This window comes from Protopterus annectens, chromosome 2.part1 (genome assembly GCF_019279795.1).
Source record: "Protopterus annectens isolate FY-2018-M chromosome 2.part1, PAN1.0, whole genome shotgun sequence".
NCBI classification, from domain to species: domain Eukaryota; kingdom Metazoa; phylum Chordata; order Ceratodontiformes; family Protopteridae; genus Protopterus; species Protopterus annectens.
In genome coordinates, this window is record NC_056729.1 from 179,953,339 (window position 1) to 180,097,517 (window position 144,179).

The window sequence follows — 144,179 nt, forward strand, 5'->3', positions numbered from 1 at the left end:
ACCAAACAACTTACAGCACAAAGAGGTAAAGCGAAGCAATAATGGCTCTGTAGTAAAACACAAACCAGCTTACAGATTTTTAGACAATTTATAAAATGCTAAAAAACAAACTGAATAAAACAAACAATCCTATTATGCCAGTCTTAAACATAAATATCAAAACAATTTGAACTTGTTGTGGGCCGCAGTAAATAATATACGCCATCTTGACCACACTACCACACCTTCACCAAGCACAAACAACACTACTGATTCATGGGATGCCTTAGAAAAATTCAGGATTTTTCATAGTAACTACACCTTTGACTCCAATAAAAATTGTATATACACTATTGATATATTCTCCCTTTTCCCCTACATACCCATGACATAGGCATAGAATACACTAAACAGTATTTGGTTAAGTTTATCAGTATAAATAATAATGATATTTTTATTGTACTTTGCTAGAAGTTTTGGTAGACAACAATTATTTCATTTTTAATTCTTCTTCTTCTTTCGGCTTTTCCCAGTTAGGGGTCGCCACAGTGGATTGCCTGTCTGCTCATGAGTTGCAGTGGAGTTTTACGGTGTTGAGTTGCCAGCCCAGCTCCCAACCTTCCACAGAAGGTACACACATGCACTCACTCATGCCTAGGGCTAACCGCTGCACCACTGTGGCCACCCAATTATTTCAATTTTAATAAAGAAAATTTTATAAGCAAATAAAATATGTGGCAATGGGTTCATCAGCAGGCCCAGCTTTTGCCAACATCGTGTTGGGATGGTGGGAATATCAAATACTAGCCCCAATCATGAAAACATTTAAAATTATTTATTACAACAGGTTTGTTGATGATCTACTTTTAGTAACAGAAGGATCTAGTAATGATTGTGACATTACAGTAAACATTTTGAATCAAAAATCAGAATTTTTTAGGTTTTCTTTAGGAGAAAAGAAAAGGAACACAGGTGAACTTCCTAGATGTTACAGTCAAGTGGAATGAAGGTAAAAATCAGTTTGGCAGCAGTGCCTATAGGAAACATACTTTTTCTAATACTTATTTACATCGTAAGAGTTATCATCCACAGTTTATAAAAAAGAATACTCCTAGGGGACTGTACATTAGAGTATCCAACATGACTACTGAGGAAACAAAATTTAGTGTGGAAATTGAATTTATTACCATCTTATTCATGGAAATAATATAAAGAAGAACTTTTATTAGAAACAGCAAAAGAAATTGAGCCAAAAAGAGACAATTTCTTTCCCCATATTTTTAAAAAATCTTTTACTCCTAATTCAGATTTCACTAAAAGAAAGGATGTTAACTGGGGTCTATATTAATTCATCAAAAACTAATTCCAGTGAAAACAAACTAGTGAAAGGCTATTCATCAAATGTTCACTTCAGCGAAAATGTTTCTATGGGAAGGGAATTACTTGTTCCCCACACCAACTGTAACACCTACTACATTATATAAAACATAACAAGGTGGGGGCTATGCAACCCACACCCCACCTACTTATATATACTGACTCAGAGACAATACTAAAGTAGGGGAAAAGCCAAATTTCCTAATGCTGGCCAACTAACTCCCTTCCCTTAGAAAAATGTTCGCTGAAGTGAACAGTCGATGAATGGCCATTCGCTGGTTTGTATTTGATGAACAGCTGTTCGTTGAAATTAGTTTTTGACAAATTAATATAGACGTATTAACTGATAGCAACACTGCCTGTAGCAGACTTTGGAATAAAAACTGGAAACCAAATTTATTATAATCAAAAACATTAAGTGCTTTCATCCCATAATATAAAGGACTTCTTCAGAACAAGAAACAATAAAAAACACCCCATTTAAATACCAGCTAAAACCCTCCTTACAATTAATACAAAACTTAAGCAATTACAATAGCTGACATGGTTTTCTAACCATAAAACCAAATTAGTAATTGCTGTAACAAGCAATTATGATCCTCCCTTTTCTAAAATATTATATTAATTCTCCTGATTCACCTTTTTGGTTCTTAATGAACTAATTGTCACTAACAAAACATAGATTTTATCAAGAGAAGAAATATTAAGCCTTCAGTTTTAATACCCTACTAATAGATACATTTTGTTTTAGATCAGGGCTTACTGTAGCATTTGTCCTCACCTGCCATCTAAGCTCTAAAAACTTTAAATAATCTTCACTGGGTCCTCCTACTATCCTAAATTGACCTCTTCAAATACCATAAACTTAAACTTATGAGTGGGGTTCTCTTTTAAATACTTAAGCAATGCATTCTTGTCATATTTCTTCTTAATGTCGTATAGATGTTGATAAATCCTTTTCCTTAGACTACGTTTGATCTTACCAAAATAAAATGCCTTACACCATTCATATAAGGCCACATAGACCACTACTTTGTTACTACAATAAAATATTTGGTGTAGTTTAATTTTACCAAACCCATCTATAAAGGAAGTGGACCCCTCAATAATATATTTGCACTGGGAACAATTGCCACATTTAAACATCCTGCCTTCATGGCTGTTATGCCCTGGCCCTTCCAAAAATGTTTTAAAACTGAAGTCCATTTTATACACAATCACAGGTTTGGACCCCACAGTATCAATATATTCTTTATCTACACCAAACACCTTCCAGGTCCTTTCCACAATATGTCTAATATCCTGGAAGTTTATGGTGTAGGTTAAAGTAAGGAAATTATTGAACAGCTGGGTAGTAATATGTTTGTTCTCCCTAATATTCCCCATACCTAATCCTTGTCTTTGCCCCAGTAATGGACCAAAATGGCCCACCTTCCTCTTAACCTCAACCTCCTTAAAAAAATTAAAGAAAAAATCATCGGGGTAACCCCTCCTACTAAATATACCCTCAACTTCTTCATTTCATATTGAAAATCCACTTCAGTAGATATCATATGGGCCAACCTTAAATACTGCCCTTTTGCTAAGGCTTTTTTCTGGTGTAGAGGATGCATTGTCTCAAAATGAAGCAAACAAATTGAATATGTCAGTTTATGATAAAGAAGAAATAAGAAGCCTTCAGTTTTAATTCACTACTTAATAGATACATTTTTGTTTAGACCAGGGCTTACTGTAGCATTTGTCCTCACCTGCCATCTAAGCTCTAAAAACCAGGTCCTCCTGCTGACCTAAATTGACAGGGTTGATCATAACTGTTTGTTGCAGCAATCACTAATTTGGTTTTATGGTTAGAAAACCATGGCAACTATTCTAATTGATTAAGTTTTGTATTAATTGTGAGGAAGGGTTCAGTGGGTATTTAAATGGCATGTTTTGCATTGTTTCTTGTTCTGAAGAAGTCCTTTATATTATCAGATGAAAGCACTTATTGCTTTTGATTATAATAAATATGGTTTGCAGTTTTTTGCTCAAAAGTCTTCTTCTCTCTTTTCTGTTTATTATTTAGTCTGTTCGTGTGGGTATTAATACTGCTGTAGTCTTGGTATGACTTTGCATAGTCAGGCTGTTAGATTTATTATTAGTAATATTTGGAGGATTTTAGAAGGGAACAGTGAACTCTTTAAGGTTATAGGAGAAACTCCTATTTTTGTATATAAAACACTTTTAACCTGAAATGCCTGTTACAAAAAGATAACACCAAGAAACTACCTTTGTCAACAGTGGCAACAAAAAGTAAAGGGATATATATATATATATATATATATATATATATATATATATATATATATATATATGTGTGTGTGAGGGGTGTACCATATGTTGTTATATACTGGAAGGCCACTTTATTTCCTTGGATCATTTGCAATATACCATTTCAGTCCCAGGCAGGTTTAGTTGCTATTCAAGGGGGTAGTTTACGTAAGTGTTTGCTCAGGTTCTAATGTCTATTATACAGGTATGACTACTAGGCATTTATTTGACCGAGTGAATGAACATATTTATGCTATTAAAAACAGGTGAGGAAAAGCATGCACTTTCTAAGCATACCGAGGAAAGTAAGAAGTGCAAAAGCTTTCCTTTTTCTGTTTTAGAACAGAAACCTTGTGGCAAATAAAGTTGGGGGATGACAGATTACCCAGACTCAATGATGTTATTAACATCAAATGTTTTTCTAAAAGATAGAAAATTAAAAACATCAAATAAATAAAAGTTTTATGTTAATGTTGTTTTTAGGATTTTGTTAGTGACAAGTGAGTTTTAATTGGATATAATAAAGTGCTTTTCATGTTAGGTTAAATGTGGCGTCTCTTTAAAAGCTTATTAACTGTTGATTAACCATTATTTTTATTGGCTGATTTTTGTATAAAAAAGTATTTGGGTTTTAATCAGACTATTCTGATGAAGCCATTTGTGAAGAAAGTGGAGATTAAACTATTTACACACTAATCCTTGGTTCATCTCTCACTGATTTTAAGTGGCTCTCCAGTTTAACATTGTTTTACATGTATCACATTGGCTTCCTTTGGTACACTGCAGCTGTGTCCCTCTGACATCCTTTTGTCAGTATTTCTTTTTTATTAGGTAAATACACCTCTAAGTGGACAGGAGTAATTCTATACTTATCAATAATTTTAACTAGTGGTGTTTGTACATTAATGTTATTGTATATAACTACATGTTTCTCATTTAGCTTCCCTTGTCTCTTTAAGTATGTACTTCAAGCTGCCATTGCCTCATATTGAGCTGTCTGCTAGTGCACACTTTACTGGGACTGAGTTTATTTACAACCAGTTGTTAATACTGTGTGCTTGAGCCTATCTGCTCATCAAAGTAGCCACTAGCAGCTGTTTTGGCCATGAACAGGTGCTGCTTAATCCGTAATATCCATTAACAGCTTACACTGCTACTTGTCTGGTTAATATGAATGAAGTGTAGGCCTTGCACAATGTGTGCATGCTTGTAAATGAATCCACGATATTGTTTTGTTCATTTAAATTTGCAGTGCATTTGGAAAAACAAGATCTTTTTTCAGTCAGATTGACTAGATCACAATACATATTAGGATGTAAGTGGATCTAGATATGGCGATCTTGTTATGCTTGCTTGGTCTGATTAGTTACTTATCAGATTTTATACTGACACTTGTGGATGAAATCCGTGGTGGCGCAGCAGTAGCATTGTTGCCTCACACCAAGAGGCTTTCCCATTCGATTCTCAGCTAGTGTGTGGGGAGTGCCTTCTGTGTGGAGTCTGCATGTCCTCCCTGCAGGTCGAGTGGCATTCTGAAAGACATGCATGAATAGGCGTGCCTTCGTTGAAGGTTGGACGTCGAGCTGGCAACTTGGCACCGTGAAAATCTACTGAGAATCATTAGCGGACCGGAGTTCCGCTGTGGTGACCCCTAACTGGGAAAAGCTGAAAGACAACAACAACAACTTGTGGATTCTTGAAAGTGACAGGACCTAGGCTACAGTAACTGCAGTTGCACAAGTTTTTAACTAATATCTAGGAGCTGTTTTGTACCTCAGCTGGTCACAAGTGACACCTTACTTATTTATACCAATCGGTCTGAAGATATGGGCTTCTGAATTTATAGATTTACTTTCCTTATGGGATAAAGTCATTCATTTTACCATTTGCAGGACAGTGACCCATATACTGCTTACTACATAATCAAACCTGGGGTCTATACACCTTGATGGAAGTTGGGGGGGGGGGACTGTCACTTAAAATGGCTGCAGTGATACAGTAGAATATCAAAATTTGAATAAACAATTCTCAAGGAAAAAAAACAGAAGGCAGATTTTTATAATACAGAAGAAAATCTTTCAATCGATGTGGTCATAACTGAAAATAAATAAACATAAGTGGCTGACTATTTATAATGAAAAATTACAATGGTTTAATGACAAAATGGAAATTATATTTTAAATCAGCAATATATAATCAGTGCTGGAAGTGGGATTTTTTTTTCTTGATGGATCAAGAAGCCAGGGATCAGAGATTTTGGAAACTGCAATCTCAGCTGCTTTATACTGTTATGCAAGTCAGATATGAATAGTTGTTATTACAGACAAAGCTGCAATTTAGTCAATATTATGTAGCAACGTTAGGATGATTAGCTACATACTACATTGGGTCTACTCATCTTAGTCAAGTAGCCCATACAGAAAGTCCAGAAACGTGGACTGCAACAAGTCAACAAATGTAATACTGACCTGTTACCAGAAATGTACTGAGAAAGAACCTTGGTGCCTGCTAATTTCACACACAAAAATAACATTGTTCATTTTTTTGCAGGGGGCAAGCTCCCCCTGTATACCCCCATGTGGGGACTTGTGCTCCCCACACCCCTCTACTAAACATATATATATATATATATATATATATATATATATATATATATATATATATCTATATATATATTTTTTTTTTTTTACTAACTCCAAAATCACAAAAAAACAAACAAAAAATCCAGAACAACTAATAACAATAAATAAAATTGAACCATAGCCACAAAATGATGACAGAACTTTTAATTCACCACATCCACATCCACTAAGGACTTCTTCAGACTGTATAATGTGTTACAAAAAATATAATTATTAAATACACATGATCTATGATGATACATGACATAATTTCTTCCTTTTAAGAAAAGCAATGAACTCCTTCCTGTCATTCAAACCAGGTGGATGGCAAGCGTTCAGTTTTACTTGCCATTCATACTCCTGCCAACTCAATTCTTCTTCTGCATTAAATTTTTTGTCTGCTTCCAAAACTTCATCCAAAACACAAAACTTAAAATTTACTTTGCACTTGTTGTCCTTATAATGCTTACTTAAAACATTTGTATCATCTTGCACACTTACAGCATACTTGTGCTCATACATTCTTTTATTTAATTATTTTGCTGTTCGCCCTACATAAAATGCAGTACATGACATACAAACAATCAAATATACTACAAATCTTGATTTGCAAGTGTATCTGCCTTTTATATGCACCCATGCATTACCCACTTAACATCTTTGACCTCAGTCAGCAGCAAATCACATAAATTGCACATTAAACATTTGTACATTCTTGGATTGCTGCATTTTAACACTTTACTGCTTAACTTACTCTGAAATAAATTTTTAAGGCTTTTACCTTTTTTCTGCACAAAGACTGGGGCATCTCCCACATTTTGACCTACTTCAGTACTGCACTTTAAACATCTTCAATTGTCTTTTACAATATTTTTTATGGTATGAGCATCAGCACTGTTAGTAACTTGCATAGATGTTTTGAAATATTTTCTTTCTTTCTTTTTTGCTTTTACTACCCCATCACTCCTGTTCTTAACAATTTCTCTGTAGCAGAGTACTACACCATTTTTAGGATACCCTCTGCTGATAAACTTATCACACAGACTCATACATTCCTTACTAAATGTATGATCTTCATCAGTTAAATGATGTATTCTAGTCAGTTGACCTTTGACAATATTTGTTTTGATCTTTTTGGGGTGCATACTATCATAATGCAAAAAAGAGCTGTTTTGAACCTCTTTCTTATAAATAGCTGTAACCAACTTGCCATTAACCTTGGTAATATTATGGTCTAAAAAAAGTAATAGTCACCCCATCATAGATAGTAGTAAATTTAAGAAAAGAACAAACATTATTTAAATAACTCAAGAATTCTTCCAATAACTTAACATCACCCCTCCAAATTAAAAAAGCATCATCAATAAAACACTTAAAAATGCAATATATCTCATATAACTACTTTCAAACACATGACACTTTTCCCATCCATGCATAAAAATATTGGTGCAGCTAGGGGCCATGGCGGCACCCATCGCTACACCATTTACTTGTTTGGACAACTTACCATTAAACTCAAAAAAATTATAATTAAGAATAATGTCTAACATCTCCATAAGGAGACCAACCATATTGGCTCTGGTTCAGTTTTATTTATTTTTAACTCCAATATCACATAATCCACAGAGAAAGGGAATATTCCCCTGCCTGGAAATTGTCAGGCTCACAGACCTGTTGACCATCTGCATATATCTATCAAATGTGGTCGATTAAATTGATGTCTACAAACAAGCATTTTGATCAAATTCTGGGTTCCCATTACATTATGCAAAACACTGAATAAAATTATTCTTGGGTTAAATTCAGTGTCTCACAGAATTCTCTTTGTAAGAGAAACAAACACATCCAAAACAAACTGACCACTGTATTAAGAATTAAACACTTCCTTAAATATTAAGTTTTATTAGGCAGCAGTACAATCTGATGGGAATACATGTTAATTAGCATGGAAGAATGGAAGAAAAAGAGCACTCCAACCTCATAAATTTAGTGTTTCATTTAGGAGTTACTATTTATTGAATTTGATTGCAGCTTCAGATATACTACATTTATTCTGGACTTTCTAGTTCTTTAACATACTGCTCAATGTTCACTGATGATGAGCACCAGTTTACCCATTTCAAGTCATCATGAACACATTAGATGAAAATGATAGATCTGAAAGATACAGTCTAAACAAGTATGGGCCTAGGATAGACCCTTGTGAGGCACCTAGACCCTAACCTTGAATTTCATACGTCTGATTGTTGTATGATAATTGCCATGTCCAGTTGGAAGCATCATATCAAGAGTACATCAATATCTAGTTGTTCTAATTTGTCGATCAGTGTTTTGTGTATAACACTGCCAAATGCTGAAGTTAAATTTATATAAATTACATCACTGCACAATTTTTTATTCATAGCTGTTATTATATTGTTGAAGAAGATCATGTTACAGGTGGTAATAGATTTATTTTCAGCTGAGGGTTGGCATAATTGTCAGGCTGTTTATCTCCCAGATAAAAGGTACAGGGTTTAATTCTCAATAGCTGGGGGTTGGGTTGGCATAATGGTTAACTTACTTATTTCACAGTCACAATGTACAGCTTTTGATTATCACATTTGGCTAGGCTTTTGGCTTTGTTAAAGAAAGGTCATGCCTATTAAATCTGGTGGACTTTTTGAGAGGTTCACCAAAGCATTGGATGAAGGTAAGACTGTGCACACAGCTTACTTCGACGTAGCCAAAGCTTTTGATATAATACTCCACTCAGGCATTATAGACACGCTCACTAATTTAGGTATAAACCCTTTTAACACAGCCAAATGGCTCACTAATAAGACCCAGGAGGTCAAAATAGGTGAGGCTACCTCCACCAAGAGGCAAGTCATTAGTGCAGAGTCCCCTAGGGCTCATTACTGGGCCCACGCCTTTTCTGTCATCTATTTCTCTGAAATGCAAGCAAATGTTGAAGGTTTATGGCTAAGGTTGCAGATGACTGCAAGCTGGGGGTTATCATTGACTCCCCTGCTGATACAAGTATTCTTCAAGAAGGTCTGTCTCTGACTAAGAAATGGTGTCAAAACCGTAGTCATATTCTCAATGCTAAGAAATGTATAATTGTACCCTTTGAGAAGTCAACTATTCCAGCTAATTACCATGTTGATAATACACCCCTAAGAGTTGACCCAGTGGTCAGGTATCTGGGTATGCACATAGGCAGTAACCTTGCCTTTGACTATCACAAGGCCACAGTGATGAGGAAATCCTTTTCTGTTGTAGAACTTTTTAAGTAAGGGCATGGCATCTAGCTCCAGAGAATTCATTATCCCACTGTACTCCACCCTTATCAGACCAATCATAGACTGCAACACTCTCTTTGGTATGCACCTGAACAGGCAAATGCAGCAACAACAGCGACCTCAAAGATTACTTACAAAAAGAATACAAGGCGTAGCAAACCTGCCTTATGCAGAGCACCTTAAAACCCTTTCCCTTTACCCAGTCTACTATAGATTGCTGAAGGGTGATCTATGCCTGGTATCTGCAAACCCCACACTTATGTATCTTCTATATATTTGTAAGTCAAAGCGTGCAAGAAATACAAGGTTTAGGGACCCAGATTTTGTCTGTGACTTAAAATGAACATGCTGGAGAAAGCGATATGTGTCCTAGAGACTGCCCCTTCTATGGAACAGGCTTCCTATCCATGTGAAACTCCATTCATCTATTACCCAGTTTGAGCACAACCTAGACCAGTGGATGGGGAACAGCAAATTTACACCAGGCCTGGCATCCATCTCCCTTATGGACATTAGTAGCTTATAAATGCCTGGCCATCAATGTCCTATTTGCCTATTTGGATACAGAACATCATTATTCTTTCAGGAAAACTTGGCTAAGCTTAGAACCCCCCCCCCCCAGAATGTTAGCCTAGTAACAGTTTATGTATCCATGAATCCATGAATATGCATGCTGATATATGGTTTCAAGTCCCAAACTTTGCAGTTCTAACAACAATTTATCCAATATAATCTTCTCATTATTTTTAACTTGCGCGTCTGTATGGAAATATATCCTCTTGATGTTGTGTGCCTAGATCCTGATCTTAAATATTTTTCTTGCATCCAAACAATGTCTATTTCAAAACATTCTACATTATGTCTGCAATATTTCCACTTAACACATCACTTCAATTAGTTTTACATAGTGACTTCCATATAATCTGTTATTAACCTTCTGTGCATTGGTTTAAATTTCATTTTGGTAGCATTCTATAGGAAAAATTAACCTTTATAACACAATGACTACTACACATCAACAGTGGTAAAACTTCTGAAGTAGCAGTAATTGTAATTTCTTTACAAATTCAGACAATGTATAGTATATTCCATTCCCTGGTAGGCATTTTTTACAATCAAATCAATCATTGTTCCTGAACTTATGTTGTAAATAATTTCCTTAGTCATGTTGATTAATCAATATTATTCCAGTCTGTTTCTCGAAAATTGAATTCACCATCTAATATTATTCTTCCCTCATGTGTTGCATGCAAGAAATGCATGAATTTCTCTGGATCATCAGGACTTGACTTTCATGGTCTATATACTCCAACAATTGTTATATGTTCCAGGGATGTCTTTATTGTCACACTTACACAATCTTTAGTATTGGTGTTATCACTGAACATGTAATAATCACAGGTATCTTTAATCCCTATCATAACACCTCCACTTGATTTTTGTTAGAATGCCTGCTACAGTAAAAACATTTATGCCTGGACAGAACTGGTTTCCAGTCATTGTTCATTAACCATGTTTCACAAACAATGGTTGGGAGGGTGGCCTAATGGTTAAGGTGATTGTCTTACAAACACAAGGTGCAACATTTGAGTCTCACAAAGGATAATTGGCTAGGCTTACAATGGTTCACAAGGGCAGTTAGCTTAGTACTAACCTATGAATTTTATTTTATTTATTTATTTATTTTACATTTGTTGACCGGGCTAGTCTAGCTGGACATATATCCGTTTTCAGTAGAGGCCCGGGGAGAAAAGCTCCAATTTCATGAAGTATGAAAACAATTTACAGCAAAAAAGCAAAGCAGATTACAAAAGTACAATGGTAGGCTTGTGATAGAATGTAACAATCAAAAAAACAGTTAGCAAGCACAAGGCAAGTTAACCAAAGACAGCTGGTTAACAATACAAATTTCCGGAATGCAACATACTAAAGTTAGCATAATAATAACTTATAAGAAAATATCACAAGATGGTCAAACATGCAGAAGGAAGATAAAACAAATTGTTTTAAATGTAATATAAAAGAAGTAGCTGGCATCAATTAGTTATATAATTTAGAGGGACAGTTAGGGGATAGTGAGGGAAGGTAGGAGAAAGGGAGAAGTAATTTCAGTCGGGTTTAGTACAAGGACAAAGCCACTGAGTTTTAAGATATTCTTTGATGTGTTTTTTGAATAGGGGTGTGGAGTTTAGGTTAGTTATTTCTTGAGGGAGCTGATTCCAGATTTTCCCAACAGAGTTTGCAAATAATGAGTCACCAGCTTTATTGTATGATTTAGTAGAGGCTACTAGAAGTTTATTAGCAGAGCATAGAGTAGCTAGGTTCTTATAAGGTGAGATAAGTTTTGTAAGGCTTGGGGTAGCTTCTGGGTAGTGAAGAGACTTATGAACGATAAGTAGTTGCTGATAGAGTAAGTGGTTATTTAGTTCTAACCAATCAAGTTGCAAGAGGTTGAGACAATGGTGAGTTCTAAAGGGAGTAGCTGAAATGAATCTAGATATACTATTATAACAGGTAGAGAGTTTGGTCAAGTTATTCTTTGATAAGTTAGTATATATAGCAGTGGCATAGAAAAGGGTAGAGATCAGGTGAGTCTGGGCAATGGTCTTTCTAGCTGCTGCGGTAAGAAAGGGTTTAATTCGGTAGAGAGTACCTATTTTTTTGTTAACTGATTTAATGGTGTTGTTAATATGGTCATCAAAATTAAGACGGTTATCAATAGTTACACCTAGTAGGCGAGTGGTCATATCTGGGTTAATACAGGTAGCATTATTAGAGGAGATGGTAAGGAAAGGTGTGGAAGATTTGTGAGTAGGAGTGAAGAGAAGAAGTTTTGTTTTTTTGGCATTAAGAAGAAGGGAGTGTTCCATAAACCACTTTTCTACATTGTGGAAGACTGTTTGGGTGAGGGACTGGAGGGAGGACACATTATTAGCAGAACAGATTAAAGTTGAGTCATCAGCATACTGAATGCAGATGGCTTGAGGTGTATTCATGTGTAGGTCATTTATAAATAAAGAATACAGAAGGGGACCTAGAATAGAGCCTTGAGGAACTCCAATGTTTACTGGTAGTAAGGAAGAAAGGTTGTTTTCCCATAGCACTGCTTGTTGCCTGTTTTGGAGATAGCTCCTAAACCATTGAAGTGCTTGTGAGCCAAGAGAATATTGATTTAGTTTATCAAGAAGTATGTTATGGTTAACCATGTCAAAAGCTTTTGACAAGTCTAGAAATAGAGCAGAGGAAAAAAGATTGTTGTTTTTATTGTTATTTATGGTGTCTGTGAAAGAGAGGAGGGCAGTTGTAGTGCTATGGGAAGGTCTGAAACCATGTTGACAATTGGCTAGTAATCTGTTTTGTAAAAGATAGTTGAGAAATTGTTTGTGTATGCATCTTTCCATAATTTTTGCTAATGGGGAGAGTAAGGCAATAGGTCGAAAGTTTGAGAATTCAGTAGAGGAGCCACCTTTATGTAGAGGAATTATATGAGATATTTTCCATATGGTGGGTATTTTCCCCTCAGAGATAGTCCTATTAATAAGTATGGATATGGGGTAGTCTATAGCTTCTGCAGCAATTTGTAGGTATTCGGATGGTAGTAGATCAGCAGATGGAGTACAAGGTTTAAGTTTCTTGAGAAGTTTGTAAATAAGAGATGTAGCTACAGGTTGAAGGTGAAAGGCATTCAAGGAGGTGCTAGGGGTATTTGTCAAGTTAACTGTGGATGAGGGTAATGAATTAGCCAGGGTTTGAATGACTTCTGTAAAATATTTGTTAAAGGCATCAGGGTTCTGGGTGGAATTGTTAAGGTTAAAGCCTGAAGGGGTAGGAGTAGTTTGATGTCCTGGTTTAAGAAGTGTGTTAATACTTGACCAGAACTTTTGAGGGGTATGTTGAGTGGATTGTTGAAGGTGTAGATAAAATTCCTTTTTGTCTGTAAGAGTATCTTTCTTAGTAGCATTTCTTAATTGTTTAAAGAGGAGGTGATCTGATGGACATTTGGTAGCTCTCCATTTAGCCCACGTTCTATTTCTCAGGACCATTTTATTCTTTGTTTGTCTAGTTAACCATGGTGCTGTTTTGGATCTTATCCTAGTAGAGTGAATGGGAGCATGATAGTCAAGGATCTGTAGAAAGTTTGTATTAAAGTAGGCCACTGCCTCATTAAGTTCAAGGTGAGTCAGTGGTGACCAGTCACATGCTTTTAATTCAGCCAGGAAATTTTCTGGATTGAAGAATTTTTTTGAGCGGAATGTCTTGAGTTTATGTGTAGTTGGGATATGCAATTTTTGTCTCATAACATATGTGAGCATATGGTCACTAATATTATCTGGAAGAGTTCCTGGTGTGTAGATGTCAGGGTGGTTGTTAATAAGGATCCAATCTAGAGTTGGTTCTTTTTTATTATTTTTGTGGATTCTAGTTGGAGTGGTTATTAATTGAGAGAACCTATGGAGGTTTATGTGGTTAGTAGGGTGCTGGGATGAGCAGGTTAACCAGTCAATGTTGAAGTCACCAAGTATTATGGTTTCTTGGGGTAGTTGGTTAGAAAGTGAGTTAAGTAAGTTTTCAAGAATATGTGTATTATTTCCAGGGGGAAGGTACAAACAAATTAGAAAGATTGATTTATTATTGTTAATTTGAAGTTTGATAGATAATATTTCAGCTCTGGAGTCTAGTGATGGAACTTCATTATAGAGAGTCACTTTAAGATTAGCTTTATAGATAATGGCTATACCTCCACCGTTCTTTTTTGTGTGGTCATATCTAAGTATATTATAGGCAGGAGGGTAATTTCCTGGTCTTGAGTAGAGGGTTTTAGCCAAGTTTCAGTGAGACATAAAATATCAAATGAATGTAAGTCTAGGAGTGCATGTAGGTGGTGAGTTTTGTTATTTAAACTTCTAATATTTAGGTGAGCTATTTGAAGGGAGTTGTCTGCTTTAGTATATGCTGGTGGTATTGGTAAAGAAGTATTGTTTAGATTTAAGTTACAGTTAGTATTAGGGCCAGGGTTAGGATGAATATCACCATGTAGGAGGAGGTTGCACTGGGGGTACAATTGGCATTTAAGGATCTTTGGTATGCTATAGAGATACTTTTTGTTTAAGTAGTATGACATATGATATGTTCTGTGATATTTTGGTAGTAAAAGGTTAGAGGAACAAGTTATATTACTATGATTGAGGAAGTTGATACAAGAGGTAGGTAAAGTTTGTTGGAGGTGAAGGTTATGTTCATGTAAAATTCTGCTTTCATAGAAGGTCATGTAATAAGGTATGGATAGAAAGGCTATTGTAGCAGAAAAGAGAAGGATAAGTTTGAAAGTGGTTATGAGTATAGGTGACATGGTAGTAAGTATCAAGTGAGTAAAATCAGTGACAGTAAATAAGTGTAAAGGACAAGTAGTAATGTGTTAACCTACAGAGAAAGGTGTAGATTGAAAAGGAGAAGAAGGAGAACAGATAAAGCAAAAAGAAGATAGGCAGAGGTTGTAGTAGATAGGTAGGTACTGTTTAGTAATAGTACCGAGTAAGGGTGACTGTAGATATGGAGAAGTAAAGTGATGATGTTAAATAGGGGATAACAGATAAAGTGAGTTTGATCTAAAGGTAGAATGTGGAGATGGGTGGAGCTAGATGAGGTTGGAGAAACTAAAGAGGTAAAATATACAGGGGAGAGGTTTAGGTATGTAGAGGAAGATGATTGGTGCAGAGTGATAGAAGGAGTGTCCAATTTGTAATAAGTTAAGGACCCCTGGGGGTGGGTGGGATTTGGGGGTAGGGAGAGAAGTGGAGCGGGGCACACACAAGTAAGGTGAGAGCAGTGGGAGAGAGAGACAATCAGTAAGGTGGAAGCCCAGTGCAAGAGGCAGGAGGAGGGAAACCAGAGTAAGGGTATACAGGGGCTAAGGGAAATAAATGTAAGGAGGAGAGAGCAGGGACCGAAGAAAGGAAAATCAGGGAGAGAAAATAGGGGAAGCTAGCAGGGATGGAGGTAGTGAAGAGGAGGTAAGTAGAGGGTAGATAGGACTCTCGGATAGACAAGGAAGGGTCACTGAAATGCGGAGATAGACTATGGTAGAAGAATAGTCAGGGGGAGGAGGTATGGGCTGCTGGCAGAGTCAGGTGGTAGTCTAACACATCTAACCAAGTATAGGACTACTAATAACAAAACTATGCTTTTGAAAAGATCAAAAACACTGACATACAAAACAGGTTGCTGTGGCTTTAGTCCAGGGAGGTTACTTAACCCAGTTTAAGTAACGTTAAATTATACTACTGAATGTAGTACATTTTCCAATACAAATACTTTATTGTCAATGCTGCTATCTGTGAACTGTTACATTTTTGACCTGGCAAAAATGCTGCCTTGTTGTTGTCAAATATTGCAAAAATTCTCTTGCCTGATCTTGGCAGGTGCATGCCATCCAAAATTAGGCTCGGATGCTCTACACATTTCCATTTTTGAAAATTGGACATTTTTTTATTAACCCAAAAGACAGTGATGTGACTCTTTTTTCTATATGTGATTTGTGAAAAATATGTCCTAATGCATGTACAAGCTAGGTAATCTAAGAGGACTGTATGTTTATTTCTTTATTTATTTATTTTACATTTGTTTACCGGGAAAGTCTGACTGGGCAGTACCATTTTCAGCAGGGGCCCGGGGGGGGGGGGATGCTCCCTGTAGTGACATTATATAAACATAAATGAAACATTTCATAAAGAACATAGGCATGTAATATCTTAATACAATAATGAGTAACATAGAAGGAACTCTTAAATTACATTACTTACAAACAAAATGGTATAGAGGTAGTACTAGCTAAATTTCTAATCAGTTATAGAGGAACAGCTGTACAATATATAATGAGCTTCAAGTCTAGTGTTACTTTGAGTGCTATATTGATTGAATTTGGTCAAAGGGTGTTGACCTAATAAATTATAGAGAACTTAAGAGCTTAGTGATGACAAGAGAGGAAAACAAAGATTATGACAAGTCTCTTGCAGGGAAATTACATAGTATATACAGTCAGAGAGTCCTTGTAGATGAGACCATTTGCACCAGCTTGAATAAAAACAGATCCATGATTCCTTACATGGGGGTGTTTTAAGGATGGGCAGGTGTGTGTGTGTGTGTGTGTGTGTGTGTGTGTGTGTGTAATATGTTTCCTATCAATATAGTCTGAGGTTTCTTGATTCAACCTCCATCTGAGGTTCCTTGATTCAACCTCCATCGAGCTTAAATTCTTTAGGCTGTCAAGTCAGAGAAGTTCTACATTTGACTGTTCAAAAACTCTGAGAGAACTAAGAAATAAAATGTCAGAGATATTAAAGAGCAATTTGTCTAGCATACACATTAAACAACAACGCAAAAAACAGAAGCAGAAGCATATTTTTTACATTGAATACTGTCCTCATATAAAACAGAGAGCTATACCTTAACCCTATCTCTTATCCTGACCATAATCATAACTATAATCCTAATGATGAACATACCCCAAACACAACACTAAACCTGTCCATAAATATACCATTAACTCTCTCCCTAATGATAACTAACAAAATAGAACTAACTTTAATTGTAACACTAACTAAACCTACTCATAATCTTAATGATAACTCTAATTGTAAAATATCACCCTATCTTGTCACTTAACTGTGAGTGTAAAGCTATTAATAACCCTAGGTAAATGTCTAACCCAGATATTATAACTAAATCTGAATCTAAATGTAATTGTAACCCTTAAATCCTGGAACAATATTGACCAAACTCGTTAACTGAGAAGTCACTGAAGCCACTGACTTGGGGAAAAAAAACTGTAGAAAGACATTTAACCTAAGCACCATGAGTTCATTTACAAAGACTCTTGACCAGCCAACTCTACACCATATTGTATTAATATAAATACATTTCATAACACTATTTTCAGGCCTGCTTGTTTAGTATGTATACCTAACAAGTGTTTAACTGTTACATAGTATAAAGCTCATGAAATGCTTATTCAACACATTTGTTGTTTGTTTTCAATAAAATGAGCTACAGTTGTATAACCAAAAGCAGGCAAATCAATAAATAACGGATATTAGCGACATTCTCAAAACTGCAATGAGCAATACGGCTTGAGCAAACTGAATTCTTGCAGTGAGGATGATACATATAGACCTTCTAAGGGTTATATACTTCTTTGACATTACCTTATCGTCAGTACATTTTGTGCATTGTAAAACAGAATGAACACATATCTTTGTGTCACATTGCTTAATCTTTGCATGAAGTCAGAATGGGACCACAGACTTCTCTAGCCTGCCCATTGTAGGCATGTAACATTCTTCCTCCCCTCCCTCCCTCCTTCCTGTTTCCCTTCAATCTTCCTCTACCTGTCATGATGAATTGAATGCCTTTGTGCATTTCCTCTCTAATACCTGCTCCAGTAGTCTCCTCAATGGATTCACAGTATTCTTTGTGAAGATATGCTTAAAGAGATTGACAGATTTGTTTGTCCCTTCTGTCATCTACCTGTGTTCCCTCCACCTCCCACTCTGACCTTCCTGTTGAGGAAAATGCCTGCGCATCACTATGACATGATTTTTCATACAGCTGTGATGCTCCCCTAATATTTTGTAATCTCTGATGAGAACATTTCCAGTTCTTTTAGTTTCTGGTGATATCCATTCCCCTCCATCCCATACAGCATTCTAGTCACTGTGCTGTGGACATCTTCTATCAGTCTGCCATTCCTTTCCATGGATGACCAATAGAACTGCACACAGTAGTTGGGGTATGACCTGACCAGGACCCAAAAGACCAGACGCATTGCCTCTTTGATTCAGAAAACTATCCTCTTAGGATGTAATCCACTATTCCTTTTTCTGTTACCAGTCTCCTCTCTGTCTAACCTGGTACTCCATTTGAGATGTGATGAATAACTGCAGATATTTTTTCTGTTCTGTTTCCATTAGTTCCCCTCTCGCTAGCTTATATTTCATATCAGGATTGTTGTGGCTCAAATGAAGCACTTTGCAATATCTGCTCTGAACCTCAACTGCCACATTTCTGCTATTTGGTCTACTTTTGCAAATTCTTCCTTAGACTTTTCACCCTCTACTGTATTCCCTCAGATATGTCTGAAACAAGCATACTGAAAAAATTAGATCCATCGATTTCTTAAATTATTTATGAATACATCCTTCTTTAGTCAATCTTTCAGCTATGTAGCAACAAATTTTCTAAGTCTTGGTCATATTATAAACCATTCCAGTTTTAATATCAGCCATCTGTTGTGGACCAAATAAAGACTTTGAGAAGTCAAGGCAAACTAAATTTACTGGTGTTTTCCCTGTCAGATTTCCCTGTAAGCCAGTCATAAACATGAATTAGGTTTGAAAAATGGTTACAACTGGTAATTTATTTATTTACTTATTTACTCATTATTGATTGGGTCAGGCCCATTAGGACAAAGTCCTCTTTGCAGGGGTGACCAGAGATCGTATTCATACTGATTAACTAAAATTTGGCTAGCTCACTGGCAAACTTTCCTTACTCTTTCTTTGATAAATGCCATGTGACCTTTTATATCCACAACCACCATTTCAAGCACATGGGACCTTGGTATAATGTCTAATCCAAAGAATGGCACACCCAGGAGTGCAACAGCCCAACCCCACCCTCCTTATAATGCACTGCATTGCAGATTTTGGACATTAATCCAAGTACTTACTGTGGTAAGAGAACCCACAGACTTCTGATCTTCAAGCTGCAAAGGCGAGTGTGGTACACGATGAGACACCAACACTATTTGCCATGAACCTTGTCAGTTGCTTTCCTAGATGTCGTTGTCTTCTAATAATGTGACCAAGTTCCCCTCAGAGTTCATTTTATGACTTCACCCATACTGCTATTTTGGTAACAGGCTAGTAGGTAAATGGACTTTTCCACCACTACACCATCTATTTAAACATGGATACTTAGTTGCTATTCTCTAGTCTTCTCACCCTTCCACCATGATCAATGATCTGTAGAATATTCTGTTATGGGCTGTGGCATCAAAGTAACCAGATTCTTAAGGAGTCTGTAAGGCAAACCATCCGGTCCTTGTGCTTAATCCTTCCTAAGGGCAGCCTGTTCCTTATTCAAGTCTTCAGTACCTATCTTTCTGTATGTCCACCGCTCTCCATACTCTAATGTGCATGCCTTCCAGCATGGTGCCCCTTGTTTTTCTTTATATATAATGAAGCAAAGTAGACATTCATTAGCTCAACATTTTCTGTTTCTTTTGTAATCTTCTTCCTATCTTTGCTCAGCATTGCCTGAACTGTCTCTCCCTTCATATTTTCTGTTACCTACCCAAAAATTCCTCTCCTCTTCTTCCTAGTCCCATCTGGCAAATTCATTCAGCTTGCCTTTTTGCTGCTCTTAAACATGTTTGTTTCCCTCACTATTTAACACTGTTTACTGTGCCTCTTCTCCCACCTCACCCTCAACATTCTACCTTTTCATGTCCTCATTTTGTCCTCAAAATGCAGAATCATGGAACTTTCCCCTTCTCCACTGTTGTGCGATCTTGGAGTTGGTATATATAGTTAGCAGGGGGCAGGGGGGGGGGGGGCACAGACCTGCACAAGAGAGGTGCAGGGGAGCTTGCCCCTGCACTAAAATGTATTCAGTGTTTTGAATTTTCAGTAATTTGGGATTCAGTCTTTTGTTTTTTTCAGTCTTCTGATGTAGACCCATATATAAATGTGTATATATATATATATATATATATATATATATATATATATATATATATATATATATACATGATTCCCCCTCACAAGATCAAATTACTGAAAGCTTGAAACTCATAAGATCGAGTTCAAAATCTCGACTTTCAGTAACTCGAAATTGTGAACAGGAAGTGTAAAAAATCAGATTAAGGGTTTTACATACCTTTTTTGTAGGGGGCTGGGTCCCCCTGTAATGTTCCTTCCTTAATGTACAGGTTTCATGGACGCACTTCAGCGGAGGAATGGAAAGTGTCCCATTGTGTGCTTATGCATATAGCGTGTAATGGTACATTTCCATCTCCTTTGCTGTAGTGCAATCTCAGAGTTGGTATATTTAAGTAGGGGGGTATGGGGGGTGCAGGGGAGGCACACCCCCCTGCAAAAATGTTAGAAAAAGTGTTTTTTCTTTCCTTTTGTGCCCCTTCACAATCTCGAGTATATGAATACTTGAGATTTTGAGCTCGGGCTTATGAGTTTTGAGTATTCATATATTCGATCTTGTGAAAGGGAACCATATATATATATATATATATATATATATATATATATATATATATATATATATATATATATATATATATATGTGTGTGTGTGTGTGTGTTTCTTTTATATATATATATATTCTTCTTTCGGCTTTTTCCCGGTTAGGGGTCGCCACAGCGGATCACCTGTCCGCTCATGATTGGCAGTGGAGTTTTGCCATGTCGAGTTGCCAGCCCGGTGCCCAACCTTCCACAGAAGGCACACACATGCACACACTCACAACTAGGGTCAATTTTTGAGTGTCCAATCCACCTACAGCATGTCTTTGGGATGTGGGAGGAAACCGAAGCACCTGGAGAAAACCCACGCGACCACATTGAGGACATGCAGACTCCACACAGAAGGCACTCCAGTTGAGAATTGAACCAGAGAACCTCTTGCTGTGAGGCGGCAATGCTAACTGCTGCACCACTGTGGTATGGGTATTTATATATATATATATATATATATATATATATATATACATATATATATATCGCACACACACATATATATATATATATATATATATATATATATATATATATATATATATATATATATATATATATATATATATATATATACATATATATATATATATATATATATATATATATATATATGTATATATTAAGAGAGAGAGAAAGAGTGAGAGAGATAACTCCAAGATCACATCACAGTGTGAAGGAGAGCAAAACCTGAATTATCACTGTACCTTAATCTTGCATAATAAAAATAAAGGCCTGTTCTTTCCAAGCTTCTGTTTTTTTGAGTTTCTGGACTTGCTCTTGTAACATTCATTCATCTTAGCACTGGATATATTAATAGGAACCCATGTAGCTATAAATTCAGGCAAATATACATATATATATATATATATATATATATATATATATATATATATATATATATATATATATATATACAGATATGTGTATGTGTATCCATCCAGAATCCCTTTTTTCCTTTTCTTCACATAGGATTGGGTGTCACTTCAACAGTGACAATCACTTTGCGACAATGCTCACAAACTATCAATCTATGTATATATATATATATATATATATATATATATATATATATATATATATATATATATGGGTCTAGAACTATTCACTGAAAGCACATTTCACTGAAACACATTTGACTGTTCACAATTAACTGAAAGCTCAATTCACTGAAAACACAATTCACTGAAACACATTTCACTGAAAGTTATATATGGCCTTTTCCTCACTGTAGTGCGACTCTGGAGTTAGTATATATAGTAGGGGGGGTGTGGGGGGGCATAGCCCCCCACCTATTTTAAATATTTTGAACTATATACATGGATAGTTGCAATTCCAATAAATTAATCTTTTCTGAACATAATATATATCCAAACTATCGCGGGATTCATGAAACTCGGCGCAAGGCCGACTGTGCAGTGTGAAGATGGTGCAGTAGCACCAAATGCATATTAATGAAGGTGCGCTGCCGCCACAGCCACGTGCATAGGAAAGGAGAGCGAGTGCATAGGGCGTGTCAAAGTGCCGCACGGAGGCATGGAAATGTCAGCTGTCGACGTGCAACCTAAAATGCTTGTATATAACAATTTGCAAGCAATAGTAATCACATCTGTCAGTGTCCATGGATACTGAAACGTATGCAAAGCATGCAAGACAGTTCCTGCGAACACAAAATGAAGAAGCAAACACAAATGCATGGTAGGGAATAACGGGTCCCTATTCCGCGAACAAATGACATTGAAAACCGTGTGCCCGTAGTCCAATGTAGTGTAGATAGTGGAAGTGAAACGCATCATATGTTAGCGCTCTGCCAATAGGTACATCCTGCCCAATGGTCAGGGTCACCAGCTGACCTATATTGTGAGGGAGGGTACACAACTGGGCAGATGTGTCCATAACAAAAAACACGATAAATGTACATATCTAGCGATCGTATGACCGAATTATATCCCACAACGCATGTAATAGTCACATACAATAGGTATGTCCGTATTTCACATACCAAATGTGACAGGAAATAGAATAAGCATGTAAACGAAACAGAAGGAGCATATAAATTGGTACAACAATAAGGCAACATGTAGGCTGAAAGGAACAATATTATCTGTACCGTTGACTGTGGGTACGTGTTGTCCAGTACATTCAAATATGTGTCTGGAATATATCCCATCCTGGACATAGGAAAAGGTGGCATCCTACCAATGATTAGAACAGTCGGCCAAAATCCGCACATCAGTGGTCCAAGCCGAACTTGTCAGGATGTGTCACAGTTGAACGGGTATTACCCGGGTATACCATCCATGTCATGAAAGTTAAGTATGGGAATGTACCTATGTGCAGGAGGTATAGCATGTGGATTGTCAAACATGGCAGGGTAGTCCACACAACCATACAGGTACCTGACATATGTAAGGTATGCAATGTGTTACCTTGACCGTGTCATGGGCCATCAACCAAAGCAGTGATGATGGAGTGTCAGGAATATGTGTGTGTGGGGGATGGGTAATGGTATAATCCCCCAAGGCGACACTATGTCGTATGCAGAATAGGTGAACCGGAGGTGTATGAGGGAGCACTGGGTGAAGCAGAAAGAAACACAAAAACATGTATACACATCTGCAATACAACCAGACAGGCCATACTGTAGAACACAATCCCACAAACATATGAATATTAAAATGTGCAATACAAATGTATAGACATGTCACCGGCACATACCCACAGATTGGTCCTGATGGAACTGGCTATATCAAATGCAACACACCTGCATGCATAATGGACTACCCAGCTTCCCCTCCACAGCACACAACCCGCTCCCATACCTGAACATCCACCAAATCCAGCCATATTTGGCCTACTGGTTTGGTGCAGCCACATCTACACATGGTGACCACTACGCATATGTAGTAGGAAGTGTCACCCTAGGCAGTTGCAGGATTGCAAACTATGTATCCCTTGCATGTAAAACCCCCAGCACATTTTCGTAATGCCAGAAGAATGTTTGGTATTTGTCTTGTTTTGGTCTTGTTCAATTTTTGGGATATTCCTAATGGGATAAGTAACCTGTGTAAACATCAGAATGGGTATGAAGACATGAAGTCCAGTCCTGTAGATATCTGGACACAAGTTGGAATGTGCAGTAGTGGTGCACGAGACTGTCCAGCCCTAGATGGTCATGCAGAACCTACTACCCAGGATCAAACACCTGCCTGTGACGCACGTGTCCCGACACGAATAAGCGAGAGAATATATTGCACACATTCACATAGTGGCACATGGTATAAGGGCGATGAAGGCACTGATGTAAACAGGATACCCCCTGATCCACTGTGTGAGGGACAATTAATGTGTGTGTAGGCGTGACCTGACCAACAATGATACAATGCCAAATGTCTTGTGATTGTAGGAAATAACTATGTACCATACTGCATGTAACAGTTGCCTAAAGCGGTCACGTCAGTATAGAATAAACGTATTCATAGAAGAAACAGGCAAACAACAAAAGTGCCAAAGGTATAAGGCTCACAGCTAGGAAACAAATGAATGTTCTAAACCTGCACTGACCATGGCTATGTGTTGGCCCAAACAACCTGGTGTCCACAGTAGAGTTACCATCTGTCCCGCTTTGCGAGGGACAGTCCCTCTTTGGACAGTTGTGTCATGACAAAATACATTACAAATGGCAAATGTCCTGGGATTGTAAAACATAATTATGTCCCATATGTTATGTAATAGTTGCAGAAAATAATTATTTCAGTATCTAAAATACCTAAATGTTACAAGAAACAGAATAAGCAACTAAACCGCTACAACAATAGGCTTTTATGTAGGAAAATAATAAAGTTCTGTCCTTTGTACTGATCATGGGTATGCGTCGGCTTGTAAAATCTGATGCGTGTTCCGAAAATGCCCTATCTTGGCCATTTGAAAAGGTGGCAACTGTAGTCCCCAGAATACATCCCAACCTGTACATATGACAATGTCAACGCTACCAATGGTCAGAGCATTCGCACAGTAACTGCCCAGCCTCTTAACCACTCACAAAGCCAGTGACCTTTGAGGGAGAGGTGTTGAATGAGAATGACTACTTACAACAATGAAGAGTAATAGACACATTTAACTGCAGAAAATTAGTAGTATTACGAATCTGTCAACACGTTCCAAGTTAATAGTACTAATATGGTAGAAGTGCCCGTGATTGTCCCTGAGTTGTCATAGTCTTGTCCCTGTCACTGTAGAAATGAGTCCCTGAGTATCACAGAGGTCTGTACACATAAGTACACCAACCAACTGTCACATCTGTTGACAGGACTATTGCATACCTATAGTGAATTTATAACAGATGTCCAGAATAATATTAATTTTATCTATAAATGAATGAAATAGTCAAATGGGAAGGGAAACACGTGGAAACCCCCCCCCCCCAACCTGCATTATGTAGTGTAACCACTCCCCGCCCTAAATTATGTAGCACCAACCCAATAATGTGGTCAGAGGTGCCCAAACACCTGCATCTGTAAACACAGGTAGAATGTTAAAATCTGGACTAACTCTGTCCATGTGCTATGTCTGATCTTTGAACAGTGCAAGGGCTGTTCTAGTCACCAGTCGGCCGAGCCAAAACCCGGACCAGCACATGAACACCCTGAAAATCAAACACACGTATGTGCGAGGACTATAAGCGTAGGAGTTCTGAATATCCTTGGAGTGAGTAGACTTGCAGCATGGGTCCAGAGCAGTAGGAAACAGGGAATGTCGTAATTGTAGTACTGCGGTTTTCCCAGCAGGAGAATGGATGCCTGCTGTGTAAGGGAAGCGGTGAGGCATATGTCAGAGTAGATATGAACCATGGATATACATATAAATGAGCCAGAACACCAATAGTGTAGTGGTTACAGCATCCACCCAACGTAAAGGCATTCCCGGTTCAAGTACGACTATAGCACATATTAATTGTGTAATGAATGCCTCTGTGCTGTAAAGCCAACATTTGTACATGTAAAGGTGACCGCGTTCGCATGGGTCCGTTAACTGGATTCCATCAAAGTGGTACTTTCATAAGGAATAAGGCACATGTAATCCCAAAGAAGTGCCTGTAAACATATGTAACTCAGAATAAGTAGATGCAAGTGCACATGCGCGGGTGTACGCAGCTATTAGCATAGCAAATGTATGTTGTCTTGTACAGCTGTAACTTTTATATATATAGATAGATAGATAGATGTGTGTATAGATAAATATCCACAGACATAACAGAAATATGCAATTATATATCTACATATTTATCTATCTATATATATATATATATATATATATATATATATACACATATATACATAAATATATATATATATATATATATATATATATATATATATATATATATATATATATATAGATATGTAAGGAACGCCGAAAGACGAAAGCAAGCATAAGGGTTTTGAAGGGAATCCAGAGCAAGTAAGGAATTATGAAGTGCTCGCAGCGTATGCCACATAAAGCTGCACAAGTGTGAGTAGAGCACCGCTCTTCACACCAGAGGCAGGGTTATACCAGTGGCCATAACATCGTTGAAGTGCTACGTCAGCATTGTAAACAGATGGAATGTAGTACATGTTGCGACCACCTACACTTCTAACCCGCAAATCGTTCGTAATCCATAACACCAGGAAAGGCACGTATGTGCAAATATGAATGGATGGTGAGCATGTGAATACACGAGGTGGTACAAAATGTGTGTAGGGCCCCAACCCTCATGAGTGGGCAATGCGTAAAGGTGTGTCATGGCTGCGATATCAGGTGTATAATGGCTGTTATGCGTGGAAACTCAACACGGGTGTGCAGGAAAAACTATGGATATGCGATTATGGACACAGGACTGCTAGGGTATGTTGTGCTGGGTGCAATGGAGCAGCCCGTGGAGGTCAGCTAGTACGTAGGTGCAATTCCCAGATAGAGCGTCGTTTGCGTGGAGACATGCGTGAATGGGCGTATCGTTGTTGGACGTTGTGCATCAGGGCTGGCAGTCCTGCACGTAAAACCTATATGCCACCCATGAGCGGAACGGAGTTCTGCTGTGACAACCCCAAACCGGGAAAAGCAGAAAGACACAACTACATGAAGACAACAATATGTTGATGTACAGTCACAGTAACACAAACACACATCCTACCAGCAGTAATAATATGAATGGGCACAGAAACAAGCACAGTAGCAGGAATAATAGGCTGCGCATATGAGTAATAGGTCGAATGACACTGTATCACATCCCAGTTAGCAGTGGCACCCCAGACATGAAAAACGTGCGACATCTGGGCGCTGTATAACGTGCAATATACTGAGCACAAGTTCACTGGAGTGAAGTGTCGGTGTCTTAATGACTAAGGCAATAGTATGCTGCTGAAGCAGAGATAAAACCCAATACGCATGTGTAAGTGTCCATGTCCGGGAAATGTATAGGTTAACAGACACACACATATATATATATATATATATATATATATATAAAATGTATATATACATATATCTATATTAATTTACATACACATATATATTCATAAGGATATATATATACACACACAAGGATATACTACGGATATATATAGATAGATAGATATACACAAACAACAGGTACTGATATATACACATACACACACAAAACAAAATATATATGCCAGTGTAGATATACACATCTACATAAATAGGTTACTTCACAGCAATTAGGGGTAACATATTTACAGCCCGGGCATATGTGACTGGGAGGTCCAATAAATAAACGTACCCCCCACATCGTCCAGCTATGCCGGACAGACATACAGACAGGAAATACAGATCAATACACTGCCGCTGTCCAAAACACCAGTAGGAAAGTACCAGTGGGAGAGTTCTGCAAGGTCTACACTTTAAACATGGATAACGGTGTCCCTTGCGGGACTCCAAAAATTCAGGGTACGTGTGAATCTGCAGACATTAATATGAGCAGGATGTAGGTGTACATGGAACTGTAGGTTGTGCAACTGTGATAATACATGGGTTGACAAAACATACGACATGTGTCCCAAGACGGGGAGAGTGGGCAATGTGTAGGGGTGTGCTCATACCCCTGCTGCACTCGCAGTAAGTATTTGTCATGACTGCTGTAGAGGGATGCCAGGTAGGTGGACCATGGGTATGCATTGATGGGCTTAAGTGTGCAGGTGCTGGTTGGCAGAGACGTAGTAGGCCCGCCCAATGGAAGTCATTAATATTCCTATGTGGGCATAGCATACGCCTACACCTCCCAAACCTGAAGAGCCCATCTACCGGATAGTCTGTAAACCATTGGGGGAATACATAGAGACCAAATCAGTGCCGTGTACCCGATTAGCATGGACGTCCATAGTTATGTATCAGAATGTAACAAAGTCCAACTAAACACTTCCAGAACTAGTGATATTAGGTGAACAGGTGGCGGAATACAGGTAATGACAGATGACAACATGTATGAGTCATAAACAGCAGGTACCTCGACAAACGTGAATGAATACATATGCTCTGTGACTGTGAATGTGTCTGGTTAATAGAACCAATCATCTAAATGTGTCCCACAGAGTGTTAGGCATTGTCCCTGATACAGTGTTCATTCACACCCATTGGTATGTGAGTTCTGCTACTGACGGAAAGTGCATAATTTGCTGACCACCTTAGGTAGATGATAGCATAATAGAAGAGGTTCAACACCCATACACCTGTGAGGGACACACCCGTCTGTGCAGTTGTGTCCTACAAAATGACAGTTATGACATATGGCCTGTGAGTTCGGGAATGGAGGCTATATAGTGTGTGTAGTGGTGTCAGACATCAATTTGTTGTATCAGTAACAGTTACATGTAATAGTAAACAGTATTATCAATTATAATGCTACATGAATAACCTTAACGTATGCAAACTGTGGAAGTTGTCCGTTTACTACTGGCTGTGGGTATGTGTTGCCTTGACACATGTGATAGCTCTACATATAGGGTCAATAGGGCCGCCACCATTCTGAATGGCCAAAGAAGAACCTGCTCTGTAGAAATGTCAGATGTACCAGGGCAGAACATACCTACAGCCATGCATAGTACAGAAATATACATATCAGAACAAATCAAAGCATAGTCTAGCAGCAGTAAAGTTGCTTATGCTACTACATATGACATATCGACATGTCAGGTATACAAGACTTGTAACAAGCAACCAGTACAGACACGTACAACATGAGAATGTCCCCTAATCAGGACAGTTGCAATGGCTAGTGTATTGTCCATACCACTCAATGTCAGGTACGTCCCTGAGTTTGACTGAAAGTTTAACTCTGTCCCTCTTAATCCCTCCTAAAATTAATGGCTGTTGAAGGAAAGGTGGTGAATTACACTTACTGACTAATGACAATAAGTAAGAGTTATAAACAACTGTTACCTCAGAATATGTGTATTAAGTCATATGCTCTGATTCTGTCAATGTTTCAAGTTAATAGCACTACTTTTGTAAAAGTGTCCCTGATTTTTCTTGACCTGTCCCTGATTCTGTAGAAATGTGTCCCCAATTGGTGGAGAGTTCTGGTATTGTCACATGAAATATGCGTGATGAGGGACTGTCCCATGCAAAGTGGGAAAGGTGCCACTCCTACAGTCTCCCGTCGTGCAATCTGAAAGGTGGACAACGTGCAGTAGGTATGCGGTAGCATGACTCGGCGGACAGCTGCGTTAACAAACTCAAGTCACATGTCAGCATTGCAGAGTATCGGTTCCCATGTATCAGGCAGATGGGAGCAGATCATATGAGGAACATGCATATAATATGATTACATCACTGGACAGGCCGCCGAGTCCATACAGTCGAATGCCTGCCATCGCAAAATGGTTACACATACCCAATACTGTAGTCATTTAGTCCAATGTAATACGCATCACAAGGGATCACACACACCCAGCATGAGTGACAAATGTAAGCGGAAATGTCGGTGAGAGAGCGGCTGTAAGCGTGTTTGTCTACCAGTATGCCAGTAGTGCACTGTCAAAGAAATGTGGAGTCTAAATGTGTATAAGGTGCTGTGAACAGAGGTCAGCAGTGCTTAACACTGTGCACACCCACGCACAACTGCTCCCACCTGCTGGAATGTGCCTTACCCAGTCTGTATCTAAAGGCGTCGGCCTGTCCACAAACAAAAAACCACCCTATACACGTGATGGTAGAGGTATCCTGCGCACATAGCTCATATGAATTAACAATAAACCATGGCATATGTACAGACAATAGACCACACACACACCATACAGCTCAGACTTCCAACAGTATAGCAATGTACTGGCAGATATGTCCGGACCACTGGTGTATGCATGCCTGGCCGTCCTGTGTTTCAGTGTGTGAGCATGCCCAGTATGACTGTTACGCATGTTGTCGACCGACATTACCGTCATACCATTATGTGTGTGAGCATGTCAAGTATGGTCAACTGTATTGCATGTGTCACATGTCCAGATAGTTAGTACTGTGTTGCTGACCCCTCCGTTCTACACAGACAGGTGTCATGCTGTGTCTGCAGGGTAGCTAATGGTCATGTGGCATTGACAGTTGCTACATGTCTGCATAGCATGGGTGGACATCCAACCACAACCACAGTCCTACACAGCACCGTGGGTGGCGCACATGACTCTCACATGTGTAGGTTTGATGGGGGGCACAGCCAACAGTTGTACACATCTGCCACTACTGTACTGGTATGCTGGGTACTTCATGTCAGTGTGTGGACCTACCTAAATTGCTGGTTGGAGGGATACCAGGGTACGTCAGTTCCCAGCTTTAATTACCAGCACAGTGGTGTTGGATGTCCTAGCTTACACAACCTACATCAAACTGCCTGGCCTGCTGTCATCTGTGTGTGTCTTAGGGGGTTGGGGTCATTCATTGGGCATATCCATAGGCCATTGTATATCATTTCTCTGTATTGGTCTACATCTGTCCAGCTGCATGGAATGTGTGTGGGCTGTACGGACACAAATGATGGTCAGCCCATAATCTGCCATGGGTTAGGACACCCTGTGTACTACAGGCTACCATTGTGACCCTTGTATGTGCTACAGAGGTCATTGTGCCACTATGGATGTGTACTGTCTGCTGCCCTAACATTTGGCCACCGCAGTCACTTGTATGCTCACATGCATACCATAGCAATGGGTAACTACACATTCTAATACAACTGTCACTTGTTAGGTCAATAGACATACCCTGGGTGTGTCCCGGACTTGAGGACGGTGCTGGAGTTCTGCCTATGTCGGATGCACACAGTGCACCTTCTATACATGGCCAAGCACAGGTACTGTCATGTTTGGCATCCATTGTACTGTGTGCGGGTCAGTGAGGGGAAATCTGTGGGTACCTACTGTGTCAGTGCATATGCCTTGTGTTGCCTTTTTGCCAAGGGCAGGTCATACTGTGCACGGGCTTTTGCAGACTGTGCCCTGCTCAGGTAGTTCCTTCACCAAGTCACACTGTGACTGTACAGGCCTTGGCAGTGGTGTTGGGCTGTGTGGCCCTGCCCCATGCTGTTCCTGCTGCAACTGTTACTGCAGGATAAGATTGTTCAGCATAGCAAATACCATAACAACTTGTATGCATGTAGCTTGTGAATACTGCAGAGGTCCAACGGATGTGTCCAGATACCAGAACTGTGAACTGAGCATCCCAAACACATGCACAAGTATATGTCTTGCCTGTGCATCCGCCTCAGTATGGTGTGAGTGTTCAGGTGTGTGTGCATTGCTGATGGGTGTCACCAGCCACAACACTAGTGTTTACCCAGCATCCCCCACTAGGAAACTGTAGGGGAATGTCCATATTGGCATTGGTGTGCTACAGCTGTGTCAGAAGCCATATATCGGACACATCATAGCTTCCAGGGCAGACAGCACACACATTCAATCTCATGCCCTGGCCATCGCATATGGCTTAGCTGTTGGAGGGTATGCCCCTGCAGTGACTGTAGGCCCTTCCCCACTCACCGGGTGGTGCTACGATGTGTATGTGTGTGCAGGCTATAGCACCTAGTACCCCAGGGTAGTCATCCATGTGGTTGAACAGATGCATATTGCTGGTCTACTAATCACGTGTGTTGAGGACATGTGCGTGCTCACTAGCATGTGTTGACATGGCATCTGTGAAGTGGTGCAATACTCTGGATGCAGATGCCTGTGAGATACCCATGATATCCGCAGTTGTGCCGTGTGAGGTACCTGTGGCTAGTACACCTAGGCCAACACATACCATGGTATCCACTGTGATGTGTTTCCCTCGGCCTGTTTGATGTGTCAGGTGTGGCAGGCACAGGTCAACAAGCTGCTGTAGGAGGTCTGTGTCCACCCTATAGTGCTCCAACATCCCCAGCCCATGTAGCCCCTGGTAAGTCACCTTCGGTCTATAAAGTCATATGTCACCCCAGTAAGGGTTGTTCAGCAGCATACACATCCTCAATGCCCCAGCCTCCTTTACATGTTGGTATATGTTGCCTGCTGCAGCCCATGTCATTTGGTTGGACTGTGTTGTGAAATGTCCCTGCAGGTATACACCAGTGGTGTAGAGTGCAGACAAAACCTGTGTGTATGCTGCTTGCTCGCATTAATGTATTGTTCATGTGCGGGCTGGCCATGCCATCTGCTGATTGTGCTGATCAACACCTGTTTGTGCAGCCTGTACACCCTGACTACCCCACCACTGCTGTCATCCCTCCCAATGTCACCAGGCAGGTATAGACACACCCCTAGCTTAGGTGTGCTAAGGCAGGAGCACTCCCGAGGCACAGTACTGCATTGTACGTACAGTATGCCTGACCCCCCTCCCATGCTGTCAAATATATTCGAGACCTGCACCTGGCTGACTACACACATACACTCCAGGGACGAGCAGCACACTCTGGTGATAAATGTGATACACTATAGTCAACCTCATCTGCATAGTATAGTCTTCTAATGAATAGTTATATGACCAATACCGGACCTCCAAATTAATAACCACTGCTCAGTGTCACTCAGATCCATACACAACTGGCAACAGGTGCCTTACTATCACCATATTCAATGTCTCATGGTCTTCCCAGCAACAAAATAACCGGTGTCTACACAACTACAACCCGTGGCCCTGCACACTACAGACGATGTGCATTACCACCACGCCATGGCAGATATATATAGATCACAGGTTATCACGTACAGATCATCCGGCACAAACATTCAATATGCTGATGTCCCCAGACATATATGTTCACATCTATGTCCAACTCTACATCTACATATATCATATATATTATTTGTATACATATATACATGGACATATATATATATATATATATATATATATATATATATATATATATATATATATATACATACACACATATACATGTACATACATATGTAGATATGGCATTTATATCACAACAGCGGACCACATGACAGCAATGCATTAGACAGGAATGAAAAGGAAACTACATGTGCCACCTGCATCATGTAGTGTTGTTACTATCAAGGCACGTGCGTTATGTTGCGTCACACGGGTCAGATCGTATCAAGGGTAAGAGTAGGGCTGCTGACAGTTACTCACCAGACCTATTGGCGTATGTATGTGTTGACAACCCAGAGTCTTGGCAGAATATGCAGGCTGTGGACACTATATAGGTCAGCAACAAAACACACCGAACACATCCCGCAGCTAACCACCCACAGATACCAACACATGCGGTATAATTGCCAAACACACACACCTGCCATGCCTTGGAATCGAGCACCTACCTGTCTAGTCTACCACACTACAGCATTATGCAGTAACAGAACGCACTACCGAGTTCCAGCATCACCGCACTCCCACAGGCATACATCTAGGTGGATGACATCATCCGCAAAGGCAAAGATGCTGATAGGGAATGTATGTGGAGTGAACCGTCTAAAAGCATTACTTTGTCCCTAAGCAGCTGGAAACACACACACACAGACACAGACTTGGCAGGGCTGGGAGTCGAACATACACCTAACTACCTTATCACACTACAGCATTACGCAGTTACAGAATATGCTATCGAGATTACTGGAACACAGCACTCCCAGAGGCATACTTCTAGGTGGATGACATCATCCGCAAAGGCAAAGATGCCGATAGGGAATGTATGTGGAGTGAGATGTCTAAAAGCATTACTCTGTCCCCAGGCAGCCGGAAACACACACACACTTGGCAGGGCCCCAGGCAGCCGTAAACAAACACACACACACACACACACACACACACACACACACACACACACTTGGCAGGGCTGGGAGTCGAACATACACCTAACTACTTTATCACACTACAGCATTACACAGTTACGGAACGCCCTACCGAGATTACTGGAACGCAGCACTCCCAGAGGCATACTTCTAGGTGGATGACATCATCCACAAAGGCAAAGATGCCGATAGGGAATGTATGTGGAGTGAGCCATCTAAAAGCATTACTCTGTCTCCAGGCAGCTGGAAACACACACACACACACACACACACACACAGGTACACACTTGGCAGGGCTGGGAGTTGAACATACACCTAACTACCTTATCACGCTACAGCATTACGCAGTTACAGAATGTGCTACCGAGATTACTGGAACACAACACTCCCAGAGGCATACTTCTAGGTGGATGACATCATCTGCAAAGGCAAAGACACCGATAGGGAATGTATAGAGAGTGAGCAGTCTAAAAGCATATTACTGTCCAAAGGTAGACGTAGACAAACACATGGCAGTGGTGTGAGCGGGACAACTGCCTATCTATGAAGCACTATTACGACACTACATAGATATGAGATGTGCCACAGACATTACACCCTTCAAGACAGTCAACCAGTGTGTTCAATGTAGGCATCCATCCTGACATGGGGTATGGACATTTGCTGCCTGGATGACCACCATCGCTATACAGGATGTCAATGACCATGGCCATACACAGAGGCACATCACCGACACAAGGTGTCACTGGGCATGCTCACACACTTAGTATCACACATTCATTTGGAATGTACTGTGTGTCCATCTACACAATGACATACTGGGCATGCTCACACACAGTAGAAGCGAAGGGCTATCTTGCATGCACACGGATTCTAAACACGGAAGGGCACAGTTTGGAATGTACTGTGTGTCCATCTACACAACGGCGTACTGGGCATGCTCACGCACTTAGCAGTTGCAAAGGGCTGTCTTGCATGCACACGGATTCTAAACATGGAAGGGCACAGTTTGGAATGTACTGTGTGTCCATCTACACAACGGTGTACTGGGCATGCTCACACACTTAGCAGTAGCAAAGGGCTGTCTTGCATGCACATGGATTCTAAACATGGAAGGGCACAGTATGGTATTACTGTCCCCACGCACATGAAGGGCTGTCTTGCATGCACATTTATTCTAAACACAGAAGGGCACAGTATGGTGTTACTGTCCCCACGTACATGAAGGCCACTCACATGTACTGACCAGTACACACTCAAGAGCCATCACAGATGTCTCAGGTGCAGATCACAGAGGTAAACGCTGCATTCTACTATGTAGCCATCAGGCATCACCATGTCCTTGGACCAGCAACATACATCCATACATTACCACAACACCGTGTGACTCATGACCAGTGGACTGTACATAGGTCTACAGCAACTGTGCAGACTACACATGTACTGACAGGGTTCCATCATGTGTTATGCAATGCAATGATACCACTGTACCTAACCATGTCAGCTCTGCACATAACAGGGGCCCTGATTCTTACACAGCTGTGACAGATGACTGTCGCTGTACACCAAAGAACACACATGTTTGGATATGACATACATGTAATCACAGTGGATATGTGCATGGACCACACACACACACACACACACACGCACACACACACACACACACACACACACACACACACACACACACACACACACACACACAAAACACATATGTACATAGAATAGCTTTTGCTGTCCTCCATGCAGACAAGTGGCTACAGCAATCACACACATGCACATGGAAGGTAGGTCCATGGCTGTTGAATTCTAACAGTACATGAGGTAGCAATGTTGACCGAGGAAACATTCCCTCTGTACTAGTTACCCAATACACCCATCATATCATACAACAGTCCATGTGTTATGTATGTCATCACACATGTCCACCAATTGCAATGCATACAAACATGGCTACATGACAGGCATGTAGGAACAACACACATGTACATGTAGTGGTGTGCATGCAGCTACCATGCATGTGCAGTAGCTGATGTATGTAATTCATCTGTGCCTAACTACAACATGCAGTTGCAATGCAGCCCCATCACTGACACCTGTATATGGTGAAATACTGACAGTACGGTAGGATGTACATCAGGTATGGATGGATGTGTGTACATAAAGTGGTGATCCACCTTTGCAGATGGATGTTTGCCGGGGACGGCTCACAGGTGTGTCACAAGCCATCCTACCATTACATTCCTTTTGGGATGTACCTTACCAGACACCTGCAGCAACTGGAAAGACCCCAAAAGTACCTCACCAAGAGGATCAAAGGGCTCAAACAGATGCCATATGCTGCCCGGTTAAAGAAACTCCATCTCTACTCAGTGGCATACCGCCTGCTCAGAGGCGATCTGTGCCTGACATATAAAGCCATGTGCAACCCGGAATTAATGGACATGCTGCACCTCAGAAAATCCAAATCCATCGAGCTACGCGCTCGAGAGACTTGAACCTCAGCACTGAAATAAATAGGACATGCTGGAGGGACAGATTCATAACCCAGAGGCTCCCTTCACTCTGGAATAAAATCCCAGTCCAGGTTAGGCAGATTCCCTCACTGACTCTCTTCAAGAAGAATCTTGATGAGTGGATGGGAGATCGTGGGTTTACCCCGGGTATCACTTCTGTGTCACTGTTAGACAGAGGCACAGTATACTAACTTCAAAAAAGGGCATAGCAAAATTAATTTAAAATGGGTGGTGAAAGCCAAATACACTCTGGCTAGGCTTATAAATGCTCTAGGGCAGATAGCCTAGTATGAACCTATGAACCTATGTGCAAACAGTACGCTATGTTACTGTTACTTGACGGTGAAGACATAAAACCTACACAGCGGTCAGGTGTTACTGAATGTAAGTCACTTGACACCTGTAACACTTACATCCTCCCGTGTGCATATAGCAGCACAATTGCTGAAGGTAGCTTTGGTACACATAATGCGGCCAAAACTGCTGCATGTCTGTCAGACGTATCATCATATAGCAGGTTTATCATTCACAGTACTGCCATGTGTGTTTGCTTGTGTGACCATATATGCCACGTATGGTGGGGAATACATCCCAATTGTTACACCCCCCTGTACACTGTTGTAGAGATCTGTACATACTGCAGTGCGGAAAGCATGAAATAGGCAGGGGTGGTGTGTGTATCACACACATGTCAGCTATCCATATGTGAATGAACTTTGTGGACTCCACAGTGTGTGTGTGTGTGTGTGTGTGTGTGTGTGTGTGTGTGTGTGTGTGTGTGTGTGTGTGTGTTTATGTATGTATGGCTGTCTGGTGCATGGAGTGAGGGTGTATGCTACCATACAGAACAGACAGGATCCCCAACCCTTCATGGTGATGCAGTCTACTACCCTGTTGATGCCATCGGTCTCAGCCTTACTGGCTACCTGTACATGTTCATTCTCTGTGTCGCATTATGTGGGTGCACAGTACTGTGAGGGTGATTACCACATAGGCAGGGGTCCTCACCTCAACACTATCGAGTGTGCATTATAGTGTTGTTGACCCCGTGAGTGTGGGCATGTTACTGTGTGTTTCTGTGTATGTCTGTGTGTGTTCTCATCCTGTAATGTGACAGGGTATTACTGCTACACAGTGAGGCCTCATGCTATCAAGTGTCCGCTAACATTATCATCGGCCAGAGCACTGTGTAACCCCCCCCCCGCACTATGTCAACATACCTGTGATGTGACCTGGTATGGATGTCACGTCTCTAGCCACTGTAGCCTTTTAAACAGCCCACATGCTTCTGGATCAGTAGATGTGTGGCCATCTGTGATATGGTAGCCTTTCTAACAATCAGGTTGAGGCTACGTGCAGCATGCTGGTATTGCAATACATACCTGTGAGTACTCCACATTTACACATGGGAAACTGCAAACACTGCTACTTGTTGGCACATGCAAGTAGACCATAAGGAGGGAACCAAGGCATCATTACCAACATGCTGTTACTGTTGTTACCAAGACACATACTGTGAACATATAACAATGCATTATAAACCTGTACTACATGGTATGTCTGGTGCATGTCAACAGTACACAACTAATGTAATATACACTTCTCTCACTATTCTGTTCACCCTGTGCATCAGACCATTTGAGCATGTCCCTGCACTGATGGTGTGGATGACAGGGATGCGGCACAGACATCATCATATGTACAGGGTGATAATGTTTGACAGGGGCATAGGCTGCACCAGTGGATGACATCATGTGTGTGGGTAAGGGCCGGTGATCTGATTGGACATGTGTGGTCGTTATGCATGTGGGTGTTGTGGTGCCCTATAGAAGTTTTTGCTGTGTGCGTGTATGATTGCACACAGTTCTGCCTTTTGCCAGGCCTACACAGGGGTATTATTGTACAGACCAGGATGTACAGCTCACTGTGTCCAGCCACAGCCACGTCACCTGTGCCTGCCAGGGATTGCACGGGCACTACCAGGTGGAGGTACAGATTGGCTACTGTCCGGTGACACATGTCCACTGGAACCGTGTCCCCGCTGGGAACATCCAGGGTCACGTCCACATGGCCTGCTGTGTCCTGGTGTGGACAGCACAGCACCAGCTGCACTGCTACTGCTACCAGCACTATGGGAGCGGGCATGTGAGGTGGCTCATTCATGTTGACCTGCACTAGGTGGTGTAGCTGGCCTATGTCCATGTGGCCTACGCCTCACTCCTACCAGATGTTCCAGCACAGACAGCTCATGCTCGTGGATTGCCATGCCATGGCCAGGACTCCGACCATGTCACACAATTGCCTGTCCAGAACATCAGCAATCTGCTGTTGAGCATTTGCCAATGCCTGGATGTTGTCGTTTAGAGTATGGATAGCAGCCCTCTGAAGCCTCTGCCCTTCTCTGTTCTGCCATTCAGCATGTGCCTGTGCCGCCATGACAATCTGGAACATGCGTCTGGTGACACCAGCTGCTGCGCTCTGTCCTGCAGATGCATGTCTGCCAGAGGTCCTCCTACGAGCAGCACTGGCCACATGCCTGTGTGGCACATCTGCAGTCATTACACTGACACCATGGTGTGGAGACACACCTTCTGTAGCCACCATACGTTTCTGTTCCAAGCTAACACACGCTGACTGTCCTTCCTCTATGGCCACTGGTGATGGGGTATGTGTTGGCATGAGAACTGTGTGCAGGGAAGAGGGGTACATAGCTGGGATGGCAACCATTGGCACAGATTCAGCCCCTGACAACCCTGCCTGTATCTTATGCATATGTTCATCACTGCTAGTATCTGTGGGGACACTAACATCAGACGGACCGCAGGAGGGTAACGCACCTACATCACCTGTGAATGCAAAGAAAGACTCTACATTACAATACACACACACACACACACACACACACACACACACACACACACACACACACACACACACACACAGACACAGACACACACAGAAACAGACACACACACACACACACACACACACACACACACACACACACACACACAGCCATGCCATGCATGTGATTTGACAGACGGCATGCAGCATGCATGTGATACAGCAGATGGCATGCAGCTCAGACATTAATAGTGGTAGTTAGCATACCTTCCTGAGTTGCACACAACAGCAAGCAGGTGTCATATCAGTAGCCATGCAGTTCACACAATCATGGTAGTAAGCATGCATCTCTGTGATACACCATGTGGACCAGCACAGGTTAACAGTACACATGGCTGAAGTGACCTTGACATGTAATCTGCTGACGTGTGCATTGACATGCATACATGTTGGACACAATGGTGTCCTGACACATGTACAGCATTGTAATGGGTATCACATTGCAGTGTTGTCTGTATGCCCCACAGATAGAATGCACGTTTAGCAAATGTGCATGAGCATGGAAGGGTAGTGTGAGGTGTCTACATTGCTATACAGTGTGAAGCACAGACACTGTGCCATTGCATGGCATCATGAGGCATCTATATTGCTATACAGTGTGTAATATGCACACATTGCATAGCCATAACTGCGTGCATACACATGACATAACTGTGGATTGTGACCCACGTTGCTGAGGTGTATACACACCAAACCATGCTGTGTCATGTGACAGGTCACTGGAAGACTTATGGATGACACCCCTGCACAACTACTACAGAGTCTTAGCTGCCTGGCAACCATGTCCGCACATGGCAGTCTTGTCAATACACCATGTCCCACATGACATTGATGTACCACACACACAAGGTGCACAGCTGACGGTGATGTCCTACAGCAGCAAGGGAAATGTACGGTATCTGTGGCCTGATGTGGTGTCAATGTCTGTGGAAGCTGTCATGCTATGACACAGTCGTGATGTTCAACACATCTTATATGGTCGACTTACGTGACACCTCTACTAGCTGTGCACAGGCTTTTAGGATGTCCAGTGTATCACATCAACTGTATAATCAGTCAACTAAGGCTATAGTTGGACCATGTGTGGACAATGTGCAACAGGGTGTATACACATCACATCTACTGTGTGGCTACATGTCTCTGGCCATCCTCCATGGCCATGTGTAAACATGTGTTGGCCAAATGTTTGTGATGGCCGTCTATCTCACATGTCTGTGTAGTCCCATATGACATACACCCATAGATGCCAGATATGTCACTGTCCACAGGGCTATGCAGACAACGGGTTGTATGTTTATGTGGGGTATGTATTATGGGATAGTGTGACAATATTGCAGCCAGAACACTACATGTCTGGGACATGTCAGATGGCACATCACAATGTGTGCACCCATTGCAGGGGCATATAACACAATGGTGACACCTGTGGGCTGTCCATATCCCAGCTCACTGTGTGGTACTGTTTGCGTACCAAACATGTGTTGTTCCAATGTATAGTACATATGCCTACATTGAACAACACCTCCACCGTTGTATGCACAGCTGTCTACATATGTAGCAATGACAGATACTGTGGTTTCATGTCAGAGTTTCATTTCATTTGTATATATTGCACATGGGTAGCCAGTGTGAATGATGGGAGATGCGACCTGTATATCGTGACTGGACCATTCATCATGTGTACATGTGTTAACTGGTCACATGGCGAATAGATATATGCATTAACATGCCTGATACTGATAACAGTCTCACCTGCAATGGACTGATGTCTGTGCAGCACGCCAGAGGTACCTGTATAGGGGTGACACAGCAGTTTGAACATTATCCATGACTGTATGACAGCCACAGGGTGCACTGTGCATGTTAACACATTTGCCTGTACAATAGCTTATAGTATGCGCATGTGTGCATACACAGGGTAGCATACTGTAGTATGCAGCATGTCTGTAAACATACCTTGCATATGATGTTACATTACATATTGTACAGTGACACATGCAACTAAATGGGATATAATAGTCATATGTGCAGTAGTGACTTACCAGGCAACTCCAGGCTCATTGGTTGGGAGACACCCACCTCCACCATGGCAGCTAGTGTTTGTGGATGCTGTTCTGAGGGTGTCCCCAGGCTGGCCAGTAGCTCCTCGGTGTGTGTGAGTGGGGGCTGGGTTGGTGGCCCACCACCTGTTCCACCTTGTTCCCTGGCGAATGCAGTGGCACGCTGTTTCACATGTCGTATCAAGTCCATGCAGTGTCTGCGCACCTGCTGGTAGGTGCGGTTATGGCCACCCACATCATTAACCCTCCTGCAAAGGTCCTGCCACAGGTCGTCATGCTGCTGGGCATGCTGTGGCACATGACTGAATAACACCTCATAGTTCTCATGGAGGTACGGGATGAGGACATCATCCTCCTGGCGGCTGTATGCTGGCAGGCATGAACAAGGCATTATCTGGAAGACATAATGATGGTGACAGGTCACAGTATCACAGAGATGTATAGAGATACAGCTGCACATACATTTGTATTAAATCTAGTACATCTGCACAGTTATCTTTGCAAATCATCATGACACTGACATGACTGACATGTTTGTGTCACACATGTAACACCCGTTATACATTGGATATCATCACCATATATGTGTGTCACCTCATTACATTGTTCATACTCCATGTGAATGCTGAATTGATGTGGGCATGTCTGTTTGCCTGTACTGGTGTTCTTACCTATCAGCACATGCCTGGATGTGTCCACAGTGATGCTGTTGACCTTGATGCTGTGTATATGTCACATATCAACACATACACTGCCTTAATGGACATGAGCAGTGACAATGCACACATATGCATGGAACCTTTACATGCATGTATTTTGCCATATACATCTACACTGCACTGTACAGCAGTTCAACATCCTGCCAAGGATCGCCTGTGTTGCACATGTGATAGACATGGGACAATGGCTAGCCGGACATTATTCGCAGGGATGGTTATCAACTATAGCATGTACGTGCAAGGTTTCCTAGCTGTATCCGACAGCCATTTTGCCACTGCGAGGTGCATCAGTGCCATATTACTGATCCAGACAGTTAATAATACATCTACCATGCGGTCATCACACCATGTATGACAGAGATGACATGTGCAGCTTTGATGGACAGGGTTGCATGGTATGGCGGGAGTATGTAACATGTATGGCACAGGGATCTGTCCAGCATGTGGCGATCCTTGTAGTAGGACGGTGGCTGTCCATGACGTATGTCTTTCAGATCAGTATATGTACATGTAGCCTGTCCAACATCACAGTGTAACACATGTCTTTATGCAAGGTAGCCAGCATGCTGCATAGTGGAGGTGAGGATTGTGAAGGCTGGTATCGCCCATCCACGCATGGCCAATACCCCTTAAAGGTGATATGTGATCTGATATTGGTCACCCGAGTGCTGAGTATGCCTGTCCAATGATCTCCATGCACATGGATGGCACCCTGTCATGACTTGGGTGCCTCGTATGACTACCTTATAGGCCTGGCAATGTCACCAACTCAGGGAGGTGAACTGCACAGCACCATCCCTTACACAGTGTCCATAATATTGACTGCTGCCTAGGTGGTAGATAATGGGTACAGGGTTATTCACCTAGCTGTGACAATGCTATTATCAGCTGTCAGATTGTGCACATATATCACACACCTCACCCACAAAGCCCATTCTGTATGTTTAAACCAGGAAATAGTCCAAACCACAGACACAGAACAGGATACGCCAACTTCTCAAGGATGAATTGCATTGTGATCGTGACAGTATCGGTGGTGTAACAGTATCGGTGGTGTAATACGTTTTAACGTTGATACAAAATAAACTACTTTTATTAGATATTTTGGTGCAATTCATCCTTGAGAAGTTGGCGTATCCTGTTCTGTGCCCATTCTGTATGTTGTCCACAACACTGAGACAGCTATTGCTCCTAGGTCATGGCCATTCACATCCTTACATACACAGATGCCTCCCATGTGTCTGTGTGGTATGGGCTACAATGAGGGGGGAGTACAAAACATTAACCCTGTTTTACTGTAGCTGCCACTGGTGTGATATGCACATGTCACTCTGACACCTTTAGTAGTGTTGATTCTGTCAACAGGCCACTGATAGAACACTCCTGTGACATACAAAGGTACATCTAGTATACTCAGTGTAGCTGGAACACTGTATGGGTGATGATGTCCTATGACCTGTCACAGGTATGCTATGCAGTGTGAAATCATCCGTACTGTCATCTACTTCTGTACTGCTAACATCTACATTGATAAAGGTTCATAGACTTGCAGACCATACTCAGCAGGGTAATAGTGCAGTGCCTCCAATTATGACTGTCGTCTCCACTTGTGGGTTGTAGTGGGTTGATATTATCCAACACCCTATCTGTATTGCATATTCATGTTCAGCAGTTGTTCAGAACTTGTGAGCACTTCATGAGATAGTAATTACTATAGCACCCATTCCAACTCATTTCTTACAAGTACACTGTCTGTCCTTACATTTCCAGCTTGCTTACAGTACAACAACTGTTGTACACACGTAACTCACATATCTTGTGAGACATGGTTGAATATACAGGCATGTCCAACTGTCATGTACCAGTGCTATTGCCTGTCTATATGATGAATATGGTGAACATGTGGCAATAGAGCAATTGTCTCATGTACAAAGTCAATGCTCACCTCCCAACATAAGGCACTACAGCCTGTGGGAGATGCACATATGTAGCCATGCTGGGGGTAATGCTCTCACCAACCCAGACTGTACCTGACATTCATGTGGGGACATGTAACATTTGCAACACACCCCACTCATCACATAGTCTCACAAGATCTCCACCACCACAGGCCACACATAGTATGATTATGACATTTGCAGAACCTCTCCATACTCTGTGTAGGCACCAGAGGCATCCCCCATCACCAAACACAACAACAATTACTTATAGCATACAGACTCATGTGTGCCCATCAACTACAGCCAATAGGGTGTTATAACATACCCAACACACCAGTCATAGGTGACTCTGTAGGTGGTCACACTGATGTCCAACTCAGCAGGCTACACAAGGCGATAGTCGGTTACATCTAGCTGTCGGGTAACTGGTTCTGCAACATAACCTATGCACCCATGTCACACCTCACCAGGTACAATTTGTCTGCCATTCTCCATGTTAGTGTGACTGCCCTGAGATGTAACTTCCCAGACAACATGTGCAGGGACATGCAATAGCTCTCTGGTCTTGTAGCCCAGAAGGTGTCGGCCAAGCCCTGGGGATCATTCTGCATTTGTCCAGACTAGATACCACTGTACAACAACTGACTGTTTCACTTCAACAGTTGCCTATGTTTCTGCTGTCATTCCACAGGAATCCGGTATCTGTCTGCTTTGAATGACATGGTCTACAAAACATGATGCTTTGACACAGATGACCTGCACCTGTCAGCCCTGGGAGTACAGATAACATGTAAGGCTCTTGCTGCTCCTATACTGCCTGTCTTGCACAGTTTCCAATAGCATTCACCACCAGAACGGGAACAGGCAAACAAAACATGGGGTCATGTGACTCAATGCTTGACATCATCTCTGACGCACGCAGGCACGGCACTCCTTATAATGGACCACTTCAATATCTCTGCAGTGACTGGAACCTGCCTCTAGGCTCTGCAGAGCACACCTGCATTGACAGGTTATATGCAGACCACACCTTTCAGTCATGTAACCTGACCAGAACACCCACGGTTGAGGTGTGTCCATATTTCACTATGTTGTACACACCTCCTGGCTGGTTACTTAGCACAATGCATCAGAGGTGATCCACGTGCAACTAACTGTGGCCAGAACCGCTATACACATTGCAACATGCTACGGATTCAACAACATACCCCACGGTTACCGGCCCTCATTTCTTGGTGTACTGCACAGTAGGATTCAGACAGGTACTACTGATGTGCGACCGACACTACCCCACACTTAACTGGGATAGCTACTCATGCAGTGACACATTAGGCTAATGCTGTCCAGAATTCATAACCTCCACTCGGCTGGATCAACCCATACACACCACCACCAAGACCAACAATATCCTAGACATGGACATTACCAACATGTCACTGGTGTTCCACACCAGTGGTTATCCCCTCATTGGTAGTTTCCGAACATATGCTAATCACCCATGTTATCCACATCCCAGCACCACACCCTTCACGGCATATACAGTACAAGCTTAGTACAATGCCTACTACAGACGTCTTATGACAGCAGTACTAAATGTCATGGCACCCGTGCAGATGGACAATGCACATACAAATGCTGAAACATACACTAGTGCACTTCATTAGCACTTACACGACTGCATGGATCATGATATTCCAAACAGAGCCATGATGGTACCCACCAGATAATGGACGCCACTCTGGGGGTCCAGTTCCATGGACATAATGTACAACAAAAGGTGGAGGCTGTTGCAAAGTGGAGTACAATCCCATGGGTGGGGTAGCTCACTGGTCAGCCTCAGTAGGGATCAGGGATCACTTATCACATCCTCCAAACCTAACTATGTAAACATTACTGTGACACATTCCAGGGTGTACCACAAAGCATTATGGAGGTATGTCAGTAGTCAATGGCAATACCCACATCTGCTCTGACATACGACAGTTACTCAGGAACATTACAGAACCGAGTGGTGTTGGCAACATCCTGGTGGATGGGTTCAATGCTAACTTTACACCCTCTCACTCCCTACAGGGCCATAATCCATGCAGGAACATTGCGGGGTCCCTGCGGTCACAACTACACAGTTCCAACCTGCACTCTCTAAGGCCTCGAACACAGACTCCATGTGACCGTCTCACATCCCAGGCTGTGATTTACACAAACCTCAGAATGACATGTTTCCCCACTTGGCCACGAGATTCACTAATAGCCTTGTATCAGACATTGTGGCCCCTGAATGGTGCACAGCAACAGTTATCACACTCCACACAGGTGGCGACACAATGAACCAGAGAAACTATTGCCCTATATGCCTGACTGGACTGTTCTGCAAGGCTTTTGGGCACATCATCATGGAAGTCATTCACAGAGACATTGGTGGGCTCCAGACCTGTGATGCCACCTACGTTGAACTTGTTAGGGCCAGACCATGGCTCCTACACCTGGTGGACTCATTTTATACAGTTACCAGGGTAGTTGATGACGGTAAGGGGGTCCACACAGCCTACATTGTCCTCTTATTGGCTTTCAGCACCGCTCTCCATTCTGGTATTGACAACATACACATCCACCTGCACATCGACCCCTATGTCTCAGGATGGTATGCAAAGTGGCTCACGGACAGGACCCACACAATGAGGGTAGGATACCTAGTACCTACTGTATTTCAGTTACACTTGGCATACCACAGTCCTCAGTCATAGGGCCCCTCATGTTCGGGATATGCTTCCCTGAGGTGCAGGCTAGCACAGAGGGACTTTCCCTGACTAGGTTTCCAGACAACTGCATACAAGGCGCCATGATTGATCCACCAGCTGATACAGACTCCCTCCCTAAGGGTGTCACTGTGACGGATACCTGATGTCGATAACATGGCCTCAAGCTGCATGACACATGGTGCATGAACATCCCCTTTGGATTACACCAATCACCCACTGACTATCACATAGGTGGTAGTCCCCTACATACATGAGACATTATACGGGATCTTAGTACACACGTATGTAGCACCGACTCCTTTGATAACCATATTGCCGATGTGACGTGGATATTCTTCTACGTGGCCACCCTTATCTGTACTGGGTTTGTAGCTGGAACAAAGGCACCCATTGTACCTGTAAACTCCTGATGTATACACACATTCAAGGGTACAACACCTCGTTTAGGGTGTACCTTACAAAACAGCAACGGCTTTACATACCACAACATTAACACACCATGAGGATTATTGAGCTCCGAAGGTTGATGTATGCGACAGTACTATGGACACCACGACTGTACACATTTGCATACTACATACTCAGGGGTGACCTCTGCTGAACATACAGGGCCCATGTCCACAACAATATTCATGGATATACTCCACATAAGCGACATAAGCAAAAGCCACTGAGAGCAACATGGCTCATGGATATGTGCACAAACGCAATGATGAGTGGGATGTTCTTGAGGGTTACATTCCCAAACCAGACACTCACCATGCTTTGGAACATGATTCCTATGTACATCACGCAGGGACACTCAGTAGCACTGTTTATGAGATACCTCACTTGGTGGATGGGAGACACACGTACACAAGGGATCACTGCAGTGGCTGTACTGTGCAGAGGTGTAGGTAGCACATGGCTCTGCTGTTCACAGACAGGACACTACCCTAGAGAAGTGCCGCCGGTGTAAACACTGTTGTTGGGCTTACACATAGACTTGCCAGACAGCATAGTACCTCACTATGAACCTGTGAAGCTATTACATGTCCTTTGTGCATGGTTAATTGAGTAACTCTTCTATTTTGATTAGCTATCATACTGTTACAGTGTCCCGTGACTACAAGCCATATGTATCCTGTTATTGTGTATTGTACATGCCAATAGATGATACCCTTTGTTTGCATGATGTAACTGTTATGCTGTGTAGAATATCTGACATATCTACCTACAATACTGTACATTACACATATTTTACATATTATCTCATAATGCAAAGCATACTTGCACAGCAGGACCACCTTAAGCATGTTATTGTTGTTATATGCCCATACACATGCCTACTGTGACAGTATATCAACATATACTATCCCCTGCTATGGCACGTACTTGTTGGACATACCCTACCATTGACGGTGGGTCGTGTGGAATTGTTCTGTTTAAAGCCCTCATGTAGCATCCCTTGTGGTGTCTGTGATGTTTACCTTGTGGCCCACAGCAGGACACACAATTTCTACAAGCGTTACTATGCTCAGCAAGACATCACTACATAATACCTTTTCCCACTTTATGCATTGCGGACACGTTTAATTAATACAAAACAGGCTATACATACACTAACATACTGAGTGTCCTACATACCTTGTCAGCGTTCCAAACTTTCGTAAATATCTCTCTTTCACCTTTACTGTTTAAACGGTTCTATGGTATGAGCATAGGGTTTGAATGTCTGGCAAGTCATCCTTATATACGTTGATACCTGTAACATGTGGTTTCCTGCCGCCAATTGGTGTTTCTGAGTAAATTATTACATGCACATCAGCTGTGCAGCTACTCCATTCGCCAATTCCGCGGCAACAGTGGGGTATAATTGAATTCTCCACTTGGGCATTGCCCTTTTGCCCTACCTTCGGGGAGACGGCCTGTATGTGTTTTGTTGTGTGGAATTGCAACTGCTATTTGTAGAGACATGGATATTTTGGATTCATGTCCCCCGTGGATTGTGTGTGATGGCTAGAGTATGTGGTTCTACATGTGAGTGTACCCGTCATCTCAACTGTTTGATAAGGGACTATTGCAAACAAAACCTGTAACATCGCCATCTGTTCCATTATACAACAGCTACGATTTCACATGGCGCCTTTACAAATGTGTCTCTCACAAGGTATGTTAACGCTTCTGCAGATGTAATTGAGTGAGTGGATGTTTGTGATGTTATTACAGTCTGTATTGCTATTGTTTCGTGTGTGGGAGACGTAGGTGGGTGTACATAGCATATACAGGTTTGTGGGGACTGCATTTCTACTTATTCCATATATGTGTGTGGGTTCCTTCCCTAATTGAAGACCTATCAGTTAGTAGACTGAAACTATGGTTGTTACGGGCTTATACATTGGGCCGTTGTTAATTGGTTTCTATATAGTATGCAGGTGAGGTTGATACTTCCATACCTCTGGAAATACAGCGATATGTAAAGGAATGTTACTAAATGACAGCTGTCCCATGTATTTCTGTCACAGATATTTGCACTCATTGCAGTTGTGTTGGTGACTAAACCTCTTTGGCATGGGTTGCCACCTTTTAAAATGGCCATAGTGGGACATTTGCAGGACACACATCGGTGTTTACAGGCCGACACATACCCACGGACAGTACACAGGATAGCACATACTTTTATCCTGAATACATACTTATTCTTGTAGCACTTTAGCTACTCATCATGTTTCATGTAACATTTACGTTTTTTAGATACAGGCATAACTATTTAATGCAACTATTACATAATATATGGGACATAATTATGTCCTACAATCTCAGACATTTGCCCTTTTTAATATTTTTTGTCAGGACACAACTGCCCAGGAAGGGGCTGTCCCTCTTAAAGTGGGACAGGTGGTAACTGTATGCCTAGGGCCAGTTATAACCACACCTACCGTAATGATCTACCTCCAAGTTAGCACTAACAGACACACGATGCAAACACACACACACACATTACAGTCCCACGGAAATGCACATGGCACCCTCAACACACACATACACAGACTATGGCAATCACAAACACAGTTGAACACAGTACCTACATTGACCGCAACACCGGCAGCGATAACTATATGTCCCTTAATATTGTGATAATATTACACGCGGTTCTAGTGTTCCAGTACTGTGTTCTTTCAGTCTTTCAGCCTCGTGATTACGCGTGTCGGTATGTGACACATTCCATAGTTGGCAGTATCCTATTTATTTGTACCTCCCTGGTTGTGTACATGTCGTTGACCTATCTACATATTTGCAGATATAGGTGAATCCATATATACCAACATATATCTCTCTATCACCCTTTCTATCTCTATTAGGTGATTGTGTACATGATTGCGTGTTCTACTCCTGGCAGTGGTCATTTTACCCTTCAGAGCAGGCACTATTAGTACAGGGGTGAATAATGCTGGTTAGCCCTGTTTCGCGCATATCCATATAGTCATATTTAAATGACGCTTACCAGCACTGGACAATGCATATTCCCGCTATTTGGACCTCTTCAAGAGGAACCTTGACGATTGGATGGGAGAAAGGAAATTCACCCCAGGGATCACTTCAGTCGCCCTGCTAGACAGGGGTCCAGGAAAGTAAATAATGTGGGAAGAAATAGCCAGGGAATTGCTATGGCTAGGCTTGTATAGGCCCTAGGGCTGATAGCCTAGTACCAACCTATGAACCTATGAACCTATTATGTATATGTACATATATATATATATATATATATATATATATATATGTAGATATATGTAGATATATATGTATATATATATATATATATATATATATATATATATATATATATATATATATATATATATATATATATAAATAACAGAGAGAGTGACAGGCAGAATACACCTTTCATTATGTACATGTCGGTGTATACTGTTACCTGGACTCCGCATGTTTGTGTTTGAATCTTTAACATTACGCACCTGCCATTGGTACATCTTGGGTAGCTTAGTGTTAGGTGATTGTGTACATGATTGCGTGTTCTACTCCTGGCAGTGGTCATTTTACCCTTCAGAGCAGGCACTATTAGTACAGGGGTGAATAATGCTGGTTTCACCTGTTCTGGACATCAATGACCGTGATCTGCACGATATTCAGAGAAGCTTAGCCCTGTTTTGCGCATATCCATATAGTCATATTTAAATTACGCTTACCAGCACTGGACAATGCATATTCCCGCTAACATGTGCTAAACATGATCTGATGACCTGCATCCAACATGCATTATTCGTGCCTTCGGGATTATGTTACATCCCTTGCAGGACGTGGGACAGGGAACGTGCACGACAGTCACTGCATTTACCACTTGGGCATCTGGGATTTGTACACGTGTTATCGTGTTTTGTATGTGGACTATACTACGGCTGTTACTCCATACTGCGATCAAATGGGTAACTCAGTTAGTTTACATATGGATGAGACCTATTAATGGTATGTCCAAGTGATGTTTAATGAATGTGCTCCAGCATTGGGTATGTATGTCATAGTGAGCCACACACTATAATGTGCTACATCTTCACACAACCATAGGTGGAGCATGCTGGGGTGACAGATACCTGTCATGGGTACACCCCATGCTTCGCCACTACATCCATGATTACATTATATGGAGCCCCTCATTAACGCACCAGGGAATCCATGCAGACTGCATGGGGAACAGTGATTACACACATGGATCCCGCAATTGGCTCTGCTCCACTGAGCGACAGTTGGTTACTTGATGTGGTGACGACAGCAGACACTGTTTGCCTCGATTGATGAACGGCCTCTGACAATCGGGTGTGTACCTACCGATGTACCTAGGAACCTATACACACAGTACCAGCATATGCTGATAGGTGTGTCTACTGTTCAGATGTTGACATTCCTTGTTCCAATAGCTGTTGTGTGCACAATGGTTGAGGGCTGCCTATGTAGGATTCACACAGTAGGCCACCTATACATTACAATTTACAGGTGGTCGTGTGTGTGTGCCATCCATTTTACTGTGTGTGCAGGTGGAGAGGTGTGTCAGTCCGTAGGGGCCTACACTGTCAGAGTATGTGCTATACGTTCCCTCTTTGCCAAGGCATAGGCATATTGGGCATGCCTCCATCTGCCTACTGGGACTGGCACAGGGTGTTCGTGGTCTGAATCCCTCTGTGCCTGTGATGGCCTTGGCAATTGCGGTGGGCTGTGAGGGCCTTCACCATTTTGTCCCTGCTGCAGCTGTTTCCGCAGGATCATATTATGTAGCATGGCACATACTGTGAGGATGTGGGCACACGTGCCTGGAGAGTACTGCAAGGCTCCACCAGATATGTCCAAGCAATGGAACTGTGATTTCAGCATCCCGAACACACGCTCTATGATGATTCTGATCTGTGCATGTGCTTCATTTTGGCGTTCTTGCATGGGTGTGTGTGCATTTCTGATAGGAGTCATCATCCATGGCTCCAGTGCATAGTCAGCATCCCGCACAAGGTGGCCATGTGGGATGTCCCCCCCGACAAATACCTGATAAAGCTGTTAGGCATGCCAGATGTAGGAGTCATGGTAGCTTCCAGGGCTGCCAGCACACACATCCATGATAATGCCCTGGACATTGCACATGACCTGGCAGTTGATAGAGTGGTATCCCTTGTGGTTTATGTAGCGCCTACCATGCTCACCGGGTAGTGTGCCATATGGTGGAAGAGACGCATATTACTGGCCAACTCCTCCTGAGTTCGGGGGAAGTATATATGCTCATTGGCATGTGGTAACATGGCATCCAGGAACTGGTGTAGTACCCTGGATGCTGATGCCTGTGAGATCCCCATTATATCTCCAGTTGGCCTTTGAAAGGTACCTGTGGCTAGTATTTGCAAGCTTACACATACCTTCATGTCCACTGGGATGGGTTCCCCTCTGTTGTTTCTGGATCTCAGGCATGGCCAGCACAGCTCAACTATTTGCTGTAAGATGTCCCTGTCCACCCTGTAATGCTCTACTATCTCCAGATCATGTAGCCCCTGGTAGGTTACCCTTGGTCTGAACACTCTTCTCCTCCTCCGGGTCCTGCGGTGGATGTCAGCATCATCCTCCACAACACCGTCAATCTCTAACACATGGTGATGAATCACAGCTATGGCAGCTCCCAACATGTACATTGTAAAAGTTCCCTGTATGTTTACACCTATGGTGCAGTGTTTGGGAATACACAGGTGTGTGTGTGGGGTGCTTTCATGCTTTATACTATTGTGCTGTGAACACTGATTATGTCATAGGGTGTGTATGTACGATCATAGCTACAGGGTATCTTATGTGTTTTACGACAGGAACTACTATTCTGGTGCCTTTGGTGTTGAATTACATTTGGCTGCCATGGATTACCTCTTGCCCTTCCCTTTACATTTCTTAACGTTTCACCTCCCATTTTCTGTCATGCATCCAGCAGCCTGCTTTCATTTGTACTTTCCTACACCTGGCTTATCTTGTGTAATGTGTTCTATGGCTGGTCTACTGCGGGTTTGCTTTGCTCTGCTATGACAGTTCTCTTTCCTTTGCAATCCAACACCTCCCCTATCCTGTTTTGCAGGTTTCTGTGAGCAGACTTGTCAGCTGCCATCGATTGCCCGCTGTGAGTTAATAGGTGTTAATTGCTCAGTTGTACTCCAATTACCCTACTGCGGCATTTCCTTATTTTCTTCCCCTGACCTTCCTGTTTGAGCTATGGTGCATGGCGCATGCGTCTGCTTACCAGGCTTTGGGCACGTTTTCCTCCCCGTACACCATATGTGCTCTCAGCTAAACGATGCTATACCTACCTCCCCACCCCTGTCCTGTGGCTTTGCTTAGCAACAGCCAGGCCAGATTTGCATTGCTCCAATGTGCTTACAGCTACGATGGCACACCCCACTGCTGATGTCATGTATACCTCTAAGCCACTCCTCAGTGTTGTAGTGCTGCACCGTATGGTACATCCTTAGTCAGGCGGGACATTTGCGATTCACTATTACCTGCCTCATTTGCATGGCATTGACTACTAATTCCTAATTACTGCGCTGAACACTGTCACAGACCCTTAGCAACCCTTGCAGCTTGGTTGTGGTGTACCACGCATACCATTGAGTATTATGGTGAAATCATGATTTGTATTACATTGCGATTTTATGACATTTGTATATATTTTCTTTGTGTTCCTGTTTGCGCACACATGCCTTGCGGTTGTACTTTGCGTTACTGTGGACATGACATTAAATGTTGTTATTTTAGGTGTTGTGCATTGTTTCTTATGCCATTGGCTGTATATTTAGCCATTGGCATATGTTAACTTTGTAATACATGAGTCTGGTCCACTTTCATAGCTCTGATGTTCTGTTTGGAAAAATGTAAACCGTGTTTTTTTAGTTTACATTTCTGTGGGCTTACGCTATGCCTGCACCACTTCATGAATCACTATGTACCTTAATTTGCATGGTGTGGCACTGCGCATGGGGTGATTAGCATACCTAAGCATACCTAAGCTGAGGGCTGCGCAGATGCGGTAGTGCACATGAAATTGGATCGTACCTAAATCACTCGGCGGCCACTATATATATATATATATATATATATATATATATATATATATATATATATATATATATATAAATATATATATATATATATATATATATATATATATATATATATATATATATTTACACACACACACACACACACACACACGCCTATATGTAGTATATATATATATATATATATATATATATATATATATATGTATGTATATACATACATATATACAGTACACACACACACACACACACACACACACACACACACACATATATATATGTGTGTGTGTGTGTGTGTGTGTGTGTGTGTGTGTGTGTGTGTGTGTGTGTGTGTGTGTGTGTGTGTGTGGCAGTCTCTATCTGTTGATCAAGTTTTCAGAATCTCAAAATTCATGTGGTAGACAACATATGGTTGAGTTTTTGAAAACATGAAGCTATGAATGGAGATTGTGGTACAGTGCTGATCGGGAAATTTAGCCTTTTCCTCAACTGTAGTGTAATATCAGAGTTGGTGCATATAATTTGCAGGGGATGAGGTGGGCCTTGCCCTTGACATGGGGGGGGGGGCGGTGCAGGAGGGCTTGCCCCTTTGCAAAAACATAAAAAAATAGATTTTTGTGGGTTTTTTTCTGATGTTCGAGTTTTTGCAAACTCCATAATAACATCTCGAATGTATGAATTTTGAGTTTCTCAAAAGTTGATCATCTGACATAGATGTATATCTATATATATATATATATATATATATATATATATATATAGATATAGATATATATATATATATATATATATATATATATATATATATATATATATATATATATATATATATATATAGATATTGAGTACACAAATATTGAACAGCTAAGATCAAAATCCAAAATACTGAAAAATCAAAACAGTTATATTTTTTGCAGGGCCACAAGTCCTCCCTTGCACCTCCCACACCCCCTGCTAATTAAATATACCAACTATGAGATTGCTGTATGGTGGAGAAAGAGCAAATTCCCAGATTTCCACTGTTCACAGTCTCACATGGACTTAAAGCCAGCAGGAACTATCAAATGAGTTTCAATCACTTCTGTCAGTTTAAAAACATGTTTGACATTACAAATGTTTTATTACAGGTATGATTTTAAGATATTGCTCTGCTCTGACTTCTTGTATTATATCATCAGCTGCCTGGACAGTGCATTATATCTCTGGCTGTTTCTTTGTGCTTTCCTTTTCCCAGATATGATTCCTGTAGCCTTTGAAACATCTGTCTACTCAGTTCATTCAGAGTTATTATTTTGTCTGCACAGATCACTAAACTTTGCACAGAAATGATTTCGGTCTTGAGTGAAAATTAAGACTGAATTTCTTCCCTTAGTAATGATTTTTCCCTGGTCAGCCGTTCATTTTTAATGTGTTTTAGGAATTGCATTTATAAGTTATGGTCTGTAAATTGCTGGATTTCTTCTACCTTTCTTCTGTCATTGGTAATTGGTGGTTATTTCTCAAAGAATCCCTCATTTTTTACTCCTAAAAGTTCTTCATTCTTCTCTGTAAAATGCGTCCTTCTTATTGTATCTTTTTTGCATAGATCTTGCAGATAAATATAAAAGCATATCTTCTTTTTCTTTATAACAGTGTCTATGCTATTCACTCATTTGATTTGCTCTAACTGCTTTTTCTTGACACTTAAGCTTTTCATCTGATTTAATTCCGAATCCATTTTACTTATTACAGTTACCAATCCTTTTCTTGGAGCAGGAGTTAAATTTCCAAAGCCTATAAACAATGAGCATGGTAATGCAGGATATAATTTTTATGTGTGTCAGGAAAGTATTTTTGATGTTTTTTGATTATGCATGTTCACAGACATTGTTTGGTGTTGCATTGTGAATCTGCTCATTCTAGCTTCTTACAAGTCAAATGATCTAAAGCATGAAGCGAATTAACTTCATTACATGCCGTGTTTTGAAGCCAAATATTTACTACTTTTATTCTTGTGTGCCAGCAGATTTGATTCTAAAATCTCATCCTGTGCCCAGGATATTGCAGCAGCATCTTTTGAGTATGCTCACAATGTGTCCATGGTTCTCTGTTCAGTACCCAACAGAGCCAGTGCTTCAAAAATATCCTCAGATGTATTATTATACTCTGGACCTCTGCATGACTTAAATTTCACATTTTAGTTATTAGTCCCAAATGTTTTCTAACTGTCGGAATTGTACTTTTATATCTTTTTTTTGGGGGGGGGGGGTTGGTGCATTTTTAGAGTTCTGTGCATCGGCTCTTCTGACTTGATTAGAACTCCCATCACCTCATTTTCATATATCTAGTCAACAACATAGAAATTCCTTTTTACGTGGCTGTTTTTGCTTTTGCACACCCTAGTAAAATCTTCATTTCTAACTCAGATTCTGCAGAACTGACTAAAGGCAGGATAGTATTACCCCTCATACCTCTAGCCATGTCAGCTACTCAAGAATGATTCTAATTGCATTTTCTGTTTTCAGTTATTGCTACAGTATATGCCATTGTGGCATTTTGGCTGTTTTTTTTCTACATTTTTTATAGTTATTACTTTTGCAACATAGCTTCACTTTGTTTCTTGTTTTTTGCTTTTTATTTTTCTGACATTTTTTAACCATGCCCATTTCTTCAGATAACTCTTTTAACTGTGTACTAGCAGTTTTACTTCTTATGCATGCATCCACAAGTTTAGATGAGGTCAGGTTTGATTATCTTAGTAGTCTATCTCTTGTTTCATCATTTATACACAACCAGCTATTGTGTCATCTATTAGTGAATCATGCAATTTACCAAATTCAGGGTGTTTGGCTTGGTTCTTGTAGTTAATAACAAAGTTATCTATTAGCTTCTATTGAGCCTAGTGCCATTATAAAAATAATGACAAATAAGTGGCAATTCAGAGTGATTACTGCCTTTTTCACTAACATTTATTTTGTTTTTTCTTTTTTGAGAAAAGTACAAGGGTTAAATATCTCTAAGCCTTCTTTATCAGTAATACACAGGAATGTTGTGAGCACTACCTTTTCAGGTATGCCAACTGATCTATTTGTGGTGACAAATAAGTCTAAATTATTTGGATCAAACGCTTCCATTTTTCTGCCAAATTTCTAAGCTGTCTAAAGCCTCTAAATATTTGCAATTTAAGCATTGTTCATGTTGGTAATTATATTTCTACATTTCCATACACATAAACTCTTCAAGAGAAATATATGTGTTCATTTTTGTAGACATACTCTCCAGATCTGATAGCTATTTCCCTACTCCAAAAACTATGTAATGTAGGGTGAATAAGAAGGATAAAGAAATGCTGGAGGTGTAGTCTAACCGCAGTAAGGTATGCATTCTGACCGAGATCTGGAGCAGCTGTACACCTGGCTTGGTAAATCCCTGTAGTTGGTTCATCAGCTCATTATCACTAAAGTTATATGTGCATGTCTAACAACTGGCCAAACACCTCATGGTTGATGACCTCAGTCAGTTTATACATTATACTCACTGTTTACCACAGAGTTCAGAATCTGCTACTTAGCATCTTCTTAGATTCACAGACCTCATAAATATTATTATCTTATGAGTTTATAGGTAAGTATTGGCTAGCTGACTTTCAGGGCCATTTTAAACCTATGCAATTTCCCTTTATGCTCAAATTAAATATCCTCTTCCCCTGCTCCTTTATCATATTCTCAGTCTATTATCCTCCCTTGTGATATTTCTTGGTACACTATATTGAACTGCTTCACTTATCTGCATTAAGATGAAAAGAGTTCCTAGGACAGAGCTACCATTTCTTCTATGTATCTCTTCCATCCTCTTATCAGTCCAAATCCTTTTACTTTTTCATTGCCACAGCCAGCCATTGCACTCCTATTCCTACCTTTCATCAGAGGGCTGAATGATGACATGGATAAAACCTTTGAGAATTTGGTGCCAAGCTCTTCTCCAATTCCTTGGTCCTAGCTCCCAGCCACCTGAACTGTCTCCTCTGAAATGTCATTGCAATACATATGCAGTACAATGTTTTTCCACCCCTCCCTCTTGGCAGCCACTTTAAAGTCCTCATCTCCTGCTACTAAGTTTAATCTTGCATTGAAATTCTGTCTTTTTTTCTCCGTTTTCAAGACTCTCAAACTTTTTAGTGACTGAATCTCTGGTAATCAAGGCCATCATCACTGTCTCCATATTGGCTCATATCTCTGTCACTTTTTTGCATCATGAAACCATCTCTCCTTCCTACAACCATTGATTTCCACTTCCACAGCACACAAGTATTCTCAATGTGCTATTAACTTTACTCGGTGGTGCTTCTGATCTTTGTCCCATCCATCCTTAGACTTTCTACAAGATCTTTCCATGTTTCTGCCCGTTTCACTCTCTGATCCTTTCTTCTGTCTAAGTATTCTTCATGCCCACTTTCCTCTTTTCACTTGTACTTTTGGCTCCTGTAATTCCACAACTATCTGTTTCCATTCATTATATGTCACAGCAGTCTGCACATGTCCTTTAAATGTAGTTTCCTTCTTCTTGTTTTACCTTTTGTGACTTTGCACACCACATTTTTCCTCCACCTTTGTCTGAGTTACCTTAACTGCTCATGTCTACTTATTTTGAAGACCTCTGAACATTTCCTGCTATCCTCTGACTTTCTGCTGATATAATTTGCTTTTTTGCCTGAATACCAGCCCCACCACTATCTCTAACTCAGATGTTCTTCCATGTAGCTCACCCAGTCTTCTGTAAATCCCTATCCACTGTAACACTAAAGCTGCCAGAGTCAGACAGAGCAGCTCACAAAGATTTTTTCACTTTCTTGACAGCCATTGCCGCTAGTTTCCTGTTGTCCCATTTCTGAATCCATTTTACATCCTCCTCCTTGTCATTATCATCAGTTTTCTATTGGAAAATACCTTAACTGTCTAAGATGTCTGCCTTATGTTTAGTTTCTGGTCTACTAAGTGAATACAGGACAAATGATAAAGCAGACATCAGGGCTGAGGATAGACAATCGCCATCTTACCTTAAAATGTCTTGGTCTGAGAAAAATGAGTTAAATATATGATACTGGCATTTTTTAAACAAGGCAAGTTCACGGATTTTTAATTAGCAGAAAATCAGTTCTAGCCTAATTTCTCTTCAGATAACCCATCCCTCAAAACATGCACACAAAATAAAAAGAATAACATTTGATTTTAGTCTGACATCAATAGTTTATTAAGATTAGAGATAGTTAGTGCCAGAGGTTGCTAAAATGAGCAGATAATTTTGTTGGTCAAGGCTGAAATGTTAGGCTACACCATAATTTATTTATACAAGAATAGGACACTACAAGTAGCATAAAGGATGAATGGTTCACTTAAAATAAATGTTTTAAATCCACAAGAAAAAAGAATCAAAACAAGGCAGAGGATGAGACCAAATAAATCAAAATGTCGTAAGTGCTTTCACAGCTATTACAAACTGCTTCCTCAGATGATAAACAACCATTAAAAATAAAGCCTTTTATATACAGATTTAACCATCTTTTAACAAATCATTTCACTTATTGCCCTGCAACAAAGTAACAAAGCTTATCCATTGGTCTTATAGTTACATGGTTTCATCCGCATTTGAGAAGCAAACAGTGTTGAACTCTCTTTAAGAGAGACAACATTACTAATACTTACACAAGTAACTTTTATTCATAATAATAAAATAGCTAAAAGTAATGTTATCGCTACATCATCTCACATTCCACTGAATAGAGTTCAGGAACTGCATTGCATCATGGGCTAAGCACATCTTTAAAAGGTCTACACAATTTTTAGACTTAAAATATTAGCGGCTAATTTAAATATACACGATATATACAACTTTAAATAGCTATATTCCAATTATCGTCACATTTTCATCATTAAGTGGAAAATTCCATTCTTTGAAATTATGAAACGTTGATGCATCATACATTCAATATTCTGACTGGTCCTGCAAAAACATATAGATCACCTACAGAGAATACAATTATTTATGAAATATTATGATGTGCATTATTACCAATTACTTAACTGTCCCAATGACTCTGGCACAAGTCTGAAACACTCTGAAGAATTAATCTAGTAACTTGTCTTCATCATGTTAATACAACTTGAAGTGGAAATGGACTGAGTATCTGTAGAAGGAGAACTTTTGCTGTTATGACATATATTAGAACTTTTACAGTTAAAAGGGAAAACAGAATCATCTGGGTCAGAAACAATAAAAGTCACATTCAACAGTGTTGGTTTAACAGTACATGGTCAGACTTGAACTTCAACCCTTGCCTTGAATGTTGGGTTGAGGAAGTTGTAATGATGGTACAGATAAGTATTTACTGGACATTGATCAGGCCATATCTGGCTCATATTGGTTTAACTAGTTCTTTGAACACTGCATTTAGTTTAACATGCATCAGGACCAGTTGACTATGCCATTCATATTTTCAAACTATGGTGTCCTCTTTAGTTTGCACCATGTAGGAATATGGTTCAACAGTTTTCGGGACTGAAACACCTCTAATGTCCCACTTTTTCTACCCTTCTAACTTAACGTGGACAGAATGACATGGTTGCAGGAAAAGTAGAGGATGGGCAGAATAACAGTGGTCATAAAATTTCTGTATGAAGCATTGGCCTTTCAGTCATTCTGTTTCACTGCATTATATGGAAAAACTCTAAACTATAGCTTTGCCTTTAACTTTGCCATGATATTTTGTATCTGTCTTATGTGTATTAGCTCAGTAGGGCTTACTGAAGTGGAAATGTGTGGAGTAGCTTGATATGCTATAAGAACTTTGTGTGCATTTGCTTGTCTAAGAGTCTTTGTGGCAGTTTGTACCAGTCTCTGAGCATCACCATTAGAATCTGGATAGCTGGGACTTCACAAAGTATAGGTGAAGCCATAGTCAACGACAAGCTGTTGGAACTCACTGGATATAAATTGTGTACTGTTACCTATAACCAGTTCAGAAGGTAGACCATACCTTCAGAATATTATCCTGAATCTGGCTATTATTTGATAACTAGTCAGAGTTGGTTCGTAGATTACTCCTATGTCAAATGAGCAACAGTAATAGACAGTCAACAAGAGCATCATCACACAAGTGAATCGGAAACCCTGGTTCACAAGTGGAGTGTACGAGCTCTTGAAGGCATGCAATGCTGCCTTTAAGTCTAAGCCAGAGTGAAACTAAGTCTTGAAACTAAGTAGAGGAATAAAAGAGGCTAAGCAGGCCTATAGAAATAAAATTCAGGTTTACTTCTTGGACCTGAGAGACTCTAGGCATCTGTGGCAAGGTATACAATCTATATCAGATTACAGGCCTTTACCTTTTCAATGTGACGATAGCATGGAGTTTCTCTACTTCAGCAAGTTTAAGAAGGGAAATAATATAAAAGCAACAAAACCACCACCAACCAAGAAGATGAAATGTTCTGCTTCACCTAACTAATGTTCAAAGTGCCCTGCAATGGGTAAACCCAAGAAAGGCAGCTGGTCCTGACAGCATTCTGGGGCGGGTGCTCAGGGACTGTGCTGACCAGTTAATTACTGTTCTCACTGACATATTCAACATCTCTCTGCATCAAGCCACAGTACCCAAGTGCTTCACTATACCACTGCCCAAGAAATATTCAACCTCAAGCCTGAATGATTATCACCCAGTAGCTCGCACCTCCAGTGTAATGAAGTGCTTTGAGAGATTGGTCAAAGACTACTTAACATCAAGTCTTCCTGCAACACTGGACCCACTCCAATTCACTTATAGATACAGTCACTCTACGGTAGATGCCATCTTACTGGCACGTCACTTATCCTTGGCACACCTGGAGAACAAAAACTGCTTTGTCCGAATATTTTTTATTGACTTCAGCTCAGCCATCAACATGATCATCCCCCAAAACCTGATTGAGAAACTGGACCATCTGCCCTCCTTTATGCAACTGGATTCTGGACTTTCTTATTGACAGACCACAAAAGGTATTCGTAGGCAACAACACCTCGATGAGCATCATACTGAACACTGGAGTTCCTCAGGGATGCATGCTGAGTCCCCTGCTGCTCACTATCCTACAGAGAGAAGGTGAACCAAATGCTTGGCTGGTGTGACAACAACAACAAACTGGCTCTAAATGTCAATAAAACAAAGGACGTAATAGTAGACTTCAGGAAGAGAGGTGAGGCTCATTCTTCACTCACAATCAAAGGAAAACACAGTGGAAAGAGTGAAGAGTACCAAGTTTCCGGGGGTGCATAGTGCTGTAGACTTGTCTTGGTCAATAAACACTAATCACACTGCCAAGAAGGAGCAACAGCATCTACATTTTCTAAGAAGGCAGAGGACAACACAACTACCACCTTCAGTTCTCACAGCTTTCCACAGAGGTACCATCAAAGGCATCCTGATTAGCAATCTCTTGGTGTAGTAAGGAAACTGCACTGTTTCTAATCGCAAATCTCTCCAGTGGGTGGTAAAAGTGGCAGAGAGAATTATCAGGTCTATGCTGTAACCTATCCAGGGCTTGCATTCTGCTCAGTGCCTCAACAGAGACAAGAAAATAGTCAAAGACTGCGCTTACCCTGCTCATAGTCTGTTCTAGGGTTTGTCTTCAGGCAGGAAATACTGTAGCTTGCATTGCAAAACCAGCAGATTTAATAGAAGTTTTCTTTCCACCAGGCGTCAGACTTCTGAACTCCAGTAATAACATACGTCATTCTGGTTATCGAGGTCTGGAGTTACAGTACTGAAGTAATTCACAGACATATGCAATAACTCTATGAAAGTACTATATTATACCTTATGTGCAATATTAACAATGCCTAATTAACATTCTGTACAATATGCCAAGTTAGCATTCTGTGCAATTTGAAATCTGTCTGATTCTGATCTGTGCAATATATTATCTGTGCAATATTTTGGGAACTGACGCAGACATGTAAGTGGAATAATCTTGGTACATATCATTGTACTACACTGCATAAATGTCTTTCTGTTGTTATTGTTGGATTAGCATTAGTATAAGTGTTATTGTATTATATTAGTATCAGTATATGTTGCATGCACATTGAGTTCGAAGTAATACAATTTTGTTCAGTTGCACTGTTGTGCGGTCTGAATGACAATAAAGTTCACTTTGACTTTGACTCCAAGATAACAAGTCAGCAGCTATCTGTTACTATAGACCTTGCAGCAGTGGTGTTTATGAAAGTAGCTCCCATCTCTGCAGTTTGTACTTAACACACAAATAACCCATGGTTATAACATCTTGTTTGATATTTAGTCACCGCACTGATGTTTTAGCTTTTTCTGAGCATTTGATGAGCTGCTAATGGCTCTTGTGTTTTTGGTGCAGCACTTCTGCTTGTTGTAATGTGGGTACAACAATTCTATTCTGATTTAACAACAAGTCAACTAGCACAGATATCCGCATGCTGACTGTAAAGTACTTGACCACAAACTGTTTTGTCTTTGCAGCGATTTTGTCATCAGTTTCTCACATATTGAATAACAGCTTGCAAATCTTAATCATTTTCACTACATTGATTTAACTCCTGTTAACATTCTGAAGAAATAGGCAAGAAGAAGCAACACGGCTTTATCCATTTGGAGAACTGTGGTACCTATACCACAGCTACTAGCATCTGCACTCATTACTGCTGATTTGGTAACTTCACTGTATACCAGCACTAAAACTATAGGCAGCATTTCGCTTACTTTGATAAATGCTTGGTCTTGAGCATTCCCCCAGGACCATGGCACATTTTTCTTCAACACATCTATTAATAGATGAAGCATTGTTGGACGTTCTGCTGCAAACCTGCCCACGTAATTAATCTTATAGCCTAAAGGTTTTTAACAGAATCAACTTGAAGCAGCTAGTGTGAAAAAAAAAACTTGCATTAACAAGCTTGGATGCTATGTCTTTAATTGTGAGTAGAATGAAACATTCATACACGCCAACATTGTTGAACGTTTTTAAAATCAGTGCATAGATGCACTTATGCATTCATTTTCATTACTGGAACCATTGGGGCACACCACTCAGTTTGTTCAATTACACTTTCAACTTTGCCAAAATGTTGTATTTTTGAGCTCTGTCTCTACTTTGAAAAGCATGGGAAATGACACCTTCCTGAGTTTGATCAGCATTTGGATTTAGCATAGTCTTTACGGGTTTACACTCAAGCTGGCCAGCTGTACCAAACAAATCTACATTGACTTAATTTATTCTGGCAATTAAGCCTACTTAGCATCCCGGTGCTCTGCTGTGTACATTATTTATTTGTGGACTACCCCTCACATAAAGAAAAAAACTCAAACGTTTTCCCTCAACTTAGATATGGCAAGAAATCTACCAATGTACTTCAGTCTGCCTGCACGGCTGCAAGTTGCAGTCTCTGACTTGTGTTACTCTAGATTAATAGAGAAATGTTTATATAAAACACATGCTATCATGATAATATTAGTCATGCCATTCAGCTTTCCAGATTTTTGCAGAGTATCTGGACTTTTGCCAATATTTTTGGTTTGTTCCTTATAAAATTTGTGCTTTTCTAGAACATTGTTAAGGATTGAAGTTACTATATAATAAGACATTTGAGTTTCAGACTTAATATCCTTCAGAAAAATGCATGCCAATGTAAAACATGCTATTCTAGCAACTTTATTTATTTATTTTATTTATTTAAGTTTGATGACCGGGGTAGTCCACTGGGCCATAAAGAGCCCATTTTCAGTGGAGGCCCGGGGAGAAAAGCTCCAAGAATTACAGTTACAATGATTAAAATGTTGCAAAAGCAAAACACACAATAGTATGTACAGAAAAGTTTAAAAAAAGAAGAGCAATACTTAAAATCTGCACCTATTTTTGGACCTTTGTCACTCCATTATTTTTGCCGTTCCCCTGGTTTTTTATGCTAAGATGTTGACAAGTATGACATCAGCCCTTGCGTCAGTCTTGAATCTCACTGTAGTTCCATGAACAGGAATTCTAACTTGTCAGTCTGCTTGTACATCAGACGTAGAAATGACTGAACCCAGGAAAAATGCTTTCTATATCTTATTTTTAGTCTCATTTTCAGTAGCAGCATCTCTAATTAACTTTCCCCTCAGCCCGGACGGTATGCAGGACTAGTGCAGGAGCTCCAGCAGGCAATATGTCTGCCGTGCGATCCAGGAATAAGCTGTAGGGACATGCATGAGCACTTCTGCACTAGTCCTGCATGGACTCAGCCCCTGTATGGAAATCACCCCATTTTCAGTTGAAATGCATGCAAATGAGGTGAATTTGTGATCCAGGAAGCTGGAAGCTGGCCGCACAGGACTAGTGTAATCTGCAGAAATGTACTCCTCCAGTAACCGAGTAGATTTCTGCAAACTACAAAATGGAGACATGACAGCTCCAAATAAATGGTGGGTATTAAGTAGAAAGCATGCCAATGGCCAAATATAAGGCCATTTAGCATGAAAAACAGTTGCAAAAATAACAAAATTAACTTTAATTTTTTTTTAGCTGATCTCGGCTGTTTAAGCATAGGGCAGCGGCACCCAAATGGGATTGGGCAAAAAAAATAAGAAAAAAAAAACTAAAATAAGCATTCTAGCCAAAATCACTATTTTGCCATTATACTCAATGGCAGGCAGAAGACAACATGGACAGTGAATAGTGGTTGCTAAGGGGGGAGGCTCAATGTGGGACCTGTAACTATGCATCAGCAGGCAATCCTATGGAAATGAGGGGAATAATACTGAATCCCAGATATCCTCTGCATGTTAGTCAGCACCCAACAGTGTAAGAGCAGGAATAGCTTGGTGCAAGCCTAGGAGTTAGCTGACATAATGGGGGGGGGTTGTCAGTCATACTGTAAGCGGATTGGAGCCCTGTGGCTTGGGTTTGCCCTTAGCTTAGTAGAGCTAAGCAAGGGTCTGTGCCTGAGGCTGCCTAGCACTCTTTACATTCCCTAAGTGGGTGTGCACGCTACGCACCGGCTTTAAAGGGGAAAAAAAAGTAAACCAGGAAATAGCAGCTCTGTGCACATTTTAGCACAGTGTTTGCACGGCATGCCCCCAGGCTTAAACAGGAAGGCAATGGGAAGGGAAAACAGCAGTAGGAAAGTAATCAGGGAGAACTAGCATAGCTGACAGGTGAAATCTATCAGAATCAGCCAATTACACAGGCAGCAGTCCAGCCCAGTATAGAACACTACTATAAACTATTTAAACACCTTTTCCTCTTGTTTTCCCACATACTCTACACCACCAGTGTATACAAGTGGGGGACTTTTAACAAACAAAAACACCAAAATGATAGGGGCTGCAGTAGCTATCATACAACAACATGTGGAAGAGGCTGAGGGTGGTGAGGATGAGAATTCTGTCGACCAACCCACAGTGAGGAGATGGAGAAGAATGTACAGACCCAGGGTAACCTACCAAGGGCTACATGAGCTGGAGATAGTGGAGCGCTATTGGGTGGACAGGTACCTCCTACAGCAAATTGTTGAGCTGTGCCAACCACGCCTCACACACAGAACTAACAGAGGGGAACCCATCCCAGTGGATACCAAGGTATATGTAGGACTAAGAATATTAGCTACAGATACCTTCCAAAGGCCAACTGGGGATATCATGGGGATCTCAAAGGCATCAGCATCCAGAGTACTCCACCCAGTTCCTGGATGCCATTTCAGCACATGTCGGTGAGCACATATATTTCCCCAACACCTGTGAGGCATTGGCCAGCAATAGGCATCTCTTCCACCAAATAGCAGAATACCCTGAGGTAGTGGGTGCTATAGACTGCATGCACATATGCATCAAAGCACGACCAGGGTGAGTGGGTTAGGGTCTACATCAACCGCAAGGGCTTCTCCTCCATCAACTGCCAGATCATGTGCAATGCCCAGGGCATAATAATGAATGTGTGTGCTGGCTGCCCCGTAAGCTATCATGATTCCCACATCTAGCATCTGACACAGCTGTATCATAGATCTCCCACTGGGGACATCCCTTATGGTCACCTAGTGGGGGATGCTGGTTACGCACTGGAGCCATGGCTGATGACACCCATCAGAAATGCACACACACACACACACGAACAAGAACTCGATAATGAGGCACACGCACAAACCATAATTATAATAGAGCATGTGTTTGGGATGCTCAAGTCACTGTTCCAGTACCTGGGCACATCCGGTGGAACCTTACAGTACTCACCAGCTACATGTACTCAAATTGTCATTGTATGTACCATGCTACACAATATGATCCTGCGGAAACAGCTGCAGCAGGAACGGCACGGGGCAGGGCCACATAGCCCCCCACCATTGCCAAGGCCTGCACAGGCACAGAGCGACTCAAAGGAGGAACAACCTGAGCCTGCCCCAGTAGGCAGAAGGAGGCATGCCCAGTATGCCCTGGCCTTGGAAAAGAGGCAGAACGTAGCACATACACTGACACAGGAGAGACCCAGGGAAGGACATCTCTCTCTGACTTGCACATACAGTAAAAGGGATGCCAATCATGACACTACCAGTGCTCAACCATGTGTAGGGAGTGTACTATGTGCATCCAACATAGGCAGCCCTCCAGCACCATCCTCAATACTGGCACACCTGTAAGGTAAGTCACTCTCCTTACCAATTTCTGAATGGAGTAGTATGTGTTGTTACCTGTGTATCTATGGTAAGGATGTGAGCATGCAAAGGAATCAGGTGGTTGAATGGGATGTCAGTAGATAGTAGACACCTATAGTGGCAGCATGAGATCTGTAACAAATACTGGTGTCACCATAGTAGCCAGTACTACACATGATGACAAAACCCACTGCAGGAAATGTGCTGGGCCAAATGTGTGTCCATATGACACACACATGCAGGTCAGGGAGGTACAGATACCCAATAACAGTCTCAGCTAGCAGGACAGGTGTAGACAAACACAAACAAAGGTTGTGCTAAGGCCTCTGAATGATGCCTATGGGCAACCCCCCCCCCCAGGCGTACACAGACAGACTACATCAGGTCAGGCAGTGGGATATTAGTTCTGAAGTGTAGGAAGTCAGAAACTAATATGTAGGTCAATCAGACCTAAGACCTGTAGTACACTGATATGACTCTAGTCAGCATGATAGGCTAGAAAACAGAATGAAATGGAGTACCTGACATAGCAGTACAGTCATAGCAAATGTGAACAAGTGTCAGGTGTGCCCCCCTCAATCCTGTGTAGCAAAGTAGAAACAGTCAGGTGTGCCCCCCCAAATCCTATGTAGACATGTAGTAACAGTCAGGTGTGCCCCCCCCAGTCCCATGTAGACATGTAGTAACAGTCAGGTTTGCCCCCCAATCCTGTTTAGCAATGTAGAAACAGTTAGCTGTGCCCCTCCAAAACCTATTTAGACATGTAGTAACAGTCAGGTGTGCCCCCCAAGCCTATGTAAAAAAGTAGAAACGGTCAGGTGTGCCCACCCCCAATCTGATGTACACATGTAGTAGTAACAGGCAGGTGTGCCCCCCAATCCTATGTAGACATGTAGTAACAGTTAAGTGTACCCTCCCAATCCTATGTAGAAATGTAGTAACATGTATGTGTAGGTATAATACCAGTGGAGCACAAATGCCCAGAGGTGGCCAAGGTAGCAGGATAGATTATAGCATTTGTACAATATGCAGGTATGTGTGTGTTAGGTTGGTGTGTGTTTCATATTGCGTGAGAGTGGTCAGTATGTATGCATGTTGAGGTTTGACCTGGTGGACATTGCCCACTACTGCTGATGACAGGGCTAAAGCCTCACAACTGCAGTGCCAAAGACAATTCCCACCAGTATAACACATGCTAGCAGTAAGCCATTGTAAATGTATGGTGGTAATATGTGCCACCATCTAAAAGATGGACATAGCATGGCTGTTGGCCTAGATATACAAGTAGTACACAGGGAAAAGTACCCCAGACATACAGTATATAATGTGTAACTGTGAAATGGACACACCCTTGATATTGTACATACAGGTATGCATCACATTATCTGGGCCTGTAGTAGGGAATACCGGTGTCATCTGGCCAAACAAATTTGCAGATCACAAAGGTGATAGCACTGATGTATTGGGAAACAGCTGATGTACCCGCACATGCCACCATAACTGGAATGCCCCATGCATATCTATGAGTCAGATGCAAGTAGTGTCCATAGCACACATGCACCCAGCTCACCCAAACACCACCCATAGGTACCTCTCTGGTCATATCCCAGCTGTTGGGAATGGGTACAATATGACCCCCACCTGTGTATGGCAATAGCAAAAGATTGCAGCATGCAGTACAGGTGTCTCATGTAGGTGTGTCTCTAGCTGTAGGTAGCACACTGCAAGCATCCACACCACCTGATCAATACTGATAGAAAGTATTGCCATGAATACCTAACACACCAAACCTGTCACCCCAGGGGAATATACTGTATGGCGGTCTGGGACTGTAGGACTGACAGAATGCAACGGCCTGCCACAGCTGGCCTGCATCACCACCAAATGGCCTACAGGCCTCTTCCAAAGGCCTGTGTCTCACACGTACTGCCAATGCATGTTATGTCATGGACACCTAAATAACAACATCACACGGTCTACATAAGCCATATGCAAAGCCATGTGGACAAACCACAGTAACATGTCCACCATATCCTACTGCATGAACTGTGGACCAACACCAAAACACAGCTGTGATGAGGTGATAACCTTAGGAAAAGTATCAGAGAATGCATGCATACTGCATGGAAAAGGATAGAAATAGAGGGGGGTGGGAGCACAGGCAGCATGGAATGTGCAAGGTCCGACACCCAGCTGTGAGCACATACTATCCCTGGCTGCAAACACATAAATGGGTTGCTACAAACCTGCCCATACACCACAATAGGGGTAATGACCTGACTTATGACCCCTGTTTCTGGGCAACCTGTGTGAATCTGTACAGCTGTGAGGTATTGCCACAGCAAGATATGTCCATACAGTCATGTCGATGGATGTACAAGTATGGGATACTCTGCCAGCACTGTACCAAGGTGGTGAACTGGATACACAGACCCTGCAGCAAGTGTCTGCAGCTCCCCTCAAGAATGTCATAACTTTCCATGAATATGCAGGTGTTTGCCCACAATACCAGACACAGCTGCATTCACCCTTGTTCCCCAGGACATCACCGTGAGCAAGAAGGTCCACCTGACAGTACTTGAGGACATAAAACATCACAGCGTATAACAGTACACATGTCTGAATATCTCTGCTAACACCAGTACCATGTAGCAGAAGCAGCCCAGACACAATCACCTACAGTACACACTATCCCATGCACAGTCTGTCCCCATATTGCCAAATGATCAATGAATTCATGAAAGAAACAGTTTGCTACCTGTAGGTGTACAACACAAAGGTCTGCACTGGAGAACAAATTACCTGGAATTGATACACACATTCAATACAGAATGGCATACTGGACATGTTCACACACTTAAATGAAGCCCATGTCTGCAAACAACAGTAGCCCATACATATCTGACAGATGCAAATGTTAGTGCATACACAACAGCCCGTGTCTGCAAACAACAGTGGAGCATACATATCTGACAGTTGCAGATGTTAGTGCATACACTCCTCAGTATGCACCAGTCATGCTTTGCACACACATTGGATAGGAATACAGACATATATCCAAGGACAACACACTATAATATGCCAAAAGTAGACATACATAGATGTGTGGAAAAGAGTGACTGTGACAAAGAGCCATTCATCATGAGGCCTGTCCCACCCAGCACACAGTCAAATGGCTAGACCCACATGATGTGTAAATGTCACTCAATGTAGAAAGTAGCCACTGGTATCCATCAGCATTACAGACTATGTGGTGCAAGTGCTAGCTGTGCAACATGACTATACAAGGCAGTAGCCTTCTAGCAGCTGTATACACGTACCTGCAGAATATAACCCTGCATGTGCCTGCATGTGATGTGTCAACCTCTAGATAAATGGGATATGGACAATGCACACACACTGCCCTCCCCATAGCCCTACTATGACAAGCCTGCTGATGTCATCCACTCTGAAATACACCTTTGGTAAAAGAGTAGCCCAGTAGTCTCTGTGGTGTGTCCTAAAACAACATAATGCTCTAGTGTGATAAACTAGTTAGGTATGAGTTCTAATCTCAGACATGGCAGCTTTGTGTGTGTGCCTCTGTGTAGGGGGCAATGCCTTTTTAGACTAGTCACACTCACTACAATTCAAATGCCCTACGTTGGCAAGGCTGCTATGTCATTCACTGTAAAATACACCTTTAGAAAAGATGTAGCCCAGTAATCTCTGTGGTGCGTCTTATAACTGTGTAATGCTGTAGTGTGATAAATTAGTTAGGTTGGTGTTCTAAGCCCAGACATGGCAACTGTGTGTGTCTCTGTCTGTGTAGGGAGCAATGCTTTTTAGGCTAGTCACACACACTACATTTCAAAAACTCCACTTAGGCAAGCCTGCTGATGCCATTCACTGTGAAATACACCTTTGGGAAAGATATAGCCTTGTCGTCTCTGTGGTGTGTCTTGCAACAACTTAATGCTGGAATGTGATATAGTACTTTGGTAGAGGTTCTAGTCCCACACATGCAAGTGTGGACGTTTGTGTGTGTGTTTCTTTGTCTGTGTAGGGAGCAATGCTTTTTAGGCTAGTCACGCTCACTACAAATCAAATGCCCTACTTTGGCAAGGCTGCTGATGTTATTCACAGTGAAATACACCTTTGGGAAAGATGTAGTCCACTAATCTCTGTGGTGCATCCTATAACTGTGTAATGCTGTAGTGTGATAAACTAGTAAGGTAGGAGTTCTAATCTCAGATATGGCAACTGTGTATGTGTGTGTGTATGTGTGTCTCTCTCTCTCACTGTATAAAGAAGTAATGCTTTTTATGGTAGACACACTCACTACAATACAAATGCCCTACTTTGGCAAGGCTGCTGATTTTATTCAATGTGAAATACACCTTTGGGAAAAGTGTAGTCCAGTAATCTCTGTGGTGTGTCCTATGACAGTGTAATGCTGAAGTATAATATAGTACTTTGGTAGGGGTTCTATTCCCACACATGACAAGTGTGGATGTTTGTGTGTGTTTTACTTTGTCTGTGTAGGGAGCAATGCTTTTTAGTTTAGACACACTCACTACAAATCAAATGCCATATTTTGGCATGGCTGCTGATGTCATTCACTGTGAAATACACCTTTGGGAAAGATGTAGCTCAGTAATCTCCGTGGTGCATCCTATAACTGTGTAATGCTGCAGTGTGATAAACCAGTTAGGTAGGAGTTCGTATCCCAGACACGGCAACTGTGTGAGTATGTCTCTGTCTGTGTAGGGAGCACTGCCTTTGAGGCTAGTCACACTCACTACAAATCAAATGGTCTACTTTGGCAAGCCTGCTGATTTCAGTCACTGTGAAATACACCTTTGGGAAAGATGCAGCCCAATAATCTCTGTGGTGCGTCCTATAACAGCGTAATGCTGTACTGTGATATAGTACATTGGTAGTGGCTCTATTACCACACATGGCAAGTGTGAATGTGTGTCGCTGTCTGTGTATGGAGCAATACCTGTTAGGCTAGTCACACTCACGATAAATCAAATTGCCTATTTTGGCAAGCCTGCTGAAGTCAGTCACTGTGAAATACACCTTTGGGAAAGATGCAGCCCAATAATCTCTGTGGTGTGTCCTATAACAGTGTAATGCTTAGTGTGGTATAGTACTTTGGTAGGGGTTCTATTCCCACACATGGCAAGTGTGGATATTTGTGTGGCTTTTACCTTGTCTGTATAGAGAGCAATGCTTTTTAGTCTAGTCACACTCACTACAAATCAAATGTCCTACATTGGCAAGGCTGCTGATGTTATTCACTGTGAAATACACCTTTGGGAAAGGTGTAGCCCAGTAATCTCAGTGACGCATCCTGTAACTGTACAATGCTGCAGTGTAATAAACTAGTTAGGTAGGAGTTCTAATCCCAGACATAGCAGGTGTTTGTGTTTGTCATTCGTATTGTGTGTGGAGGTGGTTGTGCGTGTGCAACAACTCAACTCATTGAGGAGCGGGTTTTGCAAATTTCTTACAGCATGGCCCTGTTATATGTCACAATGTTCACCTTCCAAGGATAACAGATGTGAAATAACTGAGAGGTTGGGGTGGCAATCCATACCCCTACATGCGACATCAAGGCCTGGTGAACAAAGTTAGTAGCCCTTGTATTACACAGAGAACACTCTCAACCCATGTCTCATACACAAACACACTTGCTTAGGCAATAACTGCTATGTTAGTAGTACCCTGCATATTTCCACAGATAGTAACCATGGTGTGATTTCAGTGGACTACAGAGGGCATGGCACCCTGTCCATTAGTACAGTATGCACGTACATGCAGACAGTGTGCCTTCACTTTGCTCCCCACTGGACGCCTGCAACACCTGTGGTGCTATCAAATGTGACCCATAAAGGAAATACCATGCCTTATACACATCCCCTGTATGGACAGATGCCACTGATACCAGGGAATACCTGTATCATGCTATCAATGTAGGTGCACATCCCAGACAATGTCAATGTCATGGACTAAAGAACACATACATGGCAAGCATTGAAGAGCAATGGCCACACACAATAATTACCCAGGTGACTGGATGGTGAATATAATAACCACCAATGCCAATCCAGACACTACACCCCTGAGCCACACTGCATACCATTGTCATGTGGCCTGATGCCAAGGTATACCCTTCACCTAGCCTTGTATAGCCTTCTGGCACAGTCAACCACTACACACCCGTGAAGCAATGCATGCATGCATGTCAGTACTGGCACCCTGTGTCTGTGTGTGTGATGTATGATGCTTTTGACCACATTCACACTTGCTACAACCCCCATTAGCATACTGAAGCATGCTGTCTGATGTCAGACACCTCCACATAACCTTTGCCCATATAACATCTGGATAACCCCTGTGGTGCATGTGATACCTGCACAGTACTACATTGTGGCAAACTAACTAGTGAGGAAGTGTATTCCTGACCCTGCATGTGTCAATGTGTGTGAGTCCCTGAGAGAGTGTGGCTGTGTTGATGCTGACACCTGTTCATGTGGACAGGCACGTGTACTACACCTACCATATCACTACCATATCATTGTTGCAGATGTCATTCACTATCAAATATACATCTGTAGATCTCTTCAACATGTAAGCTATGTGGTGCATTCAATAACCGCATAAACATATGATAGTAATACATAGTCAGTCAGGGGTTTGATACCCTGTACTGGTAGGTGTGTGACACAAACATGCTTAGTTTTTACTCTTCCATCCCCTCACTGACTTACTTTGTCTCTGTCTGCCTCTCTTACTCCCTCTCTGGTGGATGTGGAGAACTACACCTGTTTTACTTAGGCAGCAGCATGTGTTTTGCAAGCGATGCTCATGATCAGCTGATGGCCTCTGCCCAAATTGCAGCCCTCCTCTAGCTGATTGCATGTGGAATAGCTGTGGTAACATTCCCATAGCCAATTGCATGAAACACACTCCAATATCTAGGGACATCATGTTGGTGTTGGGCCTTTTCATTCACCGTGAGCAGGACCTAGATCTGCTGTTTGGCAAACAGCATCACAGTTGGATTGGGGATTTACTCTGACAACATACACTGTGGAAACAGGCCAACACACAGGAGGGGAATGTGCCTGACATGACTACAGAATGTAAGTGTTGCTATTCTGCATTTGCAGTAATGTTGGTTTAACAGGGTGTGTGTGGATATGGCTGGTCAACATGTTTTAATACCTGTCACGACAGTGCTATGTTTCTGAGGAAACCCCATCTGTAGGGTCATCAGCAGACTGTGCAGTGCGTGGTGCCTTTTATTTCTTGTGTTACCCGCAGAGCACCTGTCTGTGAATTGCAGAAGCATAGTGTGAGGATTGCAGTCAGTACATGGTGACAGCCATGAGAGTTATTGACTCCATATCCCTCATAGGACATATGTCACAACAAACCCTGTTACAACAGTAAATGTATGAGGTTATCACAGCAACATGTCACTATTGGCCCTGTGTTTGTCCCTCCAGGTGCAACTCTGTCAACCTTTGTACATATGTCATGCAGTAAGAGGTGCATATGTTTTGTACACCATAATTTATTCACATCATATCTGATAACAAGCCAGTGAGCTATCAGACTGCTGCACGTTATGTATAGTAAGGGTTATATTTGAGGACATAACCTGGGAATTCTGTGGTTGTGTGTACAGTACTGAGGTCCGTGTACCTATGGTGATTGTTGACAGTGTGTGTATTGTGAATATGTACATTGGTCTGTGTACAGACTGTGGTAGATATCATTGTTCTTGGTCATGTTCTATCTAATGTTACACGGTGCTCCAGTGTGCATTACCTTATCAGCTTACATGTTTGTAGGGCCAAACACACACATGTCCCATACTACAGACAGGCATCAGACCACACTGTGTAGTGGCCCAGTATATGTAGGGTTTGTGTGTGAGTGGCACATATGAGAATGGTGTTGATCAGATAGTCCATATACTGTAATATTACGCTAGCTTACCATATGTGGCTGTGTTCACATTGGTTGTGGTTATGCACTTTCACACAGGTGTCTGTTACTCTGTGCTGAGACATGCCTGTAGAGCCTGCTATATATGCAGGTACATGTGTATTCCCCCATAAGAAATGTAGGCCAGTGTTGTGGCAGTCTGCCTGTAGCCTACACAGTGGTTTGTTACATGCCTAGCAACTTAGTGTACTTACCCAGTGTGATGTTATGTCCAGATAATTTACGAAAACACAGTTGACCAGCAGAAACAGCAATAAAGGCCACAAACACAAAAACAGTAGTGGATGAAAAGACTTTATTAAACAGACAAAGGATGTCCGTTTATTCAACACTGAAGAAGGCAGTTCATTACTGAAACCGGTCTGTTTAATAAAGTCTTTTCATCCACTACTGTTTTTGTGTTTGTGGCCTTGATTGCTGTTTCTGCTGGCCAACTGTGTTTTTGTATGGTATCTTCCAGCCGTGCAGTGCCCACGTGCGCAGCGTTTGGTTTGGATGTCCAGATACTTGCCAGATGTACTGCTGCCAGGCCACCATAACAGTCATGTATTTCAGACAAAGCAGTGGGATACTGTACTGACGTATGCCACTAACTAATGGGTAGTATGTGGCCATGTCTCCTCTGTACCAGTGTTTATTATGTGTCAGGACAGACAAGGGTCTGTGAATGCATAACCTATGGGGGCAAATGTATACCAGTATTTACGTGATATACCCATCTACATGACTGTTAACATCCACATTGTCAAGCTTGGTCCACATGTCTTGCACTAATGGGTTCTGTGTATACCTCTGGACTGACCAGAGTGTGTCAGCCTGTCCACATTTATTGGCCATATCTCTGCTGTAGTCCACAGGATCATTACTGTGCTAGCAGTGGTACTATACTATGATGTCCTTAGGATGTCCCACACACAACATGTCTGTAAAGACAACCCCTATTACAGTAGCAATAGTCTGCATATATACCTGCAATACATACCTGACATCCCCTTGCACTAAGAGGTTGGGACTATTCAGGCTGAGGTAGGACTCCACTCCATGTTCTGGACATATGGTGAACATATATGTATATATAATTATCCACATATCTATATAGATATATACACACATACATATTGACATACATAGATGGATATGTATATGTACGGGTCTACTTCATTTCACTGAATCCCATTTCACTGAACTTTCACTTCACTGAAAGTTCATTACATCGACAAGCATTTGCCCCCTTCCCCAATGTTGTGCGACCCTGGAGTTGATATATATAGGGGTGTGGGGGGCACAGCCCCCCACATTGGGGGGTGTGGGGGGCGAAGCCCCCCACCTAAAATGCTTGTCGATGTAATGAACTTTCAGTGAAGTGAAAGTTCAGTGAAATGGGATTCAGTGAAATGAAGTAGACCCGTATATGTACATATATATGTTTGCAGCGGTGGTACAGCTGTAGCGCTGTTACCTCACAGCAAGAGGTTCTCCCGTTTGATTCTCGGCTGGGCTTGGTAGTGCCTTCTGTGTGGAGTCTGCATGTCCTCCCCATGGTTAGGTAGCATTCGAAAGACATGTGTGCGTAAATGGTTGTGCCTTCATTGAAGGTTGAGCATCGAGCTGGCACCTCGGCGTTTCATAAAAATCTACTGCCAATCATTAGCAGACCGGAGTTCCGCTGTAGCGACCCCTTACCGGGAAAAGCTGAAAGACAAACAACAACAACAACATATAAACACTCAGATATATACATATACACAGCAATATATGTCTACACATATACAGATAGAGATACAGATACACATATACTTATGGATATCTACATATATATTGACAGTAATAGGTATATCAGAATAGATATGTATGCACATATAGTTATAGACATCTACATATATATCTACATAAATAGGCATATCTGTACAGATACACACACACATATATATATATATATATATATATATATATATATATATATATATATATATTATATATAGATATTTATATATATATATATATATATATATATATATATATATATATATATATATATATGTATATACGAAGAGATGTACACATGGCCATATATATGTTGCACTATACAAATTTGTATCCAGACATACGTATGAATATACATGTGTATGTACATGTAGACATATATCAACCTATTATATGTATCTATCCATATTCCTGTCCTGTGTAAACCTCATGGTTGTGTATACCCTCCCAGATGTATCTCATCTTATTTATCTGCAATGTGTACATTATGATAAATCAACATATGGGATGCAGCAGTCATATTAATAACAAGTACTGCACAATTGTGGAAGTAAAGGCAATTGTTCAATACTAATCAATATGTGCATAAACAGATATAATGGAAAACCAACAGCTGTATTCACAGTGGTAATGGTGTAGTGGTTAAGTGTTGTGACTATAGTATACAGAGTCCTGGGTTCAGGACCTGCAAGTGCTGTTCATTTTGTCATTGGGCAGAACAAGAGCTGTCAGATACAGAGTGGTTAAGGCAGTTTTGAGCAGCTTTAAGTGCGTTTGGGTGGCTCTACGTAAAGCTAAGCGGTGCTAAGCTACAGGTAAATGTACAGGAGCTTAGACAGTGTAGGCTTCACTTACCAGTATGCAAATCAGCTTAGCTATTATATATTGCAGCAATGCTGACACCTGCTAAGCATGGCTTAGCCCTGGTAACCAGTTCACACCACCAGTCTGATAACATAGCAGAGTAATGACATCTGTAATAAGAGTATGAAATGCCATGTACAATACATGTGCCTATGTGCTGTCATTACAGTAGCAAGGGATGTGAGTGTCATGTCTGGGACACAGACATAAATGAGGCCTGTACAGCACTGTTACCCCTGTATGTAACACATTCACATGGATAACAGTACTGTACACACATATATGAGGCCTGTACAGCACTGTTATCCATGTGAATGTGTTACATATAGGGGTAGTAGCCCAGGGTATGTGCTGTCACACTGGCATGTAGTGTATCATGGCAGTACTACTGTTGACATTGCTTACCCATGCAAGACTAGATTGCTAAATGTAGTACTGACAACAGGCACACTTGCAGGCATAGCTGGACTCTGAGGCTTCCCTGTTCTATCCCCAGTGTGTGAGGTGTGTTACAATATATAACCTCTACAGGATAATGATCACACATGTGGAATGTAACTGTAGACTATCGTCTGTACAGCACATGTTAGTGAGCACTCCTGACATGTAGTTATGGCATACATATTGTTGTCAAACATCTATCTGTCAACACATTCATCCCTCCTGGATACCTGCCATCTGCTGATCTGTACGGGGACTGACAGTCATCAGCTTGGCAATTAGCTATGTACAGACATCCTAAGCTTGATTCACACTGACATGTCTGCCCAGCTGTGTAAGAACTGGCACATATAGGAGGTAACACCCTGTACTCCCCACTTGCCATGTGTACCTCCACTACACTACCACAGTCAAAAGAACATGCTTGGGTACAGGTCTCCATCATAGACACTAGCCATGTATTGTAATGCATGTTGCATACATGTCAACTTGATCACCTAACTGGCCATGTGCTGGAGGCACCTGGAGGATTGGCTGATGCATGTCACTCTCACCCTGAGGGTCATCACAGTAGTGTCTGTCGATAGGATTCCTACTGCCACATGGCAGGTGGCAGGATACCACTGTACATACATCCACTACACAACCCATCTCTTCCTGGACAATAGCTAGGTACACAGCTATGACCACCTGCAGCATTGCACCCCAGTACTGACACATGTGTACGTGTGCATGACTGAGTAAAGCAGTGTCTGTGTGTAAGCACACCTGTACTTGGGGATTCCATGAGGGCCTTCACAACCACTGCAACACCCATTGCCATAGTCATTTGTGGCTGCTGCTGTATGGGACATTACATGTACCCTGTTAAGCTCCTCTCCATACTGGCTGCACGAGCCTTGCAGTACCAGCACAACAGTGTTGTACAAATGGGTTGATAGGCATGGCATAACCATTGAGTTCTAGCAAGTGTGTGTATGTGTGCATGTCTGTATATCTGTAGGGTACAGCATTCTGAGGTCACATACTCCTGTTACAATACCCATTGCCACACAGTAGTACAGATAGTGTTGTTGCTGCCCATATGTGAGGCATGGCAATGCAACACCTTACTATGCCCGTGTCATGTGCATTACATGCAAATCCCTGTAGTACCACTGTTGGGATATACAGTGGGTTGTATTGCAGTCATGGGCAATGTGTGATGGTGAGTATGTCAGAGTGTCATCATTGGTTTCAGGGAGTGCAATATCCGCTGGGGATGTGGGTGCTGTGTACACTGTCATTACACCAAGGTACACCCGGTATATGTCCCATGTACCACGTTATGGTTACCACTGTCACCATCAACCATACAGGCAACTGATACCACAATCCAGGCCAGTTATGCATTTGGTGTGTGCAGCCTACCTGTAACACATTGGACACATGGTCAAGTTAGTTAGCAGCGATAGGGCCAGGTCTCTTGGACGTGTGTCTGCCTGTTATGTGTCTGTTAATGTGTATATGAAGGTATGTCACACTATATATTGTCCATATACACCCATTACATCCCCCATTAGCATACTGTACATGTCTGGGCATGTTCTGCATGTAACATGTAACCTGGAACACACCTCACCCTAAACACTGTGTGGTGTGTGCAATGAAAGCCATGCACTTCAGTATCACTACATACCTAACTAGAGGTCTAATCCCAGTGTTGCCAAGTAAGAGTGTGCATGTATGTGGATGGGTCTACATCAGATTGCAAATTATACATGTCCCAGCGGGTCACTTTTCCATGTGGCACAGGCAATAACTGTTATACAAACCTGTGACATGTGTCCAACTGTACCCCAGATATGTCACAGCCATGGGGTCACCACAGTGCCATACCCCATTGTGGAATATGAATGCAGACCATCCTAGTGCTGACACATGTACACCTACAACACAAATGGATAACATTACAGACATCACAATTAACCAATGTTACTAACAGCTATAATGCATCATTGCTGGACGGCTACACTACCTGACATATATGCAATACACTTTACTCCTGACAACATGTTACACTGCAGTACTTTGGTACACTGTAGTACAGTCACCATGTGCAGCAGAACCATATTAGCCTGTTCCTGCATCAATGGTATGGATGACAGGGGTGTGGCACAGGTATAATCATATGTACAGGGTGCATTGCTGGTTTGCCAGAGAACGAGGTTGGGCCATACATTTGACACCCTGTGTATGGGTGAGTGGTGTAATGAGGTTAACTGGGCATGGTGATGTGATGTGTGTAGGTATGGGGGTGCCCTAGGTGTGTTTGTAAAGTGTGTGGATATGCATACACATAATTCTGCCATGTGGCTGCCCTACACAGGTGTTTACGGACAGCTGCAGTCCATACCTGGCAGGGTGTGCAGTTCACTGCCTCTGGCCACAGACACATGGACTGTGCCTGCCGGGGGGATCCATGGGCAAGTCCAGGTACAGGCCTCGATGTGCTACTCTCACCTGATGATGACAAATGTCCACTGGATCCAGGTCCCTCCTAGGACTGGCCAGAACCATGTGCAAGTGGCCTGCTGTGGTGTGGTGTTGACAGTGCCCCCGTAGTTTCGGGGCTGGTACTGCTACTATGGGAGCCCTTTGCTATCTTAGCACATCCACATTGATTGCCAGCTGTTGGTGCTACTGGCCTACATCCATGGGGCTGTTGCCGCACTCCCACCACACATTCAAGCACAGACAAACCATGATCAATGAGGGCCATCATCTCACCAGACCATCTATCCATGAGCACACCAGACAGTTCACATAAGTTGTCACTTGCAGATGTGAGAGCAGCCCTCTGCAGCTTCAGGCCCTGTCTGGTGTAACATTCCATACGTGCCTGCGCCACCATGACAGCTTGAAACATGCACCTGCTGGTACCAGCTGTGTCATGTCTGCCAGGGGCATAATGATCAGCGGCCCTTCCACGAGCACCCTGGGACATCTGCCTATGTCATGCCCTGCCGGACATCTGACTATGCCTGCTGAAACCAGACACAGTAGGCATGGTTACCACACTTTCCTGTACAATGCCACCAAACACCAGCTGTCTCTCAGCTATGGCCACTGGTGATGGGTTATGTATATGCACTGAAACTGTGTGTGGGGTTGGGTTGGCTGAAAGGGGGATGTCAAATGATGGTGCTATTTTGGCCCCTGACAAGCCCACCTGTGCCTTAAGAGTACTATCATCATCTTCGGTATCTGTATTGACACCAACATCAGATTGCATGCAGGAGGGACCCTGACCCACCTTGCCACCTGTGGGGGAAAACAATAAATGCACTTTAAGACTTGTATAGCATTGCATAACAGTACGCACACAAACACACACACATACACATGCACACACACACACACACACACACACACACACACACACACACACACACACACACACACACACACACACACACACACCATCTTAACACCTACCTGTCCATGACTTTACAGAAAGCCCCAAGTATATTCCCATGCTTTCCTCATCCTGCATCACACTTGGCAACATACACTCATTGATACCAGTAATTAATATATCAGTCCTCTAAATGCCTAGACAAGTGATCACAACACAAGTCCTGTTACTCCATTTCCTGCCTGAAATGAGTGGAGTGGTTTTAGATGGCCTCACTGCTGTCATTCAGTGTTCACACTGTGTATGTCAGGACATAATGAGCATGGCCCCTATATGTGGGGGCTACTATGTTCACTCCATAGTATCACGCACTGGAGTGTCATGTGTATGTATTGCTCAGTACAGGCCAGATATGCTGCTCAAGCAGCCTATCATGTGACAATTGTAATATATGGATACACTCCCTGGTGTTGTCTAGTAATTTCCCAATGCATCTATAGTGCTGCATATGTGGGCTGTCAGTCACCTCTGCTGAATACAATATTAAGGGTATACCATGCATTTAACAGCAACAATACATGCACATGTACAGCATGCATTGTGGATAGGTGTGTTAGATGTGTGCATGGAATATACCATAGCCATTACATGCCCAGTGTATTGGCAAGCATCAACATAAACCATACTCACCAGCTACAGGCTGCTGCCTTGGTCATATACCGGAGGGACCTACATAAGAGGCTGAGAGATGCAAAGTCAGTGGCCACACCTGTGGCATTGCTACAGGGTGTATGCAGCATTACATCAACAGTACATGTCCACAATACTACCACATATGCACATCTATTTATCACTACTATGCAGCAACCAACTATATCTATGACATGTCAGATATGCATGATTTACCTGTACAGATGCAGATGTATATGCAACAGTGGAATACTGATGTGCCCTGTGGACTTACCTGCACGCTCCACAGCCGGTGTGTGGGTAGCACCAACCTCCACAATGGTGTTTGACAGTTGTTGGCTATGTGGACAGGCAGGTGCCACGAGGCTGGCTAGGAGCTCCTACACATGTGTCAGGGGGGGATGGATGGCATGGTCCCCCCATTGCGTGTTGATTCCCCTGGACTGCAGCAGCACGCCGATGGGCATTGCGAAACAGGTCAGAACAATGATGCCGGACCTGCTCATAACTGCAGTTGTGCAGTCTGACATCATTGACCCTGTGGACTAGGTCATTCCACAAGGCGGTCTACTCCTGCTGATCATGGGCGGCCCGGCCAATCAAGAGAGGGTAGTGCTGGATTAGGTGGTCTACCACAATGTCGTTCTCAACTACTGAGTAAGCCAGAAGCGTTCCGTGTGACATCTTGCCTGAAAGACATAAAGATGGACACAGGTGTGAGCAAGTCATGCAGCAAGGTTACGACAGTTCTTAATACACATCGCTGTCACCCGCCACCATATCAGTGACAACAAACTGTACACACAACTCAATAGGTATGGCTACAGCTTACCTACCAGTGGGGCAGATATTATATTGTACCACACTTTTTTGCAATATGTTTGTAGCCATGTTCCCTGAGTGGAAACTATCATTGCTGGCCTATTACAGACTATTCTCCTGCATGCCATTGTCAGGGCAACTATGATTCTATATATGCATGTGGTATGCTTGCTATGCGGTTGCTGCACATCTGACATTCTGTGTTATTGGGGATATCTATGTATGCTGATGGACATGTTCTGGGATTGTGTAGATTATTACTACCCACATATGTTCTATAACAGTGACACAATATCACATTTATGCACTATTGGCCAGCAGAACCACCTCTCCAAACTCATCTGCCCATGTTACCAGGACACATCACATGTGGGACCCACCCTGGGGCCTCCTCATGTACTGATCCAGCAATACCTTCAGGTGGAACCAACTCAGGGGATTTTGTCCCCCCTGGGGGCACACACAGACATGATCTTGTCCCCTGAGGTCAGGTCCAGGGTCTGTTCCATATTGGGCTCCACAGACACATATGGGATGTGCTACATCACCTTGAGGCACTCAGTACACATTCACAGGGTCCACATGTTTGTCCTGCTCAGCCTCCAGGCCAGGCACCTTCAAGACATGGACTGCTGTTGTGAGTAGCAGTGGGTGGGAAGCTTGTTTCCATTGTGATCATATTGGGGCTCATGGGGCTTCTACATCACAAACCACACACACACACCATCCATGGTGTTTACCCACCACATGTGTCACATACCACCCCTGTACGCTGTCCTCTATATCTACCAAACCTGACAACCTCCGCAACTATACTTGCCATACTTCCCCATATTCCCATTCCATACTTCACAGACAAGGGAAATATGGTCCTAGCAAGGGGATTCACATGTGACATACCTATCCATGTTGCACTCACTGACAGCTGTAGATATCTGTGTGTATTGCTATGTGTGCTGTTCCCTCACACATAGCATGCAGCACTGTGGTGGTAACATAGGTGACATGTATTTACATACACATATGTTTCAGTGTGTGTTTGTGTATATGTAGATGTGCATATAGGCATCTATCTATATATGTGTAGATATATATGATGTTGTCTATATGTGTTTATATATATATATATATATATATATATATATATATATATATATATATATATATATATATATATATATATGTGTGTGTGTGTGTGTGTGTGTGTGTACACATATGCATACCTATATATGGGGTACATTAAGACATCTGGTCCACAATCTCACAACACCTTCCTGCACAGCTGCACTGTCTTGCCTTGCTATAGCACAGACAGTTGCCACATATGGACTCAGCCTGACATTAGGGGGGTATATGTAGGGCCAAATTGCAGGTAACCTTATTACACTCCTATGGCATTCCTGCATGCTACAATACAGGTTAACCTGAGTATCATGCAATAGGGCTGTGGAATCCACGTGCCCATCATTATGGCATTACTTCCACCATACCAGCTATTGGCTACAGTAATATACATACTTCCCATTACACAACACACACTATGATAGCTTACATCTTATCAGTCAATGCTACTCTGCACAGTTGATGTGTATGGCCCACTACCCACAGGGACCGACTCTATTGTACTTAGCAGTTGTTCAGCTGAACATCATTATAACAACAACACCTAAAGGCACATATAAATCATTCCACATCATCTATCCCATTATTATGGACCAAGTACTACAGTCAATTACATGCATATATACTTCACATATCTGTTGTGGGAATGATGTCTCTTCTGAATAGTTTGCTGGATTTTTTTTTTTGTGTGTTTGTTTCTGCTTTCAATCACTCTCTCTCTCTCTCTCTCTCTCTCGGTCTCCCTCCAGTAAATGGATTGAGCTGCTTGGAATAGATTGCAGCATGGCTTTTGTAGGTGATGCATGTGATCAGGTGATGGCTTCTGCACCAGTCAGTGTCTTCCACTTGCTACATGCATCCAGCATGCTGTGTAGTAATTCCAATTACCACTATCATGGCAACCAACTACTTTAAATCCCTACATCATGGTCTCTTTACCTTTTCTGTATAGTGGATATCCTTCCTGTGTGTGAGCAACAGTGTTACCGACAGCAGGCAGTAATACCTCTTATATGAGAACCTGCACACTCAGGCCAGCTACATATTTGTAGGAGGCTCCAGAACTACAGACAGACTGTGAGTAGTGTTGCTGTATGCATTGTATAGCACCAGTGTTACAGGGTTTGTGTGTACATACTAGTTTAACTTGGAATGCAGTCTGTCTGCATAGCTCTCAACTGTGGGCCTATTCACTTGATGGCCAGAGGTGTGCCTATTATGTTTTGTCTGTCCATCACACAGGTCTTGTGTCAGATATATCGCTGGCAGTGTGTGTGTTGAGTGCTATCAGTGCATGGCTACATCCATGTCTGTTTCTAACTTCATATTCCTTACTAAGGGTATGTTGCAGACTATCTTGTAACACCAGCTACTTGCTTAGTGTATGACAACATTATTTCACATATGGGCATGTGTTCCAGCCTCTGTCCTCCACCTACATACCAGCCTTTGTACATATGACATGCTGTCAGGGGTTGTTATGTAGTGGGCTGTGAGTATGTCATGCTGCCATTCCTGCCATCAGTCCACTGCTGTTGTGGCACCCACACATATTGTGGGGTTGGGTCCATATATGTGTGGGCTTCATCTACACAGGTACATGTGTGCCCTTATGTACGCCAGAGGCCAGTGTATGTAATAGTGGTATATGGCCCTGTATTATTCGGTCTATGGGGGGTGCACCATAACTAACCTAGGCTGTTACAACATGTGGGGGTAGCAAGGGTAAGCTGTCTTGAGGTATCTGGATGTAAATTACCATAAAATTCACCTTAGTTAAATGCAGGCCTACTGCTTCCTACCATACAGACTGTTCTGTTTGTCAGTGTGATTGTGATGGTGTCAGTTATGCCTTGTTATGTAACAGATACATCCCATTGTGTCAACTGAGGTCTTTACCCACTAGGGATTGTGTACAGTGTAGTTAGAGGCTGCTGGACTATACATCTGCATTACTTACTGTTGACTTATTGTTATCCTGTGGCCCAGTCTGTCTTTACTATTGCACTACTTGAAGGCCTCGGCAGCAACATATGTAAACCTTTCTAGACTACTGTATTAATATAACTGTTTCACAGTCACATTACTCTGTTTCTATGTATGTCAGAGTCTAAACGGCTATATGACGTGACATATGCAACTGTAATAGTACACAAATAAAGCTTTCCCATGTATGCAAACCTGTGTGTGGTGTTATATCGTTTGACCGCTCTGTGGGTATATGTTGCAGGCAACAACTGTCATTTGTATGGGTGGCTCATACAGTGTCCAGTTGGTACTTTAGGCATAGTGGCTGTTCCGTATTGTGTGCACCTTCTACATCTGTATCTTCCTATACATATCTGTGTGTGTGTGTGTATGTGTCGTTACATATATATATATATATATATATATATATATATATATATATATATATATATATATATATATATATATATATATATATATATATATATATATATATATATATATATATATATATATATATATATATATATATATATATATATATATATATGTATCAGCATATATGTGTCTGTACATATGATGTATCTTAGGAATGTTGATTATTTCCACATTGTACATTCCCTATGGTAGCCAAACTGTACTGCATGATATGTTACTGATACCAGCCTGCCATCATACAGGTGGGATGGAGTACTGTTGACATCTTGTGCCCATGTTGTATCAGGTCGTGGTTATGGGATTTGTAACAGTTGGTATTGTATTGCAGGGCAGATATGTTTGCCTGTGGGGGGTATCTATACATACAAGACTTATGTTGTTTGGGCCCCCTCACCCCCATTAATGATGCATGTGGACATATATGTTTTTGTTATGTTCTCTTTTATATCTATAGATATATGTCTGTATATACCTATATAGATATATATTTATGCTTACATAGCTATATTGTTGTATATATATATATATATATATATATATATATATATAGATATGTTATATCTATTTAAATATAAATATATATATATACACATATACATCTACATGTTTAAATATGTTTCCTGTACTGTTGAATGACTGGGCTGAATGATATATTTCTGAAAACATCATGGTTATGTATATCTCACATGGCTGAGTGGTAAATCACTTTGGCTATGGTGTGCAGGATCCTGGGTTCGAGCCTTGCAGAGGCTGTTTATTTTGTTGCTGGGCAGAACAAGGGCCATTGGATACAGAGTGATTAAGGCACCTTTAAGCAGTTGTAAGCGGGTTTGCATGGGTTTGTGCGGAGATAAGCACTGCTAACTTCTGGTTACAGTTTCTTATACTTAATTAGTTTCTAAATTGCTTAACCTGTGTAGGCATTGCTTACCCCACACAAACAAGCTTAAACCCACTTACTGCTGCTTAAAACTGCTTATTCCCACTTACCCCGTGCTAATTCCTTTAAAAGAAAAGAAAAAAAAGGTTGATATGAAAGTGGTGAAAAGGGAGCACAAAGAGGGAAAGACAGTAGGGAAAATAGCTAGGGATGTGCAGGAGGGTGTAGGGAAGGTTCATAGCTGCCCATTTCTTCTACAGTGACAGCTGTGTATATACACTGACTTTGGATGTAGATTTGGACCCTCAAACCCCTGAGAGAGGGATGAGGACAACAATAATATGTTGTGATGCCAGTTAGACCAGATTACATGCATCCAGTGGACACATGCAAAATGGACAGCTAGGTATGGAGCGATTTTTTTTTTTTGTTGGGAACAGATTGCCCTTTTTATTTTTCAGGTGAGAGTGGGATGTTGGGGAGGGATAGTAGGTATATTTGGAGAGGTAGGTTGGGTAGGTTAACAGACAAGACAAACAAGATGCATACAGGGGTGGTATATGACACATGTGGGGGCTAAACACCTTGATGGGGAGGGGTGTTGGGAAATCGGAAGCCCATGAGCCCACCTAGTGGAAACAGTGGGACTGATGTCCCCAGCCATGGGCAGTCACCACTGCACCTTCACAGCCCCGAAGGTGGCTGTGCTGGAGGCTGAGTTGGAGAGCCAGGCCAACACTCTAGTTACAACATGCAGCCCTCAAGCTGGCATAGCAGATCTCCAACCTCCTTGTAGAGCTCGCTACGCACCATGACCTGGACCTGGCAATGGATGACAGGTTCCTGTTTGTACCCGCTCCTGGGGCGGTGAGCCCCATCTCCTGAGGCAGTTCCACCCAAAGGTGGTGCAGGACCAATGGATGAGGAGGTCCCAGGTTGGGCTCCAGACGTGCTGGTGCCTGATGCCACGGACAGCTGAGGTGAGTCAGCTGGGACCCACATTCCCATACGTGCTATGGTGTTTATGGCTTATCAGCATATGTGGGTTAGTAATAGTCAACACTTTCTAAGATTAGGTATAACAGCATGCATAGAGATTCCCATTAACCCAGACACCAGATATGGAACAGTTGCATAGCAAACAGAACACATGCATATATGGGACCACAACGGTAATAACAACAGCATGCAGGTACATTGATGGCACCATGCCACCAATGTTGGAGTATTTCAACATAGCACATGCATAGAAACAGATTTAAATAATACTCAAACAATAGGACATATATCCCAACATTACAGTGGTGTCATCATGTACCGATTAAGGTGGGTATTTAGTGTATTGTTGGAAATATGGTAGGGGGGAGATGTCATTTAACAACTAGCATATTCCTGTAGTTTGCATTACTTTCCTAGTCACTGCTGCTATCTGTACCTTACAAGTATTACTACATTACCCTATTGCCTTAGTTTGGACAGTGATATGGCTGTTGACAACTATATACATGGACTGGTTTTACCTACAGTATACACCTCTTACCTGGTATACCTGTGGAGGAATTGTTTTTTAACAAATTGTTTTTTAACACTAACTGTTTCTACACATACTCCCAGATTCCAGATTGATGTTATGCACATACCTGTCCATCTCTTTTTGCACAGACTCTGGCCATTTCTTGACCACATGCAGGTGAACTGGGACATATGTAGGCTATTGCCCTCTTCAGTCTTTAGTGACTTACAACACTCATACAGGATTTCCTAGACAGTTATAATATTTAGCACAGTGTGGGTGACAGTGATCAGTGATACCTTATTATTCAGAGCAACTGTAACACTCACAATGCCATACAATGCCAGAGTAAACAGTACAAGTACAGGGTATCAAGCTTTTATTTCTAGGCACAGTGTTCATATCTGATGGACCTGTGGGTGCAATGTTATTTAGCACAACCTGTATGTTGCCACACAAAGTACCAGATTTCTCATTATTATTATGCACTTACATCTCACTCTGTTACTGTACACACTCTGGTCACAGCTTGACATCATGGGGCCATAGATGGGACATACTTGGCATAATACTCTCATAACATTTTGGGAAGTTGCTAGTGTGACAGGTTTGTTTTTATAAATGTGTGACAATCAGTTGTATTTCCTGTCTGCTGCATAAACATCTGGGATCACCCCACTGATTTCCCAGGGGGACAGGAAGCAGATATGGGCCAATACATTGGACATTCTGGACATATCCATACAGTTGTGAGGTATGATTCTGTATGCAGCCTACTTCCACTCCCAGGATTCAGACCATGGCTGTGTCTGCTAACACTAAAACATTGTCCATCACAGCTGTGTGTGCTATATATCTCTTATCTGATTTCTGTGTATAATTCTCCTGTGGTTTTACATTCTGACCTTGTATTACTTCACTCTTATACAGTATTTCCTAGACAGTTATATTATGTAGCAGAGTGTGGGTGACAGTGATGAGTAATACCTTATTATTCAGAGCAACTGCAACACTAACAATGCCATACAATACCAAAGTAAACAGTACCAGTACAGGGTATCACTGTTTTATTTCTGGGCACAGTGTATCTGATGGACCTGTGGGAGCAATGTTTGTTAGTACTACCTGACTGTTGCCACACAAAGTATCAGTTTTACATATGTATTATGCCCTTCCATCTCATTCTGTTACTGTACACACTCTGGTCACAGCTTGACTACATGGGACATATTTGGCTTATTACTCTCATAACAGTTTAGAAAGTTGCTAAAGTGACAGGTTTGTTCTTATAGGTGTGTGACAATCAGTTGTATTTCTCATTTGTAGCTGATATGTCTGGGATCATTCCACTGATTTCCCAGGGGAACACAGTGACAGGCAGCAGATATGGGCAAATTTACTGGACATTCTGGACATATTTGTACAGTTGTGGGATATGATTCTGTATGCAGACTACTACCACTCCCAGGATTTGAACCATGGCTGTGTATGATAAAAATGCAACAGTTCACATCTCAGTTGTGTGTGCTATCTGGATTTTGTTGTCTGTCTTTTCACTGTTTTTTGCCTATGTCTCTCCCAGTTGTACCAGCTGACCTCTGGAGATAACAGCAGTCATATACAGACATTCCTACACATTTTTAATTTATGTTGCACAGTGTGGGTAACAGTGATTAATACAACAGTACTATTAAGAGATTGCAAATCTACATTACCATATGATACCAGAGTAAACATATGCAGTACATCAGTTAGACCTTCATTGACAGGCTATTATGCTTTTATTTACATACAACTCTTCCTGCCATATTCTCTGGTGTATGCAGCACTTGCCTAAAACAATACAGGTTTTATACAGGCAACTGACTTACTAATACAGTTAGATTTATTTCCTATGACAGTACATGCAAGAGTATTACTAACCCACCTCGTGTCGCAACCTGTCCAGGCAACAGCCATGGGCCTCCTGGTTCACAGCCCGCTCACTTGCCGCTGTGAAGGACATAAGAGGAATATTCCATAATAGACATGACCTGGCAATTATTAAACAGGTATTGGAGTGATACTTACACACTACTGGGACTGGCCCTGTCCTCCTAGCCTCTTGAATCCACTGATCCAAGAGATCCCCCTTTCGCCGCTTCAGTTCAGCATAGTGATGCCTGACCTGCTCACCAGTTCGGGGTATGCCAGTGCCACTGGTGAGGTCACGGCCGAGACAGTCCCAGGCTTTTGCTTTATATTGGGAACCCTGGTACTGGCCCTGCAGCAGTCTCTGCTCATGGTCTTTGACAAGGAGTCCTGCCATGACTCTGGTCTCCTGGATGCCCCAGCGCTGCACCCAAAAGCGCACTCCCTCTCCCATTCCTGACATGATGCCTCCAAGGGGAAGCTACAACCAGTTATGAGATGCATTCCCACCTGTTGGGTTTAAATAGGGCTGATTTCCCGCACTTTGCCGTGATTGGATGGTTTTAAAAAGGTTAAGCTATGGGCAAACCTGCTTACCTAAGGTTGTCATTGTTTAAAGGGGCATACCACTGGGCAAATTGAGTTAGCTGGTCTACATATTGCATACACCTACTAAGTTGGCCTGTGTAATGCTTAACATTGCTTAATATTTACTTTGCATTATATTTGCTCTTTGGCATTTATTTATTATTCATTACATATTATATATATGTCTGGTATCCATGATTCATGTGTACGTACACTGCATGGGGTCCTTGTGTTTAACAGGGGACTTCCACTCCATTACAATTACACCTCACATCTGGGTGTACTTCAGTACTCCAGTTCACATATTTATGTTATGTAGTAGGTTATAGAACATATGACTGTATACAGATTCCTTTCACATGTTCAGTTTGATTTTCCTATAGTGAGGATTTGTTTGGTGATACCTCAGTCTTATGTACTGCTGTGATGGCTTAGTGGTTAACTAATGTGACTATAGTGTATAGGGTCCTGGGTTTAAGACCTGCAAAGGCTGTTTATTTTGTTGTTGGGAAGAACAGCGGCTGTTGAATACATAGTGATTAAAGCACTTTTAAGCACTTGTAAGTGGGTTTGCGCAGGTTTGTGCAAGGGTAAGCAAGGCTAACTTCTGGTTAAATATGCATACAAAGAGTTTGCTTCAATATTTTAACCTGTGTGGGCATTGCTTACCCCCACACAAACATGCTTAAACCCACTTACTAGTGCTTACATATGCTTACTCCCGCTTATTACTCAATAGTGCTTATACTTGCTTACTAGTGCTTACTACTGCTTACCACTGCAGTGTTTTTACAGTAATGTCTAATGGTTCTTGGGAAGGTGGGGGATTTGGATGCTGTATAGAATTATCATTCATTACACATTTTACCTTCCATTTGTACCCCTGTTTCCTGTGTACATATACTGTATGGGGCACTTGTGATTATTTGTGGACTTTACAACATTATGACAATGACACCTCACATCTGCATTTAATGCAGTACTCCAGTTCACAAATATTTGTTATTTAGTAGGTTATGCAACTAAAAATATTGGTCATAAAGTGATTTGACATGGAAAACGGACTGTACTGCAGTGGGACTCAAAATGGAAATGACTGCTCATAAGGCAAATGCTCTGCCCACTACACTATTGCTGTACTGCTTCATTCGCATGTATCTTGCTTTTTACCCTCATCTGCCATTTAGGCTGCATTAACTGTAGCTAAGCAATGGGCAAATCCACACACCTACAGTTAAATTTAATCTGTTTAAAAAAAAAAACATCTTTACATTTGTTGTTTTAACTATTGCTCTTACATGTGGGGGATGTTGCTGGGGGTATGCGTACACATATGAGTGGTCTCGCTCATTCTTTTCTGACTTGTCTGCTGTTCTTCATTGCAGGGGCATGTATATTCAGAGAGCTCTGCTCTCAGACATGCCCTCTGCACTCTTATATGCTCAGTGTAAGATTAGGAGTTCATGCAGTGCACCTTTATTAATATGCATGGCGCACTGTCATCCTGCTCCTAATCGGCCACTTCCGTGCAGGACTAAGCTAGACCTGCACAGAAGGATAGTGAATCCAGGGGTTTATCTTATTAACAACAGCAAAACAGCCAAGTCTCTTGCATCTCTTAAACCTTCTGTCATGGGCAGCACACTGCTCTGATTCACTATGCTATTGGTCATACAGCATGCATTTGCCAGGCTTTCTCTCAGTCTGTTAATTGAACATTCATTTACCTTAACCAGAGATATTCCTTTTATAAAACTTGCCATTAAAGCAATTAATTACCTCACATGCATCCTTTGCCATATTTAAATTAGCATTTTGCCTTTTTACTATTTCTGCCTTGCTAGCAATTTGAATTATTTTCTTTATCAGATTAACTTCAGTCCATAATGTCTGAGACGATTCTACATTTGCCATCCCAATCACATTTCTGTCCCTTATTTATTCATGTTTCTGCCATTAAACTCCCAATTTTCTGCCAGCTCATAAAGTTGCCTTACAAGTTATTCAAAGCATTTACCCCTTGCTTGTATACATCTGTGGAAGCATGCCCATCTGCATATTATATTTCTTATTGGCATAAATATTCGTTGAGCTTTCTAATCACTGACTCGTACAACATTTTGGCTCTGTGCAAATGACAAGAAATTATATAGAACCTCCACTTCATGACCCATGTTATAAAGAAATACATTTACCTGGATTTCATCCATTTCTTTACCTAATTTTGTTGCCACGTGTGCTCGTTTGAATCTTTGACTCATGCAGACTAACATAAGGGGTCTAAGACATCAAACATTTGGGGTAGGATAAACTTCGTCACTGTTAAAGGAATGTATTAATCTGGGAAGAACATTTTAAAGCTATTGAAATGAGAACTTTGTGAGGTAAAATGACTTTTATTAGTAACCTAATTAGACACTAACTTCTGAATTCACTTGAAGTTGCATGTCATGGTTTTATAACTGCTAAGGGTATTTTATGGGGGCGTGGGTTCTTTCATCAAGAAAATCCAGTTTCTGCCACCATGTCAGATGTTGCTCTAACTGGTACCAACCATTTTTTGGTAGGTCAAAGCAGAAATGTAAGGATATGTCATCAGTTTAATCAGACAGGTAACTTTCATTTGTAACAGCATGGCAACTCAATATAAATGATATTAACACATCATTTTCTCAATAGAGCTCAAGAATTACAACGAATTATAGGTTCATAGATTTATAGGTAGGTACTAGGCTATTGGCCCTAGGGCCTATACAAGCCTAGCCAAATGGTACGTTGGCTTTAGCCACCCAAGAAAATTATTTAGGAACTTTATTTTTATTTTATTTTTATTTATTTTTTTTGTTTATGAACTATATATATTCTTAAAAAGGCAATACCATACTTTAGACTTAAAATGGTAATTGTTATTTTACATATATCCAATATATACAAATGCCCTGATAGCTTTACTCCAGATATATCACTCAGCTATGAGAATATTCAGTATTAATGTTTTAGGCTTACATGAATGTGTCTTTAAGAACTTCATATTAAACTAAATGTCTGAGATCTACCTTATAAAGGGGGAGAGGTCACCCTGCATTTTGGTCTTAGAAGTGATACAGACAATGATGTACAAAAGAAAATGCTGCCATCCTTGCCTTCCACCTGCTATGTATCAGTGTACTTTTAAATTTTTTTTAAGAATGTGAAGAGAAGAGGTGACAGCTGATGAAGTCCTAGAAACACAGACAATTTAATTGATAGTAATTGTTTCCACATAAATGCATGAATCAGGTTAAATAAATATGTTGTTAACCTAAGGGAGGTCAGTTTTTGTTGAAGAATGGGGCAGTCAACAGAGTTTACTACCATGGAAAAATGAAAGCTCCCCATACAATTTCCAATAGTAATATTTTGGTAGATAGGCGAATAAGCTTTATAAAGACAGTACCTGTGCAAAACAAGTGCTATCCAGCCTGAAAATGATTTTGTTATATAGTCAGTCAGTATCTAGGCAATAACATTCATGCATTTTGACACCATGCACAAAATAGTAGAATCTAGTTTCCCTCACTTACTGTGTGAACATACCTGTTTCATTTTGTTAAATAATGACTTACATGGTACACTGCTTGCTCTAAGCTGGCACATAATGGATAATATAAAGATATTAATATTGCTACTTTTGTATAGTGAGCAGTAGAATGAAATTATTTCACTGAGTAATTTGTAATGACTGATTCACAGACTGTCAGTACAAGCATAGTTTGTGTTTTAAATCTTTGTAAGGCAGCCTCTTCATGTATTGACCTTATGAGTTTTGTTAAGAAGTAATGGAAGAGCATTTTGTTTCATTGTTTTATGCTCACTCTTTAGAAAAGGAATAAACGATAGCTATAAGGATGTGTTCTTAAGTTTAAAGGAGCAGGCAGTTTCTCTAGTGCTGAATGACATATCAGTCACATAACTGATCTTGAACTCATCGGTGAGACAGGATATTTTAAGGGAGGATAGTGAGTGTGGACTACAGAAGCTTCTGCTGGAATTTTGTAATAAGTCTGAAGGATGAGAAGCAGATAAGGACCTGACATATGTGTTCTGGGTATGGAGATAGGGTTGTTGGGGTTAATACAATAATTAACAGTTTTAGTAATTCCTAAAGGGAAATAATAATGGCAGCACCCTAACATTGTGCTTGATGATCTGTATACCAACGTAATGGGAGGGCAATGTGGTTATTGAGTTGTAAGATGCATGCAACATATTATTATGGAAAGCTAAATATCGGGATACAGTGGTAGAATCTCAGAGTGACAAGAGACATAGGAAAGAGTGAGCTATGGTGGAAAATATTGACAACAAATACAGTGAGGAGGTTGAGAAAGCTTGGTGTCAGAAAGATATGCTGGCATGGATCAGCAATGGAATTCAGAGATTGTTAAATATAATTTATACAAAGTCTAGAAATTGAGGAAGGTACTAGAAAATTTGGGAAGCATGCAGAGATTTATTGGTAAAAGATTTTCCAGAATGATGGGTAGAAGCAGAGGAAAGAAAAGGCAGATTGAATGGCACAGAAGATGACATTACGTGTTGGTGAGGAAAAGGGTTGAGAAAGTATCAGTTTATGGATACTCAGTAAATTGAATTTAATACAGTCAAAGGACCAAAGAAGCAATACATCTGGGTTCAAAGGGTAGCTGTGATATGAAAAATTCAAGGGTGCTGTAAGGGGTAAAATGAAAACTAGGAAGATAAGGCTAATTAAGGAAAGGAAGTTGGTAAATGTGAGACAGCAATTGCTAAGAGAGTATTAAAGGAAGGTTTGGGTAATGTATAAGGATACAGGATAGAAGAGTAAAATAAGGGTTTAAGACCTTAATCTAAAGGGAGGTAAGGGATGATGGAGGCAGAAGGATGAATCCATATGGGAAAAGACATAAAGGGAACCCACACGGATTAGAGCTGTTTGACCTGTGAATGATAAATAAATGTGCCTCCTTTGTAGACAGTAAATTCCACTTCGAGAAGTAAAATGAGACTGACAAGCATGTAGTAAAGGTACGAAGAGGAGAAGACAGTGCTGGAGTTATTAAGAGGAAAGAACAGTGCTGGAGTTATGAAGAGGAAAGGACAGTGTTGGAGTTATGAAGAGGAAAGGACAGTGCTGGAGTTATGAAGAGGAAAGGACAGTGTTGGAGTTATGAAGAGGAGTGGACAGGCTGACTTCATTTATGGTTGGAGTCTAGGAAACAAGGGACAATGTGGAGATATGGAATTAGGGAGAATGTGGAGATATGGGAAGCATTGCAGAAGATGGTGGTAGAGCAAGTACTGGCATTTGTTTTTTAATTTACTGGTGGACAATAACCTCAAAGAGATAAAGTATAGTATAGATGTTTATGGCATTGTGGGAGAAAAATAAGATTGACAGTAGAAAAATGAGGCCAGAAGTGGATATAATGCAAAGCAGCCTGAAATGATATTCAAAGATGAGGAAAATTTGAGAATGGAGATTAGAAGAAAGGTAAAAAGGGTTATGTAGGTGTAAAATGGGCACTCTTTGCAAGAAGAAACTGAGATAGAAGAATGAAGATGAAACATGGCATATAAAGTCTTTTCTTATGTGAATCAATTGGGTATAAAAATGGAAGAAATGGTAGGCATGAACTGATAAAGAGATGGAGGTTTAAGGAGGAAGAGGGGTATGGAGCACAACAGGATGATAAAGAGGCAAATGTTCTGAGGTGCAGTAGAAATAATCAACAGCAATGGAGGGATGGGTGAATAAAAAATGGAAACATGCAAAGGCAATGTGTAAAATATATTAAACTCCTAAGCATGCAACTGTGGAAGTATATGAGGCGAACCTACAACTCTCAACTTGAAGACGTTAGAAATGTGGAAAAGGTTCTTGAAAAGTAATTAGATTCAGCAAAAGAATCTGGGCACCTAATTAGCATATATTTTGCCTACTGTGTAACTCATTCCCCTTTCGTGAGGACTGTGAGATACATTAGCACAGATACTTTAGCACTAAAATAGTTTAAAAAACTAACCCCCAGATTCAGCAAGGCCTGCACGGTGTGCAGGACTAGTGCAGGAGCTCCAGCAGGCAATATGTCTGCCGTGTGATCCAGGAATAAGCTTTAGGGAAGTGCATGAGTGCTCCTGCACTAGTCCTGCATGGACTCAGCCCCTGTATGCAAATTACTCAATTTGCAGGAGGAATCCATGCAAATGAGGTGAATTTGCGATGCAAGAAGATGGAAGCTGGCCGTGCAGGGCTAGTGTAATCAGTCAAAATGTACTCCGCCAGTAACAGAGTACATTTCTGCATACTAGAAAATGGAGCCATGACAGCTACAAATAAAGGGTGGATAATATGTAAAAAGCCTGCCAAAGCCCAAGTATAAGGCCATTAGCATGGAAAACAGTTGCAAAAATAAAAAAAAATCAACTTTTATTTTTTTATAGCTGATCTCGGCTGTTTAAGCATAGGGCAGCAGTACGCAAATGGGATTGGGCGAAAAATAAGAAAAAATAACTAGAATAAGCATTCTAACCAAAATCACTATTTTGCCATTATACTCAATGGCAGGCAGAAGACAACATGGCCAGAGAATAGTGGTTGCTAAGGGGGTAGGCTCGGTGTGGGACCTGTATCTATGCATCAGCAGGAAAGCCTATGCAAATGAGGGGAATGATACTGAATCCCAGATTTCCCCTGCATGCTAGTGAGCACCCAACAGTGTAAGAGCAAGAATACCTTGGTGCAAGCCTAGGAGTTAGCTGACATCATAGGGGGGGTGTCAGGCATACTGTAAGTGGACTGGAGCCCTGTGGCTCGGGTTTACCCTTAGCTTAGCAGAGCTAAGCAAAGGGGTATGTCTGAGGCTGCCTAGCACTCTATATTGCCTAAGCGGGTGTGCACGCCATGCATCGGGTTTTAAAGAAAAAAAAAAAAAAAAAGTAAACCAGGAAATAGCAGCTCTGTGCACATTTGAGCGCTGTGTTTGTGCAGTGAGCCCTAGGCTTAAACAGGAAGGCAATGGGAAGGAAAAACAGAGTAGGAAGGTAATCTAGGAGAACTAGCATAGCTGGCAGGTGAAATGTATCAGAATCAGCCAATTACACAGGCAGCAAACCAGGCCAGCCTGGAACACTACTACAAACTATGCAAACACCTTTCCCTTTGGTTTTTCCCACATATTCTACACCACCGGTGTATACAAGCAGGGAAGTTTTAACAAACAAAAACAACAAAATGATAGGGGCCGCAATAGCTATCATACAACAACATGTGGAAGAGGATGAGGGTGTTGAGGTGTGAATGCTGTCGAATAACCCACAGTGAGGAGACGGAGAAGAGTGTACAGAGCCAGGGTAACCTACCAGGGGCTACATGAGCTGGCAATAATGGAGTACTATAGGGTGGACAGGGACCTCCTACAAATTGTTGAGCTGTGCCGGCCACGCCTTACACACTGAACTAAGAGGGGAACCCACCCCAGTGGATACCAAGGTATGTGTAGGCCTAAGAATACTAGCTACAGGTACCTTCCAAAGGCCAACTGGGGATATCATGGGGATCTCACAGACATCAGCATCCAGGGTACTCCACCAGTTCCTGGATGCCATGTCAGCACATGCCATGAACACGTATATTTCCCCAACATCCATTTAGCATTGGTCAGCAATATGCATTTCTTCCACCAAATAGCAGAATACCCAGAGGTAGTGGGTGCTATAGACTGCACACACATATGCATCAAATCACCACCCAGTGAGCAGGGTAGGGTCTACATCAACTTCAAGAACTTCCCCTCCATCAACTGCCAGGTCATGTGCGATGCCCAGGGCATAATTATGAATGTGTATGCTGGCTACCCTGGAAGCTCTCACGATTCCCACATCTGGCATCTGATGCAGCTGTACCAGAGATTTGCCAGTAGGGACATCCCTTACAGTCACCTAGTGTGGGATGCTGATTATGCACTGGAGCAGTGGCTGATGACACCCATCAGAAATGCACACACACCCGAACAAGAACTCCATAATGAGGCACATGCAAAGACCAGAATTATAATAGAGCTTGTATTTGGGATGCTCAAGTCACAGTTCTGGTGCCTGGACACATCTGGTGGAGCCTTGCAGATCTCATCAGCTACATGTACTCATATTGTCATTGTATGTGCCATGCTACACAATATGATCCTGTGGAAACAGCTGCAGCAGGAACAGCATGGGGCAGGGCCACACAGCCCTCCACCTTTGCCAAGGCCTGCACAGGTATAGAGTCACTCAGATGAGGAACAACCTGAGCCTGCCCCAGTAGGCAGAAGGAGGTGTGCCCAGTATTCCCTGCCCTCCCTGCCCTTGGCAAAGAGACAATGCATAGCACATACACTGGCACAGTTGGGAACCAGGGAATGACACCTCTCTCTGACTCGCACATACAGTAAAAGGGATGCCAAACATGACACTACCTGTACTCAATCATGTGTAGGGGGTGTACAATGTGCATCCGACATAGGCAGCCCTCCAGCACCACCCTCAATACTGGCACACCCACAAGGTAAGTCACTCAACTTACCAATTGCCGAATGTAGTAGTATGTGTTGTTACCTGTATCTATGGTATGGATGTATGCATGCAAGAGACTTTGATGGCTGAATGGGATGCTAGCAGATAGTAGACACCTATAGTGGCAGCATGAGATCTGTAACAAATACTGGTTCATAGGTTCATAGGTTCGTACTAGGCTATCTGCCCTAGGGCATTTATAAGCCTAGCCAGAGTGTATGTGGCTTACACCACCCCTTAGGATGAGAATACTACGCCCTTTTAGGGTTTAGTTTACTATGCCTCTGTCTAGTAGTGACACAGAGATGACCCCCGGGGTAAACCTACGATCTCCCATCCACTCGTCGAGATTTCTCTTGAATAGAGTCAGTGAGGGGCTCTGCCTAACATGAACTGGGATTCTGTTCCAGAGTGTAGGGAGCCTCTGGGTTATGAATCTGTCCCTCCAGCACATTCTATTTATTTCTGTGTTGAGGTTTAAGACACTTGTTCTCGTGGCTCTGATGGATTTGGATTTTCTGAGGTGGAGCATGTCACCATAGTAGCCAGTACTACACGTGGTGACAAAATCCACTGCAGGAAATGTGCTGGGCCACATGTGTGTCCATTGGACACATACATGCCAGTCAGGGAGGTTCAGATATCCAACAACAGTGACAGCCAACAGGACAGGTGTAGACAAACACAAGCAAAAGCTGTGCTAAGCCATTGAATGATGCCTATGGGTAACCCCCCGGCCTACACAGACAGACTACATCAGGTCAGGCAGTGGGATGTTAGTTCTGAAGGGTAGGAAGTCAGAAACTAATATGTAGGTCAATCAAACATAAGACCTGTAGTACACTCATATGCCTCTAGTCAGAATGATAGGTTAGAAAACAGAATGAAATGGAGTACCTGACATACCTGTACAGTCATAGCAAATGTGTACAAGTGTCAGGTGTGCGCCACCCAATCCTATGTAGCAATGTAGAAACAGTCAGGTGTGCTCCCCATATCCTATGTAGACATGTAGTAACAGTCAGGTGTGCCCACCCAATCCCATGCAGAAATGTAGTATCAGTCAGGTGTGCCCACCCCCAATTCTGTGAAGCAATGTAGAAACAGTCAGGTGTGCTCTCCCATATCTTATGTAGACATGTAGTAACAGTCAGGTGTGCCCCCCAATCCTATGTAGAAATGTAGTAACAGTCAGGTGTGCCCCCCCCAATCCTATGTAGAAATGTAGTAACAGTCAGGTGTGCCCCACAATCCTATATAGACATTTAGTAACAGTCAGGTGTGCCTCCCAATCCTATGTAGAAATGTAGTAACAGGCAGCTGTGCCCCCCAATCCTGTGTAGCAATGTAGAAACAGTCAGGTGTGCCTTCCCCCACATCCTATGTAGACATGTAGTAACAGTCATGTGTGATCCCCCCCCCAATCCTATGTAGACATGTAGTAACATGTATGTGCAGGTATAATACCAGTGGAGCACAAATGTTCAGAGGTGGCCAAGGTAGCAGGATAGATTGTAGCATTTATACAATATGCAGGTATGTATGTGTATGTTAGGTTGGTGTGTGTTTCACATTGTGTGAGAGTGGTCAGTATGTATGCATGTTGAGGTATGGCCTGGTGGCCATTGCCCACTACTGCTGATAGTAGGGCCAAGTCCTCACAACTGCAGTGCCAAAGACAATTCCTACCAGTATAACACATGCTAGCAGTAAGCCATTGTAAATGTTTGGTGGTAATATGTGTCACCATCTGACAGATTGACATGGCATGGCTGTTGGGCTAGATATACAAGCAGTACACAGGGGAAAGTACCCCAGACATACAGTATATAATGTGTAACTGTGAAATGGACACACTCTTGGAATTGTAAATATAGGTATACATCACATTATCTGCGTCTGTAGTAGAATGCCAGTGTCGTCTGTCCAAACACTTGCAGATCACAAAGGTGATAGGACTGATATATCTGGAAACAGCTGATGTACCTGCACATGCCAGCATAACTGGAATGCCCCATGCATATCTGTGCATCAGATGCAAGTAGTGTCCATTGCACACATGCACCCAGCTCACCCAAACACCACCCACAGGTACCACTCTGGTCGTATCCCTGCTGTTGGGAATTGGTACAATATGACCCCCTCCTGTATATAGCAATAGCAAAAGAATGCAGCATACTGTGCAGGTGTCCCATGCAGGTGTGTCCCTAGCTGTAGGTGGCACCCTGCCAGCATCCACACCACCTGATCAATACTTATAGAAAGTATTGGCATGAAACCCTGTCACCCCAGGGGAATATACTGTATGGCAGTCTGGGACTGTAGGACTGACAGAAGGCAATGGCCTGCCACAGCTGGCCCGCATCACTGCCAAAGGCCTGTGTCTCACATGTACTGCCAATGCATGTTATGTCATGGACACCCAAATAACAACATACACTCCACATAAGCCATATGCAAAACCATGTGGACAAACCACAGTAACATGTCCACCATGTCCCACTGCATGAACTGTGGACCAACACCAAAACACAGCTGTGATGAGGTAATAACCTTAGGGAAAGTATCACAGAATGTATGCATAATGTATGGAAGAGGCTAGAATAATAGAGGAGGGGTTGGAGCTTGGGCAGCATGGAATGTGCAAGGTCCAACATACAGCTGTGTGCACACACTATACCTGGCTGCAAACACATAACTAGGTAGCTATAAACCTGCCTGTACACCACAATAGGGGTAATGTCCTGACATATGACCCATGCCTCTGGGTAACCTGTGTAAATCTGTACAGCTGTGAGGTATTGCCACAGCAAGATAAGCCCATATTGTCATGTTGATGGATGTACAAGTATGGTATCCTCTGCCAATACTGTACCAAGGTGCTGAACCACATATACAGACCCAGCAGCAATTGCCTACAGCTCCCCCACCAGAATGGCATAACTTTCCATGAATATGTAGTCATCTGCCCACAATACCAGACACAGCTGCATTCACCCTTGTTCCCCAGGACATCACTATTAGCAAGAAGGTCCACCTGACAGTACATGAGGACAAAAAACATCACAGTGTATAATAGTACACATGTCTGAGTATCTCTGCTAACACCAGTACCATGTAACAGAAGCAGCACAGACACAATCACCTACAGTACACACTATCCCTTTCACAGTTTGACCCAATATTGCCAAATGATCTATGAATACTCTGCAGAAACAGTTTTCTACCTGTAGATGTACAACACAAAGGTCAACACTGGAGTACAAACTACCTGGAATGGATCCACACATTCCATGCAGAAGGGCATGCTCACACACAGAGAAATTAAGGCAATGTCAGACAACAACATATTGAAAGGTCACAGTAGGCATGCTAACACACTTGAGCAAATGAAGGCCATGTCTGCAAACAACAGTTGACCATATATATCTGACAGTTGCAGATGTTAGTGCATACACTCCTTAGTATGCACCAGTCATGTTTGCACTCACATTGGATAGGAATACATACATATATCCAAGGACAACACACTATAATATGCCAAAAGTAGACATACATAGATGTGTGGAAGAGAGTGACTGTGACAAAGAGCCATCCATTATGAGGCCTGTCCCAGCCAGCACACAGCTAAATGGCTACAACCACATGATGTGTAAATGTCACTCACTCTAGAAATTAGCCACTGGTATCCGTCAGCATTACAGACTATGTGGTGCAAGTACTAGCTGTGCAACATGACTGTACAAGGCAGTAGTCATCTAGCAGCTGTATACACGCACATGCAGAATATAACCCTGCGTGTGCCTGTATATGGTGTGTTAACCTCTAGATAAATGGGTTATGGCCTATGCACACATACTGCCCTCCCCATAGCCCTACTATGACAAGCCTGCTGATGTCATCCACTTAGAAATACACATTTGGGAATGGAGTAACCCAGTAATCTCTGTGGTGTGTCCTAAAACTGCATAATGCTGTAGTGTGATAAACTAGTTAGGTAGGAGTTCTACTCCCAGACATGGCAACTGTGTTTTTGTGTGTCTGGGTATTGAGCAATGCTTTTTAGGCTAGTCACACTCACTACAGTTCAAATGCCTTACATTGGCAAGCCTGCTGATGTCATTTACTGTGAATTACACCTTTGAGAAAGGTGTAGCATAGTAATCTCTGTGGCTCATCCTATAACTGTGTAGTGTGATAAACTAGTTAGGTAGGAGTTCTAATCCCAGACATGGCTACTGTTTGCGTGTGTTTGTCTCTGTGTGGGGAGCAATGCTTTTTAGACTAGTCACACTCACAATTCAAATGCCCTTTTTGTTTGGCAAGGCTGCTGATGTCATTCACTGTGAAATACACCTTTGGGAAAGGTATAGCCCAGTAATCTCCATGGCGCATCCTATAACTGCGTAATGCTGTAGTGTGATATAGTACTTTGGTAGGGGTTCTAGTCCTACACGTGGCAAGTGTGGATGTCTGTGTGTGGGTTTCTTTGTTTGTGAAGGAAGCAATGCATTTTAGACTGGTCACACTCACTACAATTCAAATTCCCTACTTTGGCAAAGCTGCTGATGTCATTCACTGCGAAATACACCTTTGGGGAAGGCATAGCCCAGACATCTCTGTGGTGCATCCTATAACTGCGTAGTGCTGTAGTGTGGTAAACTAGTTAGGTAGGAGTTCTAATCCCAGACATGACAACTGTGTTTGTGTGTGTCTCTGTCTGTGTATGGAGCAATGCTTTCTAGGCTAGTTACACTCAATACAATTTAAATGCCCTAATCACATACACTACAATTCAAATGCCCCACTTTGGCAAGGCTAGTGATGCCATTCAGTGTGAAGTGCACCTTTAGGAAAGGTGTAGCCCAGTAATTTCAGGGGCATGTCCTATAACTACGTAATGCTGTAGTGTGATAAACTAGTTGGGTAGGAGTTCTAATCCCAGATATTACAACTGTGTGTTTGTGTGTGTGTGTGTGTGTGTGTGTGTGTGTGTGTGTGTGTGTGTGTGTGTGTGTCTCTGTCTGTGTAGGGAGCAATGCTTTTTAGGCTAGTCACACACACTACAATTCAAATGCCCCACTTTGGCAAGGCTGCTGGTGTCATTCACTGTGAAATACACCTTTTGGAAAGGTGTAGCCAGTAAGCTCTGTGGTGTGTCTTATAACAGTGTACTGCTGTAGTGTGATGTAGTACTTTGGTATGAGTTCTAGTCCACACATGGCAAGTGTGGATGTTTGTGTGTGTGTTTCTTTGTTTGTGTATGGAACAATGGATTTTAGGCTAATCACACTCACAACAATTCAAATACCCTACTTTGGCAAGGCTGCTGATGCCATTCACTGTGAAATACACATTTGGGGAAGGAGTACTCCAGTAATCTCCAAGGTGCATCTTATAACTGCATAATGCTGTAGTGTAATAAACTGGTTAGGTAAGAGTTTTATTCTCAGACATGGCAGATGTGTGTGTCTCTGTGTTTGTCATTCATATCCTGTGTGGAGGTGGCTGTGAGTGTGTGAACAACTGGACTCATTGTGGAGTGGGTTTTGCAATTTTTTTATATGGTGGCCCTATTATATGTCCCAATGTCTACCTTTCAATGGTAACAGGTGTGAAATAGCAGAGAGGCTGTGGTGGCAATCCATACTCCTACATGTGACATCAAGGCCTGTTGAACAAAGTTAGAAACCCATGTATTACATAGAGAACACTCTTAACCCAATGTCTCATAGACAAACACACTTGCCTAGCCAACAACTGCTATGTTGGTAGTACCCTGCATATTGCCCACGGATAGTAACTGTGGTGTGATTGCAATGAATGGCAGAGGGCATGGCACCCTGTGTATCGTTAAAATATGCACTTACATGTAGAAGGTGTGTCTTCACTATGCTCCCCACTGGACGCCTGCAACACCTGTGGTGCCATCAAATGTGACCCATAAAGGACATACCATGCCTTATACACATGCCCTGTATAGACAGATGCCACTGACACCAGGAAATACCTGTATCATGCTATCAGTATAGGTGCAGGATCTACCTGCTGTCCATTACCTGTTCCCAGCACATGAGGCCAGGACAGGCACATCTGATTATAACAATCTGTGTACACAACATGGGCCAGACACCCCAGGTACAGTTCCAAATGTCACTGTACATGCATGTGGTACATGTGCACATCCCAGACAGCATCCATGTAATGGACTAAAGAACACATACATGGCAAGCATTGAACAGCAATGGCCACACATAATAGCTACCCAGGTGACTGGATGGTGAATACAGTACCCACCTGTGTGGGCCAAGTCAAGCACTACACCCCTGAGCCACACTGCAGACCATTGTCATGTGGCTTGATGCTAATGTATACCCTTCACCTAGCCTTGTATAGCATTCTGACGCAGTCAACCACTATGCACCCGTGAAGCAATGCATGCATGCATGTCAGTACTGGCACCGTGTGCCTGTTTGTGTGGTGTATGATGCCTTTGACCATGTTCACACTCACTACAACCCCCACTGGCATACTGAAGCATGCTGTCTGATATCAGACACCTCCACATACCCTTTGCCCATATAACCTTCGGATAACCCCTGTGGTGCATGTGATACCTGCACAGTACTGTATTATGGCAAACTAACTAGTGAGGAAGTGTATTCCTGACCCTGCCATGAGTGTCAATGTGTCTGAGTCCCTGAGAGAGTGTGGCTGTGTTGACGCTGACACCTTTTCATGTGGACAGACACATGTACTACACCTACCGTATCGCTACCATATCACTGTTGCAGATGTAACTCACCATCACATATACATTTGGAGAGCTCCTCAACATGCTTATGTTTTACTCTCACACCCCCTCCCTGACTAATCCTTGCCTCTGTCTGCCTCTCTCACTCCCTCTCTGGTGGATGGGGAGAACTACACCTTCTTTGCTTAGGCAGCAGCATGTGTTTTGTAAGTGATGCTCATGATCAGCTGATGGCCTCTGCATGAATTGCAGTCCTCCTCTAGCTGATTGCATGTGGAACAGCTGTGGTAACATTCCTATAGCCAATTGCATGGAAACACAACACACTCCAATATCCAGGAACATCATGTTGGTGTTGGGCATTTTCATTCACTGTGAGCAGCAGGACCTAGATCTGGTGTTTGGCAAACAGCATCACAGATGGATTGAGGATTTACCTCTAACAACATACACTGTGGAAACAGGCCAACACACAAGAGAGGAATGTGCCTGACATGACTACAGAATGTAAGTGTTGGTATTCTGCATTTGGAGTAAGGTTGGTTTAACAGTGCATGTATGGATATGGCTGTTGTACATGTTTTAATACCTGTCATGACAGTGCTATGTTTCTGAGGAAAACTCCATCGGTAGGGTCATCTGCAGACTGGGCAGTGTGTGGTGCCTTTTGTTTCTTGTGCTACTCACAGATCACCTATCTGTGAACTGCAGAAGCATAGTGTGAGGACTGCAGTCAGTACATGGTGACAGCCATGAGAGTTACTGACTTCATATCCCTCATAGGACATATGTCATAACAAACCCTGTTGCAATAGTAAATGTATGAGGTTATCACAGCAACATGTCAATATTGGCCATGTGTTTGTGCCTCCAGCCACAACTATGTCCACCTTTGTAAGTTTGTCATGCAGTAAGAGGTACATATGTTCTGTACACCATAATTTATTGACATCATATCTGATAACAAGCCAGTGAGATATCAGACTGCTACACATGTTATGTATAGTAGGGGTTATATTTGAGAACATAACTTGGGCATTCTGTAGTTGTGTGTATAGTACTGAGGTTTGTGTACATATGGTGATTGTCGACAGTGTTTGTATTGTGAATATGTACCTTGACCTGTGTACAGACTGTAGTAGATGTCATTGTTCTTGGTCCTGTTCTATCTGATGTTACATGCTGCTCCACTGTATGTTGCCCTATCAGCTTACATGTTTATAGGGCCAAACACACACATGTTCCATAACACAGACAGGCATCTGACCACACTGTATAGTGGCCCAGTATATGGAGAGTTAGTGTGTGAGTGGCACATATGAGGATGGTGTTGATCAGATAGTCCATATACTGTAATATTACGCTAGCTTACCTTTTGTGGCTGTGGCTGTGTTCACATTGGTTGTGGTTATGCACTTTCACACAGGTGTCTGTTACTCTGTGCTATGATATGCCTGTAGAGCCTGCTATATATGTAGGTACATATGTATTCCCCCATAAGAAATGTATGCCAGTGTTGTGGCAGTCTGCCTATAGCCTGCACAGTGCTTTGTTACATGCCTAGCAGCTTAGTGAACTTACCCAGTATGATGCTATGTCCAGATACTTTCCAGATGTACTGCTGCTAGGCCACCATAACAGTCATGTATGTCAGACAAAGCAGTGGGATGCTGTACAGATGTATGTAACTAACTAGTGGGCAGTATGTGGCCATGGCATCTCAGTACCAGTGATTATTATGTGTCAGGACAGACAAGGGTGTGTGAATGCATAACCTATGGGGGCAAATGTATACCAGTGTTTATGTGATATAACCATCTACGTGGCTGTTAACATCCACATTGTCAGGCTTGGTCCATATGTCTTGCACTAAGGGGTTCTGTGTATAGCTCTAGACTGACCAGTGTGTGTCAGTCTGTCCAGATTTATTGGCCATATCTCTGTTTTAGTCCATAGGATCATTACTGTGCTAGCGGTGGTACTGTACTATGATGTCCTTAGGATTCTGTCAGTAGTCAATGGTGCACATGTTAAAAGCAGATGTGACCTCCCACACACAACATGTCTATGAAGACAACCCCTATTACAGTAGCAATAGTCTACATATATACCTGACATTCCCTTGCACTAAGAGGTTGGGACTACTGGGGCTGAGGTAGGGTTCCACTCCATATTAAGGACATATAGTGAACATATATGTACATATAATTATCCATATATCTATATAGATATATACACATATACATATCGACATACATAGATGGATATGTATATGTACACACACACACACACACACACACACATATATATATATATATATATATATATATATATATGTATATATATAAAACACTCAGATATATACATATATACAGCAGTATATGTCTACTCATATACAGATAGAGATATATATGCACATATACATATGGATATCTACATATGTATTGACAGTAATAGGTATAACAGAATATATATGTGTGCACATATAGTTATAGATAGCTACATATATATCTTCATGAATAGGCATATCTGTACACATAAGACGTGCATACATATATAGCTATATATACATATATCTATATATATATATATATATATATATATATATATATATATATATATCTGAAGAGATGTACACATGGTCATATATATGTTGCACTATACAGATGTGTATACAGACATATCTATGAATATACATGTGTATGTACATGTAAACATATATCAACCTATTATATGTATATATCCATATTCCTGTCATGTGTAAACCTCACGGTTGTGTATAGCCTCCCAGATGTATCTCACTGTATGTATCTGCTATGTGTACATTATGATAAAACAACATATGTGATGCAACAGTCATGTTAATAACAAGTACCACACAATTGTGGAAGTAAAGGCAGTTGTTCAGTGCTAATCAATATGTGTATTGACAGATATATTGGAAAAACGGGAACTGTCTTTACAGTGGTCATGGTGTAGTGGTTAACTATTGTGACTATACTGTACAGGGTCCTGGGTTCAAGACCTGTAAGGGCTGTTCATTTTGTTGCTGGGCAGGACAAGGGCTGTGGGATGCATAGAGGTTAAGGCAGTTTTGAACAGCTTTAAGTGCATTTGTGTGGGTTTGCATGAAGCTAAGCAGTGTTAAGCTACGGGTAAACGTACGGGTGCTTACACAGTGTAGGTTTCGCTTGCCAGTGTGCAAAAAAACTTAGCTGTTATATTGCAGCAATGTTGATACCTGCTAAGTATGGCTCAGCACTGATAACCAATGCTCACATCCCAGTCTGATAACATAGCAGGGTAATGACATCTTTAATAACTGTATGTAAATGTAATGCCATGTACAATACATGCAACTATGTGCTGTCATTACAGTAGCATGGGGTGTGAGTGTTATGGGTGGAACACAGAAGTATATGAGGCCTGTAGAGCACAGATATCCATGTGAATGTGTTACATACAGGGGTAGTAGCCTAGGGTATGTGCTGTCACACTGGCATTTAGTGTACCATGAGGTACTACTGTTGACAGTGCTTACCCAGGCAAGAGTATAGTGCTAAATGTAGTACTGAAAACAGGTACATCTGCAGGCATAGCTGGACTCTGAGGCCTCCTTGTTGTATCCCTGGTGTGTGAGCTGTGTCACAGTATATAACCCCTACTGGGTAATGATCCAACATGTGGAATGTATCTGTAGACTACTGTCTGTACAACACATGTTGAAGAAAACAACCAGGCTCTCTCACCACGAAAACTGTATGAAGTCCTGATGTATCCAGCCCGGACTTAAGGCTCGCAAAAACATGCTAGTGAGGGCTCCTGACATGTAGTTATGGCATACGTATTGCTGTCAAATGTCTGTCAACACATTCATCCTACTGCATAGCTACTTGCCAAGCTGATGACTGTCAGCCCCTGTACAGATGTGCAGTTGGCAGGTATCCAGCTGGGATATGTACAGACAACATAAGCTTGATTGATACTGACATGTCTGTCTAGCTCTGTAAGAACTGACACATATTGGAGATAACACCCTGTATGCACCACATGCCATGGGTACCTCCACTACACTACCACAGTCAACAGAACATGCTTGCGTACATGTCTCCATCACAGACACTAACCATGTGTTGTAATGCATGTTGCATACATGTCAACTTGATCACCTCAGTGGCCATGTGCAGGAGGTACCTGGAGGATTTGCTGATGCATGTCACTCTCACCCAGAGGGTCACCACAGTGGTGTCTGTCAATAGATTGCCTGCTGCCACATGACAGGTGGCGGGATACCACTGTACACTCAACCCCTACACAACCCATCTCTCCTTTCACATAGCTAGGTACACAGCTATGACCAGTGATGCACCCCAGTATTGACACGTGTACATGTGCATGACTGAGTATAGCAGTGTCTGTGTGTTAGTACACCTGCACTTGGTAATGCCATGAGGGCCTTCACAACCACCACAACACCCATTGCCATAGTCAGTTGTGGCTGCTGCTGTATGGGACAATACATGTACCCTGTTAAGCTCCCCCCTCCATACCACCTACATGAGCCTTGCAGTACCAGCACAGCAGTGTTGTACAAATGGGTTGTTAGGCATGGGATACCCACTGTGTTCTGGCAAGTGTGTGTATGTGTGCATGTCTGTATATCTGTAGGATACAGCATTCCGAGGCCACATACTCCTATTACAATACCCATTGCCACACAGTAGTACAGATAGTGTTGTTGCTGCCCATAGGTGAGGCATGGCAATGCAACACCCTACTATGCATGTGGCATGTGCATTAGATGCATATCCCTGTAGTACCACTGTTGGGATATACAATGGGATGTAATGCAGTCATGGCCAATGTGTGATGGTGGGTACACCCAAGTGTCATCATGGATTTCAGGGAGTACAATATCTACTGGGAGATGCAGGTGCTGTGTACAGTGTCATTACACCAAGGTACATCTGGTATATGTCCCATGTACCACATTATGGCTACCACTGTCACCATCAACCATACAGGTAACTGATACCACAATCAAGGCCAGTTATGCATGTGCTGTGTGCAGCCTAACTGCAACACATTAGACACACAGTCAAGTTAGTTAGCAGTGATAGGCCCAAGTCTCTCGGACATGTGTCTTCCTGTTATGTGTCTGCTAATGTGTATATGAAGGTATGTCACACTATGTATTGTCCATATACACCCATTACAACCCCCATTAGCATACTGTACATGTCTGCAGATGTTCTGCATGTAACATGTAACCTAGAAAACACCTCACCCTAAACACTGTGTGGTGTGTGTAATGGAAGCCACACACTTCAGTATCACTACATACCTAGGTAGGGATCTAGTCCCAGTGTTGCCAAGTAAGAGTGTGCATGTATGTGGACGGGTCTACATCAGGTTGCAGAATATACATGCCCGAGTGGGATACCTGTCCATGTGGCACATGCAATAACTGTTATACAAATCTGTGACATGTGTTCAACTTTACCTCAGATATGTCACAGCCATAGTGTCACTACAGTGCCATACCCCATTGTGGAATATAACTGCAGACCATCCTTGTACTGACACATGTACACCTACAACACAAATGGATAACATTATAGAGACCACAATCAACCAGTGTTACTAACAGATATAATGCATCATTGCTGGACTGCTACACTTCCTGACATATATGCATTACATTTTACTCCTTACAACATGTAACACAGCAGTACTGTGGTACACTGTAGTACAGTCACAGTGTGCATCAGAATGATATTAACCTGTTCCTGCATTGATGGTATGGATAACAGGGATGTGGCACAGTTATCCTCATATGCACAGGGTGTGCTGTTGATTTGCCAGAGGCCGAGGGTGGGCCATACATTTGACACCATGTGTGTGGGTGAGGGCTGCAATGAGGTGAACTTTGCATGGTGATGTGGTGTTGTAGGTATGGGGTTGACCTAGGTGTGTTTATATAGTGTGTGGTATGCATGCACACAGTTCTGCCATGTGGCTTCCCTACACAGGTGTTTATGGACAGCTTTAGACCATACCTGCCAGGAAGTGCAGTTCATTGCTTCTGGTCACAGACATGTTGACTGTGCCTGACAGGGGTTCCATGGGCACGTCCATGTACAGGACGCATTGTGCTACTCTCACCTGATGATGGCAAATGTCCACAGGAACCAGGTCCCTCCTGTGACTTGCCAGGACCATGTGCTCATGGCCTGCTGTGGTGTGATGTGGACAGCGACCACCTACAGTGTCAGAACTGGTACTGCCACTATGGGAGCCCCTTTGTGTCTTAACATTTCCACATTGACTGCCAGCTGTTGGCGTTGCTGGCCTATGTCCACTTGGCTATCGCCACACTCCCACCACATGTTCAAGCATGGATAGACCATGGTCGATGAGGACCATCATTTCACCAGACCAGTTATCCATGAGCGCAGTTAATGCGCAGATGGCACCAGACAGTTCAAGGGAGTTGTCACTTGCAGATGTGAGAGCAGCCCTCTACAGTTTCAGGCCCTGGCTGGTGAAATGTTCCATGCATGGCTGCGTCACCATGACAGCCTGAAACATATGCCTGCTGGTACCAGCTGTGTCGTATTTTTCAGGGCCATGATGACCAGTGCCCTACCACGAGCACCCTGGGACATCTGCCTATGTGGTGCCATGCTGGACATCTGGCTATGCCTGCTGTGATCAAACACAGTAGGCATGGTCACCACACTTTACAATGTGCACTGCCACCAAAGGTCAGCTGGCCCTCTGTTATGGCCACTGATGCTAGGGTATGTATAGGCACTGAAACTGTGTGCAGTGTTGGGGTGGCTAAAAGGGGGATGTCAAATGATGGTGCTGTTTCAGCCCCTGGCAACCACACCTGTGCCTCAACAGTACTATCATCATCTTTGGTGTCTGCATGGACACCAACATCAGATAGCATGCAGGAGGGACCCTGATCCACCTCACCACCTGTGGGGAAAAACAATAAATGCACTTTAAAACCTGTACAGCATTGCATATCAGTACACACACACAGACACACACACACACACACACACACACACACACACACACACACACACACACACACACATGCCACCTTAATACCTACCTGTCTGTGACTTTACAGACAGTCCCACATATATTTCCATGCTTTCCCCATCCTGCATCACACTTGGTAACATACACTCATTGGTACCACTCATTAACATATCAGTCCTCTAAATGTCTAGACAAGTGATCATAACACAATACCTGTTACTACATTACCTGCCTGACCTGTGTGTAGTGGTTTTAGATGGCCTCACTGTTGTCATTCAGTGTTCACCCTATGTATGTCCGGACATCATGAGCATGGCCCCATATGTGGGGGCTACTATGTTCATTCCATAATATCACGCACTGGAGTGTCATGTGTATGTACTGCTCAGTGCATGCCAGATATGCTGCTTAATCAGCCTATCATGTGACAACTGTAATATATGGATACACTCCCTGGTGTTGACTAGTAATTCCCCAATGCATCTGTAGTGCTGCATACATGGGTTGTCGATCACCTCTCTGCTGAATGCAATATTAAGGGTATACCTGGTGTCTACCTTCCCTCTCAATGCCTGTTCCAAGCTACACACCTTATTATACTATAATCTGTCCTTTGATTACATACATGACAAGTATTCCTGGTGTGTAATGCAGCAGTCCATGTCCATGTACTGCACGATCCCATAGGGAGGTACTGCTGTATGAACAACCCCAAAATCACACATGTGCGTACATGGCCAACCACATGCACACACACATTCTACATAGCTCTATCTCCCTTCACTTCACCAGAGTGACCCTGCAGACAAACTAACTACCCACCAGGATGCAGCCACACACATACAGGTGAGGTTGCATAATGATAGTACACACAGTCCTCCGATTACCCATCTGTCAACATGCATAACATATGGTACACAACAGCATGCAGTGCATCTATATTCGATCCATTCTAGCAACAGCATATGTGTGTGTGATGCATGTGCTGTGTCACTAGGTGTTGCCCTTTCCCCAGGACACCACTGCACCCATGTACAGGGTATTGCTGTGCACCTGTTCTGCACCCTGGCATGTACTGTGCACCACACCCCACAGGTATACAACCCATTACTGAATGTGTAGTAATGTGTCAGTTATGTCAGCTTTCATGCTCACAGCCCCTATGTTTTTCAGCAACACATATCTGGGATGATATGTGGACAGATGTCATTTGTGAATGCCTGATGTCTGATTTACAACTCTCGACATCAGTGGACCATGTATGACCAATCCAGTACTATTACACTGACAACCATCAGAGATGTATAGCCACTGAGGAAAGCTATAAGCTGAAACCAGTCTGGTTCAAATAATAAAACATTTTTGCTTCTATTTCTGCTTCATTCCCTGGTGCTGGCCTTTTTGTTTGTTATTAACCATCAGAGCATACCATGGCTATGGGGGTGTACACACCTTTATTGATATGACGCACCCTTCCTTGATCTGCTATGGGACCACATCACTGAACATGTTAACAGTACATGAGCCCGATATATGACATATGTCCTGTACTTTCACATGCAGCGTCTACGGAATGTGTTAAGTGTGTGGATGCTGAGCGAGATGCATGCACTCTGTGTGAGCATATGTGTGCACTCCCTTATCATGACGGTTTGCTGCATCTATTGTTATGTGTACTACAGCACTCCCTACTCCTGGCAGGGGTATACTAGGTGGGTCATCCGCATTTGCCAGTTTATGTTCAGTCTGCCCTACACATGTCCCCCTAATCTGCATGATTGCAAGGTCTACTCATGTGCACATCCCTTGGTGTTCACACATTGCTGTCACTATTGCTGTGGGGGAAGGGTTATGTCTGCCACAGTTCCTGAACCTGACTATGTGCAGATACACCTATTCTTAGCATCCTTAGGATCCCTGCTGCAGTGCACTGGTGTGTCATGCCGACACCCCCCCACCTTCAGCCTTTTTGCAGATGCTTGACAAGTAAGGCCTACACATGTGTGTCAGTTTGCAGTGTCCCATACACTGAACACCACATGTTACAGCCTAGTCCCAGCTGATAATGTGGACCACAGTAATACGTTATGCCATAGTGTAACTCTGCAACACTTGCCATTGTCCTACAGGTATATACACTGGTGTTGCACTGTATATGGGTTCTGTTCTGAACATGTCCCTACTGTAGGCCATGTCTCTCACCATTATGTTACTCCCTGTGGACACATTCTGCAATGACAGGATGTTAGTTATCTTGCAGGTGTCTGACATACCCTTCCAATACTGTATCATGGTCACCACTATGACGCTGTGCATTTAACAGCAACAATACATTCTCATGTACAGCATGCATTCAGGGTAGGTGTATTAGATATGTGCATGGAATATATCATAGTCATTACATGCCTGGTATATTGGCAAGCATCTACATAAACCATACTCACCAGCTACAGGCTGCTGCCTTTTTTGTATACCGGAGGTACCTACATAAGAGGGTGAGAGATGCAAAGTCAGTGGCTGCACCTGTGGCATTGCTACAGGGTGAGTGCAGCATTACAGTACACCAACAGTTCATGTCCACAATTCTACCACATATGCACATCTGTTTATCACTACTATGCAGCAACAAACTATATCTATGACATGTCAGATATACATGATCTACCTGTACAGATGCAGATGTATATGCAACAGTGATCTACTGATGTGCACTGTGGCCTTACATGCATGATCCTCAGCCGGCATGTGAGTAGCACCCACCTCCACAAAGGTGTCCTGTAGTTGGTGGCTATGCAGATGGGCAGGTGCAACGAGGCTGGCTAGGAGCTCCTCCACACGTGTCAGGGGGTGATGGCTGGCATGCCATCCCCTGTGGTGAGGCGATCCCCCTGGACTGCAGCAGCATGTTGACGGGCATTGCAAAACAGGTCAGAACAATGATGTCGGACCTGCTCATAACTGCGGTTGTGCAGTCCGACATCACTGACCCTGTGGACTTGGTAATTCCACAGGGTGGTCCACTCCTGCTGATCTTGGGCAGCCTGGCCAAACATGACAGGGTTGTGCTGTATTAGGTGGTTCACCACAATGTCATTCTCAGCAGCTGAGTATGCCAGAAGCCTTCCATGGGACATCTTGCCTGAAAGACATAAAGATGAGCACAGATGTGAGCAAGTCAAGCAGCAAGGTGACCACAGTTCCTAATACACATCACTGTCACCCCCCCACCATGTCAGCAAAAACAAACTGTACACACAACTCAATAGGTATGGGTACAGCTTACCTACCAGTGGGGCAGATATTATATTGTACCATACTTTGTGCAATCTGTTTTTAGCCATGTTCCCTGTGGGGACACTATCATTGCTGGCCTGTTACAGACTATTCATCTGCATGCCATTGTCAGGGCTGCTATGGTTCCATATATGCCTGTGGTATGCTTGGTATGTGGTCGCTGCACATCTGACATTCTGTGTTATTGGGGTTATCTATGCATGCTGTTGGACATGTTCCGGGATTGTGTAGACTATTACTACCAACATATGTTCTATAGCAATGACACAATAGCATGTATATATACCATTGGCTAGCAGACCCACCTCTCCAAACACATCTGCCCGTGTTACCAGGGCACATCACATGTGGGACCCACCCTGGGGCCTCCTCATGTACTGGTCCACCACTATCTTCAGGTGGAACCACCTAAAGGAATGTTGCCTCCCACTGGGGGCACACACAGACATGATCTTGTCCCCTGAGGTCAGGTCCAGGGTCTGTTCCATAGCGGGCTCCACAGACACATGTGGGATGTGCTATATCACCTTGAGGCACCCTGTACACATTCACAGGGCCCACATTCTCCTCCTGCTCATCCTCCTTACCAGGCACCTTCAGGACATGTACTGCTGTTGTGAGTAGCAGTGGGTGGGAGGCTTGTTCCCATTGTGTCCATATTGAGGCCCATGGGGCATCCACATCACAGACCACACACACAGTGCAGGGTGTTGACCCACCACATGTGTCACATAACACCCCTGTAGGCTGTCCCCTATATCTACCAACCCTGACCACCTCCACAACTATACCTGCCATACTTCCCAGTATTTCCATTGCATACTTCACAGACAAAGGCAATGTGGTCCCAACAAGGGGTTCACATGTGACATGCCCGTCCATGTTGTACACACCGACAGCTGTAGATATCTGTGTGTATTCCTATGTGTGCTGTTCCCTCCCACATAGCATGCAGTACTCTGATGGTAATATAGGGGGCATGTATTTACATACATATATGTTTGTGTGTGTGTTTGTATATATGTAGACATGTGCATATAGGTATATATCTATATATGTGTAGATATATATGATGTATATATGTGTTTATATACATGTCTACACATGAGTATCTGTATATTTGTCGACATACATGTGTATATTGTGATGGATCCACACAGTCTACCTGGTTTTTGTTATGCCTCGAGCCACATACCACTGTGTAAGTTTGATTATCTACCTCACTATATGCTGTTAATATTGTAACAATGCAATATGCTTAAGAGCAGGCCTTGCTCACTGATTACTGGTATAACTGAACTTGTGTTGACCTGTATAAGCCCAAAAGATTTTTACCAGAATATGGGGGATTCCAATGAAGAACTATATCACAAGTTTGTGAGCTAACTGTTCTTTAGAAAAGGGAAGTAAGGCATAAGACCAGATATTATGAGACTTGTTTACAACGTAGGAAATTATCTGTAATTTTCTAAAATATTCCATCAACTCATGATAAGCTTGTGATCTATATGTCATTAGTTGAACCTATTGACCTTATTGTTTGTTCAAGACTATAAAAAGCTCAAAGGCTAAAATGGAAATCATCATCATCTGGATTTGATCACAGCATCAGCCTCAACTGCGCATAGAGCCATTTTGCCAGTGTCGGCCCTGTCCTGACTGAACAGATAGCTGCACTGAATAGGATTGAAGTCTCCCTATCAGTGGCGAAGAGGATTTTGTTTATGCATATGCTTGTAAGTACATGATTTATTAGTTGTTTCTGTTTACCTAGTAAGTTTTTGTTTAATAAATTGTTAAGTTTGAGCCTTGGTGTCTTGTGTCATTTCTAATCCTATATTAATCTCAGACTTTAAAATAATGGACTAGTTCATTTGGCACAGCGAGCAGGGTCTGAGGTTTGCAGTAGAAATGTCACAACAACAACCAATGTTTTTTCCTTTAAAACATATAGGCATAGGCAAGAAGGATGGCTGGGAGGGTGGCCTAATGGTTAAGGTGTTTGCCTTACAAACACAAGGTGCGGGGTTTGAGTCTCAAAAGGGATAATTGGCTAGGCTTAAAATGGCTCGCAAGGGCAGTTAGCTTAGTACTAATTTATGAACCTATGAACCTATGTTGTGTCAGGTACCCCAAATAAGGTGGGTGTTGGTACTATAATGCCAGCATTGTTTGGGAAATGGGATCCTCTTGCTAAGGTATTAAGTCAAGTTTTACCCCTTCCTTTCCCAAAACCTTTGCAAGAAAGACCTAAGACAGACCCTGGTAGTCTAGCTAAGGCCCTATCAAAGCTAAAATTGGATGATAAGGGGAAAAAGGTGAAGGAAGGGGTGGAAGTAGCCAGATGGCTGTTCTTTGAGGCAATTCAGGAATTAGATAGAGATGTAGAGAAACTAAAAGAAAAAGTCCTAGAGTTAGAAGAGCAATGTAAAGAACACACGCATACACACAGATTGGATAGAGATGCCTTGGAGAAGGCAGATATGGCACTTGCTATAGTAGGAGAGGAAGCTGAACACTGGAAATCTAATTCAGTGACTCTAGCTACTTGAATAATTCAACAGCGTAGACAACGAAATGGGAGAAAACTATGCCGTCCGCCCTCAAGGCCCTGAGTTCGTGCTTTGCTGTGTAAGGCAGAGTTTGACCCCGAGAAGTGGGAAGGTGATCTCCCCTCAACTGATGATGGTGATAGTGATTTTGAAATAGTAAATTCCCCATCAGTGGAGGCACATCCAGTTATTGAGAAAAAGGGACAGTACACTGGGGGGGGGGGCACAACAATGGGTTGAGGTGCGGAGTTATACCCAAGCTGAATTATTAAATGTAATCCAAATCTATAAGCAAAAGCCAGGGGAAACTGTTTTATCATGCTTTCTTTGGGTTTGGGACACAGGGGGAGAAACAGTGTCTCTAAATGCTGAAGAGATGCACCAATGTGCATGCTTGGTGTTTCACCCACATCTAAAGTAAATAGCAAACAATGTGAACCATGATGATGCCCAGGTGAATACACTGGTGGTGTGGTTAGCCTCAGCTTTCCGAGCTACTTGGCCTGATGCTACAGCAGTAGCTGATGAATATAAGCCTTGGAAAACAATAGCAGAGGCTATGCAACAGATAAGAGAAATGGCAATGTTGGCTACCATTTATTCATTGGAATTAAGGAATGGGGCATTAGTGCTTCCAAAAGGACTGATGCACAAATAATGACCAGTAATATGAGAAGTAAATTGATCAAAAATGCACCACAGTGGTGGAAAGGACAGCTGATGGCTGCCCTGGCAGGCTGTGTAAGTCAGCAAATATGGGATGTAATAGCCACTCTAAATCAGATGACAGAACTAGTGGAAGAAAAAGAAAAGAGATGAGCTAGAAAGGCAAATGCAGAGAAACCAAAAGATAAATCTGGTGAGAAAGTCACGAGAAAGCAAATGTTTCTGGATCTATTAAGGTGGGGGGTAGAATTTGCAGAAATAGATGGGATAACTATGGAGGAATTATATAAAAAATGGAAACAAAAACAAAAAGAGAAAGGCTCAAGCTCTACAGACAAAAAGCAAACCCCTACAAAATGTTCAACCAGAAGTACCACTGAAGGGAAGGTAGGGTGGAATCAATTATATCCTGAGATCCCTACTGATGAGGAGCTAGCACAGTGGCAAAAGGGAGAATTCAGTGATGAGAGAGATTGGGGAGAAAAGGAATGGAGAACCCCAGTTGAAAGAATGGAGACAAATTGACTAGTAGGCAGGTCCCCAATAGCTAGGGGTAATGTAAGAGCAATTACACCTGGGGACTGAGACCTTTACGTACCTCTTATCATTTTTTGGTGGGGAGGGCCACAACATGTAATGGCTCTGGTAGACACAGGATCAGAAATAACCATTTTTGCAGGTACCCCCTGTAAATTTCGTGAACAATATGTAGAGATCGATGGTTTTGGGGGGGCAAAAACAGTAGATACCAGAACCAAGGTTAAAATAGCTTTTGAGGATAGTATACCTATTTTCAGAGAAGCAGTAATAGCTCCAGTGCCTGAAAACATTTTAGGAATAGATGTGTTAAAGGGTAGAACTTTGGAAACCACTGTAGCGCCATTTAGGTTTGGAGTGCGGCATTGTTCAGTCAACGCAGTCAAGGCTGTAGTCTGAGGCAATTCTAAGTGGGAACCACTTTATATTACCACACCTAAAACAAAAGTAAACATCACACAGTATTGTATCCCAGGTGAGCATGCCGAGATCACTGAAACGATCCAAGAACTGCTTCGGGTTGACATACTCGAGCCAACTGTGAGTCCATTCAACAGTCCGGTATGGCCGGTAAAGAAACCTGATGGATCATGGCAGATGACTGTAGATTATAGAGGTCTGAACAAGGTGGCCCCACCCTTAGCGGCAGCTGTTCCAGACATTGTTACGATCATGGAAAGATTGTCTTCATCTGCTGGGCCATATCACGCAGTTTTGGACTTAGCAAATGCTTTCTTCTAAATTCCAATAGCAGACAAAAGCAGAGCCCAATTTGCTTTTACTTGGTAGGGGAGGCAATACACCTTCCAAGTGCTACCACAAGGATATCTGCACAGCCCTACCCTGTGTTATGGACTGGTGGCTAGAGATCTAGCCATGTTACAACTGGACAAAGTGACTGTTTTTCATTACATTGATGACATAATGATTACTGGAGAGAAGTCTGATGTAGATATTGCATTAAAAACTGTAATTCAGCACCTTCAGAACAGAGGGTGGGCTATAAATGAAAATAAAACACAACAAGGGACATCAGTAAAATTCCTTGGTATGATTTGGAATGGAGAGAAAAGAGAAATTCCTGCAGCAGCACTAGAAAGTATTCATAAAATTGCAGTTCCAAAAATGAAACAGCAGGCACAGGCCTTCTTGGGAGCAATGGGCTTTTGGAGGGTGTTTGTACTTCACCTTGGACTGATTTTGTGGCCCATTTACTATGTAACAAGGAAAAAGTGTGACTTTCAATGGGGTCCCAAGCAGCAAACGACTTTTGAAGAAACAAAAAATGCCCTACAACAGAGTGTGGGGCTGGGCCCAATTGATCCACAGCAACCCTTTATTCTGGAAGTAACTTGCCAATAATATTATGTCTTGGGGACTGTGGCAGAAGGGTGACACTGGGAAAAAGAGAACATTGGGAATTTGGTCCAAATCCCTAACTGGAGCACAGGTTAGATATAGCCCCCTTGAGCAACATGTGCTGGCAGTGTACACAGCATTGATTCATGTGAAAGGAATAACTAAATAACAAACAGTGACAGTTAAGATGGACTACCAAATCCAGGGGTGGTTACAAGATAATAATTTAATGAAAACTCTAATGGCACAGTATTCAACTGTACAAAAATGGAAATGGTATTTACAGGAAAGGGCCAACATCATACCTGGAGTATCTCAAGTACAACAACAGCTGGCTGGACTGGTAATTTTGGATGATGCTGAGCTTCTGAAGTCAACAATCATTGAATCATCACCATTTGATAATTTAATGCAGAAAAACAGAGACATGCATGGTTTACTGATTGTTCTGCTAAAATTGGATCAAATGGCAGGACCTGGACTGCAGTGGCTTATTGCCCATGAACAGAAACCGTGTTGTTTGATGAAGGTACTGCCAGTTCAAATAATCAGGCAGAATTATGAGATGTTGCCGTAGTCAGTGATAGTTTATCACCTGAAGATGAAGTGTACATCTATACCGACAGCTGGGCAGTTTTTAAAGGACTGACAACTTGGTTACCTGCCTGGCAACAACAGAATTGGAAGATCCATGGCAGACCTCTTTGGGGAGGCTCAGAAGATTGGCAACAAATTTGGGAAAAAGCTCAACAATGCAAAATCAGTGTCAGACATGTAGATGCCCATGCATCACTTGTGACAAATGAAAGGAGGCATAACCAGCAGGTAGACAAGATGGCTGTGGTATGCATTTCTGAAGAGAAAATCAAAAGTGCTAGTATGTCAAGATGGGCTCATGATCGGAGTGGGCACTTGGGAAGAGATGCAACAATAGAGAGGGCACAGTGGCATGGTATGCAGTTGAATAAGGAAATAACTGCAGATGTTATAAAGCAGTGTGAAATGTGTCAAAGATATAAGCGAAAGCAACTGCAAGCAGAAGCATGTGGACACATTCACCGAGGCAGTCGTTCAGCGCAAATCTGGCAAATAGACTTTATTGGTCCTTTACCACTGGATCAAAATCAGCAATATTACCTAACGACGGTGGACACTTATTCAGGATTATTAATGGTGTCCCCATGCAAAAAGGCAAACCAACAAGCAGTATTAAAAGGATTTAATAAATTGTGCGTAACATATGGGGTTCCCAGTGAAATCCAAAGTGACCAAGGCAGTCACTTTACCAGAGCAGAAGTTCAAGAATGGGCAAAAGAAAATGGAGTTTGATGGGTGCTGCATATCCCTTATCGGGTCTATATTAGATCAGCAAATGCTTAAAAAAAAGTGAATGCTGATTGATCGACCTTATGTAAGCAAAAGCTTACAATCTCGAACTGTCAGATCAGTGAATTTCTTCCTAGGGAAAAAAAAAATCGCTGATCCAAGACACATACACAAAATACAAGCACACCAAACAAACAGAAATTCACACACATACACCTAAAATCTGACACCTAACCCTACACTAAACTATGCACACACCACTAACTATCCAGTTACCTTAACCCAAACCCTAACCCTAAGGTCCGTCACTATCGCACACTCACCTCACCCACTCCCTAACCCTAACTCACCTAATCCCACCCTAACCCTCACATCCACACAATCACACATATACCTAACCCGAGCCCTAAACCTAACTGACCTAACCCACCCTAACACTCACATCCACACAATTGCACACTTACCTGAGTCTGACCCGTAACTTTCCACCACAGCCCTGAAAATACCGAAGCAACAGAAACGGAAAACCAAATTCTTTCCCTAGGAAAAAATTTGCGTTTCTGTTTCTTCGATATTTTGAACATTCGCTAAAATAAGGATGATCAATCAGTGTTCACTTGTTTAAGTGTTCGCTGATCTAATATAGACCCCCCATATCATCCTCAAGCTGATGGTTTGATTGAAAGGTATAATGGGCTCCTTAAAGAGCAAATTCGAAAGAATACAAGTGATGGAACATTACGAGGCTGGGCAAAGGTATTAGAATTAGCTGTGAGCCAGCTGAATAATAGACGTCGAAAGCATCAAGGAACCCCTTTGCAAATGCATATGAATGACATTCGGTCCAACTGTTGTATTTTGAAATTAGAAAAGCTGAACCCAAATGCTATTTACTCTCTTTTGACAAATGCTGATAAAACCCGGTTCTGGCTATGCACATTGACAGAACAAAGAGTGCCAGCACAAAATATAGTAGTAGTTGAGATAGATTTTCTATCTCCCAGAAAATTGGCACTGGGGGCAGAAAGGACTATTAGGGGAAAATTGGGAGGTTTTTACATTATGGGAGCCAGAACGGGAAGTGATAGTAAAGGCTATCAATTTAGATAACAAGACACAGATGATTCAAAAAGGACAACCTTTAGTAGAAATTTGTATGCATCAAGATGCTGTTATTTTGCTACAAGACTGTGATACTAAACCAAGCAAATGGCTGGGAATGAGAGTTATAGTGACCACACCCAATCAGCCAAATGAACATGGGACTGGGATTTGTGATGGAACTGGTGATACTGTTTTAGTATTACTTGATTCTGCTAAACAACCATTGTACTTTTCTCTCCATAGATTATTGCCACTGTTTGGGAAGGTGCCAACCTTTTCAGCGACAGCACTTAGATGGGCCATATGACTGTCTTGATCCTATCCCTCTATTTGACGAGGAAGATGTTGCAAATCTAATGGCAGAAAGTGACTTTTACTGGAAATTGGGGGATGATCTATATGCGGTGACACCAAAACCTGCCCTAACTTGGAGCATCACTCAGACGGAGAACATCACAACTGTATGTAGACTAAACTGTGATAGACATCCTGAAAAGTGTGCTTCCAACCCTTTTGGAGGTTTATACCAAAGACAAAATGAGTTGGGATTTCCACTGGCCAAGTCTCCATTAGATTCCTCCTGCATAACTGAATTTCAAAGGGAAAAATTACACCGCAGAAACCCTATCTCCAAGTTTGGAGATATATGCCATGGACAATAGTTTAACTGTATTTGATGGTTTGGTACATGTGGTAAGGTATAAAAAAGGATGTAAAACTGTAAGTAGTGCTAGAGTTATACAACGTATTAAATGATAATTAACATGACAGCAGTTGAGATCACTACCAGGTATCCACATTGTAAAATTGTAAAATTATGGCCAGTTAATTCCTTGCATATCAAATATAAACATTACAAATATAAAAGGAATAAACGTGATGTTACAGGTATTCTTGGAACTGCACTAGGTGTAGTCTGAACAGGGACTGGATTCTTAAACAGTGTAGATATAGATACCCTACGTAGCAAATTGGGCCGTTTGGGTACTGACCTAAATATGGCCTTTAAACTACTAGCAGATCATGATCCCGAACTGGGACAAAGAACAGTAGACAGTATTTTAGCTCAAACTGTCATATGGAGGTGGATTGAACATGTTAATACATTTACACAACATATTTTAAATAACCTCACAACAGAAGTAAATCAAACCTTTTGTATTCTATCTCAATTGTCTGCAAATCAACAATATTTGCAATTTACTCAAACATAGGGGGCTAAAAAGGCAGCCCATTGGCAAAGGGAACTGCAACTATATCATTGGTTAAAGCCAATAGACTTTGCATGTGAAAATAAGTCTTGTATACTGATTTTTGACTATCTTGCTAGTAAAAAAGGAACAAAGCAGTTCTGTCCATTTGTTACATTGCCCTTGCAATTTAGAAATAATTGGTGGGTACCTCAAATTGAGTCTACTTTGATTGATTATAATGATGTACCCATTGATTTGGCAGGTTGTGAGACCTGGCCCCATGGGTGGGTATGCATGATGGTGAAAAGGAAGCCTCACCCATGCCAACATAATGGAACTGGGGAATGCACCTGGCACAGGTATATAGTAAATGGTTTTGACATCTACCAACTAAATTATACCACAGTTTGTGTGATATGCTCCTGTAAATTAGCCTGGAGTGATGGGATAATCATAAACGGTGAAGCATACTGTAAAAGTAATAGACATGCAATTATTGATTTTTGTACTGGAGAACTTATTACATTGACTAGATGGATGGACATCACATTTAATACTAGCATAGAACCATTACGCACTTTTAGATGGCCATCTTTAGTCCACCCTAACGTTCAACAGATTAAGCAGGAAGGACAAATAGTGTTGCAACTATTAAATAAAACACTAAATGATGTGCATCAAACAGTCATTAGTACAATTGTAAAAATTGCAAATGAAATACAGGATATAACTATTTCGCACCAGTATGATAATTTTATGTGGTCATCTAAAGCTTCAGTGTGGTTTAATTTGTTGTGCATCCCTTACTATTGACCACAATAGTTTCAGTGTTATTTTGCTTAGTGTCATGCTGCATTTACTGTAAGGTAATGAGAAGATACAAATTGATGTTGTCAGTTTTAACGCTCATAAGGGATACACAGCGTACGTTGCTGGATGCAAGGGGTGGTTTGTGATGGTTCCACACAGTCTCCCTGTTTTTTGTTATGCCTCGAGCCGCATACCACTCTGTATGTTTGATTATCTACCTCACTATATGCTGCTAATATTGTAACAATGCAATATGCTTAAGAGCAGGCCTGTTTACCAGAATATGGGGGATTCCAATGAGGAACTATATCACACGTTTGTGAGCTAACTGTTCTTTAGAAAAGGGAAGTAAGGCATAAGACCAGACATTAAAAGACTTGTTTACTACTTAGGAAATGATCTGTAATTTTCTAAAATATTCCATCAACTCATGATAAGCTTATGATCTATATACCATTAGTTGAACCTATTGACCTTATTGTTTGTTCAAGACTATAAAAAGCTCAAAGGCTAAAATGGAAATCATCATCATCTGGATTTTATCACAGCATCAGCCTGAACCAAGCATAGAGCCATTTTACAAGTGTCGGCCCTGCCTTGACTGAACAGATAGCTGCACTGAATAGGATTGAAGTCTCCCTATCAGTGGCAAAGATGATTTTGTTTATGCATATTCTTGTAAGTACATGATTTATTAGTTTTTTTTCTGTTTATCTAGTAAGTTTTTGTTTAATAAATTGTTAAGTTTGAGCCTTGTTGTCTTGTATTATTTCTAATCCTGTATTAACCTCAAACTTTAAAGTAACAAACTAGTTATATATATATATATATATATATATATATATATATATATATATATATATATATATATATATGTACACATATGCATACCTATATATGGGGTACATTCAGACATCAGGTCCATAATGTCACAACATCTTCTTGCACAGCTGCACTGTTCTGCCTTGCTACAACATAGACGGGTGCCACATATGGACACAGCCTGACATTAGGTGGGTAGTTGTAAGGCCAGATTGCTGGTAACCTATTACGCACCTATGGCATTCCTGCATGCTACAATACAGGTTAACCTCAGTATCCTAGAAGTGGTGGGCTGTGAAACCCACTTGTCCATCATTATGGCATTACTTCCACAACCAGCTATTGGCCACAGTAATATACATACTTTCCATTACACAACACACACTATGATAGCTTACATCTTATCAGTCAAGGCTGCACTGCACTGTTGATGGGTATGGCCCATTACCACAGGGACAGACTGTATTGTCCTTAGCAGTTGTTCAGCTGAAAATCATTACAGCAACACCTGATGCCACATATAAATCATTCCACATCATCTATCCCATTATTATGGAACAAGTACTATGGTAAGTTACCTGCATATATACTTCACATACCTGTTCTGGGAATGAAGTCTCTTCTAGATAGTTTGCTGGATGTTTTTTTTTTTTTTGGTTTTGCCTTTCTCTTTCTCTCTCTCTTGGTTTCCCTCCAGTAAATGGATTGAGCTGCTTTGAATAGATTGCAGCTTGGATTTTGTAGGTGATGCCCTCTGCACCAGTGTCCTCCATTTGCTACCTGCATGCAGCATGCAGCATGCTGTGAAGTACTTCCAATTACCATTGTCATGGCAACCAACTACTATAAATCCCTACATCATATGGGCGTGGTCCCTTTACCTTTCTTGTATGGTAGACATCCTTCCTGTTTGTGGGCAGCAGTGTTACAGACAGCAGGTAACAATACCTCTTACAAGAGAACCTCCACACTCAGGCCAGTTACACATTTGTAGGGGGTTCCAGAACTACAGACAGAGTGCAAGTAGTGTTGTTGTATGCATTGTTGTTTAGCAGCAGTGTTACAGGGTTTGTGTGTACATACTAGTTTAACTTGGAATGCAGTCTGTCTGCATAGCTGTCAGCTCTGGGCCTATCCACTTGATGGCCAGAGGTGTGCCTTTTATGTTTTGTCTGTCCACCACACAGGTCTCGTGTCAGATATATCACTGCAGTGTGTGTTGAGTGATATCAGTACATGGCTACATCCATGTCTGTTTCTAACTTCATATTCCTGACTAAGAGTATGTTGCAGACTATCCTGTAACACCAGCGACTTGCTTAGTGTATGACAACAGTATTTCCCATATAGGCCTGTGTTCCAGCCTCTGTCTTTCACCTACATACCAGGCTTTGCACATATGACATGCTGTCAGGGGTTGTTATGTAGTGGGTTGTGGGTATGGCATACTGCCATTCCTGTCATCAGTCCACTGCTGTTGTGGCCCCCTCACATATTGTGGGGTTGGGTCCATATATGTGTGGGCTTCATCTACACAATACATGTGTGCCCTTATGCACTCCAGAAGCCAGTGTATGTAATAGTGGTAGACAGCCCTGTATTAATCAATCTATGGGGATGGATGCACCATAACTAACCTAGGCTGTTACAACATGTGGGGGTATCTGGGTAAGCTGCCTTTAGGCATCTGGATGCACATTACCATGCAATTCACCTTGGTTAAATGCAGGCCTACTGCTTCCTGTCATACAGACTGTTCTGTTTGTCAGTGTTTGTGATGATGTCAGTTATGCCTTGTTATGTAACAGATATATCCCATTGTGTCAACTGAGGTCTTTACCTTCTAGGGATTGTGTACAGAGTGTAGTTAGAGACTGCTGGACTATACATCTGCATTACTTACTGTTGATTGAGTGTTATCCTGTGGCCCAGTCTGTATCTACTATTGTACTACTTGAAGGCCTCAGCCTGGACTGCAACATGTGTCAACCTTTCCAGACTACTGTATTAATATAACTGTTTCACAGTTGCATTACTCTGTTTATATGTATGTCCGAGTCTAAACAGCTATATAACATGGCATATACAATTGTAATAGTACACAAATAAAGCTTTCCCATGGATGCAAACCTATGTGTGGTGTTATATCCTTTGAACTCTCTGTAGGTATATGTTGCAGGCAACAATTGCCATTCGTATGGGTGGCTCATACAGTGTCCAGTTGGTCTGACGGCAACTGTAGGCATAGTAGCTGTTCCATATTGTGTGCACATTCTAGGTATTATCATCCTATACATATCTCTATGTGTTTATGTGTAGTTACATGTATATATATATATATATATATATATATATATATATATATATATATATGTATATGTATATATACATATATATGTATCAGCATATATGTGTCTGTGCATATGTATGTTAGGAATGTTGATTGTTTCCACATTGTACATTCCTATGGTAGCCAGACTGTACCGCATGATATGTTACTGATACCAGCCTGACATCATACAGGTGGGATGGAATACTGTTAACATCCTGTGCCCATGTTGTGTCAGGTGATGGTTATGGGATTTGCAACAGTTGGTATTGTATTGCAGGGCAGATGTGTTTGTCTGTGCGGGGGCTATCTATACATACAAGACGTCTGTTGCTTGGGCCCTCTCAACCCCATTAATGGTGCATGTGGATATATATTTTTTTGTTATGTTCTCTTTTATATTTATAGATATATGTCTGTATATACCTATATAGATATATATTCATGCTTACATATATTTATTGCTGTATATATATATATATATATATATATATATATATATATATATATATATATATATGTATATATATATATATATATATATATATATATATACATATAGATGTAGACATATATATCTATAGATGTATGCATATGCATGTATATATATATATATATATATATATATATATATATATATGTTTGTGTGTGTGTGTGTGTGTGTGTGTGTGTGTGTGTGTGTGTGTATATATATATTTACATATATAGATATGTTATATCTATTTAGATATAAATATATATATATATATATATATATATACACACACACACACACACACACACATACATCTACATGTTTAAATAAGTCTCCTGCTCTGTTGAATGACTGTGCTGGATGATACGTTTGAGAAATCATCAGGGTTATGTATATCTGATGTGGCATATTGGTAAATCACTTTGGCTATGGTGTGCAGGGTCCTGGGTTCAAGGCTTGTGAAGGCTGTTTATTGTGTTGCTGGGCAGAACATGGGCTGTTGGATACAGAGTGATTAAGGTACTTTTAAGCAGTTGTAAGCGGGTTTGCATTGAGGTAAGCATTGCTAACTTCCGGTTAAAGTTTCTTATACTGATTTAGCTTCTAATTTGCTTAACCTGTGTAGGCATTGCTTACCCCCATGCAAACAAGCTTAATCCCACTTACTGCTACTTAAAAGTGCTTACTCCCACTTACCCCTGCATTAATTTCTTTGAAAGAAAAGAAAAAAGGGTTGATACGAAAGTGGTAAAAAAGGGACATAAAGAGGGAAGGACAGTAGGGAATATAGCTAGAGATGTGCAGGAGGGTATAGGGAAGGTCCATAGCTGCCCATTTCTTCTACAGCAACAGCTGTGCATATACACTGATTTGGATGTAGTTTTGAACACTCAAACCTCTGAGAGAGGGGTGAGGACAACAATAATATGTCGTGATGCCAATTAGTCCAGATTACAAGTGTCTAGCGGACACATTTGTGAAATGGACAGCTATGTATGGGGCGATATTTTTTTTGGGGAACAGATTGCCCTTTTTTCAGATGAGAGTGGGATGTTGGGGAGGGATAGTAGTTATACTTGGGGAGGTTGGTTGGGTAGGTTAACAGACAAGACAAACAAGATGCATACAGGAACAGTATATGACACATGTGGGGGGGGTAAACATCTTGATAGGTAGGGGTGTTGGGAAATCAGAAGTCCATGAGCCCCCTAGTGGAAACAGTGGGACTGAGATCCCCTCCCATGGTCAGTCACCACTGCACCTTCACAACTCCACAGGTGCTGTGCTGGGGGCTGAGACGGAGAGCCAGGCCAACTCTCTAGTCATGACATGTGGCCCTCAAGCTGGCGTGGTAGATCTCCAACCTCCCTGCGGAGTTCGCTACGCACCACAACCTGGACCTGGCGATGGGTGACAGGTTTCTGTCCATGCCTGCTCCCAGGGGTGGTGAGCCCCATCCCCTGAGGTGGTTCTACCCAAAGGTGGTGCAGGACCAATGGACAAGGAGGTTCCGGCTTGGGCCCCAGATGTGTTGGTGCCTGGTGCCATGGCCAGCTGAGGTGGACAGGTGGGTCTGCTGGGAACCATATTCTCATACATGCTAAGGTGTTTATGATTTATAAACATATGTGGGTTAGTAATAGTCAACACATTCCAGGATTAGGTATAACAGCATGCATAGATATTCCCATTCACCTAGACACCAGATATGGAACAGTTGCATAGCAAATGGAACACACGCATATATGGGACCACAGTGGTAATAACAACAGCATGCAGGTACATTGATGGCACCATGCCACCAATACTGGAGTATTTCAACATAGCACATGCATAGAAACAGATTTTTATAATTATCAAACAATAGGACATATGGTCCAACATTACAGTGGAGTCATCACGTACCAGTTGAGGTGGGTAATTAGTGTATTGTTGGATATATGGTGGGGGAAGAGAAAGATGTCAATTCACAACTAATATATTTGTGTAGTTTGCATTACTTTCCTTGTCAGTGCTGTTATCTGTACCTTACAAGTATTACTACAATACCCTATTGCCTTAGTTTGGACATTGATATGGCTGTTGACAACTATATACCTGGACTGGTTTTACTTGCAGTATACACCTCTTACCTGGTATACCTGTGGAGGAATTATTTAACACTAACTAACAGTTTCTACACATACTCCCAGATTCCAGGTTGATGTTATGCACATACCTGTCCATCTCTTTTTGCACAGACTCTGACCATGTGTTGGCCACATGCAGGTGAACCGGGACATATGTAGACTATTGCCCTCTTCAACCTTTAGTGACAGGATTTCCTTGACATTTATATTATGTAGCACAGTGTGTGTGACAGTGATCAGTGACACTTTATTATTCGGAGCACCTGCAACACTCACAATGCCATACATACCAGAATAAACTACCAGTACAGGCTATCAAGCTTTTATTTCTTGGCACAGTGTTCGTATATGAAATACCTGTGGGAGCAATGTTTATTAGCACTACCTGAATGTTGTCACACAAAGTACCAGATTTCGCATTAGTATTATGCACTTACATCTCACTATGTTACTATACACACTCTGTTCACAGCTTGACAACATGGGGGTGTAGATGGGACACATTTGGCTTATTACTCTCATAACATTTTGGGGAGTTGCTAGTGTGACAGGTTTGTTCTTATAGATGTGTGACAATCAGTTGTATTTCCTATTGGCTGCCTAAACACCTGGGATCATCTCACTGATTTCCCAGGGGACAGGGTGACAGGCGGCAGATATGGGAAGATATACTGGATGTTCTGGACATATCTGTACAATTGTGGGGTATGAATCTGTATGCAGCCTACTTCCACTCCCAGGATTCAGACAATGGCTGTGTCTGCTAAAACTAAAACACTGTCCATCACAGTTGTGTGTGCTATATAGATATTGCTGTTTATCTCCTATCTGATTTCTGTCTTATAATTCTCCTGTGGTTTTACATTCTGACCTTATATTACAACGCTCATACAGGATTTCCTAGATAGTCATATTATGTAGCACAGTGTGGATAACAGTGATGAGTAATACCTTATTATTCAGAGCAACTGCATCACTCACAATGCCACAGAATACCAAAGTAAACAGTACCAGTACAGGGTATCATTCTTTTATTTCTGGGCACAGTGTTCGTATCTGACAGACCCGTGGGAGCAATATTTGTTAGCACTACCTAAATGTTGCCACATAAAGTACCAGATTCTACATTACTATTATGCAAATACATCTCACTCTCTTACTGTACACACTCTGGTCACAGCTTGACAACATGAGGGTGCAGATAGGACATACTTGGCTTATTACTCTCATAACAGTTTGGGGAGTTGCTAGAGTGACAGGTTTGTTCTTATAGGTGTGTGACAATCAGTTGTATTTCTTGCTTGCTGCCTATATGTCTGGGATCATCCCACTGATTTCCCAGGGGGACAGAGTGACAGGCAGCAGATATGGGCCAATTTACTGAACATTTTGGACATATCTGTATAATTGTGGGGTATGATTCTGTATGCAGACTACTACCACTCCCAGGATTCGAACCATGGCTGTGTGTGCTAAAAATACAACAGTTCACAACTCAGTTGCATGTGCTATTTGGATTTTGTTGTCAGCCTTTTCACTGTTTTCTGTCTATGTCTCTCTCAGTTGTACTAAATGACCTCTGGGGATTACACCAGTCATATACAGACATTTCTAGACATTTTATTTATGTTGCACAGTGTGGGTAACAGTGCTTAATACAACAGTACTATTAAGTGGTTGCAAATGTACATTACTATATGATACCAGAGTAAACACATGCAGTCCCGTAGTTAGACCTTCATTGTCAGGCTATTATGTTTTTATTTACATACAAACTATATGAGATTCTTCCTGTCATATTCTCTGATGTATGCAGTACTTGCCTTAAACAATACATGTTTTATACTGGCAATTAACTAATACTTTTAGATTTAATATACATGAGCTGGCAATTATTAAACAGGTAGTGCAGTGTTACACACAGCTGGGACCTCCCCTGCCATCCTAGCATCTTGGATCCACTGATTCAAGAGATACCCCTTTCGCCACTTCAGGTCTGCATGGTGATGCCTGACCTGCTCACCAGTTCAGTGTATGCCAGTGGCACTGGTGAGGTCATTTCACAAGATGGTCCCAGGCTTCCACATTATACTTGGAACCCTGGTACTGGCCCTGCAGCAGTCTCTTCTCATGGTCTTTGACAAGGAGTCTTGCCATGATTCTGGACTCCTGGATGCCCCAGCGCTGCACCCGAAAGTGCACTCCCTCTCCCATTCCTGACATGGTGCCTGCAAGAGGAAGCTACAACCAGTTATGAGCTGTATACCCACTTGTTGGGTTTAAGTAGGGCTGTTTTCCTGCACTTTGCTGTGATTGGATGGTTTTGAAAAGGCTAAGCTATGGGCAAACCTGCTTACCTAAGGTTGCCATTGTTTAAAGGGGTATACCACTGGGCAAATTGAGTTAGCTGGCCTACACATTGATTACACCTACTGACCTGGCTTGTGCAATGCTTAGCATTGCTTAACATTTACTTTGCATTATATTTACTTTTTGGCATTGATTTATTATTCATTACATGTTATATATATGTCTGGTATCATGTGTATATACACTGTATGGGGTCCTTGTGTTTAATAGGGGACTTCAACATTCTATTACAATTAGACCTCACATCTGGGCTTACTTCAGTACTCCAGTTCACATATTTATGTTATGTAGTAGGTTATAGAACATATGACTGTATACTGGTTCCTTTTACATGTTCAGTTTGATTTTACTATAGTGTGGATTTGTTTGGTGATACCACAGTCTTATGTACTGCTGTGATGGCTTGGTGGTTAACTACTGTGACAATAGGTTATAGGGTCCTGGGTTTAAGACCTGCAAGGCGGTTTGTTTTGTTGCTGGACAGAACAGTGACTGTTGGATACAGAGTGATTTTCATACTTTTAAGCACCTGCAAGCGGGTTTGTCCGGGATTGTGTGAGGTAAGCACTGCTAACCTTCGGTTAAATATGCTTACAGAGAGTTAACTTCCATATTGCTTAACCTCTTTGCTCATTGCTTATCCCAGCGTAAACGGGCTTAAATCCGCTTACTGGTGCTTACATATGCTTACTCCCGCTTACTACTGCTTAATAATGCTTACACTTGCTTACTAGTGCTTACTCCTGCTTACCACTGCAGTAATTTAGAAAGTGATGTCTAATGGTTCTTGGGAAGGTGGGGGATTTAGAAACTGTATGGAGTTATCATTCATTACACATTTTACCTTCATTTTGTATCCCTGTTTCCTGTGTACATATACTGTATGGGGCACATGTGATTATCTGTGGACTTTGCAACATTATGACACTGACACCTGACATCTGCATTTAATGCAGTACTCCAGTTCACAAATATATGTTATTTAGTAGGTTATACAACTAAAAATATTGGTCAAAATGTGATTTGACAGAAAAAATGGAATGTGCTCCAGTGGAACTTGAACCGGGAATAATTGCTTGTACGGCAGATGCTCTGCCCACTACACTATTGCTATATTGCTTCATTTGCATATATCTTGCTTTTTATCCTCTTCTACCATTTAAGCTGCATTAACTGTAGCTAAGCGATGGGCAAATCCACACACCTATAGTTAAATTTAAGTCGTTTCATAAACAAAAAGTATCTTCATATTTTTTGCATTAACTATTGCTCTTATACACATGGGGGGATATTGCTGGGGGTATGTGTACACCTATGAGTGGTCTTGCTCATTCTTTTAGGGCTTTCTGCTGTTCTTCATTGCAGTGGCATGTATATTCTGAGAGCTGTGCTCTGATACACTCCCACTGCACTTTTGCATGCTCCATGTAAGATTAGGAGCTCAGGCAGAGCACCTTCATTAATATGCATGGCGCACTGCCATCCTGCTCCTAAACGTCCGCTTCCGTGCAGGACTAAGTTAGTCCTGCATGGAAGAATAGTAAATCTGGTGGTAAGAACATCAGAATTGTGCAAAATGTAAGTACATTTTACTGTGAGGTAACATGTTAGTACAGAGGAAAAAAAAGCCTTCAGCCAAGTAATCTGGCATAGGATAAGGCTATGAGATGGGTTAATAAGATGCATCCTACTGTCCAGAGTTTACACTCACTGTAAGCTCGACTCACTGAGAGAGATGTGCATGGCCAGAAACACACTTTGAATAGGCCAGCATTGTAAGAGGTGCCTCCCCACTATCTTCTAACAGTTACCATTCAGGTCTGACAAATCTCAATCAGTGAGTCTTGCTTATGGTGAGTGTACCTTGCCAAGCTTTTACTCAGTGACTTATAGTAGAAGTTTTGCATCAGGGTCTGCTTTCCTGGTCTTAGTATTTTTTTTCTGAAAAGGTACATCCTGTCAGAAATAAAACACTGGTTCCAGAACTAATTCCTGTCAAATGTCTTTAGTTACCTTCTTCAGAAAATAATATAAATGCCTCCAAAGTGCTGTTCTTTTAGGCACTCAGAAAGTTCCTTCCTCATCTTAACTGTTTCTTACAAATGTCTTTCTCAGTCCTGTTACATATCTCCAGCAGTTTTTTTATTATGGGGAGAAATAAATGTCTTGTTAAATCTAGCTGTACAAGAAACAATTTATTCTTCCAGGTGACTAGCCACTTAGTAATAAAACTGGAGAAAGTTTATTCTTCCTACAATAATCCACGCACTTTAAATGGTCAAATTATTTGTTTATAATTTCCATCTGTTATATTAGCAGAGTGTTATCCAGTTTTCTGTATTTGTTTACTTGCTGTTTATCAGTCCTGGTTATCACAGCGTTCGATCTGGATTCCATAATGGAGTAGCTGGACTGTGAGGGGAGGAGGAGGGAATGGTGTAGAGTAGAGACCAGATGGTTAACATATTTGCCTCATATGCAGAAGGTACAAGGTTCAATCCTGACTTCCAGCCAATGCCTGTTTGGAGTTTGCATGTTTTCCCTGTACCCCCTGGGGTTTCTCTCATGTCTGAAAAACATGCTGAGTGTTTTCATCTCAAACTCACCAATGAATGGAGATGTGGGCAGTAGCACAGACTCTACATGGTGCCCTATGGGGGAAGAGTTGTAGGCATCTACTGTGGTGTACAGTATCCTCAAGATAGGAGAACACAGATCACAGACTGTGTGCTCTGGCATAGGTTCACTGACAGGATGCGATGATATGGAGGAGGCTGGACATCCTACTGGATGGGCAGTGCCACTTGGCTTGGGATCCAGAATCTAAGGTGGAGGGCAGGCTAGAAATGGTGTAGGAATTGTGGTAAGAGAGAGGCTTCAGAGGTAGACTCATGGCAGTTCATGATAGGGTAGTATTCATAATCAAGCACATATCAGGACAGACAGAACAGGACATGGGTCCACATGGGTGGGGCAAACAAGCAAAGGAAAAGGCACTGGGACAGAATCCATGACTGCAAAGACATTTGGCCCACAGCATAAACCACTAGTTGCCACAGTCAGCTGAAAGCAATGGTCAGAGAAGGCAAGACCTGGAAGTTGACTGGAGAGAAAGTACAACAGTTCAAGGAATTACTCAGAGCTCTAGCAGCCCAAGAAGAGGAGGAAATAGGTGAAGTTGAAGAAGAATGGCAGCACCTAAAAACAGCATGTGTTAGGTGGTGGAATGCAGAAGTCCAGGAAGTCATCAAAAGAAAAAAGGAGTGCAGGAAGAAGTAAGTGGGAGACAGAAAATCTGACCAGGCTAGGAAGGACTACTGGTCGGCTAACAAAGAAACTAAGAAAGAAGTTGCAATCGCAAAGAATAGGGCATCAGAGGTACTATACCAATGGAAAGTGACTCAGTAAGGGGCACAAAAAAACTATATCAGGTTGCAAAGCAAAGACAGAAAGATAAAGAAGATAGTCAGACACCCCTCATAAAGGATGCCAGCAACAACCTGCTCACAAAGGCAGATGGAAGCTTCCAGCAGCTGAATGAAGAAAACCACATGGAAGCTGTATTGCCCCAGAATGAGCCTATGATGAGAGAAGTAAGAACAGCACTAAGGAAGATGAAGTCAGGGAAAGCAGCAGCCTCAGATGAGATCACAGCAGATATAATAAAGATGCTGGGTGAGATAGGGGAGAAATGGCTCCTGAGGGTACTAATAGCAGTGTGGAGGGAAAGGCATATCCCAGATAACTGGAGAATAAGCATACTCGTGCTATGGCACAAGGACATCCACAACTGTGGGAAGTACAGAGGCATCAAACTCCTATCACATCCTATTACATAGCATGAACGTTCTGGAGAGGGAGATTGATAAACTGATATGTAGAGTAGTAGAATGTGGTGGTTTGAAGTCCTGGAAACATTGGTAGATAGTGCAGGCTATGTACAATGACCCAATGACTCAAGTACCATCAGTGTTCAGCCTCACAGGGTTCAGCTCTGAGCCCAGTGCTGTTCATACTAATAAATTAGCTAACAGGTTGGAAGGGATGGATCAACAAAGCTGCTGCATGCAGACGAAGTGGCAGTACAGGCAGACTCTGAGATAGAACTTCAGTAAAAGATAGGAGAATGGAATGCAAATCTGAAGGCACATAGGATGAAACTAAGCACAGATAAGATGGCAGTAATGGCAGCAAATTGGGGAAACCAGAAGAAGCTGAGAATAGAGCTAGAAGAAAAATAGTGGAACAGGTAAACAGCTTCAAGTATCTGGGAGGGGTGGTTGAGGAGAAGGGTAGTCTGAATGAAGAGGCCAAAGCTAGAATCAGAGGGGCTGCAGCCAACTGGCATAGAGTATCAGGTGTAGTCTATGACAGAAGAATGCCAAAGAAGCTGAAAAGTAAGGTGTACAAGACAGTGGTGTGACCAGTACTACTGTATGGTACAGAATCCTAGGCAGTAAAGGCAGAACAGTTGAAGAAGCTAACAGTGATGAAAATGAAGCACCTGAGAAAGGTGATAGGATGCACACTGTGGGACAGATGAAAAAAATGAGGACATAAGAGCAGAAGGTTCCACGTGCAGAAAAGATCAAAGAGAACGGATTGCGGTGATTTTGGTACATGTGTAGAAAAGCAGAAGACAATCTGGTGAGGAAGAGTTGGGACAGACAAGAAGAAGCTAAGAGGAAGTGAGAACATCCAGCAAAGAGGTGGATGGATTGTGTGAAAGATGATCTGTGACAATCAGGCATGAGTGTTGAAGAAAGCAGGATTGTGGCACTGAATCAAGAGAGTTGGCAACAGTTAACATGATATCCCGACTCAGTGTAGAAATATGGGAAAAAGGGGGCTGATGATGATGATGATGATGATTAGGAGGTGGAGGGAATGGTGTGTCACATACACTGAGAAGATGAACTTGGTGAGTTCCTACAGGCCGTAGTATTGCCTATCCCATCTTATGTACATTTAGGCTGCTCTAGTGCATTTATAGGTCATTGAAGCATTGGTGGACAGGAGGCATTATTCTTAAAAATTAATGTCACAGTGAGTTTCACCACAGTGTGTTGTATTGTGCTAGCCAGTGCAGCATGTTTAAAATTCTTTTGCTTTTTTCTCTTTTTTGATGTGACCATTGAGTTGGTATATATAGTGCAATACTGTAAGGGGGCTTCCCCCTCAAAAAAATATTTTTGTGTGCATTTTACAGGTTTTTGAATCCCTTTTTTCAGTATTTAAGTTTCAGTAAACTGTTGTTTGAAAAATTGTGATTTGATCGTATGTAATTAAACTGGCTGATGCTGCTACACTTGGTCTACTTTTCTTTATGTTTGATCAATCTTGACTCACGTTTCTCTCCTGGATGTGGCCATTTTTTACTGCTATTGTAGCTGCTAGCTGATCAGGCATGCTGTAATCTGTTAGTAATTAAAAAAAAAAAAAACAAATATATACATCCCAAATCCCTAGGGAGTAAAGTTTTCCCTTTATGAGTAGTTGTCAGTTGTTCAATGCTCACTCTCACCTTACACACGCACACACGCGCACACATGCACATACACACACAACAAATGCATGTGACAATGATGAGCAGCTGGGCGTTGATGTTGTTAAATGGGCAAACAGCGAATAGTTGTAATGTAAAGGGACCGCTCAGTATTTTGCAGCACCCTGCTTTTTATGTCCAAATCACTAAAATGTTGCACAGAAATCACTTTTAAACTTATCATAGAAACAGACACTGATAAGTTTTGATCTGTTTCCTCAAAACCACAAGTGAAGGACTTTTTTTTATTAACTTCATCTAGCAATGCTGAACATCATTTAAATATTCTCTTCTCTAAATGATGGATTTGATTATTTATACCAAGTCACAAAAATGCAGCATTAAATTTATGTGCCATTTTGCTATCACAAGTTATTTTGTTTTCCAGGGCAGAACTCTGATCTCTATGGATCTTTTTCAGACTCAGCCCAGGAATAGTATCTGGTTAAGTGACTTGCACAGAGTCTCACATTTAGGCACTGGAAGCTGAGGGTGTCAAACCTGGACCACAGGAAACAGCTTAACAGCACCTTAATCCTCTAACCCAACTGCTAGACAATCATATTACAGCTTGCTTAAATACATTTGGTTAAGTCAGTGATAATAAAGTCCTTGACACTTCAATAAATAAGACAAGCTAACAGATAACTTTTGTCACATTTACTGATTGGGTATGTTAAATTCTTTCCATACTGATAAATGCTTTTATGCAGACTGCAAACTCACAGCTTGTCATGTGAGAAAATTCCAGAATTGGCACATATATTTTAATAAAAAGCTCGGTTATATATTATTACTCTGCAGAAATTATCTTCATCATTATAATACTTTTTTTTGAACCAGCTCTGGAAAGTATTCAAAGTAAGTAATTTTATAATATCTGAATAAGCTGTCATTTGTCTTTCTTGCAGCATTGACAGTCTTGGAGTCTGACAATGGTAATTTTACTTGTCTTCTTAAACTTAGTTATTGTGTCACACATTACTTACCAGTAATTTGCCAGTAGTATTCTTTCTTGTTGTCCAGGGATTATTTTCCACACTCTAATAAGTTTTAGCCCTTTTAATATAAGTATTGGGAAACAACAACTTTAAAAATGTTCCTTATGACTGAGTCTGCAGTGGCATTATATTTTTCCACAATGCAGAAATGATAAAATCATTAATATTTATAATAAAAGGTGTCACATATTTTTCTTCCCAAACCATGGTAGAAATGACAGTGACCGGCATATTTATGAGTTAATGAAGTAATATTAAACAATAGTCTCTGATGTGGGTAAAGGATACTGTGAATTTACTCCTGACTAGCAAGGTTTTGTGTTGAGGATGAAGCCCAGATGACTAAGTGCTCTATTTAGGAGGTAGGAAATGCATCCATGACTTATAAGTAACTGCTTTAGCCTAGTACAATCATTTCACATTCGGGTAACCTATGGGTGGACGAAGATTAAATTCTTAAGCACCATTTGGTTGAAATTCAACATGCTGAGAATCTGAGCACCCCATAGGAAATCACTGCCAGCAAGTTGTGCTGGCAGTGATGCCCTATTTGGGGTAATTTCCCCTTTTTTCAAGTTGGTGCAACCATTTGAATATCTATGTTTCATGTGAGTGTGGTGAGCCCCCCCCCCCCCAACACCAGGGTTACATGGTCTGCCTCCCTGAAAAAAAAAATAAAAATGTGTTTTTTTTCTGAAATTTTTAGTGGGGGAATAAAGTTCCATTCCATGATTCTGATCCTCAGTGGGTGGAAATGAAACAGGCCATTTAATACAAATTTTCAGCAGAATGACAATCATTGGTTAAATTAACATTTAGTGCACTTGAGTTTTCTTTTATGAAGTTTATACAAAAATCATGAATACTGCAAGACTTTTCACCCATATAATGGGAAATATTCCTAAAGAATTTAAGGAGAATGAATTGCTGCTGAGACAAGCAGATATATTAATTTTCTATTACATTTAATTAAGGAACCATACATTTATCTGTTTCTATCAGGAAGTGCAATAATAAAGTCCAGATCTCAGTAAAATAAAAATGACAAAGATATGCTTACTTTACCAAATGAAGTAAGAGATTAAGAAACATGACTTTCTTTCACAAACAGTAATAATTTAATGATATGAATTTATTAATAACCTCGTTAAGCAGAAATTAGCAGTAGTCTGCTACTGTTTTAAGTGTAGAACTATATTCTTCATCACTGACTTGAGAAAGGGCATTAAAGAAGTCTAATTCTATGTATATTCAGCAAAATCAAGTTTGATTAATGTCCTGTAAAATAAACTATTTGGCTATTAAGAACTAATGCAATTGTACCAGGTGATAGCTGGTTAGGGAATCTTTTTACATATTAGCTATTTGTGGATTCTAGGAGCAAAGTAAGAGATTTGCTCTTGAGTATCTCATCAGGATTCTTCATAGGATTTATTCCCACTGGAAGATTATTTTAGCCATTCAGGAGTTAGAATTTATGGACCTTATGCACAAATTATTCTCTGTTGTATAATTAGCAAGAGTAATTGGATATCTGCCAATTATCTTGCCTATATTTGCTTAGTAGGCGTAACATATTCTAAAAGTTGTATAAGTT